The sequence below is a fragment of the Gavia stellata genome, chromosome 33 (genome assembly GCF_030936135.1).
Source record: "Gavia stellata isolate bGavSte3 chromosome 33, bGavSte3.hap2, whole genome shotgun sequence".
NCBI classification, from domain to species: Eukaryota; Metazoa; Chordata; class Aves; order Gaviiformes; family Gaviidae; genus Gavia; species Gavia stellata.
In genome coordinates, this window is record NC_082626.1 from 2,601,572 (window position 1) to 2,728,204 (window position 126,633).

The following is a 126,633-nucleotide window of genomic DNA, read 5'->3' on the forward strand; positions in this document are numbered from 1 at the left end:
AAACCGAGGAGTTCATTGCTGTAGGATCCAGGGTGGCCAAAAGGACAAACAGGCTCAAGAAAGGGATGAGATGGTGTTTTTGGAGGACTAGTGAGTTTAAGAAATATCTCTGGCATAAGCAGACCTTGAGCTACTGGTAGCTGGATGTGCTGGGGCTGTATTTCCCTCTGCCGGTGTGTGAGATGGGTCATCCGCTCCGCTCCCGGCTGGCCACGGATGCCGGCACGGAGACACGACCCCTTCTCCAGGGAGCCGCCAAGAAGTGACAGAAGGAGCCATCCCCGGCTGCGAGACGGTGGCACCCGCCCGAGGAAACGGAGCTGCACGGGGATTGCCGGCGAGGTGGTGATGCTGTTTGGAAACACGGGGTGCGTCCGCTCTGTCCCATCTGCGCCAAGGATGCCAGGAGGGACGTGCCGAGGCCGGTGTGCACCGATGCTCACGGGCCATCCCTGGCCTTTCCCCGGTTCTCCCTTTTAAAGGCAGCAAGAAGGGATGTGAATACCTGCACAGCGGGTGCGGGGCTCTGGGTGTTTGTCCTGGCACTGTCCCAGCTCACGTACCTTGTCCCTGATCCCGTCCCTGATCCCGTCCCTGGCCCCGTCCCTTCCCCAGGGCTGCAGGAGCGAGCGAGCGGTGCCCGGAGGCTGCTCACTGGTACAGGGCAGCTTGGCCCTGCACAGCCCCCAAGAAAAGGTGTTTTTTAATCCCTGTAGCTGCCCGCGGAGCAGGAGGTGCTGGGTTGGACGTTGTGTACATGGGCAAAATGTAAAAGTAGGAGAGGTCACTTTCGAGGCAGAATTAGTTCACCCTGAAACCACCCCTGGAGATATTTGTCTTGTGGGATCCTAAAAGCCCCGAGCGATAGAGACCGTTGAGCACGTGGCTGTTTTACCGTAGGAGCAGCAACAGCCCCTGGCTGCAATTTCTTGCACCCGCAGCCGTCCACCTCGGGGCTTCCCTGGGGATGAAGGAAAGACGCCGGGAGCGTCGCCAGCCTGGGGATGTTTGCCCTGAGGCTGGGTTTGGGGCTGGGCTGGAGTCGGGGAGGATGCTGAGGAAGCTCAGCAGGGCCGTGGTGAGCCCTGGAGGCAGAACGGCTTTTATCCACCTTTCCTGCGGACCTTCAGCATGGCACCCGGGGAAGGCTGAGCACCGCGAATGTCCTGGATCTTCTCCAGCTCCATCCTGCACAAACATCCCCTTCGGCACCTCCACTGCCCTGCGAGGAAGCTGGTGAGCTGCCGCCCCGTTGACACAGCCGGGGATTTCTCTGGCCTGGGATGAGGGCAGGCGGATCCGCATCCTGCCCGCGGTGTTGGCTGCTGGACCTGCCAGGGCTTGGAGGCTCCGGCATTTTGCATGCCAGGGTGAGCTGGCACAGACCGCACGGGAGGAAAACCTCCACAGCCCTGCAAACCACAGCCCTGCCCGTGCATCCCTGGCCGTGCCGCGGGCTGCCTGCGGCTGGGCGAGAGGCAACGCCGCGGGTCTATCCTCAGCCCAGCCCAGCTCGAGTCGTGGCCGGGGGGGGCTCAGGCGGGAGCCCCCAGCCCCACGCATTGACACCACAGCCTGGCTGCAACCAGCCCATCCCTGCCTGGGAGTATGGTAAGGGACGTGGCTGCTTTAGACCTTTTTATAGCACAAAAAGCGAGAGTGGCCAGGAATCACCGCTAGCAACTCCGCTTTTCTATTTGCAAAGCCTCTGGTCTCCCCGCTCTGCCCTGCCTCGAGGCACCGCACGTTTTCGGAGAGCATCCGCCGCGGGAGATCCCCCAGCTCCCCGCCGCGGCAGAGATGACGCTGCTGCCGCCTGTGTGGGAAGCAGAGATTAATTTCCAGCAGTGGTAAGGTTCCCCTAATTTGCCCCAGGTGTCTGGGCAAAGCGCAAAGGGGTTTTTAACTCCTTCGAGCCCCCCCTTCCAGATCGATGGGGGTGAGCCAGGCTCTCGCCGGTCAGCCGCAGGTATGGGCGTCGTTCCCGAGGTGGCATTTAGCGGGGCACATCCCAGGCTGGTGCGTGTGTGCGTGCCTCCGTCCTCTACCCCACGCCGGCCTGGGCTGGCGCCAACCCATTGTGTTTGCTTTTCCTGCGCGCGCCAAACGCGCTGCTTGGGGAAAAAATGGTCATTAAAATGTGAGCGTGACCCCAACCCAGCAGTGCCGGGGGGTTGTGGGGAGCAGAAAACTGGCTTGCTCAGGATTTTACACTCAGAAACTTGCTCCTTTCAGTGAAATGGGATATTTCGGGTGGATGCATGTGTGGTCTACTGACTTCATGGAAAATAGGCTGATCCTGCTCTATAGGAACAACCCTCAGCAAAGCTGGGAAAGGGGCAGGAGGGCTCAGCATCCCCATCAGATCCCCAACCTACTTAACGTGCGGGTTGGATAATGGGGCCACGGAGCAATGCGACCCCAGAACAGCTTTTCCTTTAAAACCCTCCCCTCGTGGGGAAGCCATGAGATGCATTTTTCCACCAGGCTGCCTGGAGCGGCCGCATCTTGCCGCTTGGCAGCCCAGCTGCAGCACCGGCGCTGCCGGGTTTGGCGAGAGTTCAGGGGAGCGCAGCGCGTGCTGCAAACCCCGGGGCACGCTCCCGCCGTGCCCCAGCACTTTGGGTGTGCTGCTGTCTCTGCTGCTGCACCCATGGGTTCCTGCACCCTTGGGCCGCTGCTGTCTTGCTAAAGGGGGATTCAGAGGCTGGATTTTAGGGATGTTTTTGCTCCCGAGAGTGAAGCGCAGGACATTTGGGGGGACACAGGCATCCCCTCGGTCATTGCTGTGGGCAGATGTCTGCCCCAGCCCAAGCAAATAGAGCTGTTCCCGTCTCAGGAGCTCAAGCAGAGCAGAGGTGACTTGTTCCAGTGTCCCAGAGGGACACGGCAGCGACCCCGTGAGCCTGAGTCTGCACCCGTGGAGCCCCATCCTCATGCTTGGCACGTCTGTCTGTCCATCCGCTCTGCTTTCACACCTTGGCTGCTGATCACAGGGCGGTTCGCAGGTGCTCGTGGTTCCCGGGCTGTCTTGGGCAGAGCGGCTTGAACAGGATTCGTGCCAGAGTGGCTCCGCGGCTGCTCTCATTTCTGCTCTTGGCATATCAGAGCACACCCATCGGCACTGCCCGGGCTGCTGCTCGCCGCAAGTTTCAGCTCTCTCAATAAATACAACTGGTAAATCTATTAATTTTACAGCTCTAATTGATGTATTGCTGTAATTACCTTTTATAACAAGGCAATTATACCCTATTAAAGATTATTAGCTAATTAAAACTCCTCTATACACACACACCCCAACCCCCTTATGTGCACAGATTGTTGGTGGGGGGAACTGGAAGCCCATCGCGGTCAGGGCCTTGCAGGTCAGCACGATGCATGGCACGATGTGACGGGTTGGGATGCTGGACGGGGAGATCCGGGTCCCATCCCTGCCTCTACCACCGCGTCTCTCTTCATCCTTGGGCATGTCACTTACTGCCAGGGCTGTAAGGGAGGGGGACTGCTGTCTACGCCCACGCCGGCAATTTTCGGCTGTCTGGGGTAAGATGGGAGAAAACTTGGAGGGTGGGATCTTCTCCTCCTGGTGATAGGGTGGTTGGGGATGTAGGGTTAACGGTGCTATGTCTTGTTGGCCAGAAGAGAGGGTTGGAAAGGGAAAATCCCCACTTGGAGATGGGGTGTGTCGGCTTTCGGAAGGAAATAGCTGAAGAAATGGCCCCGTGCTGGGGCCGGGAGCGAGGGGAGCGCCTCGGTTGGGGAGAGCACTTGGAAGGCGTCTGGGGGATGGGGGTCGCTCGGTCCTGGGTTGCTCTGTGCCTGCAAAAGCAGGTGACAAACGCTGTGCCCGGCCTGGGAAGTGAACCCCAGGGTCCTTGGAAAGAGCCAAAAAGAGCTGAAAAACCATCTGAAAAGCAGTCCACAGGGCTCCTGCCTGCGGCACTGCCTGGCCCGATGGCACGTCCCCGTCCTGTGTCCCTCCGTGCTGGAGCAGCCGCGTGGTGTGGGGGTCCCCGGAGCTGCAGCTCCTCTCACCGCCCCCAATCCCCAGAGCAGCTGCGCTTCATCGCTGCCCACGTGTGCGCATGTAAGTTTGCATTGCGGCATTTGCAGGCACACAATTTTTCAGGCTTTTTTGCAGGCCAAAGAGCTTTGGAGGCTGAAAGGGGTTTGAAATTCCAGGGACGTGACTGCTTTCTGCCTTCTGAGTCACGCTGAGGCAGATACAGCCCATGCTAAGAGCCTCTCCTCGAGCCACGCAGCCTCCCCGTCCATCCATCGCCCCTCGCCTCTCCCCCTTGCTCTGCTGCACGCCGCTCCAGCTCCTTGAGCGCTCGTGGAAACCGCAGGAATTCACGTCTGTGGGCTGAAGCACGACGCCGTGCCCTGGCCTGCGCCGTGCCGCGGCGGGGCTGGCCGCGACGGGGAAGGGAGGTGCGGAGCGGAGCCTGTCCTCCTGGCTCGCCTGTTATGCAGCCTGGCTCAACTGGTTTAAATTAAAGCCCTCCTGCCTTGCACAAGTGACAAGCGCCTCTTTGCCGGTTGTGGGCCAGCCAGACCCAGTGACCGGCTCACGGCTGTGCCGGCTTGTCCCCGCATGCGCACCGGGATCCTCCTGCCCTGGTCCGAAGCAGGGCTGAGGGTATCACCCCTGCAAGATTGCTTGGGACTGGCGGGGAAGACGGAGCAGCGCAGGGCTGTCCGCACCCAGGAGAAAGGGGGTTTGCACGGGTGCAGCGGTGGAGGCATCACCGTCCCGTCCCGGAGGGGCTCTGCATGGAGCAACTAGTGCAAAGGAGCCGGAGTCTGACCCTCCCCGGGGCCTCTTTACTCCGGGCTGCTGATGCCACCAAGGAGGATTGCAAGAGCCCTGGGGGGTCCCCAGCCCGCAGACTCCCTCCAGGCCTCCCCGTGTCGTCCTGCTGCCCCCAGCCCAGGGGAAGCCCTCCAATTCAGTCCCCCAGCGCAGCCAAGCATGGGACCAAGTGCCGGGATCCTGTGCGCGGCAGGAGCTCTGTGGGGAGCGCAAGGAGCCAGGACATGCCGGGGGCTGCCAGAGCAGGGACAGGCTGTGCCGATGACCCTTAGCTGTCATTTTTAGCTATTGCCCAAGCTGGTCCCTCCCTGCCTTTGCCCTGGCCGCGGTTTCCCATATTAAGGCGAGGAAGCTTTAACCCTGCTGTCCTCGTCCCAAGGGATGCTCTGGATCCGGGGGAACATCGCCTGCTTGGGGAGCAGCCGGAGGCGAAGGGCACAAAGCGCTTTCCTTCCCGCCCCGGGGTTACTTTTTAAAACAAAACAAAGCTGCGGAGTAGAAGGAGGCTGTTTGCGTCCCACAGTGCCCCGCGGCTTGGCAGGCGCCGTGTGTCGAAGCCGTCGGCCAGACCCCGCCTTCGGCAGCGAGGCTGCGCGGCACGGGTGTCCCGGGGGGCCACGAGTCCCCAGCCTGGCCCGCCGTGGTGCCAGGGCCACCGTCACCATCCATGTCCCCTGCCTGCATTGCCAGGGTCCTGCATGCTCTCACCTCCCTTGGGGACGTGACATGCATGGGGGTCCCCAGAGCTGCAGCGTGTCCTCCCCCAGGGAAGGGGATAAGTTCAGGGGGGAACGTGGGGCAGGACAGACAGCCCGGGACAGGCGAGGAGGCAGAAGGAGGGAGGAAAAGGGGAATTCAGCTACGAATACAAAGGAGGAGAAGGACTGAGCAAAGGAGCGGGGGTAAAAGAAAGTAGACAGCCCTGAGGCTGGCAGGGAGACCAACACTGGGGTGGGTGGTGGCACAGTCACCCCTGCACACAGCACCCAAGGGTGCCTCTGGGTGCAGAGAGGGCCCCCCAACAAGCAGGGATGGGGAAGGGGGTGCAACGAGGCTGGGGGAGCTGAGCACCCCCGGTACGCCCCGAACCTCTCCCCACCGCAGTGCCAGGAGGGCTGTGCCCAGGCTGCCCCAGCCGCCCCCCCCAGCCCTGCCGCGGTGCTGGGGCGGCTTCCCGGCACCGGGCTGTTGCTTTTTGAACGTTGGACCCTGGATTTTTGCTGCGGTCCCTCTCCCCACCCCGCTACTGTTCACTGGCAGCAGTGACTCATCGGCGATGGGAGAGGAGCGGGGATTAATCACTCATAAAGCGCGCATGCACACGCACACATGTGTGTGTGTGTGTTTTTGCGTGTGTTGCTCTGGTTGCTGTGTGAGTCATTCCCAGCCTGCCCGGGGCTTTTGCTGCACTTCCATTAGCTGGGAAGCGAACCGAGCTCGATTGCGGCGCGGGCAGGACGAGCCGAGCCGGCCGTGGCTCGGGAAGCGGCACTTGTCCCATGCCTTTGGCCTTGCATCTCGCCAGCCTCGGACCCCTCCGTCCGCAGGGGATGGCTGGGGCGGGTCGTGCTTTGGGGTGGGCACCGGTGCCCAGGCTCTCGCCAGCGTCCCCAGCCGCGGGGTGCAGCTCCCTTTCCAGCTTTCCTCGCTGCAGAGCCCAATTTTGCGAGCAGGAGCTCACAAAGGAGGAAGCTGGAGCCCCCACGACCACCACCGGCCGAGGTTCTGGCTCAACCCCTCGTTTCTGGGGGGCAAAGGGGTTGTTTCTCTGTTCCCCGGCCGTTCCCAGTTCCCATGCAGGAGGGATTGGCTTTGTGGTGCCAAGCATGGGGGGGATGAAGTCCGAGGAGGGGACAACCCCCCCCCCCAGTAGCACCGGGGGGGTGCCAGGAAGCGTGTGGCCGATCTGGAAGTCACGAGTTGCCGACTCTCGGCAGCGCTTCAAGAAAGGCAGGGCACCCTGCACCCCGCTCCAAGCTGGCCAGCAGCTGGGAGGACTGGGAATCGCCCATGCTGGGAACTGGAGATACTGGGAGAATGGCTGAGCGCTGGTGGGACTGGGAATGACTAGCACTGGGAGGTGGGGGAATGGGAAACAGCTGGTGCAGGGAACTGGGACAGGGGAAACTGGACTCAACTGGTGCTCCAAATTGGGGGGAGTTACAAACTGGGCACAGCTGGTATGGGAAACTGGGAGAAAGGATAAAACTGGGCACAGCTGGTACTGGGGAGAGCTAGGAAATGGGGACAGCCAGTGCTGGGAGAACTGGGCAAAGCTGGTGCTTGGCGGCGGCGGCGGGGGGGGGGCGGTGGCGGTCCTCTGGTGCCCCAGGGCTCTGTGACACTTCGGGCTCCTGGGGTACCCCAGGCAATGGTGTTTTGGGTGACCTGGGACTCTGCGTTTGGGTCCCTGGAGTTTGGGGTGCTCCAGGGTCCCGTGCAGCCTGGGGCTCCTGCATTTGGGGTATGCCAGGACACCCCCCCCAGCCCCCTGGGGTCAGCTGCTGAGATGCCACCTGCCCTGTGGGGCAGCAATAGCCTGGGGGTGCCCAGCCTGGGGGTGCCTGGCTGCACCCCATTGCTGCAGCCCCTCCCAGGGGGCACTTTGCCCTTGCCAAGTCCCCCCCCGCCAAGCTGAAAGCCAGCCTCAGCTGGGGAAATTGCCCTAGAAAAGGGGGGGCACGGGGTATTTGCAAGGGGGTCACCCTGGGCTGCGCGCCCCAGAGCCGCCCTCCCAAGGCCCCTTTTCCCAAGGATGCTTTTCCAGCCTTTCCCAAGCAAGGCCCTTGACTGATGCAAGTGGGTTGTCTCCACCCAGGTTTCGGATAACTCCACCCGCCTCCTCCTCGCAGCTCCTCCTCCCGGTGCACAGCCCAGCTGGGATATAAGCAAGTCACTCAGACAACCAGGAGCAGCCGAGACAGCTGGGTGGGTGGCGTGGGACGCCGAGCTGTGACCTGTGCCGTGTCCTTCGCCTCGACGCCGGACCCCATGGCGACGCCTTCGCAGAAGAGGAGCACCCGTAGCGGGGCTTCGGGGACCCCCTTGTCCCCCACCCGCATCACTCGCTTGCAGGAGAAGGAGGACCTGCAGGAGCTCAATGACCGCTTGGCCGTCTACATCGACAAGGTGCGCTCGCTGGAGCTGGAGAACGCCGGCTTGCGGCTCCGCATCACCGAATCGGAGGAGGTGGTGAGCCGCGAGGTCTCGGGCATCAAGGCTGCCTACGAGTCGGAGCTGGCGGATGCCCGCAAGACCTTGGATTCGGTGGCCAAGGAGAGAGCTCGGCTGCAGCTGGAGCTCAGCAAAGTCCGGGAGGAGCATAAGGAGCTGAAAGCCCGGTGAGTGCTTTGGGGACAGCGGGGGGGGGGACAGTGGCGGGACGGTCACTGTCGTCATGCTTGGCAGGGAGCCGGGTGGGAGGAAGGAGCGACCTGGAGGAGGCAGGGAGAGGGGAAACCCGTGACACAGCTGGGGCAGGAGTGTCCGTGGCAGGGACCGAGAGAGGAGGGAAACTCTCCCGGCATTCCCGCTCTCCCTCCAAGCGCCATCTTTGGCCAGGATGCCCTTGGAGGGGGGGATCTGGGAGCAGAGCTGCGAAAGCTCGGGTCTGGGGCTAAGCGGACGTGCCCCAGGCTCCTGGGCAGGGTCTGCGCCATGCGGGGCGCAAGCGCTGGGCTGGCGGCCCCTCCGCATTCGTCATCCTGGAGCTATTCCTAAACACGCTCCAGCACAGACCGGGAAGCGGTGCCAGCCAGCTGGCTCTGTCCTGCCCACAGATCTCGCCTGCTCGTCCTATTTTCCTCTGCTGTCTTTGGCACCGGTTAAAGAACCTGCTTGGGTTTTGTTTGCCTTAACCCTCCCTGTGCCGTGCTGTTCTTGCTCTGCGGGGTCCCTTGCTTTGGGGCAAGCAATGCTCGGGCAACGCCTGCGTCCCTTTCCCGTCGGCTGGCTCGGGGTGACATGCTCCGGGTCTGCTTAGAGGCTCAAATCCCCCCAGCCCCTTCCCCTCAGGTTTATATCTTTCCCTTCCTGGCATCAGAAAGACCCACCTCGTTGCCATCTCCCTGCTGCTGTCGGGTGCCTCTGCCCTCCCCTCCTCGGGACAGTGGCAGATGCCCAACGCGGGTCCCCTGAGGACGCGGGTCCCGGCACGGGGCTCCCTGGCCGGTGTCACACTGCCGGCCAGGCAGGGACCGGCCGCTGGGCTTCCCTGGGGCTCTGCCAGCCCGGGCGGCATTGGGACCGCGGCCCTGCCATGCTCAGCTCCCCGAGTCCCGCTCCACGGGAGGAGCGAGCGGGTCCCTTCCCGTCATCAGCTTTGGTTCGGGGCAGGACCTGGTCTGGGCAGCGGCGGCACGATCCCCTCTTGCTCCGCTTGATCTTTTGCCTTTTACTCTGGATGCCTCGTTTGGAGTCTATACCAAATGAGGCTAAAATTAACTTCCTCAGAAGATGCCATAAATATTCTACCTACTGGGAAGGGAGTGAATGTGCAGCCTTTTACAGCTGTCTTTGAAAGCAGTGCGGTGTTTTATATTTAGCTTTCCATTTCCCGTGCGCTGCTGCGGCTCTGTCCTTAGATAAGGCGGTTTCGCTCGTCCCACTCGGTGCAAGGCAGATCCCTGTTTGCCAGATCCTGAGGATCTGGGAGCTGAGGAGCTGAGCTGTCTAAAGGCTTTTGCTGCCTTATGCAAACCCAGAACTATCTTGGCCGCGATCTTTTGAGGGCTGGAAAAAATGCCCGGCCTGCAGCTGAGCTGCGTGCTCAGCCCGGAGCTGGCTGTGCTGCAGAGCGGTCCCTGCAAAAAAAAAAAAAAAATTATACATTAAGCTTTTTCCTGCGATGGGCTGCGTTCCTGGAGCTTGCTGTGCTTGTTCCCTAACGCTGACAGATCCCCCTGAAAAAGGGCTTTGACTCGAGGGGATTCCCAAAGAGCAGCTCTCGGTTTGGAGGCGGGTTTCGGTGGGGTTTCGGACCGTTGTTTTCGGAGAACGGGCAGCGAGGACGGTTTCTGAAGGGGAGAGGTGTTTCAATGTGTTGAGTCGTCTCTGAGTCACGGTTTGCGAGATGCACGAGCGGCTCTGCCGGGGGAAGCCGGTGCCATTCCTTCCTGCCTCTGGCGTGCCACCGCTTCCTTGGGCGGTGGTATCGGGGCTGCTTTCCACCCCCCAAAATCCTTGCAAAGGGGCTGCAGCGCATCTCGTGTCACTGGGGACCTTCTGGACGTGGCAGAGTTGCTCAGAGAGGGGCACAGATCAGCTGCCAAGCTGCGGTGTCGCTCCTAGGGCTCGGTTTGGCCGGGGTGCCCCGAATCTTTCGGGCATGAGGGAATGGGGCAGCCTCAAGCCTGACTCTGCGGATGGGTCGGGGCCGTTTGTGGGGTCAGGAAGGACCCGTTTGCCGCTCTCGTGGCGGGGCAGGCGGTGCGGGTGTTGCTCCGCCATCCAGCTGGGCAGGGAGGTACCGCTCCTGCCGGCTCTGCCTGCCCACCCTGAGCCCCTGGGTCAGCGCCTTGTCCCTGGGGAATTTTGCGGACCTCGGTGCAGTGACGCTTTGCTTGGCTAATAAATATTTCGGCAGCTCTTTGCTCCCCTCACTCTCCCCATCAGCCCCCCGGGGAAGCGCTGGGTATCTCCCACGGGGCAGGCGGCTCCGGGGCCACGTTATCAGCACCCGCAGCATCGCCGCTGCCCGCAGCCCGGGTTGTCTCGCCGGCGCAGAAGGGAGGGCGGGGGGCTGGGGGTGTCGGGGTATGGCGTGTCTGGCTGCGGGCACGCTGCCTGGTGCTGGTGGAGTCAGCGGGTGCTGGGCCCACCCCGGGGTGGGGGAAGAGGCGCTGGCTGGAGCGGGGAGAGGGTGTGCGAAAAGGAGACCGGTCTCACCAGCTGCTGATGCACTGGTGCAAGAGCTGCGTGGGTGGCGGAGGCTCTGGCCAGCCTGGGGCAGAGCTGGGTTGAGGGGTGCAGGCAGCTCCCCGCCCTGTGTCTCCCACCACCCCTCTATTCCTGCTTGGCTGCTCTTCCCTTCAGGACGGACCCTTCCCGCCACCTGTTCGGCTGCTCTCGATGCCGGTCCGGGAGCGGTTTCCCAAAGTAGCCACCCCAGGTCCTTGCACCACGGGACCCTCGTCCCTGCGCAGCCCGGTGCTGGCTGTGCCCTGGGACAAGTGACCCGCTCTGGGCACCGCTGCCACGCGTGTCCGCAGCCCCTGGGCTTCCCCGGCGGCTCCGCAGCCCTGCGTGGCCGCTGGCTGTGCCGGAGCCACGTTTGAGGCGAAGCAGAGGGTGCGGCGAGGGCGGCTGGTGACTCAGGGGTGCTGGCAGCGCCTGGCATCGTCCCCTCCCAGAGCGTGGGGAGAGCCAGGACCAGCCCGACATGCCCCTGTCCCCAGGTGTCCCTGACCTGCGGTCCCCAAGGAGGGGCAGGCGGGTGGTTTGGAGGGCGCAGGCTCCAGCACGGCGCCGGGCTGCTGCGGAGAGATGCTTTGCACCCCGGTCCTGCCCATCGCCCCCTCTCCGTGAGCCGTCTCCTGACTCGCGGGGTGGAAAGCAGAGTCCCAGCCCTTGCCTTGCTCCACTGAGGATTCGCCTCATCCCGGATCCTCGAGGCGGAGGTGTGTGTCGGTGCAAACCCCGGTTTGGGGGCACCGGGGTGTGTGGATACAGCCCTTGGGCACCTCCATCCCCAAGAGAGGAGCCCCAAGGGGGGGTTCTCAGTGCCCCGCTCCCGTGGGCAAGGGGTGGCTGTGCCGTGGCCGGCTCCCTCCTCCTCCGAAACAGGAACCAGGCCCTCGTTAGCAGCGCGGCTGATGAGCGATGGCTTCCTGAATTGCAGCCCCTAACCTGATTAAGCCGGTGCCTTGGCAGCGCCTCTTCCTCCCCGGGCCCAGATCTCATCCCTGGTCCTAATGAGGAAAAATCGCCTGTTTTCCGAAGGTTGTTGGGGGCGGGAGGGGGGAGCTCATCCAAGGGCAGAGCAAAGGAGGCAGCAGCGAGGGTGCCGGGGGGGCTGGGGTGAGCCCGTAACCCTTCCCCATCCCAGGTGGATTTTGCACTGTGCTGGGTTCAGTGATGACAATCCAAGAAGGAGCAGGTAAAAGAGACCTGTTTCCTGAGAAAAGAAAGAAAGGGGAAAAAAAAAAAAGCCTCCCCGCCGCAGGGCCGGGCGCTGCCTCTGTGCCGCCTTTAGCAGCAACGTGCTTGCGCTGGAACATTTTGCGTGGGGGAGAAACCTCAGGCTCCTGGGCTCTTTGCCCCCCTCTGTCTCATAGAAACCCTGCCAGGGAAGGAACGGTTTGGCTCGGAGGAGGCTTTGCCCTTTCGGAGCAAACAAAGAACAGCTTGTGCGGCCGGGTGATGCTTTGGGGGAGCAGGCGACGGGGGGCTGGGATCCCCCCATGTCCCTCGGGGACCCTCTCAAACACGCCGCCCCTGAGTCTCCGGCACTCCGGATAGATTTATTTTCCCCTGACATCCACACCCGGCAGCTCGGGATGGCTGGGCGCGCTGTGGGGCTGAAAGGCTCCGTGGCAAAAGCCCCATTGCTTCGAGGCTGAGGTTTCCGTAGCCCCCGGCTGTTTCTGCGTGGGGGTATTTCTTCTCTGTGCAAACATCCAGCCCCGCTTTTTCCCAGCTCCCTGAGCAGGACCATCTCAGGCGGAGGAAAAGGCTCCAGCGCTTTCGTTTCGTGGCTCTGCTCTCATCGCTGGCTGCCTTCGCTGGCGTCTTCCAGACACTGCTGTTACCCCGTCCTGCTGCAGGGCTGGGCCATCCCCTCGCTGTGCGGTCTGTTCCCGGGGACGAGGGGAACGAGAGGAAATCCCGTCGCCTTAAACATTTTTATTACGATAGGATCCACCCTGGCAAATTAAGGACCTTAACCTCAGAGCTGGGGGATTAAAGAGAAGCAATTGCAGAGGGAAACGGGGCTGGCTTTGGTGTGGGAAGGTATCCATCCCCTGTACAGCGTCTAGCGCAGCGCGTCCCAGCCTGCCCTGGCCGTGCTTGCTGCCACAAGTGTTTTTCAGCCTCGTGCGCGTCACTTCGGTTGTCTGAATCCCATTAACGCTTAAACTTCGGAGCCCAGCAGAAGTGAGAGCCTTTCCCGGCGCAGCGCTCGGCAGAGGCATGCGAAGAGGGTGGTGCGGCCGGGGTGGGGCACGCCGAGCTGCTGCCAGCTCCTTATTTTGCTAAATTCGTGCCCTTTGGGAGCAGCAGTTTCCTTCCCTGCTGCTGGCAGCCGGCATAGGAGGAAGCCACCGGTCTCCCCCTGGTCCTGGCCAAAATTAGGGCTGGCATGGAGGAGTCCCTGGGAAGCATCAGCCCAGTGGGTTTGGAATGGGCTGCCCCGGGTAGGGCTGGGAATCGCTTCCCGCTGTCCTGCCACCACCTGCGTTACCCATTTCCCCATCCCGCTCTCTTTGCGAGGCTGTTTGCCAACCCTCTTCCTCTGTGCCTGGCTCGGCACGTTCCCAAACAGCCGAGACCGGTGCCATGTGAAACCCATGTCCGTCCACAGCCGCCGTCAGTCACCCGCAGCCCCTCACCGGGGTGTCAGGGCTGGGTGCCCACCTGCCTCCCCTCCCTGCCGAGGGTTGAATAGCCCCACTGTGAAGCTGAACAACTGCAAGGGGCTGGCACTGTCCCCCAGCCCCGCTTGGTGCGGTGGCAGCTGCAACCCCATGCACCAGCCCCTAATGCAGAGACCGCTGCACGACAGCCCGGCTCTCGGCCGTGCTGGAGAAGCCCCGTTTCAGCGTGTGAAGGACGTGGCAGCACGTCTGTGAGCCCCACGGGGCGATCTGGGGCCGTGGGTATTAAGGTTCAAAAGGGTGTGGAAGTTGGTTAATGAAGTGCATTGAACTGAGCCCGCAGAGACGCCACAAAACCAAACTGGGGTTAGGACACCTCCGTTCCTGAGCGACACTGAGTCAGCACCGCCCGTTGTCGATCATAAACCAATTTCCTTTCCACGATGAAGGTGAAGGTGCCTGTGGTGGGGGTTATCCTCCAAGCCGTAGCCAGCCGTGGTGCTTTATTGCTGCCTTCCCTTGTTTAGAGCCAGGAGTTGCGATAGCAATAGGAACGAAGGTCCCCAACAGCCCGGGGAGCGTGCACGGTGGATGTCCCGCTGCCTGTACTTTACCCTGCTTATTTATGGGCTTGCACCATTGCAGGTGTTGGCACCGTGCCCCTGCAAAGAGGTGATGGAGCCAGCGTTAGGAGCAAACAACGGCTCTTCTGAAGCTTTTGAATTTTTGCATCGGGGCTGCGAGTGGCTCAGAAGCACTTCTGTAGGAGAGGGTTTCTGATAGAGGAGGTCTCTCAGCCCTCTTGGACAAAAGCCGCCTCCACCCACTTGCTCTGGCTCCTGATTTCGACATCCGTGTCCTCCTGCCATCCAGCTCGGTGCTCCCGGCCCTGGCTGAGCAAAGCTTGGCGTCTCCCTGCCGCAGTGCTCGGTAGTGCCGATTCGTTGGGGTTTTAAGAACAGTTTAGGGACATGCTCTCTCCATTAAAGCCCCAGCTCTGAGTCATGTGAGCCCGAAAAAAAGTCCAAGCTCTTGACGTGGATGTGTAACGCGTGGGCTTCAAAGGGGTAGGAGCCTGAAGGAAGACTTGACCCTAGTGCTCATGGGCACCCAGCTGTTTTCCAGCACTGGGGGTGGCCAATTGCCCCATTACAGCTCCCAATCCACACTGGGAAGAGCCACTTGTCCCCCTCTCCTTGCAATACTGTGGCCGAGCAGAGCTCTGGGCTCGCCGGTGGCATTGGGGAGGGCTCTGGATCCAGACCCGGCCGCGCTCGCAGAGCTTTTGCAGCCCAGTGGTGAAGCAGGACGCGGCGATAAAACCTCGGTGCCGCTCTCCGCGCTTTTTTAACGCCTGTCCCCCTCTGTGGGGACGGGGAGCGAGGTTGCAGTGGGGCAGGAGAAGGAGGATCGGAGACCTGCAGTGGGGCAGGAGAAGGAGGATCGGAGACCTGCACCAGGGCACGAGCAAGGAGATGAGTCACGCTCAGCTGCGTGTCTTCGGGCTGGAGCAGGGTGCGGCCGCCGCGGGGCCATGCCTCGCTGCGTCTTCGGGAGGGCCCCCACCGCTCCGGCAGTCACGCTTACCCCTTCCTTCCTGGCACGACGGGTGCTCGTGGATAACCCGCTTCCCAGCAGCATCTGTGGGGTGCACGGATGCCCGCCCCACCCCAGGGCACCATGTCATCTCCCCACAGCCCCGCAGGCACTAGGAGAAATGAGGGAGAGTTTTGCAAAGCTGAACCTTCGTGCCATGGGCTTTAGGGGGGAAGCAGAGCGCTGGGGAGAGCAGATTTGCTCCTTGGCATCATGCTTTTGCAGGCTGGGTTGCACCCGGAGCCCCCGTTTGCAGGGCAGAGACACGAACCTGCGCCACGCGTGTCCCGACTAGCAAGCGGCGCTGCTTTTTGCAACCCAGCCTTGGCTCTATCGCTCCAGCGCAAAAAGCTGCTGGTCTTGGGCTCGCCCTGCGGCGAGTGCTGTGTGGGTGCGTGGGGCTGAGCAGGAGGGAGGTAACGGGGAGGCTGAAGCCTCTTGCGGTCGCTGCGTTTGCAGGGCAGTTCTGTGCAGGCAGCAATCGGGGCGAAATTGCACTTTCTAGGGATGCCACGTCTGCAGTCCTCGCTGGTGGGGAAGTGATTATTTCCTGCGCGCTGAGCAGGTCTGGGCTTCATCCTGGCACGGCGCGTGCTGGCAGGGAAAGTGGGCAGAGGTGTGCTGGGAGCATCTGCGTGTGGCAGAGCGCAGCAAAACGCCGGCGTTCATCTTCACTGCCGCGCCGAGCTGCGTTTTCCCAATGGCATCGCGTTCAGACCCATCCCGGCAGCCACCCTGGCAGAGGCGGTGCAGGCGGGAGCTCGCAGCGCCGGCGGTGACTCACGCCGGCAGCCGAAACGGGCAAACAAGGCGGCTCCAGTGCAACCCGCGCTGGCCTTGCCGCCGCTGCACGCAAACAAACCTTGTGGCAGTGTAAACACCTCGCCTGCCTTTATCTGCGCTCTCCGAGCCGGGATAGTGAACCCTTTTGTTCCCAGGAAGATGGGTGGCAGCTGGACCCAACAATCCCCCGCTTTGTTTCTTAAGCAAATTTTGCTGGTCGGACGCTTTGCGTACCCAAATTTATGGAAAAGGGGGTGAGCTGCTGCTGCTGGAGAGGAAAAAGGAGACTTTGAGCTTGCTCCCTGTTTTCCCTCTCTTGGGTCCTCTCCGCCTTGTCCCATCTTGCCCAGGGCCCCCGTTCCCAGCTGTGGATCGGTGCAATGCAGCAGGCGCTGGCTGGGGTGCAGCTTGCTCCCCGCGGCGTAGCCGGGACGGCGATGCCCCCCCAAGCAGAGCAACCCCCTCATCGCTTTGCATCACCCCTCTTAGGGGCTGCAAAGCTTTGCCTTCAGAGACGCCCTCGGACCGCACGTGTGTGCAGAGGGAAGGGAGGCGACCGCCACGTTTGCATGGTGGCAACGCGTTTCCTTGCTCCTGGGGCTGGGATTTGCATCCCTGCTCCTTTCTCCGCTTGCCCCAAGTCCCGGCCGCATCGCCAGCTGCCAGGTCCCAGCGAAACACGTGCTCACGGCTCTTTTCCCCCCCTGCCCCAACGCTCCTGGTCCCAAAGACGTGATTAATATGAGTGACTCAGCTCACTGTTTTTAACAACATTTGTAAGGCTTCCTTCCACCACGTCAAATCCCCCAGGGAAACACTGGGAATCTCTCTGTACTTTGTCTTCGTCCTTTAAGGCGGTGTTTTATAGGCTTTGCATTTCTCATTCATCAAGAGAAGGATGTATTAAAGTAAATCTAATGTTCTGGGATTTCAGTGGAGGTGCAACACTAGGAGTCATTTGAGGTGGAAAAAAAAAAAGTTATATACAAAACTTTCCCGTTAAGTTTGAATCCAGTTATTGCAAAAACTGGAATTTGCTGGGTCGGAGTAAGATAGTCAAGACTGAGCAAAATCCCTTAAATTTCATTCAGTCCAAACTGTAATTGTCTAAATATTTGTCCATTATCTTAAAGATATGAAACTGCACTTGTCACCGTTGTGAATGTTCACAGTATTGCAACGAATACTTTGAATTTCCTTGTTCTCTCCCCTTCCCAAAGGCAGGAGTATGCGCAATGCAGGCTTAAGCTTTAAACAGGCTTTTATATTATATACAACACGACAAATTCTTAATAAACTCCGGATTGGAAACCCAAGCTTTCTTCTTGTGCCTTTTCTACTGAAACCTTGTCCTCGGAAGATGGAAAGTGAACAACGTGAAAGGTTTTGTAGTCACATATTTGAGCTGTCTCTAAAAAAATCTTCTTTCCAGCACAATTCCAGTCTTTTTTGAGAGAGTTTCTTCTTCCTGATGAAGGACGTTATTGCTTTAATATCTATTTAAGACAGTTTAAGTCCAGGCCATCGAGTGTCTTTTAGATAACCTGATTCAAAATTCTATGGAAAGCCGGCAAAAGGCAGGCTGGCATGTTCGGGATATATGGGTTTGGGTCGTGCCGGGCTTGGGCGGGTGAGCGGGGATTGATGGGTGTTTGACGGTGGTTTTCTGAGCAGTTGAGATGTTCGGGTTTTTAAAGTCTTTGGTGATTTCGTTTCAATGGAAAATGCAGTTTTTGCAAGCGAGGAACCAGCCCTCCCTCTGGAAACCCCGGGATCAGCCATTCCCCTCAGGACCTGCGTAGACGGTAACGTTGGCCAGGTTTTTTTTCCTGCACACGGTGCAGACAAATTGCCGAGCTCCGGCGACCAACCTGGGGCTGGACCAGTTTCGCTAAATCAAGTTTCAACTGGTGGTGTGTAATCCCAGCCCAGGGGCTTGGGTCTCTGCTTGGCCCAGGTAACCCAGGGTTTGGCGGCGAAGGGAATCCGTAGGGATATTCTGCCCTCGTTTTGCTCGCTCGTCCCCGAGGCTCAGCCACGAGCGGTGCCGGGGTCCGTACTCCCCCGGCACCGGTGGCTTCCAGCAGCCGACGTTCAACTTGCTCTTTTCCAACTCTTTGCATCCTCTTTGCATCCGTCTCCTGCGGCTTGCAGCACCCCGGAAAAGTTAAAGGCAGCTGTGAGAGGGGGTTTCACAGGCAGCAAGGCACCGGTGGAGCCGGTGGGAAGTTGTTGCGCCTGCTCCACGCTGGGGCACGCGTCTGCGGAGAATAAATCCTGCCCCTTGTCTATGCAGACACGTAGATTTATGCCTGATGCAAACCTGGGGCCCCCAAAAGCGCAGTGGAAAGCCAAGTCCTGTCCATTCCCCCATCAACTCCCGCATGGGAGCCGGCAAAACCCCTTTTTCCAGCTATAAAACCTCTCCGGTAATACCGTCCACCCTTTAAAACCACGGAGCCCTCCTGTTACTAGGGGGGAATCGACCCAAACAGCAACGTCACTTGGTGACTTGGGATTTCCACTTCCAGCTGCTGGCGAAAGCTGGGATGAGTCACCAGCGCCGGCGTGACAGCCCAGGACGGGGAGCGAGTGACACCGGGGCTCCCCGGCCAGCACGGGGTGCGTGAAGCTTTTAAATATACTACTTATTCTCTGAAATAGTGTTTCCGGCTTTTAAGTAGCGAGGGGGGGCATCAGTCCACGCCGTGGCCACGTGCATCGATGTGTTGCGGTGCTGACGAAGCCTAATTGCTTTTCCCCACCGTGAGAGGTGAGGCTGCGGGGAGACGGGGCGTGGGCGCCGGGTGTTTGCTCCGGTGTATCCGGCGAAAGGCAAAAAGCTCCGAAAGGCTTCGTGGGGAGTATTCGTAGCTGATTCCTGGAGGTATCAGCTGTGATCAGGTCCAGTCGCGCTGGACTTTGTATGCGCCTGCATCTCCCAGTGAGGCTCCCGGTGATGGGGTTTGTGGAGGGACAGGAATGACTAAGATTTTGGGAACCCCAGACTGAAGGGTCCGTTTGCATCCCCGTGAAATGTTCTTTTCTGGTTCCCACCAAAGCAGGAGTTTTGGTTCATTCTTGGGATGCAAGGAAAGGCCAGATCCCAATTCCAGGAGGGGGAAGTCCAGCTCTTAGGAGATGCCAACAAACTGTTCTCGCTCTGCTGGGGCCACGTGGAGCTGAGCAAGCCCTTCAGCCCCAGGGACGAGCGTGCCAGGAGCGTGCAGCATGGCCGGCACCAACCTTGGCACCAGGAAGGAGCTTTGGCACAGCTGACGCCGGAGGGTGGGAGCTGTTTCCACACATCCTTGAACACAGCCAGCTCTGGCATCCCCTGGCTGCCATTTGGCAGGGGTTTTGGTGCCGAACAGGATGCCGGCTCCATGCAGATGTTGTCCTCTCTATACATCGCGCTGGCTATTTACAGCTCCCTTGCTAGGAGACCGGCTTATGTTTATCCTGGTGATTTGGCAAAGGCACAGCGGCACGGATGAGTCAGGAGCTGGGAGAAGCTGCTTCGCCACATTCCCATTGCCCCACCGCAGAGGTTTTCCCAAGACCGCCTTTCCTCGTGCTGTCCCTGCTGCTTGCCCTGTGGGGCCCTGGTCCCTGGGATGGGGAAGCGATCCCTGCGATGGGGGAATGATCGCTGGGATGGGGGAACCCATCCCTGCAATGGGGGAGCGATCCCTGGGATAGGGGGGGCGATCCCTGGGAACCGATCCCTGCAATGGGGGAGCGATCCCTGGGATAGGGGGGCGATCCCTGGGAACCGATCCCTGCAATGGGGGAGCGATCCCTGGGATAGGGGGGTGATCCCTGGGAACCCATCCCTGCAGTGGGGGAGCGATCCCTGGGATAGGGGGGTGATCCCTGGGACCGATCCCTGGTGCTGGAGGCAGCGCGGTGCAGTGCAGCGAGCCCAAGGTGGGGCAGAGCAGGTTTTCTGGGTCCTCCCAGCAACCAGATCCATCACAAACCTCCTTGGCCACATGCTGCCTCTCTTACCTCAGTTTCCCAAGTCGTAAATATGTCATAAAGCCTTTTCTGGGGTAGCGTTTCCCCAGGCTTGTGGCAGGATTGCAGGGGAGCGAGCTGGTGTGTCGCCCGGCTCCCCGGCAGCAAGGTGAGAAAGAAACCCGCAGTCCCCGGGGATTTGCTGACGTGCAAAAAGATTTATAGATGGGGCATGAGCCTGTGAGCTCGCCTGACTTGGCACCTCGTCTGGGGTGGGGCGGCTGCGATTTGGAGGCAGGGAGGGAGGGGAACGCCCGTTTCTCCCCTTGGCTCCATCCCGCCCCGTTGGTCCCCTTCCAGCACGCGAAGTTCGGCGCTGCCCAAGCGCCGTCACGGTGAACGGCGGCCGCACCGCCCGCGGGAGCAGCCTCGTGCTTCAGAAACGGCTCGTGGTGATTAGTCGTAGGGTGAAACCAAAGGGTGTTTCCTAAAATGCATCTAGTGGGCTTTGGCTTCTCGGAGAGGGTTGGCACCTTTCCGTCAGCCCGGCGGGGCACGTGCCCAAAGCCGCTCGCTTCCCAGGAGCTCCGACGGCTCTGGCATGTCTCGGCTTTTCCAGAGGGAGAGCCCAGATCTGCCAGGTTTCTGGGCTGGGATTTTGGGGCAGAGCAAAGGGGAGCGATAGCGGATCCTGGGCGCCGCTCCGCGGGGCTGTCCCTGAACCTTCTGCGGGGACCGTCCGCCCCGAGGGTCTTCAGCCCTGGCCCTTTTCGAAGGCATCGCGTCAGCTTCGCAGGCTCGTTTCTGTGTCTGTGCTGAGTACAGTCAGAGCAGGTCCAACTTTCCATTAACATTTGGATTTTCTGGCAGCTCAGCTGCAATTTTCCTTTTTTTTTTTTTTCCCTCCTTCCTGCTTTTAAAAGCTAAAAATAAAATGTCTTGAGGCCCCTTTTCCCTCCATCTTTTCTCTTGAGACATTTGTTTTTTGAGGATTTGCTGCTTCTGTTGTGTTTTCTCCTCTTGGCTTCGATAAATGCTTGTTTTTACACCCGACTCTCCCAGCGCAGCGGATCAAATCCTGCGGGATGCCGAGCCCATGTCCCCTGGCCGCAGGCACGCAGCCCTTCAGGGTGGATCTCTGCTTCCCTTTCAGTTGGCAGAGGATTTGGGATCTTTTAGGCTCTAGCAGGCGGGATGGGGAGACCGATGAAACGCTCTGGCGAGGAGGAGGAAGGTCCCCGTCCGTCCCCTTGCCGAGGGAAGTGGGAGCGACGCAGCTGCCATGGAAGATTTTATTTTTAGCCCAGCGCCAGCTGGAGCCCGGGAGACTGCAGGGGAAATAAAAGCAGGACCCAACGGGAGGCGAGAGGAAAACCCAGACCCTGGCTGGGCTGGAACGGGGATCGCAAGGGCTTGCGTGGACGGGTGGGCACAGGGGTCCCCGGCGCCGGAGAGGACTTGTACGTGTGCTGAACTCTCGGCTGGAGGCTGCCGCCTTCGGGGTCGGGGCTGTGTTTTGAAGGAACGCGGGGGGAGATGCTCAGGTCCCAGCGAGCCGTGTCACGCAGACCTCTGGACCCGCCGGAGGAAAGGACAGGACAGGATTCGTCTCACCCCTCTCCTTCCTGGAAAACTGCTCCCAAGCTCAGCCCCGCAGCCCAGCCCATGAGCTCCGAGCTCCCGTCTCTGCTCCTCCCCGGTGTAACCCAGAGCTGCGCACAGGCGGCTTTTAAGGAAAAGGGATTTGTCCTCGAGTCTTCTGGCATTTACCATGGGGCTTTCTAGGCATCAATGCGTTTTGCCCTGAGCCCTTGGGATCCCTCCAGTCCCTGGAGAGGGTGAATCCGTCATTGCTGCAGAGACGCAAGTGTAACCATCTAGTCTCAGAATTTTCCCCTCCATGTTTCACTTATAAATGGTACCGGTGTCTCCTAAAGAGTCGGAGGCTTCAGGACGTGCCTGGCGCTGCACATGCCACCAGCCCAATCCCAAAGAGCCAGTGACCCCCAGCTGTACCCAAGTCTCTGCAGCTGACACGGCGAGCAAAGAGCTACAGAAGCAAAATGCCAAGGGCAAGCTCTTCCCAGAGTTACGCGGTGGTTAACTCCATCAAGGACAGCAGGATTAAACCTTGCCGGCAGTGCCGGGGTGGCCACGCTGGCTGCAAGGGCGAGCCGCTGCCAGATGGGAAAACTCAGCCTCAAACGTTGCTTGCAATGAGCCGAGGAGGCTCCGGATCTGCTCCCAGATGGCATTTTTGTCCTATGAGTCACTGGCATGAAAGGAGTGAGTTGCACTGGAAGGACCCGCCGCCGCCGGCGTGGCGCTTGGGCGGCCGGCTCCGACGAGCGGAACCGTGGTTCCCCGCAAAAGGGGGTTAATCGAGTACGGCAGCGCCATGTGAATATCTCGGAACAACTTCTCCGTGAAGTTGTTTGGGTCAGAAAGTAGAAAGAGATGCAGGAAAATCTGCTGTTGGCCAAGCAAGGAGCTTCCCACAAGTCTGGGAACGCCGGTCCCTCCTCGTCCCGGGGTTCTGTTCCCTGTGGGCAGGAGGAGAGGAGTCAAACCACCTCCTCAGCGTCTCACTGCTGACATTCCCCATCCTGTCCCGGGGCCGGATCCTGCAGCTGGGGTAGGCTGAGCGCCGTCTGTGCCGCCAACCCCTCCCTGGTATTTTTTACCCATGATCTAATGGCGCGGGTGCGTGCTCACCGCCCCAGGAATGTGCATCACGCGCCGGCGTGCAGCCAGCGCTCGCCCACGGCCGAGGGGGCACCGGCGCCGGTCCCCGGCAGCGTCCTGCCTCCATGAGTCCTACACCCAATTTTGAGGGAGGTGGGGTGACAACCTTGGTCATGAGCCCACAGCGCAAGCCACCCCGGTGCTGATGGCCACTGGGAGCCGCAGAAAGAGCGTCGGGTCTTTTCTTTTTATAGGGCCTACCAAGATAGTGTCAGGTTGTGTTTTGGTGGTATAGTCGGATCAAATTCCCCAGGCACACAGCGATGTGTCTCGGGTCTGCTGCCTGTAAGAAATGGCCTTGACCTGCTGTCGGAGGGCTTAAAAAAGCAAGGGGGGAAGTGGAGGCACGGGACTCTGGGGTCGCACAGCAATGCCGGGAGCCGGGAGACCCGGCCGCAGTCCTGTGCTGGGAGGCTGAGCCCAGCCTGGGGCCACGGGCGGCCGGCATCACTGCTCTGCACCCACCAAGTGACAGCGGTGGACTGAGCTCATGGTGAGGCACGTCCACACCCGGAGCAGCCCCCGGCCCCAGCTCATCGCCCGGTGCCCTCCGTCCGCTCCAGGGAGAGGCGCCAGCCTCGTAGCGCTGGCGAGGTGTCGCGGGTTTCTCTGCCCAGCTGCTGCCTTGGTTGGGCAACTCTGGCTACAGGGCAGAGTCTGCACCCTCCAGCACCCTCGCTCCTCCTCAGCTGCCGCCGCACCATGCAGCCCCTGCCATGTAACCCCACGCTGCTCCGTGCCACCCCACACTGCCCTGTGCCGCCCCACACTGCTCCATGCCACCCCATGCTGCCCTGTGCCACCCCACGCTGCTGCATGCCACCCCACGCTGCTGCATGTCACCCCACACTGCCCTGTGCCACCCCATGCTGCTCCATGTCACCCCACGCTGCTCCATGCCACCCCACACTGCCCTGTGCCACCCCACACTGCTCCATGTCACCCCATGCTGCCCTTTGTCATCCCAAGCTGCTCCATGCCACCCCACGCTTCTCCATGTCATTCCACGCTGCCCTGTGCCACCCCACACTGCTCCATGTCACCCCAAGCTGCTCCATGCCACCCCATGCTGCCCTTTGTCACCCCACGCTGCTGCATGTCACCCCACACTGCCCTGTGCCACCCCACGCTGCTCCATGTCACCCCACGCTGCTCCATGCCACCCCACGCCGCCCTGTGCCACTCCGGCGCCGGCCTGGCCCGCACTGACCTCTAGCGGGTGCAGCCAGGCCATGGGTGCCCGTATCGCACACGGGCGTTACAGCCCTGAGACACCTCCTGCTCACCCAGTCTTTCCCAGCCCTTTCTGCTTTCCCGTATCTCAACTGGTGCGGGACACGCCGGTGGCCGGGACACGGGTGGGTGGGTGTGAGGTGCAATCCTGCGACTTTTTTGGGGGTGATCCGAGGGGCGCGGTTGCGATGCTCTGCGCGCTTGGGGTGAGGGTGCAACGCCTGGTTTCTCCCTGCCGTGCCGCTCACCCGTGCCATCCGGTGCCTTGCAGGAATGCCAAGAAGGAAGGGGACCTGCTGACTGCCCAGGCGCGCCTCAAGGACGTGGAGGCTTTGCTCAACTCCAAGGAGGCTGCGCTCTCCACAGCCCTGGGCGAGAAGAGGAATCTGGAGACTGAAGTGCGGGACCTGAGGGGGCAGGTGGCCAAGGTGAGCAGATGACACCGAGCTGGGCGGGAGCGTTGGTCTGCTGGAGGGTGGGAAGGCTCTGCAGAGGGATCGGGACAGGCTGGATCGATGGTCCGAGGACAATTGTATGAGGTTCAACAAGGCCAAGTGCCGGGTCCTGCACTTGGGTCACAACAACCCCATGCAACGCTACAGGCTTGGGGAAGAGTGGCTGGAAAGCTGCCCAGCGGAAAAGGACCTGGGGGTGTTGGTCGACAGCCGGCTGAAGATGAGCCAGCAGTGTGCCCAGGTGGCCAAGAAGGCCAACAGCATCCTGGCCTGTATCAGAAATAGTGTGGCCAGCGGGAGTAGAGAGGTGATCGTGCCCCTGTACTCGGTGCTGGTGAGGCCGCACCTCGAATCCTGTGTTCAGTTTTGGGTCCCTCACTACAAGAAGGACATTGAGGTGCTGGAGCATGTCCAGAGAAGGGCGACGGAGCTGGTGAGGGATCTGGAGCACAAGCCTGATGAGGAGTGGCTGAGGGAACTGGAGTTGTTCAGTCTGGAGAAGAGGAGGATGAGGGGAGACCTCATCACTCTCTCCAATGACCTGAAAGGGGGTTGTGGGGAGGTGGGTGTTGGTCTCTTCTCCCAAGTGACAGCGACAGGACAAGAGGGAATGGCCTCAAGTTGCGCCAGGGGAGGTTTAGGCTGGATATTAGGAAAAAAATGTCTTTACTGGGAGAGTGGTGAAGCACTGGAAGAGGCTGCCCAGGGAGGTGGTCGAGTCACCATCCCTGGAGGTGTTCAAGGAACGTGTGGACGTGGCACTGCGGGACATGGTTTAGTGGGCATGGTGGGGTTGGGTTGGTGGTTGGACTTGACCATCTTACAGATCTTTTCCAACCTTAGTGATTCTGTGACCCCCCTGTCCCCCGCCTACCTGGGGGCTGCCATGTCCCCTCTGTGCCAGGGGACTGTGGGGCAGAGGCACGGCTGGGTGGTGGGTCCCCAGCCAGCGCCAGGTGCTGTGCCTGGACAGTCCCCGCTGTCCCCCGCTGTGACAATCCTTCTCCATTCCCTGCAGCTGGAAAGTGCCTTGAGCGAAGCCAAGAAGCAGCTGCAGGATGAGATGCTGCGCCGCGTGGACGCCGAGAACCGGCTGCAGACGCTGAAGGAAGAGCTCGAATTCCAGAAGAACATTTACAGCGAGGTGAGCTGTGATGTGCCACTGCAGTGCCGGGCTCGCTTGAGATAACTCCCCCCCACCATGTGTTGTGTCCCCATCCCTAAGCCGATCCCACCCCGAGGTGACACTGTATCCCCTGACCTGTCCCCAGGAGCTGCGGGAGACCAAGCGCCGCCACGAGACCCGGCTGGTGGAGATCGACAACGGGCGGCAGCGGGAGTTTGAGAGCAAGCTCTCCGAAGCCTTGCAGGAGCTGCGGAGCCAGCACGAAGCCCAGATCAGGCTTTACAAGGAGGAACTGGAGAAGACCTATGGGGCGAAGGTGAGCAGCACCCGCACGCCACCATCCTCTTCCCACCCTGCCCTGCGGAGTGCCGGCGGGCAGAGGGTGCTGGGGGTGCTAACCCACCCGTCTTGTCCTCCAGCTGGAGAATGCCAAGCAGTCGGCTGAGAGGAACAGCAACATGGTGGGTGCTGCCCACGAGGAGCTGCAGCAAACCCGCATCCGCATCGACAACCTCTCCTCTGAAGTCAGCCAGCTGCAGAAGCAGGTGAGTCGGGACCAAGGGATTCCGCTGGATGTCCGTCCCCCGGGATGGTCACCTCCCGGGGACGGGCCCAGGTGGAGTAGCCACCCTCACCTTCTCTCCCCACACAGTTGGCCGCCAAAGAGGCGAAGCTGCACGATTTGGAGGATATTCTGGCCAGGGAACGCGAGACCAACCGGCGCCTGCTCTCCGACAAGGAGCGGGAGATGGCCGAGATGCGGGCACGCATGCAGCAGCAGCTGGATGAGTACCAGGAGCTGCTGGACATCAAGCTGGCTCTGGACATGGAGATCAACGCCTACCGCAAGCTGCTGGAGGGCGAGGAGGAGCGGTGAGCACGGGGCGCTGCACCCGGTGGGCTCTGCGGGTCCCAGCCCTTGTGTCCTCGCTGACTCCATCTCACCTTCTCCTCCTGCCCAGGCTGAGGCTGTCCCCCAGCCCTTCCTCCCACAAAGGTGCGTCCCGTAGCCACTTGTCCACCCCGGGCTCCTCCAAGAAGAGGAAGCTGGAGGACAGCGAGAGTCGGACCAGCTTCTCCCACCACGCCCGGACAAGCGGCCGCGTCGGCGTGGAGGAGGTGGACTTGGAGGGTAGATTCGTCCGTCTCAGGAACAAGTCCAACGAGGTGCGTTTGCCTTCGGGGAGGATCCCTGAGGCTGTAGTTCAGCCCCACTTCACCCCATGGGCTGGAGGTGAACCGGGACAAGCTGGGGAGGAACTGGGGGATCTCAGGGTTGCTGCTCTCTCTCTCGCAGGACCAGGCGATGGGGAACTGGCAGATCAAGCGGCAGAATGGAGACGATCCCCCCATCACCTACCGCTTCCCCCCAAAGTTCACCCTGAAGGCTGGCCAGGTGGTCACGGTGAGTTACTGCCCGGTGAAGGATCCAGCCGAGAGCCCAAAGCCAGCCGGGCCGTTGGTGACGTGGAGCGGTTGGAGCCAGGGCGCCGGCTCCTTGGCGCGTGGCTTTTTTTGGGGGGACAGACCCGCATCCCTGGGGTCTGGGCTCTGCAGACCTGAGACGTTGCTTTTCTCTGTGCTTTTCTCCCTAGATCTGGGCCTCGGGGGCTGGAGCAACCCATAGCCCCCCCAGCAACGTGGTGTGGAAAGCCCAGAGCAGCTGGGGCTCCGGGGACAGCCTGCGCACTGCCCTCATCAACTCCAACGGGGAGGTGAGACCCCGATGGCAGCACCGGGTCGGGGCGCAGGGGGGTCAGCAGACACCGAACACCCCCCCCCAACTCCTTTCCTGTCCCCCGCAGGAGGTGGCCATGCGGAAACTGGTTCGCACCGTGATCATCAATGATGAAGATGATGATGAGGATGACGATGAAGTTAACATCCACCACCGCCATCACCACGTGAGTACCGCGCTGGGGAAGGCACTGGTCCCAGGGCGTCTGTCGCAGGGATGCTGGGGGAGCTCGGGTCTGGTCCCAGTGAGGGTGGGAGGCAGCTCAGCATCACACAGGATCAGGCCTTATGGAGGAAGGCAGTTGGAAGGCTGCTGTGGAAACAACCACACGGGAGAAGCCAACAGACCTCTGGCACCTGGAGAAGATTACCGCTTGCCAAAAAAGCTCTAGAGACCTTGCTGGAAGTCATCTCCAACCCTGAGCAACCTTGAGCTGCCGCGGAAAGGGCTGGAGGAGCCGGGAGGGAGGCTGAGCTGGTACTTCGCATCGCTTGGAGGTGGAGGACAGGATGGTGGGAAGTTGATGGACGACACTTCTCCGCGGCAGCTGCTCCATCCTCTCCACTTCACGAGGGTGCTGGAACAAATCCAGAGGTGACTTTGTCCTTCCTCTCAGCCCATCGCTCCCCTCATGGAGCTGAAATATGCACCAGGAAGAGCAGCGGGCAGTGAGCAGGCAGCGTGCCAGGAGCAGAGCTGCAGCCGCTTCTCCCCGTATCAAAGAAAACATCCCTGGCTGCAGCCCAGGAGCCCCCGCCAGCCCGTCCCGCAGGGCGAGATCTGTCTTGCACACGAGGTACCCGCAGGAATCTTGCACGGAGAGATGCCGTCACTGCCACGCTGTGCCTCAACACTAGCGAAAAATCTGCCAGATGCCGCTCCCCGGGGCTCTGTGTGACAGGAGCAGGATGGGGCGTCCATCATCATCTTTCCTTCGGTTCTCTGGATCTGAAGAGCCATGCCGAGATGGATATCGATTATCCCTGGGCGCAGGAGCCAAGCTCCTGCGAACCAGTGCTGCCTATTCGTCTGGGGGCTGAATCCTTTCCAAGAGCGAATTTCCCATTGGAAAGCAGTCAGCCTGCACTCTCCCGGGCAGTGAGGAAGAGGATGCTCTTAGCCAAGCACAAGAGAAGCGCAGTTAAGATGCATCCTGTCTGCTGAGAGCCCGGGGTGCAAGGACGGGGCAGCGGGGACAGTTCACCCATCTGCAGTGTGCCAGCCCCAGTAATTTGGGCTAATAATAATAATAATAATAACAACAACAATAGTTATTGTTATTATTTTTAAACCATGTGATGGAGAGGATGGGTGGAGTGCGGACCCTCTTTGAAGGCTATGGAAGAGCCCTCCTGGGTCACACCGGTGCTGCCGCGGTCCTCAGGGCAGGGTGCTCAAGGCAGAAGATGCTTGGGCGGGCGCTCAAGGTCATTTTGTCTGTTCCCCCCCTGCATCTAGGGTAGCTGCAGCGGCTCTGGGGACCCCGGTGAATACAACCTCCGCTCGCGCACGGTGGTCTGCGGCACGTGCGGTCAACCGGCCGAGAAGTCGGGCAACCAGAACACCGGTATCAACACCGTGTCCTCGGGCTCGTCCACTTCCAGCGTGACCGTCACCCGCAGCTACCGCAGCATTGGCGACTCTGGCAGCATGGGCCTTGGGGACAGCCTGATGACCAGGTCCTACCTCCTGGGGAACTCCAGCCCCCGTAGGCAGGTCAGTGCCGTTGCCAGACCCCGGATCCAGGCTATCCCGGTGCTGCTGGGTCTCCACGCCATCCCTGCATCACCCTTTCCCAACAAGACAGCGCTGCAGGGGTCCCTTCCCCTCCTTCCTCTCCTCCTCTGCTTTTCCTCTTGTCCCGGGCACCTTCGGGCTTGCACGAGCCTCTTTGTAAGGGGAACGTGGAGTCTGAGAGGGATTGGAAAAGGATGCGGCCGTAGCGTCTCCCCATCCCATGCTCGGCCCCCCTGGTCAGCCCCGGAGCATCCCTCATCCTCCATGGCTCTCGTTCCACCACTGCCGAGCGTTATTCATGCTGGTAACATGAATATTTCAGCGCTTGAATATTAACACCCTCAATATTCAATGTTATTACCCTCATATATTACCTCTAATTCTCAAATTTCTGACTTCAGCGCTATAAATACCCCATCCAAGGGGTATTTATTATAGCCAAGGGGTATTTATTATGGCCAAAGGGTATTTATTTATTATAGCCAAGGGCCAGGGCGGACAAAAGCCAGGGCACACGCGATCCGGGCACCGTGGGCATCCAGAGGGTCCCGCTTGGACATTGCAGCCTCCTTCGCAGCCAGAGCAAATGGATAGTAGCACTGGGTTATTTTTAATTTTCTTCTTTTTCTTTCTTCCTCCCAGGCTCAGGCTGTGCAAAACTGCAGCATCATGTAACTCCGTGGCACCATTCCTGTGTTTCCTGGCCATCACGAGCTAGTTTTTTCCCAAAGCTAAAGAAATTTTTTTTTTTTCCTTTAAAAAAATGATATCAAAAACCAAGGTTGGGATTTTTGTTTTCTATAGCAGGAATTTTATATATATATATATATTAAAAATGCTAAAAGATGCTTTGATTTTTTTTTTGTAAAGAAAAAATCTATTTCTATAAAAAAAAACCAAACAAAAAAAAGCTTTTCAGCTTCAAAATTTTTTTAAAACTTCAGCCAAAGACACCGAGGAGTTGTGTTTACCGAAAAGCCATGCAGGAAGAGATTGTAGTTTAATAGCTCTTTAGATTATATCTTTTTTGCCAAAGCTTTTTATATAGGATTGGGAGAAGCAAAGCCATCCCCGTCAGAGCTGCGCGCTCCTGCGTGCGGCGGGCGCTGCGCCGCGGCGGGAGCGGTTCCGCAGAGGTGCTGGGGCAGAGGCTGAGCTGAGAGCCCCGATGCTGTCGCAGATCTGACTGCGCTGGCGGGCACGTGCCATGGAGGGTTGCCGTCTAGAGCAGAGCACCGCGCCTTTGCAACCCTTTTTTTTTTTTTTTTTTTGGACCTGAAGGCAAAATTCCCTTTTTTTTCTTTTTTTTTTTTTTATTTTTTATTTTGTATTTCACTGCAGTGCTGGTGCGGGGGGCTCCCGGCAGCTCGCGGGCCGTGCCCCACGTCTCTCCGCGGCCGTGCGGGCATTACCCAACTTCCCAGCCCCTTGCCCGCACGCACTCCCGTCGCTCCACGTACTGTATTGCCCATCCGAGGCACCTCTCGCCCTTTGGGTTTCCTTTTTTTTTGAAGCAGCCGAGTTGTGCCTTAGCCGAGGCGGGGGACACTCCGGAGCAGGGCTGGCAGCCCCGCGGGACCCCGTCGGCATCGAGGGTAGATGGAGTAAGGGAAGTGAAAACCCACCGGAGCTGCATCCCGGGACCAGATGGATTTGGTGGATGGGGTGGATGGAGCTTGCTCCCACGGGCTCGGAGCCAGTGGGACCCCCTTGGACCCCCTCTTTGGGGGCTGCTGCGCCCAGTGGGGTTCACCCCTGTTTTTCTCAGCTGTGGTTAGTTGGGCTCTTCTCCGGTGGCAGGAGCTCAGGAGCCCATTTCAGAGCAGGATGAGGCCAAGGATGCTTAGTCCAGGACAGGGCTGGTTTGCCAGGAGGGCACCGAGGAAGGCTTTTTGTTTGAGTGAGGGGGATTTTGGGGTCCGACATGGGCAACTCCCCTCTCTGCAAGGGTCCATCCAGCCGTTGACGGAGATTTCAGCTTTTTGCCTCGATTGGGGAACACCCGCAGCACCCCCTGCCTCGAGTGCAGCCCGGGGACAGGATCAGGTCCCCCCGCACAAGCCCCCCAACCGGTGGGATCTGGTGAGACCACGTATGTATCTGTGCTTGCAAAGCTTCTGTATTACTGCCTATATTTCCTTCCAGAATCAATACAGCCGAAGCCTTCCCACCCCGTGTGCTGTCGTCATTGCTCCCCGGGGTGGCGGTGGGGGGGATTGGGAGGGCACTTCGCTGCACCCCAGCCCGGCGCTCGCTTTTGGCCTGGGGGGATCTCTTTCAGCCCCACAGCCAGGGCTGGGGCTCCCTACCATGGGTAGGGGGAAAGCAGGGGGGCCCCGTGCACCCCGACCCACCCAGGGGGGTGCCTGGGGTGGGATGCTGAGAGCTGGGGCAGCTGGGGGGGTCCTTGCAGGGCCAGGAGCCCCCCCGGACCCGGCACTGATGCAGGGAAGGGCTGGCGGGGAGGGGGTGGAATTTGGGGAGAGGGCTCAGAGGTTTCCTCCCCGTGGGGTTTTGGGGAGCAGACATTCCCCTGCATGGGATGGACTTGGGGGGGGGGAGTTGTGCAGAACCTGAGTGAGCCCCCGAGTGCAGGTTTGCTCCTACCATGGGGACGGCCCCGGCACCCCGCCAAGGGGACCCCCTGGCCCCCCCCGGGGCCGTGCCAGGCACTGGAGCGAGGCGGGAGGAGATGCCGGGGAGAAGGAGAGAGCCGTAAAGCCGGCACGTAATCGGCTTTACCCGGCACAGCGCCGGGGAGCCGCGATGTGAGGGGAGCGCGGGTGGGCGGCCGGGGCGCAGGCACAGCCAGGTAGGTACCCGGGGTGCCCATCCTGGGGGTACCCCCTGCCCCAGTGCTGGGATGCCTGGGTCCCCCCAGGCGCGCGGGATCGGATCGCCGCGGACTTGGGTGCCAGTAAGGCTGAGCCTCGCGAGGGCAGCGGGTGCCAAGGGGTCTCCGGGGCATCGCTGCCGCCTTCCAGCTTTGGGCTGGCGTGCGGGGACCGGGCGAGGTACCCATCTCCCCTCCCAGGAGGGGGGTTACAGTGGGGGATCTCAGAGGTGGGTGCTCGCAGGGTGGCAGGGGCTCCAGTGCCACCTCCTCCCTGTGCCCCATTTGCCCCCCATCTCTCCGCCAGCTCAGGGATGCCAGTGCCACCACGCCGGGACAGGTACCCCGCGGAGCCGGCAATGCCGAGGAGCTGCAGCGCGGCCCCTCTGTGCCGCGTCTGGCCCTGAGGTGGGAATCTTGACCCCGAGCCTCGCGCCGCCGGGCCCCAAAAGTCATGAGGTTGTGCCCAAAATAGCGGGTTACTGAATGGCGGAGGGAAGCCAACCGCGCCGCCGGGACCTCGTGCTCCTGCCCAGCCACGCTGCGGGGAGAAATTAGGTCAGGAGGCGAGGGGAAATGTCATGGGTGCTCCCCATGCCCCCCCACGGGACCCAGGCGTCCTGGCACGGCAGGGCTGGGTCACGCCGGGGAAGGGCTGAGCTGGCGGCGTTGCTCCGTGCCCCTTCGCCATCCTCGGTGCCCCACGGCTCGTATGACCTGAGGGGTCCTCACATGGCCCCACAGGGACCTTGGGGACCTCGCACAGCCTTGTGGGGACCATGTGCGGCCATGGGGACCTTGCACATCCCCATGGGGACTATGTGCAGCCATGGGGACCTTGCACAGCCCCATGGGGACCACACACAGCGCCATGGGGACCATGTGCGGCCATGGGGACCTCACACAGCCCCACGAGGACCTCACACAGCCCCATGGGGACCATGTGCAGCTGTGGGGACCTTGCACATCCCCATGGGGACCATGTGTGGCCATGGGGACCTCGCACAGCCCCATGGGGACCATGTGCAGCCGTGGGGACCTCGCACAGCCCCATGGGGACTATGTGCAGCCATGGGGACCTTGCACAGCCCCATGGGGACCATGTGCAGCCGTGGGGACCTCGCACAGCCCCATGGGGACCACGCACAGCCCCATGGGGACCTCACACAGCCCCATGGGGACCATGTGCAGCCGTGGGGACCTCGCACAGCCCCATGGGGACTATGTGCAGCCGTGGGGACCTTGCACAGCCCCATGGGGACCATGTGCAGCCGTGGGGACCTCGCACAGCCCCATGGGGACCTCACACAGCCCCATGGGGACCATGTGCAGCCGTGGGGACCACGCACAGCCCCATGGGGACCTCGCACAGCCCCATGGGGACCATGTGCGGCCATGGGGACCTTGCACATCCCCATGGGGACCTCGCACAAGAATGCCTGTGACAGAAGTCCAGCCCCCTCCGGCCGAAGCACCGAGTCAGGGTGAGCTTTCTCCAGCTCCTCCCGCAGTCGTGTGGGGCTGAGCCCGGCTCTGGACCCCCCCGGGAGGCTGACAAGATGGAAATGGGAGCCCAGAGCAGGGGGCCATGACCTGGCCTCGCTCACTCGTGCACCGAGTGTCAGGGTCTCTGCGGAGGCACCCTGGGGTGCACGGCCGGGTGGGAGCACTGGGGTTTGGGCACGGTAAACAAATAGGGAGGGGCACACACAGGGGACAATCGGGCTTTTTGGGGGGGGAATCTAGCACAAGGGAGCCTTGGAGCAATCACTGGGATGGGGTAGAGCCAGGACTGACCCTGACGTCTGGCAGGCCCGGGGGTTTAGCGGGCCAGGGCATGGCTGAGCGAGTGCTGGGGGCCCCGCAAGCCCCACACTGCCCCCCTCCAGGCCCCTGCGTGTCCTGGGGGATTAAGGTCAGGCCACCCCACTAATCCCAAGGGTGGTTTAAGACGTGAGCTTGCGCCCGCTGCCACCCCCCAGGGTTGCACCCCAAGGCGCTGCACGTTGTGGGACACCCACAGAGCACCCTTGGGGGGACCAGGCGGGGCTGGGGGGCCGTGGCTCAACCCTTGGGGTGGGAGGGGGCCAGGGCAGCTCTGCCTCGCCGCAGCAGGCTTCGGCTAAGCCTCCAGTGCCGGCGGGCCGGCAGGCACGGGGCACAAGCTCCTTACGGCTCCCAGGCAAAGGCTCCTGACCTCCCGAGCCCCGTGGGAACTGGGGCAGCAGAAAGTGGGGGGCAGCCGAGGGGGCACTTGGGGTCGCTCCCCAGCCCTGGGCAGGGCAGGTACCCCCAGCGTGGGGCGGAAAGGGGGCCCTGGACGAGCCCGTTCCCGGCTCGCTGCTTTTGGGGGTGCTGATACCGGCACCCCAGCTTGTGCAAAGCAGCAGGGCTGGCAGCTTTCCTGGGGACCGCGGTTGTGCAGTGGCAGGACGAAGTGACTCACCTGAGGTCGCGCAGGGAAAGCGGTTGCAGAGGGTGGAAGCGGCGATGGCGGGGGATCCTGTTTCGGGGTTCGGGGCACTGCTCGCCCACACGGCCGGGAAGGGGAAGGAGGGCAGGTTCCGAAGGAGAAGTGGGATCTGCCAGCGCCAGACGGGCCAGGCTTCCCCGCAAGGGAAGTTTCGAGAGGGAGCACCAGAATTGGGTGCTGTGGGTGCTGTGGCAATGTGGGGATACATGTGGCCCGCTCAGGACCGGATCCTGGCAGCTGCTGGTGGCACCGCAGCTGGGCCCCGACCCCCATCCTGGGACCCCCCAAAAACGGGTAGTGCGGGCAGCCAGAGCCAGCACGGCTCCTCTGGGACGGGTGAGCGGCGATGGGGGGCTGAGGCAGGGGTGCAGAGATGGGGTGCAGAGGTGGGGTGCAGGGATGCAGTGCAGATTCAGGGATGCAGGGATGCAGTCTGGATATGGGGGTGCAGAGATTGTGGGTGCAGAGATGGGATGCAGGGATGCGGGTGCAGGGCTGCAGTGCAGATTCAGGGATGCAGTGTGGCTATGGGGGTGCAGAGATGGGTGTGGCAGACAGGGTGCAGGGATGCAATGCGGCTATGGGGGTGCAGAGGTGGGGTGGCAGGGATGGGGGTGCAGGGATCCGGTGTGGCTGTGGGGGTGCAGAGGTGGGGGCGCAGGGATGCAGTACAGATACGGGGGTGCAGAGATGGGGGCGCAGGGATGCAGTGTGGCTATGGGGGTGCAGAGGTGGGGGCGCAGGGATGCAGTGCGGCTATGGGGGTGCAGAGGTGGGGGCGCAGGGATGCAGTGTGGCTATGGGGGTGCAGAGGTGGGGTGGCAGAGATGAGGGTGGAGGGATACGGTGTGGCTGTGGGGGTGCAGAGATGGGGGTGCAGGGATGCAGTACAGATACGGGGGTGCAGAGATGGGAGCGCAGGGATGCAGTGTGGCTATGGGGGTGCAGAGGTGGGGTGCAGAGATGGGGGTGCAGGGATACGGTGTGGCTGTGGGGGTGCAGAGATGGGGGCGCAGGGATGCGGTGTGGCTATGGGGGTGCAGAGGTGGGGTGGCAGAGATGGGGGTGCAGGGATACGGTGTGGCTGTGGGGGTGCAGAGGTGGGGGCGCAGGGATGCAGTGCGGCTATGGGGGTGCAGAGGTGGGGCACAGGGATGCAGTACAGATACAGGGGTGCAGAGAGGGGGGTGCAGGGATCCGGTGTGGCTGTGGGGGTGCAGAGGTGGGGTGCAGGGATGCAGTACAGATACGGGGGTGCAGAGAGGGGGGTGCAGGGACCTGGTGCAAACAGCGGGGAGCAAAGATGGGCCGAACGACACGACGCAGTTATGGGGCACAGGAACGCGTCGAGAGGGGCGTCGGGCGGGACACGCGGGTGCGGGGGGGGTGCGGGGGGGGGGTGTCTGTGCCTCTGCGTGTCTGCCCACATCTGCCGGGGGCGGGGTGCACGTTCACGCGTGTGTGCAGCTCCGTGCGTGCCCGGGCACGCGCGCAGGGTGCGCAGCCGTCTGTCTGTCCGTCCGTCCGTCCATCCCTCGGGCTCGTCCCCGTGTCCGTGCGTGGCTGCGGGGCGGGGCGGGGCTCGGGGAGGGGGGGGATGCGGGCAGCCGGCCGAGGTAAGCCGTAGCCATGGCGACGTGAGCGGGATCCGGTGGCCCCCGCGGGGATGCTGCTCCCGCCGGGCCGCCCCGGCCGCCCGTGCTGCCGCAGGTCGGTACCGCCGCACCGGGAGCGGAGCGGGGCTGGGGGTGCCTCGGGGCGGGGGGGGGGGGGGGGGGCGAGGCGGAGCAGGGGCTGGGGGGCAGTGGCGGCTTTGGGGGGACACCCCCCCCGCCCCGGAGCTCGGGCGCTGGCAGTGACAAAGGGGCCGAGGTGCCCACCCCAGGGAGAGCTTCTCCGTGTCCCCCGCTTTGCCTTCGCACCCCCCCGCAGCCCCCGTACCTCCTTTGCATCCCTGCACCCCTCCTCTCCCTCCTGGGCACCCCCCCCCCCCCACGTCCCCACCCTTTGCATCCTGCCCTTTGCATTCCCCACCTCCCGAATCCCTCCCCTACCTCCCCCTGCACCCCCCAGATTCCTCCCCTGCACCCCCCCAGATCCTTCCCGCATACCCCCGCTTCCTCCCTTGCCTTCCATCTCCCCCACACCCCCTCCAGCTCCGGGTCTGGGGGGCAGCGGAGGAGTCTCCCCCCATCCAAGCCGGGCTGCCCCAGTCCCTGACTTCTGCTGGGGTGCTGGAAGCATCCCCGCACCCCCCCCCTATGCCATAGGGATGCTCCTGGGGGGGCACATGGGGGGTGGATTGGGGGTCAAGCAGCAGAGAAGGACCACTCCCTTCCCTGTTGCGGGGGGCCCCCAGTTCTCAGCCGCTCGGGAAACTGAGGCACGGGGAAAATCTCGGCAGCCAGATCGGTGCCGACGTGGCCACCAGCTTCACGCCTGCCCTGCGCCATCACGTCTCACCTTGCTGAGCACATGGGCCGGGGCCGGCTCTGTCCCGGGGCAGGTTAAACCCCTCTTTGCGAGGAGGACGCGTGTTTATCAACAGCATAATATTCCCCGGCTTGGAGGGAATCCGGAGATTGGGGTGGGACAGGGGACCACGTCCCATGGCGCCACGGCCGTGGTGAACCCGAAAGCACCGGGGAAAACTCAACCACCCCAATGTTGAGAGGCCCTTGGTGACACCCGCTTCCACGTGCCAAATCCTACGCAGGGAGGCTGTAATGGTCCCCACCCCACGTCCCCAAACCGCTTTGGCCCAGGGAGGAGGGACAGGGCTGCGATGGAGCTTCGGAGCTTCGGCTCCCCGTCCCGCTGGAGCAGCCTTGAGGCTGCTCCCGCTTCACACCCTGTATCAGAGCTGGCTTGCGCCGGGGGGGACACTCTCCAGCGGCTTTCCCCAGCCCCGCCACGGTCTCCCTGAGCCTTCAGCCTCACCAAGGAGCCTCCACTCCCTTTCCCATCCCTCCTCCTCCTCTCCGCTGGCCCTGGTGGCTCTGGCCCAGGGCAGAACAATGCGGCCGGTCCAAGCCTCGGTGCAGCCCCGTTTCTCAGCCAACCCTTCGCCAAGTGGGAAATCCGGGGCAGAGTAACCTAGTTTCTGTGCTCACAAGGAGCTTTCTGTCCCGGCCAAGCAAGGTGGCGGGGAGAGCACTGCCCTCCCGGGGCTTGGTGTCCCACCGGGAGGATGGTGGCACCGGGGGAGGCAGGTAAGGAGGCCCCGACAGGGCAGGATGCTCCTCAGCCTTGTCTGGAGCGGGATATCGGGGTACCCCAGATATGGCTATGGTGTTGGGGGCACCCCAGGGCTTTGGCTTGGGTGGGTTTCTCGCCCACAGCCATCCCAGAGGCGCCTGGGTGGAGGATGGAGCCTGCAGGGAGGTGGGACAGCTATGGGCTCTATGTGGGGGTGATGCTTGGCCCCGGGGGCTGTTTGTGGGGGGCGACGCTTGGCCTCATGGGGCTGTTTGTGGGGGCGATGCTCGGCCCCATGGGGCTCTTTGTGGGGGGCCCTGCTTGGCCCTGGGGGGCTGTTTGTGGGGGCAATGCTGAGTGCTGGGGGCTGTTTGTAGGGGATGATGCTCGGCGCTGGGGGGCTGTTTGTGGGGAGTGATGCTCAGCCTTGGGGGGCTGTTTGTGGGGGCAATGCTCGGCCCCATGGGGCTCTTTGTGGGGGGCCCTGCTCGGCCCTGGGGGGCTGTTTGTGGGGGTGAAGCTCGGTGCTGGGGGGCTGTTTGTGGGGAGTGATGCTCAGCCTTGGGGGGCTGTTTGTGGGGGTGATGCTCGGTCCCAGGGGCTGTTTGTGGGGGTGATGCTTGGCCCTGGGGGGCTGTTTGTGGGGGGCAATATTCAGCCTCATAGGTCTGTTTGTGGGGGCGATGCTCGGCCCCACAGGGCTCTTTGTGGGGGTCCTGCTTGGCCCTGGGAGGCTGTTTGTGGGGGCAATGCTGAGTGCTGGACGGCTGTTTGTAGGGGGTGATGCTCGGCCCCACGGGGCTGTTTGTGGGGGCAACGCTCAGACCCGCTGTCGATCCTCACAGTCAGCAGGAGAAACGACGTTGCTTTGCTCTCACCCCAAAGATTTCCCCAAAGCCAGGAAGGGAACCCAGGCATCCCAGCACCCCGTTTCCCCCCCACGTCACCCCCTGGGCACCCCAATTGGAGGAGCAGAGCACCCCGGCTCCCATCCCAGCTCCCTCCGCCAGGCTTCGCTGCCCTCCCTGCTGGGACGCAACGCAGGCGAGGCGGGAGCAGGCGCCCGCTGCCTCAACCTGCTGAGGCTCGTCCTCTTCCAGCAGGACTTTCTGGTTCCCGCAGTCCCCGGCGGGGCCACGCTGGGCTGGGCTGAGCCGCAGCGAGCCCTGCCACGAGCCGAGCTGGGAGCCTGGCACCGCGGCAGGACCTTGGCCGCTCGCTGGGCGCCTGGCAGCGCGGCTGGACCTTGGCCGCTCGCTGGGCATGGGCCCGCAAGGGTTTTCTGGCCGCAGCCGCCTGCGACCAGGCGCCTGCCGGGTGCCGATGCTCCAGGGACGGAGGTGAGCCAGCTCTGTCCTCGCCCGCCGGAGAGGTAATGCCGCTTGCTGGGGACGCGGTGGCCGCCTGCGATGGGTCCTGGGGACCACATGGTTCTCGAGACTTTGCTCTTTTCCCATTGCTTCCGGCAAGAGCTGCAAAAAGAGCTGCAAGGGGGGGGGTGTCCCATTGCCCCCCGCTAATTTTGTGGACCCTCTGGCCACTAATGGAGCCGCACGGAGGAATCCCTGATGGGGATGGGCTCTGTGGGGCTCTGACGGAGCATCTGGACACCCCTGTGCCGGGGGGGTCCCACTGGAGGGAGCTCAGCAGGACGTGGGAACGTCTCCGCCTGTGCCAGGGTCAGTGGGAAGCTCTCACCCATATTCAAGGGCCACACGTGGCTTGAGGCAGGGCCCCCCCGCGCCGGGTGCTGGCTTCCCCCCCCCCCGGGTTCTGGCTTCTCCCCGCCGTCTCGTTTCCGTTCAGTGACACGCAGCCCCAGCGGCGCTTGCCCTGACCCTCTCCCTTCCCACAGGGATGGTGCTGGGACCCTCAAGGGGTGCATCCCTGCCGCCCCCCGCCATGCCCGCGGCTGCCCTCCGCCTGCTCTGCGGTGTGGTGATGCCGGCCGCCATGCTCTGCGCCGAGCCCCTGCCCCGCGTCGCCTTCCCCAGCGGTGAGTATGGCACCGAGAGAGCAAAAGGGCTGGGGAGGGGATGGGGACAAACTGGGTTGCGTGGGGACAACATCGGCTTGGGAGAGCTTCCATCCCCAGGGCTGAGCATCCAGCATCAGGGACCCACGGGCTGCTCTCCATCGCAGCCTCCGCAACTCGTTACCCCTCTCGTTAGCCCCGCGCAGGGCTGGGGCATGGGATGGCGGCTATGGGGCTGGGGCTGGGTGCTGGTGGCAGCAGGGCGATGCAAAGGGGGGCTGCGGCGGGCAGATGTAATGAGGCTGGTTGGCACCCACCTTTGGGAGTGGGAGCTGGGTGCACCCCGGGGTGCCAGCTTTAGCAGAGCGATTTTGGAACCCACCTGGCACCCGGGGATCTGCTCAGGGCCACCCTGGATGGAGGAAAAAGCTGCCTCCTCGGCGGCACTGCGTCCCGCCTGCGTGGCCGGCCAAATGGCGGGTGACAAAGAAAGGGGTTTGGGGGTGCTGTGGGGCGGCGGCGTTGGGGCAGGCAGGAGAGGTCTGTGCCCCACGGCAGGGCCGTGCCCTCCCGAGGCGCCTGCCTGCGCTGCCACTTCCCCTTCCTCATGCAGCTATTCCGAGAACTGCAAAATCTCGCTTTTCTTTTTCCTTGTTTCGGTGGCTGGCGGGGACAAACGAGAAGCCTGCGGTCCCCAGCTGCGCTTGAGGGCACCGTGGGGGCTTGTCACCCCCCCCCAGGCTGGCACCTTGGGGCGGTGCGTCCCCCAAATGGAACGTTGCCCCATGGCCGTGGCCCCAAAGCACCACGGGCAGAGCTTGCAGCCCAAGAGGGAAATAAGCACCCCGTTTCTTACAGGACAGCAAAGCGGCGTCAGAGGGCGAGGGACGCGCGGGCTTGGCAGCCTGGGGACGTCCGGCTCTTGCAGCAGGACCCAGAGGGGATGGGGCGGAGGTGGGGACCTGGAGGGGGAAGTGGGGACGGCGATGGGGGGGGGGCGTGGGGGAAGCAAGGCACCCCATTTCCGACGTGAGAGGTGTCACGAGCCGCAACGGCAGCTGCTGCCGCATCCGCCTGGGGTTGTTGGTGGTGGTGGTGCTGGGACGTGTGTGTGTATCCCTCAGTCCCCGTCATCCCCCTTTGCTCCTGCCAGGGGACCCTCGACGGACCCTGACCCATTTCAGCCAGGACAACGTCTCCCACTACGACATCTTCCTCCTGCACGAGAGCGAGGAGGAGCTGTATGTGGGGGCCCGTGACCGGGTGCTGGCCCTCACCGTCGGCACCCCGGGCAGCATCCGTGCCAAAGCCTCGGTGAGCAGCAGCCGCTTTTGGGGAGGCTGGGGCGGTGCTCTCTGCCGTGCCTCAGTTTCCCCACTCGGGCTGGGGCGGTCGTGGCCTGGCTCAGCAGCTGTGGACCGTCTCCCTTCCCTCTGCAGATAACGTGGGGACCCACAGCTGAGAAAACCTCCGAGTGTGCTTTTAAGAAGAAGAGCCAGGAGGTGAGACGGCACCCCGGGGGGCTCGGGGGGGACCCCCGCAGAGCTGCAGGGATGCTCAGCCCCTGCCTCTGCTCCTTCCCCCCCCCCAGACCGAGTGTTTCAACTTCATCCGGGTCCTTGTGGCCCTGAACCAGACCCACCTCTACGTCTGCGGGACCTACGCCTTCAGCCCTGCGTGCACCTACATCGTGAGTGTCCCCCCGCCAAGGACGGGGACAAGGGGCAGGGTGGGGGGGCTCTCCGGACGTGTTGTGGCATTGCGGTGAGAAGCCACGAAATACTGGCCCAGGAGCCCCAGCGGGATGGGGGATTTTTGCTAATTGCATCACGGGAAGTCCCCTGGGACGTGGGGTGCCGGGTGCCCCCCCCCAGCGAGGTGCGTCCTTGTGTTTCATGCACTAAAGGAGCCCATGGTGTTTCTAACCACGGCTGCCAGTGGCTTTTCACCTGCCACGTCAGACGCAGGTGGTAAACCCCTGATTTTTGGGTCCCGGTTCCCTTAGGTGACCCCAGGCAGCATGTCCTGCCTCAGTTTCCCCACTTGCTGAGCACGTGGTGAGCACCGCAGCTTCCCCACAGGCCAGAGGGAGTCCACAGCCATTCCTTGCAGATTTGGGGGTTGTTTTAACTCCGTCGGCTGATTTTTCTCCCCTTTCCCACAGCACCTGGAGAACTTCACACTGATGTCCAGCGGCAGAGGACAACCTTTCCTGGACGGGAAGGGCCAGTGCCCCTTTGATCCCCAGCACACCTACACGGCCCTGCTGGTGGGTGAGTACGGAGCCGGTGGTCCCCACGGGTGGGCACCCATCCCTGAGACGGAGCGGAGGGTGACGGCGGGAGGGGGGGTCCCTGCCGCGGCTCACCCCCACCCCGTCCCCGAGCAGACGGCGAGCTCTACGCCGGCACCATGAACAACTTCCAAGGCAACGAGCCCATCATCTCCCGCTCGCTGGGCAGCCGGACCCTGCTCAAGACGGACGCCTTCCTCCGCTGGCTTTCGGGTGAGGACCCCCTTAGGAGAACCCCCGGCCCCCCTCACCCTCCCCGTGCCGGGGGGTGCCTGCAGCAGCGCCCCCCGCCCCATTCCAGCTCCTCACCCGCCTGCCCTGGCTGTGCCCCACAGCCGACGCCGCCTTCGTGGCCTCCTTCAGCATCCCTGGAGATGACAAGGTCTACTTCTTCTTCGAGGAGACGGCCGATGAGTTTGATTTCTTCGAGCGGCTGCTGGTGCCGCGGGTGGCCCGCGTCTGCAAAGTGGGTGCAGGGATGATGACGGAGGACGATGATGGGGGACGATGGGGATACCCAGCTCCTGTCGCCCTGGGGCTGAGCATCCTCCCTGCTCCCGCAGAGCGATGTCGGGGGGGACAAGGTGCTGCAGAAGAAGTGGACGACGTTCCTGAAAGCCCAGCTGGTGTGCTCGCAACCCGGCCACTTCCCCTTCAACGTCATCCATCACGCCTTCCTCCTGCCCCGCCGCGACGGCGGTGCCGACTTCTACGCCGTCTTCACCTCGCAGTGGTGAGTGGGGGCACCCAGGGGTGCTGCGGGTGCACCGGGGACCCGCGTCCTCCCCATGCCCACCTTGCTGTCCCCGCAGGCAGGCGGGCAGGGCGGGCAGCGCAGCCGTCTGTGCCTACAGCCAGGAGGCTCTGGAGGAGGTCTTCGAGGGCAAGTACAAGGAGCTGAACAAGGAGAGCTCTCGCTGGACCGTCTACAGCGGCCCCGACATGAGTCCCCGGGCCGGCAGCGTGAGTGCTGCCCACCCCCGGGGGACAAGACCCTCCCGGGGGATGATGCTGGTCCCCATGGGGAGGGGTCTGTCTGTCCCAGTTTGCCCTGTGTCCTCGCACTGGGGTGAAATGGTGGTGGTGTTGCAAGCGGGATAATGGGGAAGGGGGGGGGGGTTCCTTTGCACCCAACTGATGCTGGCATGGGGCACATCCCTCCCCTCCCCGTGCCTCAGTTTCCCCTCACCAGCACTGACTCCTCTCTCCCTGCAGTGCTACATGGGTGCCTCCTCCGACAAAGCCCTCAGCTTCATGAAGGACCATTTCCTAATGGACGGGAAGGTGTCACCCACCCAGGGGCGGCCACTGCTGGTGAAGACAGATGTCACGTACACGCGCATCGCGGTGGACGAGACTCATGGCGTCTCGGGGACCACTTACCGCGTCATGTTCCTGGCCACGGGTGGGTTTACGTGGGGGTACACGCAGGGTACCTGGTCACCCCTCCTACCCTTCCCTTGGCCCCCCAAAACACCGCTGATGTCCCCTCTGCCTCCGCAGCGGAGGGTTTCCTGCACAAAGCGGTGGAGCTGCCCGCGGGTCCCCACATCGTGGAGAGCATCCAGCTCTTCGGGACGCCGGAGCCGGTGAAGAACCTACTGCTGGCCCCAGGGAAGGTAGGGGATGGGGATGACCCAACAGCCCACCCCAAACCCGGCACCGGGGGGAAAGCGGGGAGGCTCAGCCCTGCACCTCTCCTTCCCCAGGGCATCCTCTATGTGGGCTACTCCCGTGGCATCCTCCAAGTCCCGTTGGCCAACTGCAGCCTGCACCGGAGCTGCGCCGAGTGCGTGCTGGCGCGGGACCCGTACTGCGCCTGGAACAGCTTCGAGGGCTCCTGCCAGCCCACCCGCACCACCGCCGCCGAGGACATGTGAGCCAGGGAGGCAGCGGGATGAGGATGGGAAGGGGGATACGGAGGGGACCGGGATGCTGATGCCGCCCTCCCGGCTGCAGGAGCGCGTGGCTGCAGGACGTCGAGGCGGGGAGCCCAGCCACCATGTGCCACCGCGGGAGGAGCACAGCCATGCCCCGCGCCCGGGGGGGACAGGAGGAGCCCGCCGCAGAGAGTTGAGTATGGGGGCGCGACGGGGCGGAGGTGCAACGGGATGGGGACTGGAGGGGGGGGACGGGGTACGTGGGGTGCACTGCATCACCCTGCTCTCCCCCTCTGCACCCCGCAGGGCTGAGCCCCCCGCTTAACGCCGTGGTCCGCCTGCCGTGCCCCCGCCGCTCCGCCCTGGCCACCTACAGCTGGCAGCAGCCCGGCAGCCGGGGGGGCCGGGGGGACACGGCGCTGCTGCCTGACCACACGCTGGTGGTCATCATGCAACGGGGGACTGCCGGCACCTACAAGTGCCAGGCCACTGAGAACGGCTACACCTGGACCGTGGCTCATTACCAGCTACGGGACCCCAGTGGGGCAGCCCCCCAACCGGACGGGCTGGCCGAGGAGGGGTTGGCCTGGGGGTCCTCAGGCCTCAGCACCCCCCGGTCTTACTGGCCCCAGTTTGTCACCGTCACCGTGCTACTGGCTGTGACACTGGCCGCCGCCGCCTGCCTGGCCCTCCTCGCCTACCACGACCAGCTCAAAGCCAGGAGCAAAGTGCGGGGCTGCAGCGCGCCCCACAGCCCCTCGTCCCGGCACCGGGAGAAGGTACCCCTCAACGGGGGGACCGGAGAGCCCCCGGTACCCGGAGTCCCCACCGAGGAGGAGGAGGAAGGCTCCCGCGCTTGCTGCCTCCAGCTTGATGGGGACATCGATGCTGATAACAACAGGCTCCACGTCCCGGCGGGGAACACGGCATGACGCCGCTACCGGGTCGGGGAGAGCGTGGGGAAGCAGTGGGGTGGGGGATATGAATGTGAAGGGGTTTTTTGTTTTTTTTTTTTTTCCTTTTTTTTAATTTAATACACGTGTTTTAACATAAGGTAACATTTTGGGGTACTGGCGAGGGGCAGCGGGGCGGGATGGGGCCCTGGGAGCCGCGGGGGAGGCAGCGAGGGGGTGGGATGGGGGAGAGTGGGGGGCGAGGGAAGGACGTGGGGACAGGGAAAGGACGTGGGCACAGAGGCCGTGGGGCAAAAAAAATGGGGCCGAGGGCAGGACATGGCCATGGGGCGAGGATGTGGGGTGGGGACGGGCGGATGCTGTCACTGGCGTCCCCCCAGGAGAAACCCCTGGGATCCATAAAAGCTCCAAAACGGAGAAAGCCGCACCCGGATGGGCTCCATGGGCCGACCCCACCGGCACCCACCCTGCGCCGCCACACCTCCCCCCCACCCTGGGTGCTGGGGGGCACCACATCGCCTCCACCCCCCGTCAGCCGAGGTGGGGGACCCCCCACTCCCCACCAGCTGCCCCCCCCCCCCAGGGTTTGCCCCTGCTGCCTTTTTGAGGACGTCGAGCTTCTTTTTTTAAGACGAACCAGCTGTAAATTGTCCTGCTCTTTGTACATGTGATTTTATTCTTTTTTTTTTATTAAAAAGGAAAAATTACCGCGTCGTGCTGCACCCAGGAGGGCAGCGCCCGGTCCCGCGGCCTCCGCGGTGCGTGCGCGGGCACCTGTGCAAGGTGAGGGTGGGCGAGGTGTGCACGCTGTTACACGCACTTCCAGGCGCAGCGCGTGCCTGCGCCAGTCGTTAAGGGCCGCTGGCCCTTTAAGAGCTGTAATTCGGCGCTGGCCCTTTAAGAGCTGTAATTCGGCGCTGGCCCTTTAAGGTGAGGGCGCAGGCGAGGCCTCCTGCTCTGCGCATGCGCACTCCGTTCCCTGCGCGTCTTCCCGGGGCACAGCGGGCGGCCGTCCTCTTTACTGCGGCCGGAAGTGCGCGGGATCTCTTCCGGAGCGGCGTCAGCCCTTCCCTAAGATGGCGCCGGTGCTCGGGCGCTGATTGCTCGGCCGGCGCGCGAGGCCCCGACGCGCTGCCGCTGCCGCCGTTCACTTCCGGCCGGCGGCCGCCGAGGGCGGAGCGGCCATGGGGTGGCGGGACCGGCCGGCGGCGGGGCGGGGCGGGGGTCTCCCGCCCGCCGGCCTGAGGTAAGGGGGTGGCGGAGGCCCGGCCTGGGGCGCGGGGCGGGAAAGGGGGCTCGGATGTGGGGCGGGAGGAGGAGGCCCGGCCTGGGCGAGTGGCGGCGGGGCAGGACGGTGGAGGCCCGGCTCGGGGCCGGTGCTGGGGGGGGGGCGGTTGGGGGGCCTGGGGCGGGGTGGGGGGCTGTGGGGCGGGACGGTGGGGGTCTGCGGCAGGTGGGTGACGGGGAGCACCCGGGGCAGGCTGCGGGAGGGGGGCGGCTGGCGGGGAGTGCTTCGGGAAAAGCGGGGCCCGGGGCGCGGGGAGAGGTTGGAGGGGGCGGTTTGGTGCAAGACCCGCTTGGGTGAGGAGACGGGGGCGGGGAAGGGGATGGAGGTCCCCTGCGCCCGCGGGGCTGCGGGGGGCAAAGCTGCAGGGCGGGGGGAGAGAGGGGGACATGCCTGCGACATGAAACCAGGGTGCTGGGAAAGGCTTCTTGTCTGCACAACTGCTCATCTGCTCAGTGACCTTGAGCAGGTCCTGTGCCAAACTTTGCACATGTTCGCCGCCTTTAGAGCGCATCGGATTTTTTTTGGCCGAACATAAGCGCTGAGGGCTTTACCTGTAAGGTAGGAGGGAGGCTTGCCTGCCTCCTGCTCACGGTCCCCTGTGCACCGGCGGCGCGGGGAAGGCGGCGCGAGGCTGTGGGTGTGTTGGGAAGTGCTGGCCTTAGAGTGTCTCTGCCTCATCGTTTACAGAGAGACATCTGCTCGCGGAGGAACTGCAGATCTTCAGTGAGGCTGTTTTTATATCCACTTCCATCCTGGGGTAAATTTAAGGAGCGCAACGGTAAAGACTTTGAAAATGGAGCTGCTTACTTAGACCAGGTTCGGCACAACGTGGCACAGATAAAAAGCTTCAAATTTGAGAGACTTGTAGTGGATTTGTTTGATCTCGTGCTTTCCTACTTGAGAGGATCTCCACAGGCAACCGCGTATAGCGGTTGGGGCTTGGAAGGGCGGCCTCGCCGCCTGCTTCTGGATGGTTCCCAGGCCCTCGTGCCTAGGCATTAGTATGCTGAGCAGGAGACATCCTTGGCCGGGGTATACAAAGGCCCTGTCTTTATTTGCCAAAGAATCATATTTAGATACAGCTGCAACAGAAATGGTTTGGAGAACGGATTGATGGGGCTGCATTAAAAAAGAGATAAATTGGTGCGTGGGGGTTCATACTAAGTTGCGGTCTGTGTTCGGAAGACTGAAGCTGTATCCCGTAGGTCATGCCTCAAACTAGCGAGAGAGCAGAAGCAGGTACAGTCTACTTGGTAATTCTCTGCTTTAATGTCTAGGCAGAAATTCAAGAAATGCTTTTCTATTCATGGTGAGAAGTCACCATCTGTATGGATCTATTGAAGTGTAGTTTTGGCACAGCAGCTGTTTAAGTGTTGAAGTACAGAATGGCTCCGTGACCTGGGAGGGAAGCTGGTGTACTTGTATTTCGTTTTGGTCAGTCCTTCTGAGATTTAGCAATTACTTTTATATCGATGTCCCCAAAATTACTTGAAAGGTCATCAAAGAGTGTACTGAAATTGGATGTGACAGGATCACTGCTCTGAGCAAGGCCCTAGACTTCATTTCTGGAAGGATAAATGTTCTGAGCAAAACTCTCATCTTGGCGGAGCAGGAATAGTGGCCGTGGTGGTCAAGTCGAAGCATCCCTGGTGATGCCAGGGTGCTTTCCCTCTTCACCTCCCCGCAGGAGGAACTTACGGCTCTGATCGCTTGCGGGCCCTGGCGTTAAAGTGACATCGTCGTTCTAATTTAGATCCTGAATGAAAGTAGTTGTTAGTAAGAGTCCAAAGAAAGTACAGTTATTTCCTCAAGGAGGTTATGGCTAAAATTCTAAAACCAAAGCACTATAGCACATAAAACTAAATAAAAATCAAGGATACTTTTAAAATTATTATTTATTTGTTTTCCTTATTGCAGCAATGAGGATTTTTCTTAGCAGGTACACCTTACCTTTCACGGGGGGAGCTCGGTTACGTACGGTTCAGTTTTTGGGTGGCAGAGGACTTTGGAGTATGGACTAAACCATCAGGCTTCACCAGGAAATTGTATTGGCGACACTTTATTTTATTTTTTTATAAAATATTAAGCTAGTGGGACTCCTAATAAAATAATGCTTTCATAGGTGCTGTGTGCAGATAATTCCTGTGTAGGAAGCTTTATGCTGTCTAATTATGCCTGTATTAGTGAACCAATGATACTGTAATTATAATTAAAGCAGTACAACTTTTGTTTAGACAAGCCGTGGTATTTGTTATGCATTATCTGTCAAGTCAATTGACTGTAATAATGAAGTGTAGTTTCCTTTGTACTAGATAAAATAGGGTTTCCCCCACCCTCCCTGTTGGATCCGGGTGCCCTTGGGTATTTTTAACTTCACTGTCCATCAGCAGGAGCTGTGGCAGCCTGTAATGCCGTTTGCTGATGTTTAGCAAATATTTTGTTGGTGGATAGGCAATTAAATGGTCTGTTGATAGCACCCACCTACCCCCCCCCAATTTCATAATTGTAATTTCTTCTCTGTGCCAGAGGTAAATAATTGCCAGTTGTTTTGCGACTGCATTTCTAACCAAATGGCTCTTGACTGTTTGAGCTCTCTTCACGAAGCCGGCAACTGGGAGACATTTATGCTGTGGCCTTTCTGCGTTACACTGATAATGTAAAATGGCCCCCAAATTGGTGTATGGTGTTGACTGCATCTCATGTTAAATTTGAGTTCTCACTCGGTCGTTCATTCAAAGTGAATCTGATTTCGGATCTCTGGTTTTGGCACACTTGTTCCAGTTCCTGCATTTGCAAGTGGAGCTGCTTGGTATCGCTCTGCTCAGCTTGTGCCTGTGCACAGACTTCAAATACCCATTTGCCAGAGCTGTGATGCAGCTGCAGTCGAGCCCTTTCTAGTAATTTAGCAGTGTGTTATTCCTGAAGGCCCGTAGGCTTTTTTTGATACAGAAGTAAAGTCCTTGTGGTCAGTGAAATAATCAGTGTCATGTGGAGTTGATTCTTTGAGATGCTCTTCTCTTTTTGCTTGTGTATGCCTTGTCCCTGCGAGGGGATTAGCTTACTCCAAGCTTGGTTAATCATGCACCAGGTTAGAGCAAATGACAGCCAAAAGGGAGACGGGTGGAACTACCCAGAGTTGTGTCCTGCGGAAGCAGTTGTTGGGGACTGCCGGGACGTGGCTGCCTGCGGGATGAGACGCAGGGAGCCAGGCTCAGGAAGGGTTTGCCGGAGGAGGCTGAACGGGGACCTCCCCTCCTCGTCCCTCAGTTCCCCGTACTCTGAATGCTGCCAAAATGGAAGGATGGCAGGTTTGTAAGTGTTACCGTACCAGAAGCGATGATGCAGTATTGGAAGCGAGGATGAACTTTGCTCGCCTTAGCTGAAAAGCGCGGTTAGGCGCTGCTCAACTGAGAGATCCCTGGGCTGTGATTTTTTTAACCCTTTCTTTCCAGGGTCTTGATCATCATTGTGGAGACTATGTGGCTGTTTGCGTTTGCCTTGTTCTCCCATTGTTGCTCCTTTTTTCACAACCTTCTCTTCTCCCTTCCCCGGCTTGCATCACCCTCCAGCTTCAGGAATATCGAAATGGAAACACGCAGAAAAACGTGTCTTAATTTGTGCAGGGAATCTGGGAACGCAAATGGAGACTTGTCACTTCCTTCTTTGTACAGAGCCTGGAACTGAAAAGTGACATCCTGACATCTAGGAGCATCACAAACCCGGAATGACTGGGGAGAAGCTGCTTTGCTTGACAATCCATATTCCCACGTGTTCGTTAAAAGGTAGTGCTTGCTGTTGGAGCAGTGCTCTTCCTCTGTGGATTTCAAACTGCTTTGCAAAGTCTGGTAAGCTTTGCTTTGCAGCAGTCTGGACCGTAGTGAGAAGTGCCATGCGTGCAGGCTGCTGTTAGAGTTTAACAAATAGCTACGGTGACATCAGAAGGTGCCGCCGTCAACCATGCGATACGGCCCCACTGCCTGAGGTTACAGTCCCACCCCTCTGCCAGCAGAACGGTTTATGCAAGGGCTCTCTGTGTACTTCAGGAAAATCGGCAGAGTTCGGTGACGTAGGCTGCTTTAGCTAACTTAGGTGCTTCATCATCTACTGAAAGTGTCTCTCGTTTCAGATGCCGGCACTTCCAATCTAGTCAGTCAAGACAGGAGGGCTGAGCCTGGATCTGCTCTGTACTTTTGAGGTAGATCTGGGGTGTACCACCTCTCCTACCCGTCGCTGAGGAGTCATGGAGGACAAACGCAACATCCCCATCATTGAGTGGGAGCACCTGGACAAAAGGAAATTCTACGTGTTTGGGATTTGCATGACTATGATGATCCGGGTGAGCGTTTACCCTTTCACGCTCATCCGGACACGGTTGCAGGTTCAGAAGGGCAAGAGCCTATACAACGGGACTTTCGATGCTTTTGTGAAAATCCTGCGGACAGAAGGGACAGCTGGGCTCTACCGTGGCTTTTTGGTCAACACTTTCACCCTGATCTCCGGACAGTGCTATGTGACAACATACGAGCTCACTCGAAAGTACGTGTCACGGTACAACAACAACAATGCCGTGAAGTCTCTGGTGGCAGGCGGCTCAGCCTCCCTGGTGGCCCAGAGCATCACGGTGCCCATCGATGTGATCTCCCAGCATCTCATGATGCAGAGGAAGGGGGAAAGCATGGGCAGGTTTAAGGTGCAGAACCAAGACGGCAAACGGTTGTTGGTCTTCGGCCAAACCAAGGACATCATTGTACAGATTTTCAAGGCCGATGGCTTTAGAGGCTTCTACAGGGGCTATGTGGCCTCGCTGCTCACCTATATTCCCAACAGTGCAGTCTGGTGGCCCTTCTACCACTTCTATGCCGGTAAGTGAAAGGAGACTTTGAATGTATCTTATCCCAGGAGACCTAGAAGCCCCTCAGATCGACTCTGAAACTGTGGACCCAGCGTGATTTGCGTTCTCTCTTTGATTTGGGGTGGGAGCAGAACCTATCTTGAAACAAATAGCTGTATCCAATTTAAACAAATTTTGCAGATGTTGGGTGGAAGGGTAACAGAGCAGCATTGTTTTAAATACAGAGTTAAAGAATAGGGGTCTGAGTGCTGGAGGACTTAAAACGAGGTGGCTCTAGGCAAGAGGGACTTGATGCGTCTACTTTAACTTCCGCTAATCCCAAATAATGCTTACTTTCTGCATGGAAGTGAGGAAGGCTGTTGTCTGGCGTTGGGCAGTTTTGAAGCCACCGTGTAAGTCTAACTCGTCTTTCAGTTCACATGGACTGAGGAGTCTCGTATAAGGCAAGAAGAATTCTAGAGCCACAAATCTCATAGCAAAACCAAACAACAGGCAGAGACAAAGGCCAAATCTTCTGTGGTTTTGTGTCTTAAGATCATGCTTCAGCTTCTGTAGCTTTAAAACTGGCACCAAGCCTTGGGATATAAAACTACACTTAACAGTATGTTCCCTCTCCCTAGCTCAGCTCTGGTAATCCTCAGGGTGTTCCCAAGTACTAAAGATATTGGCCAGCTAAGATTTTTTTTTTCCCCCCTCCCTGATAATCCTTTAGATTTGTCATGCAGCTTTGCGTGTGGTTTTTAGGCTAATATTTACCTAATAGCTATCTGCCTAAAAGTGATGATAAAGAGAGGCTTAGATTTCACTGTACTAGGCTTAAAGCATATCTTGGAAATCACCTGCTTTTAAAAACACAGGCATCTCGAATGTCTGGTGTGCTTTTCAGAGTGGGTGCATTCTGGTAACAATGGGGAGCGCTGGTTATGCATCGGTGCTGCATTTAAATGGCAACAGCAGCTTGGGATGTTGGTGCAGTCTGAACTTTTTGGGAGCGCTCCCTTCACTCTCCACATCAACAATTTTTAATACCAAAATCCGCTGTATTAATTGTAAGACTTTCATGCCAAAAAGGTTCAGAAGTGGACATCTAAGAACAAGCAAGTTGATATGGAGAGAACGGAGCTTGCCTCTCTCAGATGTTTGTTCTCTTTCCTAGTCTTCTGCAGTGAAAATCAAGATGATGCTAAACGTAAGCCCCAGCGGTCAATACATCTCTGCTTTGTCTGCCTTTTCTAGTCCTCTGTCCCTGGATAGAGTGCTGGGCTTGGCTGGCAGCAGCAGGGGTATTTGAACCTTCCTCAGGGCTCAAAGTACGCTGCTGGCAGTGACTCAGATCCGTGTTCTAGGTCGCGAGCAGAGCAGCTTCCTTCCCTCTTGTCAGATAGACCCAACCACCACATCATCCAAAGAAACTGGGACTTTGGACGGTTTTCCCTACAACTTTAACCGATAAAAGTGTGGGAGTTTCAAGTCCCATTTGCCAGGTAGTAGGAGCAGAATGAGGAAATCCCTGGGATGAGCAGTTCATAACGCTTTCCTCCTTAGAGATCCCGCAGCGGGATACCATGTGGATATCTCTTGGACTGTGTGCTCAGTGGTAGTGACGGCTTTCTGGATCTGTGCGAATCTCTGCAGACAACTTCTGATAGCCTTGTCTAGAGGTTTCCCCCGCCTTTTAAAGGGGGCTGAAGGTTTCCGTGCTCTGTTTTGGGGACATAGAAGCTTATTCTGCCCTGTTTGCCCAGCAGGTCTGAGAGCCTCTGTTTGAGCTGATGAGAGGCTGTATGATGGAGCGCTGAGCCCCCGGGGTGTTTACGGGCTTGCTCCCTGCGCTTTGCTTAACTTCCTGGTTGATGTAGAAAGCACTACTTAGATATGCTGTGGGAGGAGGTGACAGGTTGTAAATGAGGGGTTCTGCCCACTGCAAATCAGTCTAAATTAGCAGGTAGAGTTGAGTGGCTGCTTATCAGTTCCTTGTCTGAAACTTCACTCTCTCTCCCATTCCCAGAACAGCTTTCTAGCTTGACTCCTAAAGACTGTCCTCATCTCCTCCTGCAAGCTATATCGGGGCCACTTGCAGCTGCCACAGCCTCCACGCTCACCAACCCCATGGATGTCATCAGGGCTCGGGTTCAGGTAAGAGCTCAGCCTGCTTGGCACGTCTGTCTGCCACAACGGTGTGACGCAGGGGTGGGGTTCGGTCTCAGCTCTTTGATCTTTGTGGCCTCAGGTAAACGGCTCCCCTTCTCTCTCTGTTCGTAGGTTGTTTTGTCCTAGATATCATGCTGCTTAATTTGCAGTCAGCATTAATAGGAGGCAGCTCAGGTAGCAAGGCTGGCTTCGCCTACCTGGACTGCTCAAATGAGGTTCCCCAGCAGGTGTGGCATCATTCAGAAAAGGAGAGGTGCTTCTAGCAGTGTCAGATTTAGTGAGACTCGAGCTGTCGTGTTGATCCAGCCCCTTTTAGATGGGGGCAGATGCAATGCCAGAGGAGACAGGTCTAAGAATCCCACTTAGTGCTGCCTCTTTAGGACTTCTTGCTTTGTTTTTTTCCCCCTCAGAGAGCTCTGGAGACTAGATCGAGGTTATTGGAGTGGCTGATCTGTAGTCTCTAGAGTCTTCAGGTGGAGCAGAACCCCAGAGCAGCTCAGCGTGAAGTCTGGCAGCTCTGTGAATATTTGTTCTGGCTTTGCAGGTGGAAGGCAAGAGCTCCATCATCCTCACCTTCAAACAGCTCATGGCGGAGGAAGGTCCCTGGGGTCTGACTAAAGGCCTCTCTGCCCGCATCATCTCGGCCACTCCTTCCACCATCGTCATCGTGGTGGGCTATGAAACTCTGAAGAAGCTGAGCCTCCGCCCGGAGCTGGTGGATTCGAGACACTGGTAGAGGCAGCTGGCGGAAGAGAAACCTTTTGAACCCTCTGAATTTGGACCATCACGGTTGAGAGCTCGGGAGGAGAGGCAGCTGCTGCCTCCTTTGTCTCTTGCTGGTTTCACAGTACAAGGCAGAAACAAGAGCAACTGCAATTCACCTCTTTAGATTTGATCGTAATACAGTGCTCTGCTGCTGTTTCTGCTTAAAACCATCAAAACGTGACCTTCGGCAATGCTGTTTGCCTGTGACAGTTCATTCGAGAGCAGCCAGGTATGTGAACGCATCCTGGCGAGTTCTCAATTCCCTTTTTTTAAATTAAAGACTTACTGGCTGAAGCAAAAAGCCAGTTTATTCTTTAAATTATTGTAATTTTTGCCAAACTTCCGAGGAGGGGAGTCTGACAGGCTGCAGCAGAGCCCTCTGGTGGGTTGGGTGCTGATTGCAGTTGTACTCTGGGAAGCTGGAAGAATAGAATAGACAAGTAAATTTCTCCGATCATCCACATTTCTTTTCTAGAAGATGTGAGACGAGAGTAACCTGGAACCACTGAAGACCTTACTTACTGCGTTTTGAATAGATCTGTACATACCTTTTTTGTATGTTCTTGGAAAATGTTTCCTATCTCTCATCCTTCAAACAGCAAGCTGGCTGATAGGCAAGTTAGGAGTTGAGTTGGCTGTTTGTAATTAGCTGATGGCAATTTTGACACCTAACCTATGTTTTTAATCTGTTGTTATTTAATTTTTTTTATTTTAGGGAAGCTTATTCTGATTTCTGGGGGACTGCGTGGTTGTTCTGTGGCCTTGTTCAATGTGAGTGTCAATACTGCATGTTCAGGGTGGCTGCTGCTGCTTCCCACCTTTAGTTAGTTTAAGCACAAACAGACGCGGAGTTTGGAAGCGTCAGATTGCTGTGCCGCCAGCAGCCGAGCTGAGAACTGAATGTGGTTTGAGCTACAACTGGATGTGAGGTGGGGAAGCAAAAAAAGCTTGTACTGGCTTTTGATCCAGTTCAAACCTGATTGGCATGTTCATATTGAATAAGAAGTAATGGTTCGCTAATACTTTCTAAGTTTAAATCCTGCTTATCCTGTTTGGGAAGGGCAAGGACGGTTCTTTTGCACACTCTTGCTGGATCAAAATCTTAAGCTATGGTCTGTGTTTTTTACCAGATGAAAACTTGCAATCGAGTGGTGAAGCAGGAGGCTGCTCTTTGGGGAGGAGGAATGAAGGGATTGTTTGACTTGACTCTGCTGGTCTCAGTATTTGAGATTTGCCTCTCATGATGCCAGCCCACGCGTGGTGCTCATCCCAGTTAGTTGTGTCTCCGAGAGGTGAGCGGCGCACCTCCAAATAACAGATGTGTCGCCGCCTCTGTTCCTCTCACTGCCGTAACAAGGAATTCTTGGCTGTAGCGTTGATCCTGCCAAACTGTGGCTGCTGCCGGGCTCTCAGCTGTCTCTTCACCTCGGACTTGCTAAGTGTGGCTCTTGCCTTCATCCCCACAACATCTGCGGTGCAGAGACTGGATGTGCCCCAGTTTCTGCTGGAGGTGGAACAGCTGCTGCTGAAGTCAGAGAGAGACTTTCATGTTTAAGGGCAGAACTTGGTTATAAGTTACAGTACTCTTTAATGGGGTTGCAGATAAGTCATCAAAGGCCTTTTAATCGCACCTTTCTTTTCTGCAGTGTTAAATAAGGTGATGTACTCCAGAGCCACTGACAGAGCTGTTCAAGCAGTGTGTTTTGCGAGCTGCTCTTCTCACGTTTTTGTTGTTTAAAAGACGACGCTAATGGGCTCTTTCTGTAATAGTGGATTCTGCCCTAAAAAGTGGAACAGCAGCATCACAAGGCTGCAAGGAAGTATCCTGAGCGTATGGTAGCCGCGTTCTCACACAAAGGGGCTTACGCAACATAACGCCAATTACTTACACAAAGTAATACCAATATTAAAAGAAACAATAATAATCAGCTTCTGCTGATTATCAGCAGAGTAAGTCTCGGTGCGTGTCGCGGAAGTGGCAGACAGCACGCATGTAGGGAGACGCTCTCAAGCTTGAGACCAGCGAAGTTCTTGACAACTAATAAACTTCAGAGACCTTCAGCTTGATGCCCGAGTTTAAAAGCACATTAGTCTCAGTGAGCGCACTTGCCAAGGGAGTTTGCCGGTTTCTGTCATTTCACAAGGATGATTTCTTGGTTTTAATGCTTTGCCTTCTGAGTGGCACTAGGAGGAACCGGACCAGCAGAGACTGCACGAAAAACACTGACAGCGACTGTGCACAAGGCTGAACAAGCCGGAAAAAAATGGGCTAAGGCATGTGTAGTACCTGAAACAAAAATTAGTTGCACGCCCAGATCCTCCTTCGCAAACCGTGGTTAGTTCTGGTTAGCTCTTACAAGCAGTGTCTTGACAAGGGAAAAATGTATGAGATCTGTTGCTTTTCCCTCTCTTTCTGTGCTGAACTTGGATTATTATTCCCCCTTTAAATTCTTCAGGCTTGATCGTTTTAGTTCATTAAATGATCGAGAATATTAGTCTGTGAGCGGACTCGGCTGGGGGTTTCCACCGGGATCTCAAGAGAGGGATGGTTTATTGTATTGATCGCTCTGCTTCAGGGCCTAGCTCGCTGTTTCCTGCCGTCACACGGCAGATGAAGCATTTCAGCCCCCGGGATTGTCATTACTTTCTGCCTTTGAACGCTTAAGCCATTTTGCTCTGGTCTGGGGGTGAGCTGCCTTCTGCAGGGGCCCAGGCCCCGCCCCCGGGCGGCCGAAGCCCCGCCCCCGGGCGGCCGAGGCCCCGCCCCGGGCTTCTGAAGCCCCGCCCCCGGGCGGCCGCGGCTTCCCTGAAGGCTCCTCCTCGCGCTTCTCTTTGCAGAGGGGTGGAGCGCGCCCCTCTCCGCATGCGCAGTCAGCAGGGGCGGGCCCCGCGCAACCACCAATGGTAGCGGCGCCGCGCGGTGGCGACGGCCAATGGGCGGCGGCGGCGGGGCCGTTGGGCGGTTAGACATGGCGGCGGCGGGAAGCGGTGCTGAGGAGGCAGCGGCGGGCGGTGATGGCGGCCCGCCCGTACCGCCGGCGGCGCCGGGCCGCGCCCAGGTCTTCGCCACCGTGGTGGACACCTTCCTGGAGAAGCTGGTGGCAGCCGGGAGGTGAGGCGGGAGCGGGGTCTCGCCGGGGCCTGGCCGAGGCCTGCCGTGAGGAGGCCCCGGCGGTGACGCCCTGCCCCTCCCGTTTTGCAGCTACCAGAGGTTTGCAAACTGCTACCGCTGCTTCTACAAGCTGCAGCCCGAGATGACCAGGAGCATTTACGATCAGTTTATATCCCAGCTGCAGACGTCCATCAAGGTGAAAGGGGCAGCAGACCCTCGGGGGCTGGGGCTCGGGGAGGTGTGTGCCTTCGGAGCGGCCGCAAGCCCGCGGTGTAAAAGCGCTGAACACCGTGATATTAAAAGTCGCGAATACACTTCTTGAATGGCAAAACCAGAAGGTTAGGACCGCTCCCCAGAGATCTTCCAGACCTCTTTGTCTTCCCCAGAAAGAGCTGTAGAATCCTTTAGGTTGGAAAAGACCCTTAAGATCATCGAGTCCAACCGTAAACCTGCCAACTCCCCCACTAAACCATGCCCCTAAGCGCCACGTCTACGCGTCTTTTAAAAACCTGCAGGGATGCTGACTCAATACCTGGTGATTCCCAGGATATAGCCTTCATCCAGGGGGAAGCGAGGGCTCACAAGCAGAGTGATGCCCGTGTCAGTTCAGTTTGGGTCCTGCTGAATCCCTGTGGTGTCCTTCCTTCACAGGAGGAGATCCAGGAGGTAAAGGATGAAGGGAATCTGGAAGTGCTCTTTAATTCGCTGGATAAGATCGTGGAGGAGGCAAAGAACCAGGAAGAGCCTGCGTGGTATGGATACTCTTGCGGAAGGCAGTCTGGGGAGCGTGTGCGCATGGAGGCACGTTCCTTCAAGGGGGAAAGTCAGTTCCCGCGTGATGTTTTGGTCACGTTGACATGTCCTGTAGGCCTTGTGCTGCAAGGGAATTTTTTAAACCTTGGGTACCTTAACAGAAATGTCATCTTGTCCAAAACATCTGAAAATAAGTTTTATCTCCGCTTCTCTGGGTCACGTATCTACGCTTCCTCAGTGCAAGGAGGAGGTTAGTGCTGAGACCAGAGGGGAGGTGAACTCAATTCTGAATAATTAAAAAGGCTGATGGCGTGTTTTAGCCACAGCTGCTGTTCTAATAGCAGAGCTGATGCCAACACTTCCATTGGGATGCCTTGCTCAGGGACTCAGCGGGCACTGGAAGATGCACGCGCTGCCTTTTGTTTGCCCTAAAGGCAGGCTGCGTCTTTTAATCAAAAGCATCGTCAGGATTTCTTGTTTCTGTGTTTGGGGAAATTAGTTACATCCTGCCTGCCTCCGGGCCTCAACTAACGGCAGAGTTTTGGGAAAGACTCCTGCCGTTCCTCCATGGATGGCGTTAGGGGGCTACGCAATGGGGTGCCCGTTAGACACGCACCTTCTAGCTGTCCTCAAGCGTTTGGTGCCGGAGAGAAATTGCTGGAGTCGGTGAGCTGATACGTTACGGCAGCAGCTCAGCTTCCAGTTGAGGTGCGTGAGACTAATTGCTCTGCAAGATCATTGCTCTCTGGTTGCTTCACATCCCAGTTTGTTCCCAGGCGTCCCAGCGGGATCCCAGAAGAGGACATTTGCAGCGCGATGGTGCCGTACCTCCTTAAGCACAGGTCGTACTTGCGGAAAGTCCTCAAGGAGAAGGAGGAAGAGAACAGGAAGGTAGCGGAGTCTGTGCTTGCAGGGAGGGATGGGATTGCAGAGCTGCAGCAGCTGATACAAGCTCGCAAACATGCCTGGCAGGTAAAAATAAATAAACCCCCCCCTTCTCTTTGCAGCATCAGCCTGAAAGAAACACAATTCTGTGGCTTGACTAGCAAATGGCTGCGCTATATTTAAGCTCTCTGCTTATCAAAGGCCTCACCAGGAGCCAAGTACTGCTGAAACTGGTCTGGGAGGCCTGGGCGTTTTCACTGGAGGCCTTGGATGTTTTTCCCTGTGCGCTGGGTGGGATGTTTCCGTGGGTGAGCATAGGCGATTAGTGGGTTGTATTCCGTCCACGCCGGGGACGGCAATGTGCATGACGCTCTGTTTTACATCAGCCTGTTTTGTGTCCTGAACGCTGGCATCTGTGGAGAAAAGCACTTTGCTGAGTTCAGTGCTGGTTGTTTTCCTTCCAGGCAATTAGTAAAGAGCAACGAGAACTCATGAGGACGTTCAAGGAGCCGCAGTGAGGCCGCGGGGAGGTCCTGCGTGTGTCGGGGGGGGGGGGGGGGTTATCCTCATCTCGGCAGCGCTGACAACACGTTGGGAAATGGGACTCTGTGCGTGGCCACAAGCCACGGAAACTCACGCTGATTTCGTCAGGCCAGAAGGAACTTGCAGTGGGACTGAAAAGCTGCCGGACTCGCACAATTTGATCGAAGTTTGTGAAGAAATCAAAAATGGACGCATTCAATCTTTGGAAATGGATGACAATTTCCTATTCCCCGCTCAGCTTAACAGGGAGGAGAATCCCACAGATCTGATAGCCAGAGCATGTCCGTTCACTCACACACTTCTTTAGCGCTGTGACGGGCATGATTCTAGCTTACTAAGGCCAGATTTGTGGCCTTGAAGCCACTTCAGGTGTGCATTAGAGAAAAAATGGTGCCGTATCCATGGAGGCTGTGCTGTGCATAGGAACGAGGAGTCAGGGAGCTGTAGCGCTCGAAGCTCCCAGTCGGGTAAACACTACCGTGGTGTTTTGTACAGGTTGAGTGTAAATAGCCCCATCAGACGCTTTTGCTGCATTTTTTTACTGTTCATTTTCACTATCCGTGTCCTTAAACAACCGTCTGCCCGTGACCCATCAGAACAGACGTATCAGCAGCTGCTTTATCACATCAAGTTCCTCGTTGCCATTTATCTTGTTCCTCGTTGCCATTTATCTTTTTTTTCCCAGTTATTTTCCAACCATGCTCCCCTCCCTGGCACACTGAGGGTGCTTCTCCGACGACCGCAGTGTGACGGGCCCGGGGACGTGCTGTTCATGTGTGTGGAAACGAGCGGAGGATAGAAGGGCCCTGCCTTGACTTTGTGGGCTCGTGGCAAAGGGATTTAGTGTTTTCCTGTGAAACCCTCGTATTGACTCCTGGAACCAAACTGGGTTTGGTTTTACCCATCTGAAGTTGTTCTTTACCATCTCATCAGAAGTTTGCCAGCCGGGGAATCAGGGACTCGCTGGAATCTGCCTGCTGGGGCGTCGGTGAAGGCCTGCAAGCGAGGTGTGTCTTCGAAATGAAGAAAAGGTCCTTCCTCTGGGCCGGGCAGATAATGAAGAGAGTCTTACGGAGCCTGCCAGCAACTGATTGTGAGTCTGGTTCCAACAGACACCAGATCTGCCGAGGGCAGCAGGTTCTCTGCTCGCCTGTCGTCCTCCTCGCCTGTTGTGCTCTTCGGCTGTTAGCACATGCCGTCCCAAGGAAAGCCTGTGCCTTGTGCGGTGCGGAAATGCAAATGCCGAGAGCAACAGTGGCCATTTCCACCAAGCACGAGCCTCTGTTTTTAATTAGAGGCAGCCAGAGCCTGCGATTGACTGACTTAGGCATATTTTCCTTCTGTCGTAAACAAGCCTTCCCTTGCTGCATTATAATCTAAATAAATTGGAGCTGTTGTTCCCCCGGTCTTGGCTCCTGCTGCGTGCGCTTGGCCCGTGTACTCTATAGTTTATGGGTTTCTTTGACAAAGGCTCTGGCTTCAGCATTTCTCTCCTCCTCCGCCCCAAACCCTCCTGTTCCGCTTTTCAGGACAGGGCTGGGATTTATAGGATCTGAAAGTCTGGGAAGTGGTCAGGATCCCAAAAAGGAATGTCACCCCAGGCGGCCCTGGGAGCGCTCGCTGCTCGGAGCCCTCCTGGAGTTAAACAGGAGCAAACTCTGGAGGTGGGTGAGCACCCTGAGCACGGCTGGGGTCGTGTGGAGAGTAAAAGGATGGCCAAAGAAGAGATTCTGCTTCTCCAGCTGCTCCGCTCCCCTTCACCTCTGCTCGGTGCCTGAACCACACCAGCAGCACGCTTTTTGTTCTGGCAAAGCCCTGTTTTGGGGTTTTAAGAGGCGCTGGACCTCTTCCTGAGGTCCTGTTTCTGGGCACAGGCGCTGTCTGGGGCCCCAGCCCTGGCACGCAGCATCTGCCCGTGGGACATGGCGTGGGAGAGCTGCATGGAGGGCGAGGGCAACTGCTCGCCCTCTCCCCCAGGTCACGGCAGTCAGCCCTGGCAAGAGGCAGTGATGACGATGCCACGGAAGGAGCCCGTGCTGGTCCCCGAGGCAAAAATTGGCCAACGAGTCCCCGTTGGCCTTGCGCGGAGAGGAAAACCCGAAGGATTTTGGCAGGAAACTCCTAGCATGGCAGCGACCCTGCTGGGCTCCAGCGCTGGGGACTGGGACAGACCAGTCAGTGACTGGAGAGTGCGGTTCAGAGTCCCACCAGTGCCCCATCGCCCATCCCAGTTAGGGGCTGGGGGGACTGGGTGCTGCCAGTCCAGTGGGGCTGGGCCCACCAGCGAATGTCTGCTGGCTCCGGGGCTGCGTTTCCCTCCCTGTGGGCTCTGGCCGGTCACGGGGGGACCGAGTTCACCCCAAACCACAATTGCCGCCTGTGCTGGCGGCTCCCGGCCCCAGCGGATGTGCTGGAAATAGCCCTGGCAGGGCCGCGGGGCCCCTCCTTGACAGCGGTCGCAGCACCCTATAAAGCCGCTCAGGGACCAGGGGCTGCACCGAGGACAGCACCCGTGCAGAGAGGCACCATGAAGCCCCTCGTCCTGCTGACCCTCCTGGCCCTCCTCACCCTCGGCCTCTGCCGCAGAGGTATGGGGTGTCCGGGGAGGGGTGATGGCGATTGGGGCTGGCGGGGGGGGCTGTGCCCCAGGATGGGGTCTGCTGTGAGCCGGAGGGAGCGAAGGGGGTCGGAGAGAGATTTGCTGAGCCTTGGGGTGGAGGGTGCAGGGCTGGAGCAGAGGGACAGGGATCAGGACTCCCTTTGCCAGGTTGGGGGAGTGGGACTGGGTGAGGAGATGGGATGAGAACCCCAAAAGGAGGAGCAGGGTGAGGGCACAGCCTGCACGGGGCCTTCCCGAGCCCACTGGCTGTCCCGACCGCTCCACGCCATCCCTCGCAGGTGCTGACCGCTCCACCAGCGCCGACGACTCGCCCAGTTCCGAAGGTGAGTTGTCCGCGGCTGGATTTGACCCGGCTGCCCTGGGGAAGGGGGAAAGGGGGCGGGGGGACACCCCAGCCCTCCCTGACCCTCTCTATGTCCCCACAGCCTTCGTCTCCAAACGTGCCAGCGCCGAGGTGGCGCGGAGACACAAGAGGAATTACATCTATGACAGGTAGCGCTTGACCCCCTTGTGCCGGGGACCATGTGTCCCCTCCGGGTGACACCGAGGGGGGCACACATTCCCCATCCGGCACATACAATAAAATCCTGTTTTCGGGAGGGGCTGGGCTCCTCCCCAGGAACCTCCAGCCCCCCACGGGGCCGGGGACCCTCCAGCAACCCCCCTGCATCCCTCATCTATCCCCAGCAGCATCTATGGTGTCGTGCGGGACCCGCTGGAGGCCAAGCGTGAGGTGTGCGAGCTCAACCCTGACTGCGATGAGCTGGCCGACCACATCGGCTTCCAGGAGGCATATCGGCGCTTCTATGGCCCCGTCTAGCCCCCACCGCCCCCCAGCCATGCTGTGGCCCTGCCAGGGCCAGGTCTGAGCTCAGCACACCCTCCTCCCCCAAGGAGCCCTCCTTTTACACCCCTTTCTGTAACCGTGGAAAGAAATAAATGCACAAAATGGTGTAAACCAGCTCCTTCCTAGTCTGAGGGTGCGGGATGGGTGTGAGACTGCAGCGAAGTACCCTGTGTCATCCCCATGAGGCTGAGGACCGCCCCCCCCCAGCCTCTTCCTCCCTCTCCCACCACCCAAAGGCTCCGGGGCAGAGCGGTGCCCATCACCAGCCAGTGCCTGTCCCTGGCAATGATGAGCCCAGCGCTTGCACCACCATTATTCCAGTTTAATTTAAAGCTGCTTGTCCCAAGCTTGGCGTTATTAGGGGGCGCAGCGGGGCTGCTCGATGTGCCCCAGAGCGCTGTGCCCTTCCCAGCGGCAGGGTTTCCTTAGCAAACCACCATTTCGTTAAGGCCAGGGTTGGGGAGGGGAAGTGGGGAGATTGGAACCCTCGTCTCGTGCGTGGTGCTCTGCCTGGCCACAGCTGCGGCATCCCATCCCCTTGTACACACACACACACACACGCATGCATGCCTCGTGCTGGGGGCTGCTGGGCTCTGTCACTCCTGTCTCCCTGAACCATGTGCTATGTTGCTGCTGGGGCCCCACACAGGGCCACGTATCTCCCCTGCCCCAAATTAATCTCCTGTACAGCCCTGGCCACAGCTCCCGAGGTCCCACGGGGCAGGACCCCTGACCCACGCTGCCTGGCTCAGCCAGGGCACCGGGGCCAACTCCATGCCAGGCACTGCCCCCTGCTCCCACCAAGCACGGCCTTTGCCAGTCCCCTGCACCCTCACCTCCAACCCAAATCCCTCGGCTCTGCCTCCAGCCCCACAGCTCTCAGCTGCCCCCAGGCACCCAGAGCCTGACACTGAGCAACGGCCGTGCTGCAGCGGGGACACGCACGCTGTGGCGGAGCTGTGCCCATCACATCAGGGCCACCAGTGCTGCATCTCAGCCCTGCTGGGCTGCGACAACCCTGGCCACACACACACACACACACACAGAGACAGGGCATCCCCAGGATTACGGCACTGAACCTGCTGGGAAACAGGCCAGTGCGGTGGTCCATGGATTTGGGGGGTCCCACGCCCTGGGGCTGAGGCTGGGTGCCTCCGTGCGGGGCTGCTACATGGGTTAGGTGCAGCGTAAGCGCGCTACTGTGCCCTCCCTGCAGTGATGAGTACGATTAGCCGTATTTAAAAGGTGGGGAAACTGAGGCACAAGGAGGGGGGGCAGGCTGGCTGGCTGCAGAGGAACAGAGTGGGGGGGAGGAACGCCTCACCTTATGACACCTCAAGACACCCAACAGCAGGACCCAGGCGTCTGAGCCCCTCACCCTCTTCTCCCCACACTTGGGCGGGGGGGGGGTGGGCTCTGGGGGTGCCAGGACGTCTGGGTCCCCACAGCCCCTGCAGCCCAACCACTCACCCCGCAGTGTCACGGGTCCCTACAGCGCCCAGCCTCAGTGGGGACACTGGGGGGGCTGACAGAGCTGCCAGGCGCCCGGGGCAAGGCAGCGGTGAAGGCGCCGATGATGGCAGCGTTGCCCAAAAAGGCCAGTCCGGCAGTGCCAAAGGTGCCAGGGAGCCCGGGGGCGGGCAGGCGGCCCCGCAGCCAGGTCCGGCGCGAGCACACGTCACAGAGGATGGCCTCCAGCTGGAAGTGGGTGCCCAGCACGGCACAGATGTGGAAAAGCTGGTGGCTGTGTCCTGCCCAGGGCGAGAGGCTAAGGTCACCAAGGCTGGGACTCCTTGGCCAGCTCCTGCGGTAAGGGGTTGCTTTGGGGGCAGGGGACTGGAGCCGGAGCACTGGGGGGCACTGGGAGGCACTGGGAGGGTTGCTGCTCACCGATGTAGTCGAAGCGGCCGGGCGCCAGGCGCTCAGGCAGGTGGGATGCGAAGAGGAAGCCGGTGAGCAGTGCGAAGAGGAGGTGGTAGCAGTACCCGGCCACAGCCTCGTTCCAGGTGCAGTTACTCCAAGCGCAGAAGAGGAGCTGTGGGGAGGCGGGTGAGCAACGGGGCGGGGGGGGGAACCACCCCTGGAAGCACCCGGGGACCCCCGTGGTGGTGGCAGGACACCCCGACTCACCCGGTAGAAGAGCGGGATGTTGTCGTAGAGGAAGGGGTACACGAAAGCCGCCGTCCGCAGCACCTTGCTCAGCCGGGGACGCTCCAGCTCAGGGAAGCTGTGAAGGGGGAACAGGGTGTGGAGGGGGGCAGGCATGGACCCCTGTCAGCCCCCCCCACAGCGAGGACCCTGCAAACACCTTGGCTTTGGGCCAGACCCACTGCCTGAGCAGGGGGACACCCTGCAGGACCCCAAAGGTGAGCAGGAGGAAACCTCCAGCCTCGGTTTCCATTCAGCTGCAGCGCCGGCGCTTTTACCCAAAACATACCGCTGCTTTTACCCAAAACATACCGGGAGTAGCAGGAGAGGCCGGTGCAGACAAAGGAGTTAAAAGCAGCCGCGGGCACAAAGTAACAGTGCAAAACGCCGCTGACCCAGTGGTCTGGCATTGCGTAGGCACCATAGGCAAATGCACAGCCTGCGAGAGAAATGCAGCATCATGGGGCCAGTGGCTCCCTGTCCCCGTCCCTGTCCCCGTCCCTGTCCCCATCCCCATGCCAGTCCCTCTCCGCAGCGGCTCACCCAGGCTGTAGAGGCTGAGGGCTCCGTAGTCGCAAAAGTAGCAGATATGGCGGGCGCGCGCCGACATGGAGCTGAAGGTGTGGGCGCAGCTGGAGGCGAAGGGGTAGAGGCAGACGAGCAGCAGGTAGATGAGCAGGGGCCAGTGGTAGGGCTCCTGGCAGAAGTCCAGGGAGGATGAGAGCGCCAGGAAGCGCCACACGAAATACCTGCCGGCACAGCATATACTGGGGTGAGCTCCATCCCCGCCCCATCCCCATCCCTGTCTCTCTCCCCATCCTTTTTGTCCCCATCTCCATCCCCTCCTCGCCCCCATGCTTGTCCCCATCCCTGTCCCCATCTCCACACCTGCCCCGTCCCCATTCCCATCTCCATCCTGTCATCATTCCCAGCCTTGTCCCTGTCCCCATCCCCGTCTCTATCCCATATCCCCATGCCCCTCGCCATTCCTGTCCACGTCCTCATCTCTGTCCCCGTCCCCACCAGGTCGGTAGGAAGTGTGTCCAGATGTTGACTGTCTCGTTAGTCATCTGGAAGGAGCTGAGGACGCAGTCAAGGGCTGAGCTCTTGGGGTGCCGGTACCCTGACATGATCCCGTCCTCCCAGAAGATCTGTGGGGACAGGGGGACTGGTCAGGGGACACAGCGGGAGGAGTGGGGCAGCCCCAGAGAGCTGCTCTGGCCTCGTGGTGGGTGGGGAAACTGAGGCAGGATGGGCTGGGAGTGTCTCACCAGCTGCAGCAAGGTTGGGTGGGGAGCCCAGGGGAATTTTCCACCTTGGATGAGGGAAGTGGGGGGGGATCCTGGGGGCAGAGCCCCACCATCACCCAGCCACACGTACCCGAGGCACCTGATGGACCCTGAAGATCTGCGGCAGCTTTATCGTCAGCATGGCGGCACCGAGCTGCTCAGGACTAGAGGTGTTGGGGCGCCGGGCCACAGCCCATGTCCTGCGGAGACGGGACAGAGCCCACTGGTGACGGGGACGGGGCTGCAGGAGCCAGGACAGCCGGCCCCCGGGGTGGCTCTCGGGTCAGCGGCTTTTCCCAGGGATGCGCTCAGCAAAGGCTGCTCCTCCAGAGAGGCACAGCGGGGCGGGGGGGTGGTGTCTAAGCAGGATCAGGCCCCCCAGGCCCAGGATGGGATGAGCACCATGGGGTCATGGGTGGGGGCTGGCAGCAGTCGTGGTGGGGGGGCTGCAGCAAAGAGCCAGATCCTGCCCTCATCCCCTGCCCCACCGCATCCCCCCTCCCCGTGGAGGCTCCCGACCCCGTTTCCCTGCTCTGGGGATGTCCCAGGTAGGACCAGGCCACTACGGAGGGGGAAAAGCCCCACGGACGCCCCACAGGCCCCCCGAACCCTGGCCCAGCGTGAGAGGTTGCGATATGCAGAGGCCAGGATGAAGCAGGACACCGAACTCGGCGGTTGGGGAAGTGTTTCCCCAGTGGGGAAACTGAGGCAGGGAACGGGGAAAGCAGCCCAGCAGCACCTGGGGAGTCCTGAGTGTCCCCACCCACCCCCCCAGCCCAAAACTCACCCAGTGATTTAGAAGGGGGGAGAAAAAGAAAAAAAAACAAACAACAAAACAACTTGAAAGCGTCCGGAGACACCTCCCAGCACCCTGCGCGGAGCAGGAGAGCGGAGCCGGCGAGGAGCACCGGTGGGACGGTGGGTGATGCCGTGCTGGGCGTCCCCTCCTGCAGCCACCGCGGGCCGGGGGTCTTGGCCCCGCCACTGCCGCTCGCTGCCCTTCTCCCCAGCCGCTTTCCTGGGCTGTGGCGGTGGAAAGCGGCCAAAGGGTCCCTCCCCGGCAGCTCCCGCTCGTTGGCGGAAGGGGCAGTCGGGGCCTCGCCGCGGAGGCTCAAAGGGAGCTTTGTGCCAGCCAGAGCGCCTGCTTTGGGGCTGAAATTCCCCCAAATCCCCCTCCCGGATGCAAGACCCCTCACTGTGCGTGGGGGGGTTTGCCCCCAGCGTGCTGCCGGAGGGGCTCGTGCACCTCCGTCGGTGGAGGGACTATTGGGAAGCGGCTCCGGGGATCAGACTTCAAATGCCAATGGAGCTCTTCAACTGGGAGAGCCGGCAACTGGGAGAGCCGGGGCGGGTGATGGAGCCGGGTGCCAGGTCCACGCAGGGACCCACAGCAAACACCCACCAGTTTACACCGCGGGGTTCCAGGAGCGCTGCAGATGAGATCTGGGAGACAGAGAGAGGTGGAGAAAGCAAAAGCAAGTTTGGGAAAACATTCCCAACTGACCTGACTGCGTCCCGCCGGCACAAGGAGGGCTGGGGGTGGCTCAGGCGCAGTCCATGGGAGCAAATGCCAGCAGAGGCGTCCACGCCGCAGTCGGACGCAGCCGCCGTTCAGGAGGTGGAGGGTTGAACCGTGAGCGGGATCGATGCTTTCACAGCCCCCATCTTTGGGGATTTATTTACCCCCGAAGGGCTCGTGTTCCCAGCTCAGCCGCAGACACTGGGCACAGCGCGGGGAGCCGCAACGCCCCAGGACGAGCAGCTCAAATCCACCACACTCCACACGAAGAGCCGCAGGCGCGGGGCTGATCTGCAACACGGGGCTCCGGTGCACCGGCAACCCCGGCCAAGGGGAAGCTGCATTTCTCCGGCCGGCGCTGCCAGGAGGCCGGTGGGAGGGTTTGGGGTCTGGCTGCCTGCCTGCAAAGGGACCTGCTGTATCTGTGCAGGGATGCAGGCCCCGGTGCTGAAAAAACCTTACAAAATAACCTGCAAGAACCGTGGCAAAGCCCAGGTGGGGACCTGTCCGGGGCAGGGAAATCACATTTTCTGTGCAGGGAGAAGTGGGAAGCGGAGGCGCAGCGAGGGAGGGGAACGGCCAAGTGAGTGGAGCTGGAGAGAGGGAGGCTCCTGGGGCTTTCCAAGGATTCGGCCCCCCAACGAGCCAAACCAAGAGGCCCAACTCTTGAGCAGTGTTCCAAGGCTTTGTCCCGCTTTAATTCCAGCCCCCCGCAGCGATGGAGCACCCTTTGCAGCAACACACTGCCCACACCGACTGAAAAAGGAGGCGCAGGGGGTTGGTTTGGGGGCAGGTAGCACCCCCGCAGCCCCCGCCAAGGCCGTTGATGCCGGGCAGCCTCTTGGCACAGCCCTCAAGCTGGAAGAGGTGTTTCCAGCCCCGTTGGAGGGGACAGAACCAGCAGTGACAGGTCCCTTTTGTGCCACCGCAGGCAGCGGCGTTGGGACGCAGGGCACGTCTCTGCCCACGGGAAGAAGTCGCCCACGGCTTATTCTCCAGCTAGGGACTGAAAGGGGGATTCGCCTTTTCACAACCTCCCTCTCCGACCTTCCCACTGCTGGCAGCCTCCAAAGAACTGGAGAGGGAGAGTAAATTATTTTGGTGCCTGGCTCGATGTTTTCCACTAGCAGAGCACATAAAGGAGCTTTGGTGTGGAGAAATACAGGGAAGGGAAGACTTTTTCCCCCCCTCCCTATAAAACACCACTGCCTGGCATGGACTCTCACAGAGCCGGACATCAAGTGCGCTGCCCAGCTCTGCCCCTGAAACCAAGCCTCTTAAAGGCACCTCAAATTAACACTTCAAAGTTACACGTTTTTAAAAAGGTATACTTTGCACCAAGCTGAGAAGGTGCCTAATAAACCACGGCAGTTATTTCTGCTGATCGCAATGTTGCTGGGGTTGGGGCTGCTCCCGGGGGCAGCAACATGCAGAGTCCTGGCAAGAGGATAAACTCATCCTGAGCCACAAAGGCAGCGAGCAAAGGGGAAAGGAACAGAGGAAATACTATTCCTCTTATAAGGAAAAGGAAGGGACCCACCTACGTTTCATCCTATCAACTCAAAAGCAAACCAAGGTTATGCCTTCCTTCACCACAATCAAGTAACATTCAAAGGGGTTGGGAATGGCAAAGCTTTTTTTTTTTTCCTCTGAAAAGCAGAAAGTTTGGTCAGCAAAGCACACATTTGAGGGTGGATTCACGTAGCAAAAACATACCCGTCTCTGGGGCGGCGTAGGAGAAACACGGGCTGGGAATCACCACAAAACAAGAGGTACAAACATCTTGTATTTTATTAAGCTAGTCAATGTGTTCGGATCACAGTCAAGACACATGCCGTGAGAGCCCCCGAGCTCCTCCTCGTCCCAGCTGGGGTCCAACAGCCGTCCCATCGGTCCCCCAGCAAGAGCCATCTAAGCACAAATCCACAGGTTGGGCTTTTTTTTGTGCTACAAAAGGAGGACTGAGGGAGAGATGATTGTCCCTCGCCTCAAACCAAGCAACAGTCTTCTCCCTGCCAGCAGACAGAGGCAGGACCAGCGACACGGGGATCCTGTGCCAACCCTCCTGCCTTTCTCCATTCTCGCACCCACCCTATTTTCTGCCCAGCCAGACTGGCTAGCTCTGCTAGACATCAAGAAGGAAAAAAAAATAAAATCTAAGATGCAAGCGAAAAATCCAAGGCATTGCAGGTGGCATCGAGCCGAGCAAGGATGGGAGCAGAAGGAAGAGTCGCTTGGCACAGTCCGTGAAACCACTGAGCAGAAGTCCAACAAGCACCAGAGTGACTGTGTCCACCAACAATGGCATGGGGACAGCCCCTGTGCTGCCTCCACGGGAAACCCAGCGAGCCTCAACCACCACAAACCTGCGCTCTCCCCGCTCGGGGTCACCCCAAAAACTTCCGAGTGCTCAACATGGTGTAACGAAAAGAAAATCAAAACCAAGAAACACAGAAAACCACATTAAAAACAACGCTTTTGCCCCAACAAGATTGTTTTTCTTCTCGTTCTCCTTCCCAGCACAGCGGGTGTTACATGACTAGCTTGGAGCTGGTCTTAGCAAGCTTTGAGTCGGTACAAAAATAGCACCATATGGATTAGCAGTGGACCAGAGCTGGCTTTCACAAGGCTCCGTCGTTGCATGACGCTAGCTTGGCGAGTCAGTTTGTGGCTCTCTCAAGCTTGCATGAATATGCTGTGGTAAGGTCTCGGGAAACCCCAGCCACAGCGCTCAGTAAGCCAGGATACACGGAGCCTCCCCGCTGCCCTTCAGGTTTTCTTTAGCCCTGGGGAACTGCTTAGCATCAGCAACCAACACAACAGGCCAGGGAAACCGGCCTCCTGCTTCTGGCTTCTCGGTTGGGATTTGGCGCATCATGTGGGGCAAACTGGCACAGGCCCTTCGACAGAGCAGATCTGTATCAACTGACACCCAGGGAAGAGACTCCAGCCCATCGCGAGTGCTGGGATTGGGGCTAAGAAGTGTCTTCCTTTACCCCAATCTTAAAGACGCCAAGTTGAGCCTCCATTAGGAGGCAACGCTTGCCGGAGAACACAGCTTACCATCTTCCCTGAGGTCGTTGTACAGCTACGCTGTTCCGGAGCTTTGAAGTCTCCCACTTTTTCAGCTTTATGTATCTCTGACTGGGGACGTGGATCCAAAAAAAAAAAATTTCATCAGGTCCTCAACCATAGTTGCATGTTCTGGAGAGGAAGCAGAGTGGCACAGAGACCTTTCAGGTGCCTTTTTGAAAAGGTTACTATCCCTCCCCACTCAGCCCAGAGGTGTGATGCACCGGGAGATGACACTGGGCAGTTAAGATTCCCTGTTGAAGGGTTAGGGCCTTTTCTTCCTCTCCAGGTCTGCAAAACTTCAGGGTAATATTAAAAACAACCCCTTAGGAGGCCAGGGGAGTTACTAAGGGATGGTTAGGAGGAAAGTAAGGCAACAGCTTCGCTGCCTTTTAGAAAAAAGCCCTCCGATTTCACCACATGGCCCCTAAGAGGGCCCACCGCAGCTCAGCAACAAAACGTCAAGTTATTTACTGCTGTTCTTAAACTACCTTCTGCATCCAGCCCAAAGAAGCCATCACTCCGAGGCTGCACATGGATGGCCTGTGTTAGCCCATCTTCTGCACCGGACTGTGACCCCTTGCTCCCACCCTGTTCAGTGACGGCACCAAGCTCATCTGGTGCCCTGATCCCACAGCACTGGGCTCCCAGCTCTCATCCCGCACCGCCGGCAGCCTGGGGAGCTGCGTGAACAGAGACACTCACGATCGGCACGACAGGCATTCCCTTTTGGTTGCTGCTTTATTTGCATTGCTCTTTTCTCCCCTCGAGATCCAGCTGCGGCCAAGGGAGTACCTGGCCCAGAGCAAAGCTGAGGAATGCCTCCAGCTCCTCGCTATTTTGATTCCAGCCAAGCAATGCCTTTTTTTTTTTTAACCAACCCCAAGCATGCGCTTTGCACCACGCGGCCAGAAGGGAATGACAATTAGGCCTCTCAGGACTGCAAACACAGCCAGGCTCCAGCTCGAGAAGACCTCCAGAAGGGAGCTGCAGACTGCAGACCCTTCTGACGTGCTCTGCAGCAAGGAGGTGGATGGTTTTCTTAAGCAGCAGGGAAAAAAAAAAGCGCAGTCCACCTATCCATCCCACCGAGCCAGGCTTCCACTGAACAAGGAGTGTATTTCAGCATAACTGAGCAGCCCTCTCCAAGTCAACAGAGGGGAGGTGACTCTGCTCTCCACCGCATTCCTCTGGGTCATACACTGAAGGACAAGTCCCACAAGGTGATTCTCATTTCTTTTCCCACCCCATCAAAGAAAAATAATGGGCTAGACAAACAAATGGCTTCAAACAAAAACACTGGTAGCGCTGGAGGAGAGTGACTGACAAGCTTCACAGGCCATCTTAGATCTCTAAGAACACCCAAGATGAGTCAGAGTCTTTGACCTGCCGTTCTGCTTATGTTGTTTCCTTGGCTTAGCCTAAAAAGCACCGCAAGTTTCAGGAGAAGCTACAAAAGGAAAAACCTGTAGGGAAACCCTGCCGCTCTACCTCCTCCACCTGCCTTTCAGACCACACGGTACGGACCTTGCAGGGCCAGCTCCAGCTGTAACTTAAAGCTTGCCATTTCTCTCTGCTGAGCTACAAGGCTGCATGCTGCAAAGGAACTGAAACTGGAATATAAATGGATCCTCTGGGACTTGTGCTGGTTTTTTGAGTTTTTACCTGAAAACAAGGAACATCCTGCCACTTCAGTACAATGCATCATGCTAGGAAGTCTGCACAGATTGGAGTATGTTACTTGTCTTTCCATATTATGCCCCTTTTGTAGCAGCTTCTGGCTGGCCCATGTGAAGAAACACGCAAAAGTAGAAGACTAGTGGTTTTTACTTGCATAGCTGCTGTTAGTTCACGTGGATGGAGACATCTGTTTCTTGAGTACACTGACACAGATGAATTACCAAGAGGCTGTTCAGCCTATCTCCCACCGCTCTGCTGTCCTGGGAGCAACCCGTTTCTTCATTTCCAAGCATCAGCATGTGACAGGATGTCAGACACAGGTTGCTTGAGATGCTGTCAGGATGGAGCTCTGAAAGGTCCCTCGCAGGTCACAGGGGGAATTAGCTCTTCCAGCATCCGCCCAGGTAGCATCATCCCTTCTTTTCAGGATGCTAAAAGCACTGAACGGTTCGTGAGCTCAGTCCTGGGCAGTGGCGGTCACTGCGTGGGCTTTGCCTGCCCTGGAGGGATGTGAGGAGGGGGGATACAAACACTCCAGTTCTGCCACCCTCTCTAGCATGGCATAGCAGCAGTGGTGTGTCGGAACAACCGGCAGAAGAGATAATGGCTTTGAGATCCTCCTTCCTCCTCCACACCTCATTGCAAGATTCAGGAGAAAAAATATGAGGGGAAAAAAAAAAAAAGAAAAAAGAAGAGGCATTGGGTCCTTCGGAGATGTCTGCTCCATCCCAGGGTCACAGCACTCAAGCCAAGTGGTTAAGCCTTATCGGTGTTTAAATCCCACGTGGCTCTTCTCTCTCCTCCAGCAACTCTGCTGGATTCTGCTCCTTTTCTCCAAGGTCTAATGCTGGAAGCAAAGAAGCGGGAGGGACCGGGGAAGGAGGAACAAAGTCCTTTTCACCTCTCTCAAGCAGCCCGGCCAATCTCTCGTTGCTCATGCAGCTTGTAAGGAGAGCAAGGATGTGCACCAAGCCCATCGGGGCACTTCAGACTGCTCTCTGCTTGCAGGACAACATCCCTTTGCACTGAGCCCGCTCCATGGGGGACAGGGAAAGGAAATAAATATGCTTGTTCAAAGAAAAAAAAATTATATTAAGAGCTTTCCCCCCCTTTTAAATAGCATAATTGTTTCCTTTTCTCTCTGACATTGGAAGAGTATCCAGAACCCCAAAGGAACTCCACTTTTTCTTTTTTTTTTCTGTATTATTTATATATATAAAACCTAAGAATTAAGAGGAAAAAACCCTTGAAAATAATTAATTCAAAGGAGGCGGGGGGGGAAAAGCGAGAATATATGCTTTCCTGTCACCAGATTGCCAAACAAGAGCTAAATGCTCTTTGGATCTTCTTTCCCAAGCTAGGAGGGCTCCGTTTCTGCTGCGCTGGTTTGGTTTCATTTAAGTAAAGTCCACGCTTTAGAAGCCGCCTGCCCATTTCAGATGACCAAGCAAGCTTTGGGGGAGGAATGAGGGGGGAATGAATGACTGCCCGTCTCTCGCCCATCTCTGCCGACTGGGAGAAGGGCAGAGCTCTGCCTCGGCCGTGCCGAGGTGCCTCTCTCTTCTCAGAGCAGTTGGCGCCGTCGGAGATGTACAGCCGTCTGGTCGGGATACAGGTGGAGGGTGTCTGTGTGTGTGCCCAAATTGGATTTTTTTTTTGTAGATATTTTTGTTATTGTTGCTGCTGCTGCTTCTTCGTGTCTAAGTGTCGCCCGGATTTTTGTTTCCTTCGTTCAGACGCTGCACGTTCCGAGAGGGGGAGAGAAAGGTACACCAACCCGATGCCTTTCTGAACATCAGCCCATCTCTTTCCACTGCTTGTAGAACTCCAGAACATTTTTTATTTCTACACTGGCATTGGCGGCTGCCTGGATGGCAGACTGCAAGCAAATAGAGACAAAACAGGTTATTTTTCTCTTGGCCTGTCAAGACGACTGCCCTTCACACCTTGGAGATTCTCAGGCAGAGTTTGTCATAGCCATGTCAAAGGCCCAGTTCTCCTTCATGCTAAAGTTGCTCTGGCACGAGAGGCCTGCACAGACATGCAAATTACTTCTTCCACCTCCCCCAGGTACTATGCACCACAAAAGCATAACAAATCAAGGGGCCTTCAAGGAAATAGGAATCACGACTTATAAACTAAATTTGGGAAATCCAGGACAGTTATTATCCAAGGCAGAAAACAAAAAAAAAAAAAATCTCTTGCCAGTCAAGCAGATCTTAATCTTGCTAGGAAGGAGAAAGGCTCAGCTCAGCCAGCCAAAGAGCTACCGACCTGCATGGGCGCCGAGAACGTGCTTGGATCCTCCAGCTGAAAGCCCGTGATGATGGTGACCATTCCTGTGGTGTCATCCTCTCCGCTTCCTTGGGACACTGTCAGCTGTTTGCAGCTGTCCAGTATTTTATAGAGATTCCTGCCAGACGGATGCAAGAAAAGAGAAACAGAGGGGAACGTCAAAGGAAAGACCACTTATTTGTGCAAACAGTTTCATATATGCTCAGGAGGACATGAGGAAAGCAGGACTCTTTCTCTGTTGCCTGTTGAGGGCTTTTCTGAGACCCTTCTTAGCACCAAGTGTCTGGTGCTATGCGAGATGCACAGACGGATGCCCTAACGCTCTCTCTAGGGAATTTTATAATTACTTACACAGAGCACCAAATCAAGCAAGCCACATGATGGGCCCCAGTGCTAACACCTCTCCCCAAAGCTACCTGCCTGCTGGGAATCAGGCACAGACATCTCCAGATGCTGTAATCTTACCAGGCATCTAAATCTTGCCTCTTCAATTTATGCCTCTCGAAGCTCTTCCCAACATCTTTCTGGCAACGAATGTACCTAAGGAAAGATCAGAGTCACTGAGCTCACACGGAGATCATCACACAGACTGAAATCAATGCTCTACAGCAGGTCCACCAGGTGCTGCAGGACCCCTTCACAATGCTGGCTTTTATCAACCAAAATAACACCCAAAGGCCTGCCCAAGGAATCCCCTGCGAAATCCCTTAGATCACCTCCTCTGCCTCATCACCAGCGCCGTGTGCAGTTCACAATACCACAAGTGTTTCAAAGCCCACCAGTCCTGATACGGGCCTTGAAGATGCAGTCTGTCTTCACAGAAGCACAGCTGTTTGTCCTTCTACAGCTAACCTGGGCAATAATGCAGTACAGCTCTTCCAGCACTCCCAGCACAGCAGTAAAAGGTACTGCTCAGTTTTATACACCGACAAAGAGATGCAACTCCCTCCACTCCTCAGAAGCAGCTACATTTCATGGCCGAGCAGCAACTACAAGCGCAGCTGCCAAATCCGTTACTTCACCACCTTCTCTCTCGCCAAGTGCATTCCTGAGGCCTGGCTTTTCCTTGGCCCGCTCCTCACTCTGCTCCAAGGGATGCACAGCCTGCTCCCACCATTGACATTTTCTTCCACCCCAGAATACACCCATTCCAAAAGCAAGGGTGAATCGCATCATTCTCCCACTCTCACCTGTTTCCCTTTTTAAATTCTGCCTCCAGATACCGGATGCTGTCCCGAGCACCTGCGTTCTCCTTTTTCAGGAAGTCTAAGCCATCAATCACTAACAGGAAAAAAAAAAAGAAGCAAAAACATCTGGCTTACAGCTATACTTCTGCAAACTAATCCAGATGTGTCAAGAATTCCTCATCCCACTGAACTGTCTCTGATGCGTGGCAGCAGTGGCTGCCACAGGAGGCAGATGAAGCAGAGGGTGAACAGGGCCTCTCTCTTTCCAGCTGTTCTTCGATACTTTGCGTTAGATTCCAAGCATGGGCCACACATAAAACAGGCCCCAAAAGTGACATGTGGAAACGGTGTTTCGCTGCTCCAGCCGAAGTAAAGAACAACAGCGGCAGGAGAGAAAGCCACCACCTTGGCCCACAGGGCTTGCTTCCCAGCAAGGAGGGAATGAGGGGAAGGCAGGCTCAGTTATTTGACGTGGAGTTGCCATACCTGTTCGAGGGATGATGATTATGAACCTCCCGCTGGTGGCCAGCTGCTTGACAACAGCCAGGTGCTGGCAGAGGGCCTGAGTGTCCGGGACAAGATAAGGAGACATGGCTGACTGCGCTTTGGGCTGCTGGAGACTTCCCTCCAGCTGAGAAACCTCCAGCTGAAAAAACACACATGCAGAGACATTTGCTTCACATTTATGCTGAAACAGATGATCAAACAGGGCAAGACTTGCCCTGCAAAGCTCCATCAGGCCCTTCCAACCTCCCAGCACATGGAGCAGAGGGCTGGATGCAGCCGGTGGGTCAGAGGGAGGTGACTGTCCCACTCTACACCACACTGGTGCGGCCCCACCTCAATATAAGAAGGACATTAAACTATTAGAGTGTGTCCAGAGGAGGGTGACCAAGATGCTGGAAGGTCTAGAGGGCAAGACTTAAGAGGAGTGGCTGAGACCCCTTGGCTTGCTCAGCTTGGAGAAGAGAAGGCTGAGGGGTGACCTCATCGCTGAGGGGTGACCTCATCGCAGTCTACAACTTCCTCAAGGGGGGCAGTGGAGGGGGAGGTGCCGATCTCCTCTCTCTGGTGACCAGTGACAAGACATGAGGAAATGGAATGAAGCTGAGTCATGGGAAGTTCAGATTGGGCATGAGGAAAAGCTTCTTCACTGAGAGGGTGGTCAGTCACTGGAACAGGCTCCCCAGGGAAGCGGTCACGGCACCAAGCCTGTCAGAGTTCAAGGAGCGGAGTTCTGTTCAAGTTCCGGACAACGCTCTTAGGCATACAGTTTAGTTTTACACAGCCCTGCGAAGAGCAGGGATTTGGACTCGATGATCCTTACAGGTCCCTTCCAACTCAAGATATTCTATGATTCTGTCTTTGCAGAACAGACTTACTACCTCTGTGTGGGATGGGAGCAGAGAGCTCCCCCTTCCCTTCCTAGTTTCAGACATTTTAGCCACTATCCTGCCAGTTTTCAGGCTGGAACCAGCATCTCCTACCTGCAGTCGAAGCTGAGCCATATCTCTCATCAGCCTGTTCCGACGAGCTTCCTCTGCAGCCTAGTTACAAAAACAAACTTCCATATCAGTTAGCAGGAAACACGTAAGCTGATGCTAGCACATGCTTCCAGAAACAGGGTGAAAAGGGGACAGCTGAGTAGCTTTAAAGAGCAAAACTTTCATCTCCCACCAAAGATCTGTGATTATAGTTGCAGTCTAATAGTAATCTACACGAAATCGTGCCAAATACAGAGAATCAGTCCACCTCTGCCAACTCACCATGTGAAACTGGGCTTGGGCCTGGTGCAGCAAGTTGTCTTGCTCCGACTGTGCTATGCTGATGAAGATCCCAAGCTCTGAGTTGAACTGCAGGATGCTGCCTTGCAAGTGGGTAATGAAGTGGCCAAAGCTCCGAATGCAGCAAATCCGAACAACAGACTGCAAAGAAGCAGACAGGCAATCACCAGCCATGTCTCCCCATGGGGGTTGTAGCCTGAGCCAGCTCCAACCCTGCAGCTCACACTTTTGGAAAAGGCAGAAACTGCTATTGAAAAAAAAATCCAAAGGAAACATTTCTGATGGAAACGTGCTTCTGAAGACAGAGACTGCAGGAAAGCCTACAGTTGGCCAGAAAGTTTAGAAGTGCTTGCAGTCTGAGCTTCCCCAACTCAAGAAAACCTCAGAAAATATCAACAGGCTCTCCCCCTTAAATCTCAAGCCCTCAGTGATGGGAAAAGGAATCAAATAAAACAACAAACTATATCTGATTTTGGGGCAGGCACTACTCTTGGCTGGGCTGCTGAGCAAAGGCAGCAAAAGGTGAGCTCACACGGGATGTGAAATTGCTGCACTTTGCTCCAGCTGCCTTGGCAGCTTGAGATGACATTCAAGACCTCAGCCAGCTGGACTGTGATTTAACAAACATGGGTCACACGTCACAGCAGTGCCCTCAAATCGAGGCAGAAGATGTTAACGTATTCCCTGCTCCAAAGGAATCAGATTGGTCTAGCAAGGCAAGACAGGAGAAGAACAATTGCCTTTTTCTGCACACCTCCACTACCCAGAAACGATCACTTTGGCCCTTTGTGCTGGGGAAAACAGACAGAAGTGCTTTACGAGGGCACAGTGTGCCACATGAAGTGAGATTTCACAGACTTTTTTGAACACTGATTTTTGGATAGACTACTGCAGCAAACACCAATAACATGAACCCATCTCAGACTCAAAAGTTTGAATCAGTTAGGTTGGGTTTTTTTTTTGACAAGAACAAACTAGATCTTCATCTGCATAGCTAAGACAGGCTGCACCTCCAGCAAGGGAAACACAGCTTGTGCCAAGATTCAGGATTTACCCTGACTCACCTCCTCAACTGCTGAGAAAATGGGCCGGTCCTGCTCAAAGTTAAACCTCTTGTGTGCGTTTTTCAGAGGGGGAAGATTTCGCAGGGCCACATCTTCTGGGAGCAGCAAGTTGGCTTTCAGGTCTGGGAGCTCAGCACCACTCAGAATGTCCTTGACTTCATTACACAGGGCCAGCCCTGGAGAGAATGCACAGCAATATATGGTGACTTAAACAACTGATGCAGGGACAAAGAAGAAAACTGCTTTAAGGCACACAATCTGTAATGGTCAAGGGCAGAGGTTTTAAATTACACGTGTACTGTGAGCATGTGTTGAAGGAGGAACAAAAAGAGTAACTGTCCCAAACAACCTGCTGAGGCGCACCACTTCAGAAAAACTGTAGTTTGGAGGGCTAGCTTTCCCCTCCATTCCAACAGACAAGCACCCCTGTTTAAACTATGCTTCTTGTGAACCATGGGGATCTTTAGGCTGAGGTACAGGGCACATAACGAGCGTTTGGAAGCTTCAAAGCTAGTTTCCATGATTGCCATGACAAAATCATACCCTTACTTATGGTCTTGACAGTTAATTCCAATCACATTGGCCACCCAAGGACTTCACACACAGAGGTGTGAGTGTTTCAGTATACTGTCAGCCATATATAATGGATTAATAGAGCTAAAGTCTACGGGACAGTATTTAACTGGAACGGTGTTTAAACACAGAAACAACACATGCATGATGTCACTTCCCATTGTGCTTAAAAGCAAACTGCTACTGGCAAACCTCTCACCCCGGGATCTATCACACCCCATGGAAATCACTGATGACTAGGCTTGTGGAAACATTACATTGCCACTTCCTTCTCCAGTACCTGATTCCTGCAGGTCTGCAGCAGAAGGCAGAAGGTTCAGGAGCACAGACAGCCTGTTCCACAGGCTCTGAGAGCTCTGTAAGAACAAAACACAAAAGGCCACGGAAAATGTCAAGACAGATGTATGCAATAACCAGGCCGCTTGGGTTTTCCAGCATCTTTCACAGACCTCAGAATGCTTTATGTACAGTAAACTTCACTACACTTCTTAGGTCAAGATTATCTTAATTCAGCTGGTGGCATATCTAACATCACCTTCTGTCCAGGACTGGGACAGTAGTTTCAATATGCCCTTGTCATCCCAGCCCAGGGGAACTGAACAGATGCAGCCTGGGACCGAACACCGAGCACGGTGCCCACCTGAGCACACATGATGATGAGGTCCGTGTTTGTCCTCAGCCAGTCCAGGAACACCTTGACAGTGAGCAGCAGCCCTTCGTTGGTCACGATCTCTAGCTTCTCCTGAAGGGATCGCTCATTCCTGCAGGATTTGTTACTTGAAATGCTTTCCTCGGAGTCAGACACATCATCTGGAAAATGAAGGGAAAAGCAGGATGGCAGGCATTAAACCCCTTGAGAAGCCAAGCCCTACCGGTATGAGAATGGCACTGGGTTGGTAAGAGTTGAGCTGAACTTCTCGGTGCCTCCACACACCCTCACAAAACCAGTTCCCTGTCCCCTATGCTGTTCATAAGAGTATATCACTGTTGCATTTTCTTCTTGGTTGGGAGAAGATTGCCAAAACCTCCCTGTGAATGTCTGACGAAGGCCTTAGTCCCTGCAGCAGCCTCTGAGATGCTCGCTAACAGAGCAGGGGGAAGCAGCATGTGCCAGCACAAGGACCGTATCATTTACTGCAGAGAACAAGAGCCAGCAATCGCTGTTCAGGTCAACGTGCACCAATCTTCAGGCTATGCAAGAGAAGAAAATGATAGGGCTATTTTATGAGCCAGGGCCCAGGTGATTTTAAATATTGAATATGCTTTGCAGTCTTGTAATTCTACAGACCCGAGGATCTCAAAGTCACTGCCAATTAAATTGCATGCTAGCTACATGAGTGACCTGAGGTCAAGGTAGCAGCAAGCTGGGAATCAACGACACATTTTGCTATAGTCCCTTATTTTAATTGCACAGTCATTTCTGCCTATTAGCACAGCAATTATCATTCAATAAACCCTCAGAATCAAAAGGGAGGAAGTAATTTATTCAGAAGCCATCCCTGATAAGAGTGTTAAGGCCATTAAATAGCTTGAGTTTTGAAACAGCACAGCTGAGGCAAGGAGAGCTCAAAGCTAAAAAGCACATGGGCTAATTCACTCAACCTGGCTCATTCAACCTCTCATTTTCTACATCTATAAAGGTATCATGGCCACACTATTCAAATGCGTTCCTGGAGCTGCAACACCTCTGTAACCCACTGAAGGAAAAGAAAAACAGACCAAAAATAGTTTTTTTCTTCCTTTACCCCCATCTCTTTCAAGTGGCTATGAAGCAATGCCGGGAGCCAGTAAACATTAACATGATCTAATACTCCCCTCTTCAAATCCTGGCCCAGGCAAAGCCTGAATCTTGCCAGTGCTGCAGGCCCATTGAATTTGGCAGCATGATGCAAAAATGTTTCCTTGCTCCAGGGAAGCTGGGAGGAATGGCAAACAAGACCGAGCAGGCCCATGTAGTTTTATCTGAAATACAAACAACTCCCTGTAGTGCATCCGATCTCCCTTTCAAGCTGTTTTTTTCCCGGAACATTACTCAGTTGTGCAAGTTGCATGGCAATAGAGACATTGCAGCTCCACCTGCTGTGCATCTGCAGTTTGGTCCAGCCCTGAGCACTCAGCGAGGCAGCGTTCAGAGGGTCACAGAAAGAGGCCCTCAGCTCCTCTCGCATGTACCTAGGTCACATCTTACAGGCAAGCTCCTAGGAGAGCTTTGCAGAGTTGATAATCTGACATCTCATGGAGAAACTCCTGGACTGTCTCTGCACTGCCCATCACCAGAAGCGCTAGTAACTATCTGATTACAGAGATTTCACATGAGCAAAAGGAAGATAATCCAAATTTTTAATACCTGCTGGAATTATCCTCTGTATTACCAGAGCTGCTCAGCATTTAGCTTGTTGAGCAGAACAACAGATAACCCTGGCTGGCTGCAGGTGTTTCCTTTGCTCAGTGCACATATTCCTGGATGTCAGGCAGTAAGAGTAAAGCTCCTCCTTCAGGAAACACCCAGCCCAAGACCTGCCCAGCACTTGGGCAACCTGCTCCTCCAAACCCGGCTGAAGGATAACTTGCACCATGAGAAGGGGTGGATTTTAGCAAACAGACTGCTACAGCTTGCAGTTTTCTACACAGAACAGCGACAACATTTATTTTGACTGAGGTCGCTGATCCTTACCTTGCTCTGCCAAGCTGGGCTTCTCCAGATCTCCATTGACACATGGCTTGCTTTCTATTCCATCTTTCAAGACAGCTGGCTCACTGTTCGGTTTCAGAAGGATGTTGCTGAAAGTGGGAGCCAAGCGAAAGCAGCGTTTGGTCTGAAACAGCTGGGTGGACATAGCCTGGAGATTACTGGCTATGCTTGCATCGTTAGTGCTCAGGGAAGCTGGCCCATTGACTGCTGGATCCGGAGCCTCAATTTTAGAGATGCTTGGGCTCTTGGAGTCCCCCAGCCCACTGCCATCCACACAGTTTTTTAAGGCCTCTTTGGGCCCGCTTTTGCCTCGGCCGCTTCCCTCCTCACCCGGCTCATCCTCCATGTCCTCCAAGTCGGACCGAGATTCTTGGCTGTTCATGTCAGAGTCTGTCTCCACATCAAAAGCAGCTTCTGCTTCTTCATCACTCTTCTCTGAGCCACTTTCTGAACCATCACTGCCCTTTGTGGAGCCCTGGCTGGAGTCAGAGTCAAAGCCCTCGCTCAGGTCACTCTCATCCACCTTCTGGGGGTGCCGGCGGCGGCGCAAACAGGAGAGGCGGGAGTATTTCTTGCTTTTCTTGCAGTCATTCTTCCGTTGTTCCTCGCTGGGCTGATGATTGGCCAAGTCAGCTTCAGCTTCCTTCTCAATCGAGTTCAACGGCTCCCGCAGCTCCTGGTCATCTGCAGGCATTTAAAATGAGACCACACGTTAAGAAAGTCCCAATGTGTCACACAAGCTGCTTGCCAGCCCTGAGCCTGGGGAACCAGTAGTGCAAATTTCAGCCATCACTTCTATTAGTGTCTTTAACCAGAGAACAAGTAATGGCAAACCTAGAAGAATGACTCACTTTCTAAAAGGCACCCAGAAAGACTTGGGAAGCCTGGATTCCTACTGCCCAAGCTGCGCTGCTCCGTTATCAGGCGGCCTCAGTGCTGAATGCTGCCAGACCAGCATAAAATACATAGTTGAATCTTAAATCTTCTCCCTGGCTTTCTATAGTCCAAGAGCCAAGTGCCCCACCAAGGAGGGCAAGGGCATGTGCCAGTCAGCTTGATTAAACCAGCCACTCCACCCTGTAACTAGACTGAGCTGACCTAATCCCTTCCCTGACCAACACGCTCACAGCCTTTCCAACAGCCCTATGTCACCCTGACAGCTTCAAAATCCATGCAGGGGAGGAGTCATGCATTGTTGCTTTCAACCAGGAAAACTCTACTCTTGCATTCTGCAAAATATTACAAATTGACAAATTAAAAGTTGGGTGGGAGTGTTGATCTGCTCGAGGGCAGGAAGGCTCTGCAGAGGGATCTGGACAGGCTGTATCGATGGGCCGAGGCCAATTGTGTAAGGTTTAACAAGGTCAAGTGCCGGGTCCTGCACTTTGGTCACAACAACCCCGTGCAACGCTCCAGGCTCGGGGACGAGTGGCTGGAAAGCCTTCCGGTGGAAAAGGACCTGGGGGTGTTGGTTGACAGCCGGCTGAATATGAGCCAGCAGTGTGCCCAGGTGGCCAAGAAGGCCAACGGCATCCTGGCCTGTGTCAGAAACAGTGTGGCCAGCAGGAGCAGGGAAGTGATCATGCCCCTCTACTCGGTGCTGGTGAGGCTGCACCTCAAATTCTGTGTTCAGTTTTGGGTCCCTCACTCCAAGAAGGACATTGAGGTGCTGGAGCATGTCCAGAGAAGGGCAACGGAGCTGGTGAGGGGTCTGGAGCACAAGTCTGATGAGGAGCGGCTGAGGGAGCTGGGGTTGTTCAGTCTGGAGAAGAGGAGGATGAGGGGAGACCTCATCGCTCTCTACAACTACCTGAAAGGAGGTTGTGGTGAGGTGGGTGTTGGTCTCTTCTCCCAGGTGACAGCAACAGGACAAGAGGAAATGGCCTCAAGTTGCACCAGGGGAGGTTCAGGCTGGATATTAGGAAAAAAATGTCTTTACTGGGAGAGTGGTGAATCACTGGAAGAGGCTGCCCAGGGAGGTGGTGGAGTCACCATCACTGGAGGTGTTCAAGGAACGTGTGGACGTGGCACTGCGGGACATGGTTTAGTGGGCATGGTGGTGTTGGGTTGGTGGTTGGACTTGATCTTACAGGTCTTTTCCAACCGTAGTGATTCTGTGACTGTTTGCAGGGGAAAGATTCAGCAGTTTTATTCTCTGCTTAACAGGATCCCCCAGAAACTAAAGACCTGTTTTTGTCTGAGCAGAGATGAGGTGTGCTGAGCAGGGCCTGCCTCCCTCAGACACTGCTCTGCCCAGGTGTTTCACCCGAGATCATCTCCTCAGTGGAGGAGAAAAGAGTGCAGTAAATAACAGCAAATAGAGAAACAGAAAATAAGGAGCACAGATTGGGCTAAACAGATGATGAATGAGCTGCCAAGAGATACAGAAAGATAACTCCTTACAACAAGGAAAGCAACATTTTCATCCTGTGATCATTCTGATACTCACAGAGAGCATCTAAGTGGAGAGTGTCTCAGCAGATTACCCATTCTTGCGGATTTCAGCCCAGCAGCCAAAGATCAAGATGTCTCTAACAGCACCGAGGCACTACACTACAAAACCCATGCCCAGGAGATTTAGGAAAGAAAAGTACAAGGCAGCCCTATAGGCAGGCAACTGGGGAGACCCAGCTTATACTGTCTCTGTTCTCTTACCTGTGCCATCACTCTGAAAGGTTGGGACTGGATTTTCCCCTTCTTCTAGCTCTGCCTGCAGGCGAATATTGACGTGATTTATCAGGTGAGAGAAGAGGGCCAGCGTGAAAGCGATGGCTGCACTGTACTGCTTTGAACCTGCAACAAGACAGCGTAATGAGGTGGACGAGACTGACTGCTAGTCCAAAAAGACAACATCTTCAGCCTAACTGGACTGCTGAATGTTAATCACCAAATTTCTGAATGGATGAATAAAGCACTGGTTACCTGCCCTCTTGAGGCTGTGAACACTCATAAGGCAGATGATCACCATGCGAAAGATCAGGAGATCAGGAAGGAAGGAGTAGCCGCTCTCATACTCTTCTTCATCTTCACTAGTTGAGCTCAGATTAGGTGGAGAAGGCAGGTAGAACAAGCACAGGTTGAAATCCTCCAGCACAGACTGGCAGAGAGATGTCAGCTCAGAATCCAGAGAGCTTAACGAGAAGAAAAAATAAACAAGAATTATTATTCAAGACTCAAGCTCCTGGCAACGTCTGCATGGAAACTGAACCAAAACTGGCAGTTAGGCTACCCTTTAGCACTAGACAGGATGAAGCACCAGGGAATACACTGCAGGCAACAACAGCTATGGGAAGCAAGAGAGATGAATTAGATTAGTTTAGCAGCTTTGGAGAGGAAAACAAAGACAAACGATAACTAAGAGCACCTCCCTGCAAAGAGACGGGTCACCAAAAAATATATGACTTTTTCCCTGGGAGCTCAGGCAATAGCCAGTAAGATACACAGGGCACTCCAATGCTAAAGGTAGCAAAAGTTTCGGATCCACTGCTCAGTTGAAAGGTTACATTGCAGCGCACAAACTTGGGACTCAACTTTTCCTCCTCCCATGGCTCTAACTTGCAGCCCTGTAAGAATATTCCAAAATCCTCTGTAGCAATTAGCTACTTCAAAGGAAGCACCCATGACATTCAGCATAATGGGGTATGGGATCCTCCTAGTTACAAAATAAACCCATCTCCAAAAAGTCTAGCAAATCATTTTCAGGGGGCAACATGCTTGGGAAATTGAAGTAATTTCCAATTTTCTTATGCCCTAAATAAGTGTTAAGTGAATATTAAATGAGCCTTGAAGTTCCACTCCAGTATAAGTCAATATTTGAAAGCTAATCCCATACTGGGCTGCATTAGCAAGGGCACAGCCAGCAGGTTGAGGAAAATGATCATCCCTCTCTGTTTGGCGCTCAGGAGATGGCATCTGGAGTACTTCATCCAGTCTTGGGTTCCCCAGGACAAAAAACCAACCAAACAAAAAGACACTGATAAACTGGACTTAGTCCAGCAGAGCACTATCAAAGGGAATAGAGAACATGATGTTTGAGAAGAGGCAAAGAGAATTGAGTTTGTTCAGGCTGAAAGAGAGAAGGTTCGGGGGGTATAATCTTCTGGTTTTAGGTGCCAAATAGGTGGTTATAGAGGACTGAGTAAGACCCTTCTCAATGGCGCACAGCAAAAGGAAGGGAAGCAATGGGTACAAGATGCAGAAAAGGAAAATGAGACTAGATCCAAGGAAAAAAAGAAAAACTTCCACAGTGAAGGTGGTCAAACACTGGAAGGGGGACCAGAGAGGCGTGGAATCTCTGTCCTTGGATCCATTCAAAACTCAGCTGGATGAGGCTCTGAACAACCTCATCCAACTTCCCATTTGAATCTACCTTCACAGTGGACCCTGCTCTGGGCGGGGACTGGATCCCTAGAGGGTCCCTTCCAACCTAAACTATTCCACGATGACTTTAACTGTATCCTGTGAATAAGCCTTTTAAAACACCCGCTCTATTTCAAGCAGCAAAATGTTAATTTACAATCACCTGAAAACCTCTCAGCAGAGACAAAGAAAATGCAAGGGGGGGTGGGGGGGAAATAAAAAAAAAAAATAAAAATCACAGAACTGTACAAAGCTTCCCATTTATTCTAACATGAACAGGTTATGCTATTTGTTTCTTTGAACAAGGTATTTCGTTACGGATTTCCAAAGGCAATGAAGAGCCTTGCACATGTACAGACAGTGACTCTTTGCTGTCCTATCAGCCTAAATCCAGTGCTTGCCAGGAAAAAGCATTTGATGACTGAACAAGGCAAGAAAACACAAAAGGCATAGTACAGCACAGAGATGAGTTGCAAGGCTTGGGAGTTCAACATTCACTCAGCTACTGGCTTGATTTAGCCAGAGTCGCTTTGGTATTTCAGCCTCCCTTGGAAGACCATCTTCTTCACTCTCTCCCTGCAAGGTTAGAAGACTAAAGTTTTGGACCTTTTGGCAGAAAGCCTCAGCACTGGCACTGTTATCCTACAGGGAACAGTTTCTTCCAATTCTGAATGCCTGCTGCTGTGAGTTATCAACAGAAGATATAATCTGCCGTAACCTTACCTGCTTTTTGGCTGCAAAAGACTCTGCAGGTACATAAAGCTCACCAGCAACCTCTTAATGTCCTTGCCTCTAAAAAGATTAAGAAGAGAACACTGTAAAGCAAGTACCCCGTCACAGAGGTGAACTAGACTAACAGAGCTCTATTAATAGGTAAAGCAGGTCTCAATTGAAAACTACGTTCTGATGAAACTGAAGAAAAAAAAAAAAGAGAGCTTATACACTTCTAACTTTCACCAATATGCCTCAACCCTCATGAACAGTCACCAGCTCTAGGGGAAAGTGAGAAAATCTCTCACCACAAATGCTACACCTAGCCAGCATTTAGCTTTTCTCCTGAAATTATGACCTGAGAGATCAAGAATGGGATCTAGACCGGGGCTGTCAAAATTCTGGGAACAGTCACTGCCTCGAATGGGCCAACTACCAGTTCCCACTTCCCAGAAAGACACCACTCTCAACCTACAGGATGACACTGGTGGCACTGCAAACCCGCAGCCTGCACCCCTCTCCTTTTCTTTTCCCTCTTACCGTTTCTTGCTTGGAGACAACTTCCTGGTTTCACATTTCTTCAACTGGTGATACATTTTGGCTGCTTTGTCATACAGCCGCTTCAGGTTCCCATAGGCACCTTCAAAGGACACTTCAGACTGGATACTGATACACCAAAATAGAACACATCAAAAGTTACTTTGCCACAAGGTTGCTCACATTTTATGGCTTTAATTCACTAGGAAGTTATTCAGGCATCTTAAGCATGAAGACAGGTACCTAGTGCTTTTGTTTGAACATGCTGGGCTACTTAACTCCCACTGATGTCTGCAAACCCCACTTCAAGCTGCACCACAGCTCCGTCTGCAATGTTTACACACCTTTTCAAACCTGTACCTTAAGGCCATGTTCAGGTAACTGAATTCCACCCACCTCACTATGCAGGGTGCCTCACTCAGAACGTCCACTCCCCTTCAAAGCTGGCTCTCTAGTACAGACAGAGGGTCTCAGACGAAACCCTGCGCTCCAAGTGCAGCCCTGCACATGTATTTTAGTGACCAACATGATGGTTTGGTTTGACCAAGGCTCGCTCTTATTATCGGTTCCGCCCAAAGGTGAAAGAAACCCATCTCTCTTCCCCCCTCCCCTGAAACTCATCCGCTGAAAACAGTCACAAGTCCGAAGTAAAGGAGAAAAGAATCCAGCACCAGCAACCACAGTGCACCGATTGTCTGTCCAGAAAGCCAAGACCCTCACAGACACTCACCAGCGTAAGTAGCAATAGGTAGCTTCCACATTGTAGTATTTGCTCCCTGCCAATGTCCCCAGCTGGTTAAAGGGCATGCCTGTCACGAAAGAGAGAGGCAATGGAATTAACTTACAACTCTCCACTGGCCCTGCTAGAAAGTAGATCCTTTCCCTCTCACTACGTTTCCACACAGGAGGGAAGCTGGGAGACACAAACAGTAGTAAAGTTGCAGTCCAAAGGTCTGGACTACTCAATCCTTTCGCCACCCAGGGGCTTGGGGTTTTTTTTTTTCCTGTTCTATAGTGCTTTTAGATCCTCCCCACCTTCCTGTCAGCTATCTACATAAGAAAGCAGAGCAAACAATGCCTCCTCCTCTATATTAATAATGCCATGGCCTTGACGCTGTATTCCTCTTGACATAGACATCACCTTATCAGCATTTAAGAGTTCTGTTCCAGCTCACTGCTGTACATAAATTTTTGTCACTTATTGGTATTTGGGATCAGCCTGTCAAACAGCTCAGTGAGAACTCTGCAGAGACAGCACAGAGAAAGCATTTTTCTGGAATTGCACACTTTTTAAGATAAGACAGGCCCTCAACTCTTGCCACAATGTGTTCTCATAAGGTCGCCACTTCTGAAGGAGAAAGCAGCACGTGAGATTTTTTTTTTGCAGGGGTAAAAAGAGGGAGATGACCAATAATGCTCTGCTTCTGGCAATCGACAGCTGGATCTTCCCTTAGCCGTACAAGAACAACTCTACCGCATTCACAGAAGTCTGAGCTTCTCAGAGGTTATCAGATGAGTAAGCTGAGGTCACTGACAAAGAGCACCCTTGCTTTAACTCCTCTCTTTGGCTGGCCAGCAAGAGAGAGATACTCAAGGAAGGAAGTAATTTTAACCAGAGGATAAAACCACTCCTCTCTCAGCAGCAGGATATAAACGTGATCAGCGTAGTATCACAGAGTATTGTTTTTAAGTTGCGGCAACATGATTTTAACAACTAAAAATTCATGGTAACTCACTCACCAATTTGTGGTGCAACAGAAAGGGCTTGATAGTAAAACCGCTCAGCTAGCAACTCTGTGTCCACACCCGCCAGCTCATTCTGATAGCGAGCTGAAAGAAAACCACACACCGTACATCAGAAACCAGAAGGCAGTGTCTTCTCTTCCCTTCTGCAGAGAAGCACAGTTTCCCTGCAGATTAAAAATACCACAAAACTAGAAATACTGGCCAAGTCAACAAATCCATCAAAGAAGAACTGCTCTTGGCAAAACACAGAAACACACAGGGTTTGCCAGGCCCGTTCGAAGCACTTTTATTTTAACTGCACTACTCCGCGCATCACAATCCCTGCCACTTCAGGCAAAGGGGATATCCCTCAACACTTGTGGCAGCATGTAAGCAAAAGGTCGAAATTCTTCTGCTGCATGTGTTAAGTGCTCATTCATTTATCCTTGAAATAACTCAGAGTTGTGCTCCATTTTCCAGTACCTCAAACCAACTATATTCTACTACAGCAGAGTGTGAAATCTAAAGTCAGCTGACCTAATAAAATACCTGGCTGTGGCTAGACTGGACTTTATTAATTATTTTTTTTTTTTGACAACAGTAGGCATTTTGGAAACCTTAGGTGAAAGCATTGTTAAGAGGTGAGCACATTTCTCTCCCACCAGTCAGGTAAGTCATTCTGACTACCCCCATAAGACATTTATTCGCAATGCCGTTTTTAGGCTGATTCATGTGCAACAATAATGCCAAGTAGCTTTCAAGAGCTTGAAGGCTGCTGCGTGTCAAGCACATTTACTCGCGCCACACTTCAAATAGCTGTTTTTCACACAGTTACATGTTTTCTCACTGCCTTCACTCCCACATGTTCACAATCAAGCAAGAAGCTGACACTCTCACCACACACTTTTAGGAGGTCGTGACTGTGGGATAGACACGTCTGCTATAAAAAGGATGACACGCAGCCAGACACAATGATAAAGAACGCGGGGCTTTGCAGTGGCCTACCACTCTGGATTGAGTCACAATATTGCTTAACAAATCTGATTTTCAGTCTCACTCGTGCTGATGGCAGTGGCTCCGTAAGGCGACCTTAAAGCAAGCCTGAACTGAGAAGTCAGCCCACTTCTGAGTTTCCTTCACACTGTCCAAACAACATAAATAAAAGCGAAGGCTTCCATTCTTGCACAGCCAAGGATACAGCTGTTTATCAATAGCAAACTCCTCATCTACTTGCCCAAAATCAAAGCTGCTGCAATTTGTAGCAGTTCAGTCATCCACGAAGATTTCAGCTTATACCAGTCATTGACAAATGTGTCCGAGGGAAACCAGTGCCTGCACATAACTATGGCTGGTGACTAACAACAGACTCAGCACTGTACAGGCACCATCTTTTTACTGTGTTAAAGGTTGCCCTGGAAGACGATGCTGTTCTTACCTAGATCTCCCAGATAAACCAGACATCTGTGACATGCCATCTGTGCCCACTCCATCTCCTTCTCCGATGCAGACACAGGTTTCTTGCAGCCTACATGAGAAATAGGAAATCACATACGCCATTGGGTAAAGGCTGCTGGAAAGACACATGAGCAGCCTACGCCTCTGCCTGAGACACCCAACATTTCACTGGGTGAAAATAAAGACCACATGGTCAGACTATACTGTTGATTGCCGTCTGTGGCATCTTACAGACAGGCACTGGTTCACTCTTGTTGTCAAAACGCAGAAAATAAATGTAGAAAATACATGCAGACACTGATGCTCACCCACTCCCCCTTCAATTCCCTGCTGATTAGGGGCAGCGCATGTCACTGCATCACTAACAGTCACTGAAATGACTGTCACTCAGACTTTGTCTACAAGGTATGCCACAGAGAGCTGGCTCCATTTGCACTCAGACGAGAGGACAAAGGCCAATTCCTGTCTACAAGCCATGTGATCATGTTAACACAGCATTGAGCACAAGCTAAAAAGGCCTGTTGAGAGGCTGATTTTGTTAGCATGGCTAATGAGGCCTTTGGATAGGAGCCGGTGCAAATCCCTGGAAGCCAGGACAAAGTCTGAGCACACTTGCACCTGGCAGTAGCATACAATGTGGATGTACCCTCCCCGACACTGAAGATGGAAACAAACTCATTGTCTCAGGACTGAGATCTAGATTTAGGACTGGCCAACCAAAACAGGAGGAAGAGAAGTAAAACAAGAAAAAAAATCAGGACAGTAAATCTGTGTTGTAGACAGGGCAGCTGCAGCCAGTTAGTAAGAACTCCCTCCAGACAAAACTGCCTTTGCGTCCAGAGGAGGGCAACAAAGCTGGTGAAAGGGCTGGAAGGAAGGTCCTGTGTGTGAGGAGCGGCTGAGGACTTTGGGCTTGTCTAGTTTGGACAAAAGGAGGCTGAGGGGCAACCTCATCACCCTCTGCAGCTTCCTGAGGAGGGGAAGTGGAGAGGGAGGTGCTGATCTCTCCTCCCTGGGATCCAGTGATAGAACACATGGGAATGGTTCAAAGGTGCATCAAGGGACGTTTAAACTGGACATTAGGAAGCATTTCTTTACCAAGAGGGTGGTCAAACACTGGAACAAGCTTCCTAGAGAGGTGGTCGATGCCCCATGCCTGTCAGTGTTTGAGAGGCATTTGGACAATGCCCTTAATAACATGCTTTAACTTTTGGTGAGCCCTGAATTGGTCAGGCAATTGGACTAGATGATCGTTGTAGGTGTCCCTTCCAACTGAAAGTCTATTCTACTCTATTCTATACTGAACTTTAAAAAAAAAGGCAGTTCAGGCAGTGGAAACTGTCAAAAGCAATAGGGGAAGGCTCCAGCCAGCGGATCTGAACTAACTTAAGCCATCAAACATGACTCAGTTCCTGGGAGGGGCTGCCGCTGGCAGGACGGTGCTTCCCATCTCCCCACCAGCACCTTCTCCCCAGGCAGCGGGGCCATGGTTCAGCCAGAGATCAGGAGACAAAGGCTACCGCGTTCACGCTTCCTCCCCAGAAAGCATTTACTGCCACCGGGCAGACCAGTGTCATGGATTCAGACTAGGTTCAGTCTTCCTATTGCCAAGGACATCCACCTTCTAGAGAAGAAAAGTCCCTCGAGCAGGAATCCCAAAGGAAGATTTTTAAGACCAGTCCAGCCTGCAGTCTGAGCTGCTGCCCTCTTGGCTTAGTTTAAAAGAGTGGAAGTGAAATCTGGAGGCTTAAGTGACCAGTGAGGAATGGTTCCCACTAACAGGCATTGTATGAGCTGCATTATACAAACACAGGGCCTTCGAGTCTGTGTCCACATATGCTATTGGACCTATCTTCCCTTTCTTTTTTGCTTTGAATCCTCTTGCTCCCATTTATTTAACCATCAAGTTGCGTCCACCCTAATTTGTAGTTCATTCTTACACGTCCATCTTTTCTGGATATGCAAGGTTACATCTCTATTATCCAGTTACACACTCATCTGCTGCATCCTTTTAATTAAAGAACCTAAACACATTAAGAAACCTGAATAAGGGGAGCCTTTCAAATGCAACCACACACCACAGGGTACAAACCCATCCGGAATGTGTGTTTCAAGAATTTATTAATTCTGCAGTACTGACATACATTTCTCAAAGCAACAGTTGCCAGGGACATCTGCCTTTTAAACCGACATTTCAAAGCTGATCACGATACAATCATCTCCCAGAACTAAGAATAGGATACCAGCAGCTAAAACATTCTATTGCTAAAAGACATACTAACTTCTCTTGTGCCAGTTTCTGCCGTCCTCTCCGCTGCCAGCTTTAAGAATGTCAATTAAACCCTTGCTAATACAGTTCACAAAACATAGAGAGGCTCCATTTATCACCTGGACCCACTCAAACAGAAACATGCGCCTTGCTCCTGGGTTGTGCTCAGTGGCCTCAAACGTGAACAAACTATTACAAAGTAATCGAGGATGTGACTGCATACGCAGCCTTGAGCTGTCTCAAGACTGTAAACGCTCTTATTCTTCCTCCCCTAATAGGTGAGATACCTCAAATTACCTGGCATCTTAAGGGCATGCACAGAGGCGGTTACCTCAGACAGCTAACATACCTTACTGTGTTACGGGAGCTTCCTCAGGTTCTCAGTCCAAGATTCAACAGCACTTTCAAAGCTACACACAGCACAACTAGGAAGTACGTGAAGGGAGCACAGATAGAAGGGGCACCAAGAGGAAGAACAGTATCTTACATTTAGTGAATAGGATGTCCTGACAAAAATCTGTTGATTTCAAGAACCTATTCCCCCAATGGCCCGTTTGTCTGCTTTAATTAAGCTTTTAAAAACATTCTGGACAGCCAGAAGTGCTCTTCAATTTTCCATAAAAACCTGCCATCACCAAATGCTTACTGAAGAATTTTCTAACAGTATTTTCTTCCTGTTAGAAACACTTCTTTCTTCCGTAGTTTAGTATTAAAAAAACCAGCAAAATAGTGCCATGGCAAAGACAGCAGGACAGACAGTCTGTTCTGAACAGATAACTGGCTAATCAGAAAAAAAAACCCGGTAATCCCTTGAATGCCGAAACAAAGATGGACTAGTGCAAGGGGAAGCCACCTGTCTGGGATTCAGGCCTCACCCACGAGTCCAACACACGAAGCACTAACCTATTAGAGGGTCCGTCACATGTGTCCAGTCAATACAGCACTGCAGCTCCAGCTGATAGTGAGACTGAATGTAGAGGAGAAGGTGCTGGTAAAATCCTATGCCAGCAACTAAGTGAGTCCGGTAGGCACACTCCAGAGTGCTACGGCTGTGAATGTGCTGGAGGGAAGAAAAATGAGAATATGTTAACGCAACGCGAGTAACATTTTAGGCTGGCCACCTTAAGTATGAAGCAAGATAGTGGGTAGCTCAGCTGTAACTGGTTTTGCACAGTTCTGTACCTCCTCTTGCTCAACAATGTTGTATCTAGTGGTATTTACTAAGGGTCAACATCAAGAAGGAGAAATACTTGCTGCAACAACAAACAAATAAAATCAAGGTGTCTGGTTAGAGCACGTTAAATACATTCAGACAACCATATCACCAGGAGAGAGTTTAGGGCATTAGAAAATACAAGTGTGAATACTGTGAGTATTTTCCAGTGATCAACTTCAGTAAAAACAAATCAGCACTGACAAAGCCTCTTAAGACCATCGTTCTACATGGAGATATACATCTTTTGAAGATGGGGAGACAAAATTTAACCAAATTATGTTGAAATATCCTCTGCAACAGCAGTGCTCGCAGCAGATCATTAGAGGTTACCTGCCCACAGCTAGACAAAGTGTATGTCAGCTCCGTGATTAAAATTCAGGAGTGCCTGGCTTCCTGCCCTGTGTTCAGACCACAACTTCTCCCAGCAAATTAAGCTTTTAACTTGGTCTCGCCCATCACACAGCCAGAGACTTTCTCATGCCAGAGCCATAGATACCTGCCTTTTTATTTGTTTTAATGAGCTGGATAACTTCATAGTAAACTTTTCTCCAGAGCAGTTCTTCTGCTTTTCTTCCATAATCCACTGGATGCAAGAACATCAGCTTCACACACAGCTCCCGCAGCCTGAGGTAGACAGCAGAGAATTCACGTTTAGCTACAGCAGCTTCAAATACAGCTGCCACTACATAAGCGTGGAAGAGGAAAATCTGAATTCATTACGATGGATGAGCTAGGCCATCTGGTGATGGTACAGCTTGTATCACTCCCACACAAGAGCATCTGGAAAAGCCATACACCTAATCAGTTATCTCGGCTCAGCTGGCCATCAGTAACTTTCTAAATTGCAGTAATGTCAAGAATTGTCTTGACAGCTTAAAAAATTAGTAAGAAAAATCATCCCTGCTAGACACCCTCTCATCCTGACAAAAGACTTCACACACATATACCACACTTTTTTTTTCCTAAGATAATTACAAGGAAGGCATTGGCCAATATGAAGACGACTTATTTGTATTAAAACGACACCCAGGAATGCCTCCAGCCATGGACTATACAGTTAGTTACTGTTCAAATACAGATCTGAAATATAGCCTCTGCTTCAAAAACCTGGAGGGATCCCAGGTCAACAAGTGCACTACAAGTTGAATGCACTGTGAAACTGCAGATTCAAAACTTCCATGCGTTGCTTCTCATGGATTTTCCCCAGCCAAATACAAAAAACAAGTGCCCTGTCCAACTTACTTGTTCCTCAAGCTGATGTTCTCCGGCTTGAACACTTCTTGATACGCTGCCTTATTACCAAGGATGAGATCCAATCGATGAACGGCCTCTACCACTGCTCTGCAAGGTAACACAGAAAGAAGAGTTTCAGAATAGCAGGTTATCTGGGATTATTTCATGAGATCTGGGATGTCTGCACAGAACCATACTAGCCTAGCTAATTCCATTACGAGCAAGCCGCATTATACCACCACACAATATTAATTGATTTCCTTTCTGCACTCTATTTTAAAAAGCTTATGGAAAGAAGAAGAAAGCAGAGTTACAGACCCTGTAATGATTTTGCTGTAAATCAGCTGTTTAACCACCAGTTAGCACTGCCTGTCTGGTCAAAAATGTCAATTATTTCTACAGGAGCAAAATCAGAAATGTCATTGGACATGTTAGCAACTTTTAACCTCAGCAATTAAATTGTGCTATACATACACTCAGATTAATTTAAGCGTCTTAAAGCCTATGATTAAAAAATTGATTGATATCTAACAAGTACTGTTTTGATAGGGTAAGAGTCAAACCTCCACCAACTCCTGTTTCTTTACCAACTTCACTATAAAAAAGGCAACTCACATCATTCTTGTTTGCCAAAACTTCCTGATCTTCATTACAGCGATTCACTGATTAAAGCCGTTAAAGATCTCTCAGTGATAGGTAGCAGAGATATTCAAAACCAGCCTAAAACACGAAATCTGTTACGGAATTTTTCCCCTGAAAGACAGCTAGAAGGCAGACCAAGCAACCTCCAAACATCTCAGTCATGCAAAAAAATACTTCTGTGAATCACTGCCCAAGACTCTCCTCCTGGAGGAGGACTACCACACTGCGTGTAGAATCTCAAGCACTCAAAAGTCTGTAGCTGTGAACAAATCAGACTACAATTCCAGAACACTGCAGTGAAATAAAACCGGGGACTTGCAGAATCATTAGGGTCGACAGAAAGTACCCTCATCAATATCTCATGGACAGTTCGATAAAGGAAAAATCAACCAGCCACGTTAAATCCTCCTTACCAAGAGATCATGTCTAAACCTCTGCCTTTGTTAAACCTGCATTTGAGGCCAATAAAGTGACTCCTGAAATTAACTTTTCCCAGCTGTTGACTCTACATGTTCCTCTTTAAGGAACAGGTCCTCCAGGCCATCCCCAGCCATTAGCTATCAAACTCCACAGGTATTTGTTCTCCCCCTCAACTTCCCATCTATCTACCTGTCATTCCTTGTTTGCCCCAATACCTTTACTGCTCCTTCTGCTGAGCCTGCCGCACACGGAGAGCTGTTTGAACAAGAAGCTGAAGACAAGCAAGATGCATCGTAAATACAGAATGAGACAGGCCTGATCAGAGCAAACTTCTGCAAAGCAGAACAGCTAGATGCTGCTACCAGCCTGCTCCCCCCTCCCCGAAATCTCCATCGTCTGCAGAATGCAAACTCCCTCGTCACGCTCACAGCACAATGCAATGACTGAACCTTCTTTTCGCACGCATGCACAAATGGCTGCCAGATTGAGTACAGGGCACTCGCAAGCAAGAGCATGCCAAACCATATGCTTAGGAGGTAGGCTGAAACCACCACCACTTCCTTGAAAACTACAGATATTACTGTAAAGTAACTGACGGTTTCATATACCAGCCCCTTACTAGCAAGGCAAATCTCCTTTCACAAACCCACCACACCAAAAGGAACCTCCCTGAAAAAAACCCAGAACATTCAGGAGCTCGAAAAGAAAACATCCCATCTCACGCGATGTCACCGAAAACCTTTCATCCAAGGATAACTGGAAATCTCATTTGTTTTCAGTAAACCACAGAACCTGACAGAAGAAGAGAAGCATAGGGAATAGGACCGTCTTACACAATGGCTTGGGAGATCAAAACACCACAGAGTTGAACCAACTTCTTCCTAAATAATCATGAAGAAAACCAAGAATAGAGTAAGAATCACACACAAAAGTCTGCTACTAACCTTGATTTCCGCAGCCACTTCTGCTCACTAGCATCTTTCTCAGACGGCCTGAAGGTCCTTTGCAAACTCTAACAAACTAATACCCTCCAACAGCAAGTAAAAGGCAGTAAGTATGAAGGATTCATCCAAGCTCAGAGTGTATTGGCGGGGGGGAACCAACAAGCCCCACATACACGTTTAGTTTCCCCAAAATAGATCTTCACGAAGCAGCAGGCAACAAACATACCCTTACTGCAACCTGTGATTAATGTCCTGCCACTGTATGTCTCAAAGACCCTCAGCAGGAAACGAACAGTGTGGCTCACAGGGAACTGATTCGGTTCCTATGCAGAAGGGTGACCAGAAGAAAGGGGAACTGCTGATTTATTTCATTCCCACAGAGAAGTACAGGAAATCTATGATCTTCTATTCCCAAACTAGGCAGTCTCTACATCCTCAAAAGAGCTATAAAAACGTGTTCACTGTGCGGCTAATCGTCAGCCACTGTGTGTCTGATACAAGCTCACATCACTGACGCCTCAAGGTGGGAAACGATTTCACAGTGACTACAAGCAGTCGACACCTGCATCCCAGGACATGGTCAGCCCTTAGGGTGGGATGTCACACAGGCAGGTGTGACCCCCTGTGTCCAAATCCTCATGTGCAAGTTCGCTGTATTCGAAGGCTCAACACTGACACCTTCTCCTGCCACGTCGTCAATTCAGATTCCTTTATGGGCACACGGTCCAGGTTCTCTCACTGCTCAGAGGCTCACATGCCACACAAGCCAAAAAAAAAAAAAAAAGGTCACAAAACCTCATCTAAGAATCCTCCCGATTCTGTGCAGTATGACACCAATGAAATGACAGGAATTACTCAAAAAGCAGTTGCCAGAACCCCCTTTCCAAGTTGCAGACAGCTATTTGGCTGCCAACAGTATCAAGCGGGTAAGAAATGTGATCAAGCAGTTAAGGAAAGCCTACTCACATGCACCAGGACTCAAATGCCTGCCAAATGTGAAGTACAGAAAAGTTTCCTTCCAGGGACTATCTGAGTAGGGATCTCGGAGGGTATTTCACCTTCCCCTCAAGCACAGGGTGGGAGGCGTCCCAGAGGTTGTAAAATAACCCTTTTTCCTACAACAGTCAGGGATGGGCACGCGAAGACACTGGTTGCTTCTGCCACTTTTTATGGGTTCATAAAGAAACAGGGAGTTGGTAATTTGAAAGCAGCAAGGTCTATCTTTTAGGATGTGGGTTCCTGAGCCATAAGGCAGACCCCATGCTAAAATGTCTTCTTATCAGCACGAGCTCCAGAGTGCTGCTGGAGAAGGCGGAGGCAGGAATAAAGAAGAATCTGTGACAGCCAGTGATGGCCTGCAAGGATCCTATGTCTGCAGTGGTGAGGAAAGGGGACACGGTGAGGACAAAAAGGTACAGGAGCCAGCCTCACTTCAAAAATGTTAAGAAAAATCAACGCAGGCGCTATAGACCACCCACTGATTAAAACACAGTTGAGCATTTGTGCCTTGGGTGGCTTGAGACCATGGGCTGAATTTTACTTAGCAGTTAGGAGTCCAAATTTTGTCCCAGTACCCATTTCTATACCTGCTGGGTTTAAACGTTGCTTTCAGACAGCACATCAGAACCACAGAGGAGGCAAATCAGATGCCAGTCTATTAAAAGAACCAAGTACAGCACATCTTGCCAAGCAGGGTGGAAATGGTCCAACGAAAAGCCCTCTTCAGCCACGCAGACACCCATCTATCACCTTCCTTCTGTGCCGCTAACATTCTGGGATGGGGCAAGACGGCAGGGAGAATTATTTGTCCCCTCTCTATTTCTTTATTTAATACATCACTAAGAGCCACAGTCTCTGACGACTAAGACATTTCTCAGGGAAAAGAACTGCAGCCTTTCATTTGTATTCTGGCATGTGTCAGTACACAAATAATACTGCCCAGAACAAGGCTGGCAGACAAGAATAGTAACGCAAACCCAGTGAGCTAATGGTTACCCAGAATCCAGAAAAGAAATCTGTAAAACAAATCCAGTCACCCTACGCTAAAACACGCACTGTAAAACAGCACCCAGGATAATCCATTTGCCACATTCTCAGGTGAAACCTGGGGATTATCAATCCAGGAAGACTTAAATGGAGAAGATCAAAGACCATCCTACGAACAGCAATGGGCAACCTCATCTCCGAAAGGACACTCCGATGGCCTACATACTTGCCAAGGATTGCAGAGGCCTGAGCTCAACTCCCACTGCTCCCACAAGCAGCCACAAAGCTGATACCATGTGAGCACAGTTTATAGCTGGGACTGTGACATTCAAACATCTGTGATTCAAAGGCACTGTTTAATCCGATGGCCAAAAGTTTCCAGAGACAGTCAGCCATCACACAAAGTACAACGTGCTTCTTAGAGGGCAGGAAGTTACCGCTTCATCTAACTGAACTTCAGGCTGAAATAAAGAAGAATTGACAAGAGACTGTTAAAGTAGAAAGCTTGCCAAGACAGCTATCAGCTATGTAGCAAGAAAATTTGTGGCCACTGCAGGTATTATAAATCCTGCACCAAAATCACAATACCTACTTCCAGCTAAAAGAAGAGCCATCTCTACAGGAGTGTGGTTTTCTTTTTCTGCTGTAAAAAAAGGCTATAAAGCAACCACACACCTTATTCTGCCATAAAAATTTAAACAGAAAACCACCGCTTCCTTGCCTTGATGACCAATCCCATGCCTGGTCAAGGGACGTTCACTTGTGAGCTCCAGAGGCACAGGCGGTACCGCTTGTCAGCTGAGCTAAGAAGCACACACATTCCTGGTCCACTGTGACCACATCTTAAACCACGATGAAGGTGATTTAAACAAAACGCATTCTAATTTGCAAGCGGGAACACATAGATCCTCTCCAATCCTGTCCACCACACCTCAGGTGGCAGTGGGCAAGGTGTTATGCTGCATCAGCTTGACTACTAGCAGATGTGGGAAGCCATCCCTAAGATCAAATGGGGCATCTCAATGGGACAGCAGATACAGAGCTCCACGGCCCTGGAGGCGCTTCCAGCACGACAACGCAGCCCACACCTCCGGTAATCCAAGCCATTGTGTTTTACCACTGACCTTGCAATAAGAAAAAGAAATGCAGCTAATATACCTTCAAAGCGCAGGGAACGTGCTTGTACAAAGCGCATCATGGAAACAAACAAATTCTAGTAACTAGCACTCAAACCTGCTATTACTGCTTTGGACTTTTGGGCAAGGATCTTGCCAGATTTCCCAGAGGGAGGCAAGCCTTGCCCTGTTTTAGAGGGCACTGAGGTTCCACGAGATGGAAGGACATTCCCAATGTCACCAAGCAAGTCAGCAAGACAAAAAGAAAACGGACCCTGACGTAAAATCCATCTCTTGCCTTCATTTTGCTCATCGTTGAAACCACACTGTCGCTGCTGAAATTCCGCTATGAATCTGCTTTACTGATGGAGAAACTGAGACAGAAGGGGGCAATTTCTGGGCTACACTCACAAAATAAGTCATCAGCAGAGCAGAGGCCAGGCACCTCAGCGCTGACAGCATGGCACCTCATCCCTGCTGGGTTGAGCTGACCAAGGCCATCATTATTTCCTGAATCTTGTCTTCTGACGCTATTTCCAACGCACAGTGCAGAGATGTAAGTGAGAGTGGAGTCCCAGGGAGTGTTTTGTGGGAAGATCTGCAGCTAGAGCAGTCTTGCCCTCCATACAGCAGGAAAGTGCCCTGGCTCAAGCTCCTGCTCATCGCACCCTCTTCTCCAGCCCTTCCCACATAATCCCTGTCTACTGCCAATGCCAGGGACCCCCTCTCCAGCCCCTCTCTCCCTGGATGCACCCCGCATCTTGCCCTTACCCCACTGCATCCCCACATCTCCTTCCCCCCCTCCCCGAATCCCACATAACTCATTCCTCCATCCCCCGTGCCCTGACCCATCTCCCTGGGTGTTCCATGCCCCCTTTCCCCTCATCCCTGCCTTCCTCCCCCCGTCTCTCCGTTGTTCTCCCATCTTGCCTGGATCCCCCACAGCTCCCTCCCTCACCACCCTCTGTTTTGACTCACCTCCCCTGGATCCCCCATACCCCCTTTTCACCAGTGCCGCCCCCCACCCCGCGTATTGCTCATCAACTCTGGATCCCACACAACCCCTTTCCCCCTGTTCCCTTCCTCCCCCATCTCCCCTAAATTTCCCTCTTCTCCTTTCCCTTAGCGCTGCCCACTTCCCCTGGATTCCCCCCAATTTTATTCACCTCAATCTTCCCTGAATTCCACCATTCCTTACCGTTGTTCCCCCCATCTTCCCTGAATATCCCTCCAACCCCCTTCGCTCTAGTTCCCCTCGCCTCCCCTGGATTCCTCCCCTCTCCAGGTTCCCCTCCAACCTCCCCTGGATCCCCCCCATCCCCTCCATTAACCCCCAGCCTTCCCTCGAGCCCGCCATCTCCTTCCCCAACCCCCTAAATCCTCCCTCCTTACTTCCCCCAGCTCCTTCCCTTCAATCGGCCCTAACCCCCCCCAGGCCCCTTCACCTTCCCAATCCCCTCCACCCTTGTCATCCCCAGTCTCCTCTGGATCCTCCCCATCCCCTTTCGTCCCTCACGGTCTCCCTACGCCCCCCCGGGTCCCATCCCCTTCCCCGGGCCCCCCCGGATCGCCCCCCGACCCCCTCGCGCCGGCCCTCCCCGGGACCCCGCCCCACCTCCTTTCGTCCCTCTGGTCCCTCTAGTTTCCCCCGGACCCCCTTCATCTCCCCCGCTGCCTCATCCTCCCCCCGCCTTCCCCTCCGCCGACGCCCCTCTCCTCACCGGTACAGCCGCTTGGTGTGCAGCACCTTGGCCTCCGGCTCGCCGCTCTCGCCGCTGGCCCCGCCGCCCTGGCTCATGGCGCCCGGCGAGGGCAAGGCCCGGCCCGGCCGAGCGCGGCCCACCGCCCCCTCAGCACCGGCCGCGCCGCCCCGCCGCTCCCCGCCGCCGCCGCCGCCCCCGGCCCCGCTCGGCCGCCATGGCTGTGCGGCTGCCCCCTGCCCCGCGCCGCTCTCGCGAGACTTGCCGCAAGACCGGGGAGCGGCGGGCAAACATGGCGGCGGCGGGGTCGGCCTCACCTCGCGAGAGTTTACCTTCTCGCCGCACCAGCACTTATTGCTGGCAAGATGGCGGCTGCGCGGCGTCATCTCGCGAGAGTTCCCCCATCCCGCACATACACACGCGGCTGCCGCGCCAGCACTTAGTGCTGGCAAATATGGCGGCCGCGCCGGCGTCAGGCAACGAGCTTTATCGGGCGCCCTGCGCGCCGGACAGGGGCGCGGGTGGCCGGAGCCGGGCCTGAGGGCTGCGGGGGTCCCCCCCGCCCCGCCCCGCCCCGGGGAGGCCCACTGTGGGCCTGGTGGGCCTTCCCTGTGGCTGCCCCACGCCATGGGCCTGGCAGGAGCTGTGGGGCGGGCGTCCCTCTACCTCGGCGCCTCAGAGCCGCCCCGGGGGCTCAAACAGGGGCCACCCTCATCGTTGTGGGGCCTATGAGCGGCCCAGCTGGAGGGAATGGTGGGAGGAATCCTCCCCCCGTCCTGGGAATCCCTTCGTGCTGCCATGTAGCACCAAAGGCAGGTGCTGCTGGCTGGGGCGGGGGCTCCCCAGGGCCCCCCATCCCTTTGGTGCAGAGATCCAGGCCCGTCCTGTCTCCGCCATGGCAGACAAGCACTGGGGCCTCTCCTTCTCCACCAGGCCCTGGCCCTGCTGCCAGCCCTCCCCGCGCAGAAACCCTCCTGGGAAGGGGGACGTGCTGCCCTGTGCTTGCCCCTACGTGGTGGCTGTCCCACACCACAAAGGGACCCACTGGCGACACGTCCCCGGGGAACGGGTCGGGCTGGGGAGCCGGCCCAGGGCTGAGGGGCCGCCCGCGGGCTCAGCACCGCGTCGGGCGAGGCTGCTGCGCCTGCCCCTTTCGGGCCGGCCCCACCTTAGCTGGTTAAACAGGTTTGAAGTCCAGACGGCGGAAAGACCGTGGAAGCATTTCGCAGGCTCCCAGCACAACCGCCGCCGCTGCCGCCTGGCCCCCCGCCCCATGGCCCCCCACCTCTCTCCAAGTAAGTCTCGCAGCGAGGGGAGCCCGGTGCCAGCTTCCTCCCCTGTCCCATGGGGTGATGAGCGAGTGGGGCTGGGAGCGGGGAGATGGAGGCGTGCGAGACACAGGAAGCTGCTTTAATCGTACTCCCTTGTCTGGACCTCAGATGAAGCCCCATGCCACTCTGTGCCTCAGTTTCCCCATGTCTGTGCCCAGGCCAGGGCTCTTCCTAGAGGCGCAGGGATGAATCTGCCCAGAAGGGAGGGAGAGGGAGAGAGATTTTGATTGCAGGAAGCTCCCATGCCTGCAGCCAGCAGCACCTGGGACGGGCTAAGAGACAGGGATCCCCTGCTAAGAGGGAAAAACGCGAGATTTCTGCCTGGATCTCCTGCTCCCCCATAGCAAGTGGCACCCGGCAGCCTCCTGTGCCCACCCCAGATTGGCCTCAGCTACAAGAGACAGCAAATTTGGCTCATCCTGACTTTCGCTGTGGTTCCTAGATGTGGCCTGGTCGCTGGACGGAGCCGCGGGTGGAGCCAGTTGCATTGGCCAGGCAGCATCCAGCTCCCCCGAGTCACAAGGCTCGTGCCCAGCCAGAAAGCCCGGGATGTTTGGCCGGGTGGGGAGGCAATTCCCAGGCTGTCCCCATTTTGCAGCCAGGCCTGCACACCCGGGGCTCACCAGGTGCCCAGCTCCGGGCAGCGGTGCGCACACGCATGGTCCCACATGCTGCTGCCATGGGCTGGGAGCACTGGCAGGGCGTGAGGGCATGGGGACACTGGGCTCTGCTTTCTCCTGATAGTGGAAGGGCAGGCAGGTGATGGGGACTCCAGGGGTGGTGGCTGCCAATTCCTCACCCCATGTTGTAGCTGGGGCTGTGTGTATGACCACAAACCTCTCACTTCAGCTGTTTTTTTTGTCTGTCTCCTTTATTCTGGCGCAGGGTGAAGCGGAAGGGACGGGAACCTAGTCCCCTCTTGACACCCCAAAACGCAGGAGAGTTTCTTGCCAGTTCCCAGCTGCATCCCCAGTGGTACTGAGCCGGCCGCTCTCATGGCTGCTGCTGACCCCATCCTGCCCCTTGAAGAGGTGGCTTTGCTGGAGCTGGAGAAGGTGGCCCTGGCCACCCCCCTGGACAAGGTGCCGCCAGCCCCGAATGAACACCTGGGGGACCCTGATGCCACCCTGCCATGGGACCGGTGCCAGTACGGCGCCCGGGGCCAGCCGGAGCCCGCGGAGACAAAGAGGCGCTCAAGTCCTGAAGGGGGCCGAGAAGACCCCGAGGAGGCTGCTCTCACCTGCCCCCCAGCTGAGGCCGAAGGCGAGGAAGCCCCCGGGCTGCCCGTGATGGCGGCCCACGCCTTTGTGCCCATCGACCCACAGTGCATTGAGCGGACACCTGGCAAGCAGAAGAAACAACCTGCCCCATGGCCCCGGGAGGAGGGCAAGGGGGGCTACGTCCCCCACAGCGACAGACCCGACAGCCTCCGCCAGAAGCAGGTCTTCCTTCCCATCGGCTCCTCGCGCTACAGGGACCCACCGGGCTTTGAGGGGCGAGTGGCCAAGCCAACGACCGAGGGGCCGCGGTGCCCATGTGTCAGGGACTGCGGCGCTGGCAACCTCAAGGCCGTGGCCTCGGTGGTGGGGGCCCTGTTCCTCTGCCCCTGCCTCGTCTACGGGGCCTACGTCTTCCTGCCTTTTGACGCCCCGCTGCTGCCCACCATCAGTGCCCGTCTGGTCTACACGCTCCGCTGCGCCGCCTTTGCCACGTTCCCCATCGTTCTGGGTGAGCCACGGGGTTGGTGTAGAAAGCCCTTCGCCCCCACCCCTGGGCTGAATGACCCCCGGGGGAGCGGGGGCTGTGGGGAGCGGTGAGCAGAGCCGGCGCCGAGCTCCTTGCAGCTCCATTGCTCCCACCAGGAGCAGCAGACTGACTTTGCCTTCCCTCTTCCCACCCCGGTGCATCTCTCTGGTCCTCCCCCAGCCCTCGGGCCCCAATGCAGTTTCACTGGGCGCCTGCTCAGCCTCTCTCTCTCTGCTCCCCAGGGATGATCGTCAGCGGCATCGCCCGCCTCTGCTCCTCTGCACTGGAGCCCTTCGGGGAGCTGCAGTGGGAGGTGGAGATCCACCGCACCTACGTCTCCCAGTCCGTCCATCTCTTCATCCTCTACTTCTTCAACATGGCTGTGCTGGCCACCTACCTCCCGCAGGAGGTCCTCAAGCTCATCCCCCTGCTCACGGGGCTTTTTGCCATCTCCCGGTAAGTGACTCCTTTACCTTACCTGGGCTGCGGCAGCACCCAGGGTGCAAACGGGGTCTGTCAGTGCTGGCAAACACCATGCCTCGGTGCAAACTGCCCCTCCGGCAGCGCCTCACCCGGCCAACAACAGTCGGGAAAGCCGGCACAGGGGAAGGGTTGCTCCATCCCTCATCCTGCTTCCCGCAGCGGCCATGCCTGGCAAACCCTCGCTGGGGGCAGAACTCCTGAGTGAAGCTGGGTGCCGGCCCCAGGGCATCGCCCTCACTGAGCCCGCACCTCTCTGCCCTCTCCAGGTTGATTTACTGGCTGTCGTACGCCATCGGGCGCTCCTTCCGCGCCTTCGGCTTCAGCATGACCTTCCTGCCCCTCCTGGCCATGCTACTCTGGAACCTTTACAGCATGTTCATCCTGGAGCCCGAAAACCTCCTTGCTGTGGCAGCGCCAAAGCCCGAGGACCAACCCAAGGACAGTGGGGCCAAACTGCGGTACTGGGGGTGAGGGAGGCCCCGGGGAGATGGGGGTGCCTGGACCCCGCGGTGCAGAGGGGTTCAGCCCTCCTCACTGCCCTGCCTTGCGAGCCTGAAGGTGGAGGGGTGCAGGCAGCTTTGGCTGGGCCCCTGCTCCCTGCCCGGCCCCGGCAAGGTTTTGCTGGGCACCTGGGGCTGAGAGAGCTAAGCTGTAAAACCCTCTGCGCTGGGAATTTCCTGCAGGAGGGTGAACAGGACCCGGAGCAAGACCCAGTGAGCCCTGTTCCATGAGGATGGGTTGGGGTGGGATTTCCTTCATCTCCTGCTGGAACTGGCTTTGCCCAATAAAGCCCTTCACCAAGCGGCTCTGGAGCTGGTTTGGGGAGGGGGGGTTAAATTCCCCTAGGAATCGCTGCTGCCAGGACTCATAGCTTCACCCACGGGATGCCATGATCCAGCCCCAAAATGATGTTTCCAAGAGGGGAAAAAAATTATGTTTCCCCAAACCGTCCATCTCCCAGCATTGCGACAGCACCCCAGCCCTGCATCCTGCTCCTGGGTCCCTGCATGGCTGTGTGGCCCGTCCCACCCAGCTCGTCTGTCCTCCTCTTCCTCCTGGCAGAGGTTCAGCACCTGGTTCACAAACCAGTTGGCCGGGTAGGAGGGAGGGAGCCCTGCCCCAAGGAGGGATGGGTGAGATGGCACCAGGCTTGCCGAGGGCTGGGGCCAGCTGATCCCCCACCCAGGACGGGCACCCAGCCTGCACCCCTCAGGGCACTGGGCCCCACCTCGGAGTCCTTTGCAGACACGAAGGGAGACCTTGGAGTCCAGCCCCATGCAAGTCTGATACTCTCAGTTCTCTGACTCTCAGGCATAACCCAAAACAGTTAAAAAAATCCATCAAATAAAGGCAAAGCCCCTCCATCCCTAGATCTGCCAAGTGTTTGGCTATTCCCACCTCCCATCCCCAAATGCTCTATCACGGGAGCAGTTCACCGACTGCAGCCCAGCTGAGTCAGAGAGTGGGAACAGTCGGACTCTTTCAAACGCGTTTCTCAGCAGGGATACGGCCCAGGGCCTGGGCTCACGCTGACTCCACGGCTCATAGGCAAACCCACCCCAGAGCACCACACGCTGCTGCCGGGCAGGAGTCAATCCAGGGGCGGGGAGCCTCCCTTCTCTCAGAGGCCGTGTTTTTGTACCTTGGCTCCTGCTGAGCTCCAGCACCCTTTAATTCCTACGAGGCCCGAGAGCTGCTCTCCTCAGGCTCACCCGTAGTGCAGTGTTTCTACAGGAAACTGCTCTTAGAAATCCACTTTATTTGGTCAAAAACAAGTCAGTGATGGAGAACGTGAAAACCCAGCGCACCCCCAAGTGATGCGGTACCTCTGCAAACACCGAGTAGCCACAGATCACGCTTGCCCCATGGCTTCAAGCACCTGGATAGCACCTCCGAGCCAGCCCTGCAGAGCCGACGGCTGCAGTCAACTGCGAGCAAGGCCAGATCAGCCCTTTATGGGCTGACGGGACGGACCTGAGCTCAAGCAGCTGCTGCAAAGCGGCACTGGGTTTCCCTTTTGTACCAGCAGCCCTCAGCCAGGCCAGCACAGCAGAAAGTGCCTGTTGGGGATTGAGGAGTCCGTGAGCCCCAGCGGGGCTGAGGGGGGCTGTTCTGGGATGCCCCCAGCACAGCAAGAAGCAGCAAGGCACTGGCAGGAGCAGTACCGGTCCCCAGCCCCGTCCTCTAGCCCTGCTCCTGGGTCGGGGCCACCCAAGCAACCCCGGAGTGCTCTGGAAGTGGCACAGGACAGGGCACAGCCAGTCCCGGCTGTTGCTTGGCTGCAGACAGGACAACAGTGGTTTTATCCCTTGGGAGAAGGAGGATCTTTCCACAGCTCAAGGCAACGCTGACCACCTCCCCCCAGTCGCTTCCCTTGGCTGGACGGATCAGGAAAAAACAGAGGAAGAAGTGTAATCGGATGCAGGATCTGGGCAGTAGGAGAGAGCAGGAGAGAGGGATACGTGACGTGGGCAACTGCTGCAAATGTTGCCCTGGTGCCCTCTGAGCCTGGATTGCAGGGACGCAGGGGAGGACAGAGAGGAGGCTGCAGGCACCGGAGCCCCTGCAGCAGCCGTGGTTGTTTCCTGGCGACAGGAAGGATCCCGGGGGTCTCTCCAGGGACTGTCCCACTCAGTTGATGGGCTCGTACTCAGAGTAGCCTTTCCTCTGGGCAAAGAGGACCACGCAGCTGCCCACCAGGAGCATCACCATGGGGGTGCCCAGCGCCACAGCCATGATGGAGATGACGAGGGGGGAGAAAGTGTCCTTGGGGGGCTGCCCGAAGCCCAGCAGCGCCGACCTGCAGGAGGGGATGAGACAAATGAGCCACGGAGATGGGGATCAGCTGTGTCCCACGGGTGGAGTTATCTGGGGCTTTCTATCCTGATGGGGTCAGATCAAGATTTCTTGGCAGGATCCCACGTGGGACAGGAGAGGGTCTCCCAGACTGGGTGAGGGAATGCGTCAATAAACTGCAAAACTCCTTGCTACAGGATCACAGGAAAACACAGACTTTTGAAAGGAGAGAGTTATTAAACAGAGAAACCCTCTGACCAAGCAGTTACCCAAACTGCAAGTTATGAGGGGCTGGGAGAGCGTTATTTCACGCACAATGGACCCCACTCACCAGCTAAGGTAGCGCTTCTCCTGGTAAACCTTTCCGTCCTCTCCCCCAAAAGAGATATTGATGGCGCTGATGGTGTAGGTGCTGCCTACACCCTCCCCAAAGTAGGCGTGGACAATGCTGGACACCGGCAGGGTCCAGTTGGCTGCTTGCAGGCCGCGAGACCGGCACTGGATGCTGTCCTCCCGCCTGGGGGTCTGGGAGCCGTAGGCTGTTGCCTTCCACTGCAGGAAGCTGAGTGTGGAGCTGTCATTTTGGGACTCGGCTACCAGGGAGAGCATCTGGTGGAGGGAGAGCAACGGGTGGTGAAGTGAGGACCGGAGAGGGTCTTTACGCCAGGGAAAAGCCTCGTGGGGAGCCACTGGTTGCCCAGGCTGCTTGCCCCAGATCCCCCTCACCCTCGTTACCGCAGCAGGGGATGTCCCCAAGCCCAGCGCTCACCCCACGCTCACCTCGAAGATGGTGGGAGTGTACTCGTCGTCGATGGAGCGTGCCGAGCGCAGCTTCTGCACCACCCCTCTCTCTTCCACCGTGGCCACCTCCAGCGCAAATCGGGAGCTGTTGCCCCGCGGAGCCACCCCAGCCAGGACAAACTCCACTTTAGAGCTGTTTGCCGTGTGCAGGAGGCTGGGCAGGGGCCCGTCACGGCCACTGGTCTCGTAAGCTGTCACCTGCAGGGGACACAGGTCAGAGGGACAGCGTGATCACCAACTGGGACACCAAGGAGCAACGCTACCCTCTCCAGAAGGTGCTTTGGACACAACATTCACTGTGTTCTCCCTATAGCATCCCAGCGCAGTATATACCCCCTCTCTGCCCCCGAGGACCTACCCGAAACGCCAGGCTGCCGTTGGAGAAGCTGCCACTGGGGTCAGCGGCCGGGATGCCCGTGAACTCGGCCGTCAGGGCCGTGTGGTTCAGGGTGTGATTGATGCTGTCCCAGGAAAAGTCAGACAGGTCGTATGTGGGGTAGAAGAGCTCTTCCAGCGGTTTGGCCTCGCTGTACTCAAACACCTAGGGTGAAGAGAGGGGAGAGGGGCCGGGAGCCACTAGCAGGTGCTGCGGACACCACCGCTTTGTGCTGTGGTCCACGGGCTGCCGTGCACCCGGCTGCCACTGCCACCAGGGAGAGGAAGGAGACCAAAAACGAGCCGCCTTTGCCAAACATCTCAAGGCACCATCGCAGCTCAAGCCAGGGATAACCAGGGTAGGACACACAAGGGGCCATTTCGCTGCAGCTGGGAAAGCTGCCGACCGACCTGCTCTGCCCCAAGCAACCCTCCGCGCCCCCTCCGCCGTGGGGCAGCTCTCCTCCCGGAGCAGGGCCACCTCCCTCAGTGGTACCTTGGTGAAGACAACGGCAGCGGAGTAGACAACGCTGCTGGGAGGGTCGATCCAGATGGCGCCCGCAGGAGCGGGCGAGAGCAGCTGGGTCCAGTTGACGCACAGGGCGCTGCTCCTGCTCTCCGTAGCCACCAGCAGCACCGCGGGGGCCCCAATGCTGCTCCAGACGTAGTGCAGGGTGTCACTGGGCCCCACCGCCCGCACATGAAGCAGGTTGACAGAGGAGTTGTTCCAGCCAGGGTTGTACTGCATCGACACCTGCAGAGGAAGGAGAGGTCTCAGGGGGGAGTTGGTCCTACCCAGCGTGGGACAATTCCAAAGGCACGGATTCCTGGGGGCAGGCAGCCCCGGCCCCGTTAGACAAGGGCACGTGAGCTGCCTCGGTTTCCCCGTGAGCTTTGTGGGCCCAAGTGTTGCTAAACAAGCTGGCTCAGCATTTCACATCCGGCTGTTTCGGAACAGCTTTCCGGCAGTGAGCCACTTCCCTGCCCGCAGCCACGGTGCTCCCAGCGGGTCAGGACACGGTGGGGAGACGAGGGACGGAGGCGGGTGGCACCGGGACGTGTGGCAGCAGGGCAGGGGTGGGCAGGGCAGGGACCCACGGTGCCCGGGGGGGCAGGACGGAGCGCGGGGCAGGTTCCCTCCAGCTCCAGCCTGAGCCCGGGGGTGGGATTCGCGTGGCGTGGGGCAGGGAGACCCGAGGAAGCCCCTCTCCTCCCCAAACCCCGCACGTTTGGACCACGCTATCGGCATGAGCGGGGGCGGGCGGAATCTCGGGAGGGCTCCAGCCCCCCGCTCCGAGCAGGATCAGGCCTCCGAGGCTTCCCCCGGGCGCTCTGCGGGGGAACGGGGGGGGTTACGCGGGGGCCTGGCCCGGTCCCACCCCCGGGTAAGGCGGAGGGAGCGGGACGAGCCCCAGACCAGAGGCTGGAGACCGTGGCGGACGCTCCGAAGCCCGGTGCCCCCCCCCCCCTCCGCTCCCGGTGCCCCCGCTCACCCGCCGGCCGCCCCCAGCGCCGCTCCGCCCCGCGCCGCCCGCCGCCAGCAGCAGCAGCAGCAGCAGACTCGCGGCCATGTTGCGCTCCCATCCGCTCACGTGACCGCTCAGAGCCCGCCCCCTTAAAGGCGCCGCGCGGGAGACTCTTAAAGGCGCCGCCGCCCTTCAAAAAGATTTTGGGGGTGGTGAGACGATCGTGTCAGAGCCGCGGGTGTGTGTGGGGGGGGGTGTGTGTGCCGCCCCGTCCCCTCCGCGGGCAGACCCCGGCCCCCCAGGGAGGCTTTGCCATGGCGCTCCCTCCCCACCTCCGTTAAACGCAGGAACAGACTGAAATGATGCCGTTTATTTTTGAGGCGAACAATCACCAGAAGTTACAGTCCAGAGACTTAATTTAAGCATCAGCATCTCCACGCGGAGCAGGGGCACTTACAGGCCACATCAGCCCTTTCCCCACTGTCGTGGGGTGGGTTTTTTTTCCCCCCATCCCTCCCCCAAACTTTGTCCCAGCTCAGCCCCAGGACAGGGCGGCTTCACCGAGCTCTTCCCACAGCCGACTCCGAGGTGCCTGGTTCTTCCCAGCGCTGACTCGACCTCTCTTACTCCTGGGCTGCCTCTGGCGCAGCGGGCTGCTTGCTCTGATCATCGCCCTTCTTTTTGTGCCCCGAAACAATGTCATCGATGCGGAGGAGGAGAACCGCAGTCTGGGGAGAAAGCCCGTACCCAGGTCTCGTCAGGAGCTCATCCCAAAGAATAAAATCCAATCTACCCGGCTTTCGCACCAAAGAACCGTCTGCCTTCGATTAAACGATCGTCTCGGCACGGCACAAGGGGAAGGACGCGGTGCCCGTGACAGGCGGGTGGGAGCCTGGCAGGGACACCCCGTGGAAAAGGGGACACCGATTATTTCCAGCTGACTGACACAAAAGGGACGCAGCACCCCTTCAAACGACGGCCTTTGATCTAACACCGGCGAGAGAACGCTCTGCCTGCGATCTTTTAGCAAGGGGAGGGCAGCTTAGGCAAGGCTGCTCAGACGATCCAAAGGGCAGAAGCTCCCAGGGCCGCTAACCGGATTCCAGCACGTCGCTGGCACCAAATTTCTCAGTCACGGCTCTGGCCGTCACTCGGAGCAGCCCATCCTCACGAGACTAACTAGTCTGCACCGTTCGCAGAAAAAGGTGGGATGGAACACGACAAATTTTAGCCACAGGATGAAAAATCAACCCCTCTGAAAGCCCGAGCAGGGGCTCCCGCGGGCGCTGCGTCCCTTATCGTCACACCTCCTGCGTTAGCGAGCTGCAACAGTGGCACACACTCCGCTCCGTTGGCATCCGAGAGCGCAGGCAGCAACGTTCCCTGCTCCCAGGAGATACGCTACAGGGGCTCTGAAGTTTCCCCCCGCCCTCTCCTTACCTCTACCGCTGTTTTGTAGGTCTGCAGTTTGACTGCCAAAGGCTCCCAGATCCCCAGGTCCTTCATGTCAACCAAGGCGCCGGTCTCGCCGTTCACGCCCCACGTCTGGCTGCCCTCCTGAGTGTGTTTTGCCTGTAAGCAGAACGACAGGTCACCGCCGAGGGAGTACGACGGCAAATTCACCTTCTGGAAACTCAAACTGACCACGGGCTCAGGAAAATACTAACAGGTCATTAGAATTTTCTTAATTTTGGAGTTTATCCAAGAGGGCGTTACTGAACACCACTTAATTGTAGCGGAAATCAGACTTGGAGATACTCTCTCTCTGGTGCCATCCAATTTAATCCCAAAGGAAGACTGTGATTTCCTTCACCCTCAGGGTTTTGTTGTTTTGGTTTTAAACTCCGGTACCTCAAAGAAGCTATTTAATTCCATTTTCACGCTTTTAAATTTGGCAGAAAACTTCACTAAAAATGTCTGCAGCCCAGCTAATGCAAAAAACCCAACAACAGTCACCTTCAACGGATCGGTTACTTCAACGCAGGTTTCCTTTCATGCGAAAGCCTACTGCAACGACTAAAAAGCTGCGCCCTCGACGGCTTGACAAGCCGCCCCCGCAGGGCACTGCTACGGAAGGATGACTGATGCGAGGAGCAGGACAGGGCAGGAAGGGGCCGAATCTCTTCGGATGAGCCCACGCCGCGCGCCTTACCCGGAGCGAGGTCAGCACACGGATAGTACTAGCGCCACAGTTCTGGATCAGCGTTCGGGGAATGACTTCCAGAGCCTGGGCTACCGCACGGTAGGGCCACTGCTCCACACCCGTCATGCCCTTAGACTTCTCCGTCAGCGCGTGGGAAACGGCCATTTCGGTAGCTCCCCCTCCCGGCACCAGCTGCGGGTCGATGAGGACATTGCGACACACCTGCATGGCGTCCTGAAGGTTGCGCTCCACCTCCTGCAACAAGCATAAAAGCAGCACAGATTTATTGGTTGCAGGGACCTGGAGCGCACCACCGGCTGAAAGCGCAGCCCGCAGTCTGCCGGGCTGGTTCCTCTGCAGCACACGAGTTTTGCCTTCACTGTACAGTACAGCCCGCAAGACGGGAATTCTTTGTCACTCCAGAACCCAGAGGAAACTTGTGCTTGCTTCACTTGCACACAAGAGCTCCTCAAAAGGAAGCAATGACTTATTGACACTGAGAAGGTGGCCAGGACCCAGGAGGGGAAGCAGAACACATAGTAACTCACTGCTAGGATTTCCTTGCTGGCTCCACGCAGAACGATAGTGCAAGCCTTAGGGTCTTTGCAATCAGTGATGAAGGCAAAATACTCATCTCCTATTTTTTTAACTTCAAAGAGCCTGGCTCCAGTTCCCACATCCTCCTCCCGCAGCTCATCTGTGCGACTCACAATGCGAGCTCCGCAGGCCCTAGCACACAAACAACAGTCAAGTTAGATGCTCACAAACAAGAACTGGGGCGAAAGGGCGAGGTAAGAACGAAAACTCCATGCCGCAGACAGCAAGAATGGGCTCCGGCAAAGAGCTGGCACTTACCTGGCGATCCTGTTGTTGTCCGTCTTTCTCACCCTGCGGATCGCGGTGATGTTGGCTTTCATCAGGTAGTGTTGGGCCAAGTCTGAAATCAGGTTTGTGCAATTTTATTGATGAATCGGTGGTATCGTGACAAACTTTTTAGAGTAAAAAGGGTTAGGGAAAGAAAAACCTAAATGTAGCTTCTTAAACCAAGCTGCAAGGCAAAATTACAGTGCAGCTTCCTACAGTTTGCTAGACTCATCCTCACTTCTATTTTGAGATTGTTTCCAAATGCCGGAAAAGCAAAATATTATTCTACGTGTCCACGTTCACAAGGCAACCTCAAAAACCAACTTCAATGCCTGCAATGTAGAACTATTTGCTAGACAGCTAAAAAACAAAACAAAACCAGGGTCATGTTCAAAATCAGGTCGGGGGGGTGGTTTGTGGTTTGTTTTGGGGTTTTTTTGGTTTGGTCTTTAAGTTACTGAACGGTGCTTTAAGACAGCATGAACCTCATTAAGATGAATTCAACACAAAGAAGATTGACATGTGTTATTACCAGAAATTCCTTTTTCCGTGATGACCAGATCTGGCTTGACCCTCATCAGATCCTCGCAAATCTGCTGGATGTACTCTTCCTCCATCTGCAGGATGCGGGCAAAGTCTTCCTCCCGCGTTATTTCAATATCAGTCTGCACAGAAAGAGGCGTAAAGACCTTACTGTATTCCTCCCAACCCTTCGCCGAGTTAGACACAGATCCCCCGGCTTAAGTGATCCTAACGCCTCCAGTATCGCCTGGGGAAGAGTTAACGAGAACTCCACAATGAAAAACACGGTCAAATAAACTGTGGCACCGTGTCAGTTTAACATCAGTGTTACTCAAAGCACAGAAATACTTCTTTGACTCTTGACCATCACTTAGATACACAAATCGCTGCGCCGCTTCAGTGAGTAAAAGCACTGTAGCCTCAGTTATATTCTTCCACCTTTTTCGGCAGGGTACTGACCCCCCCAGCAGAATTAGCCTATAGATGCAAAAGGTCTTGGAAAGGCAGAACACGAAGAGAGCCTTTTGCCTTTGCTTTTAACCAGCTGTCTGGATTTGTTCACTTTACTAGTCTTAAATCAAAAGCTGCAGCATCTCTAACAGGACTTGCTTTACCTGGCTCTCTCCTTTCTTGTACTCTAGTGAACAATCCAGCAGGACTATACGTGGGTTCTTAATCAGGCGACGCATTCTGGGATGAGTTACATCTTTATTCACCATGATTCCACGCAAAACACACGAGTCTTCACTAAAACCACCTGGAATCTGACAGACACAAGAAAGGGAGAAAATGAGGCAAGTCAGTCTACTCTGCAAAAAAAGGTGTATCTGTGCTCCGCAAACTATCCATCCCGTGTACTGAAAAAGGGAAACTCTCCCAAGTAACCATGATGCATCCAGATCCCAATCTGAGTTAATTTTAAGAGCACGCTGACTTAGATTAAGTGAAAAGCCGCGGAAGAACTTGAGAAACTGCTCACATCCTACTGCCTGGCAATGCGTGTTCGGAAGATGGGAACCGAAACAACTTGAATGATCTTTTTGACAAATATTCTAAAAAAGAGTTGAAATAACTGCCCCTGTTTTCACTGTAAACCAGCAAGGCTGACAGCACTGACTAAAATATCTTCAAGGGTTATGTTTGTGGACTGCAGATCAGTAGCACAAAATTCTTCCTGCTGCATCCGAGGAACAACTAGTTCAGAATGAGGAAGGGACACACAGATAAGAAATGATTCAGGACATACTCACCTTTTCTACTTTTGCGTATTTTTTAATATCAATTTCCTTTCTGCCGTTTTCTTCAAACTCCACAGTCTTAACAGCATCAAGAGCAATGCTACAGGCCAAGTCAGACCAGCGGTTTATTGCCTTGGTATTTATAGCACTCTTTATTATTTTAAGCATCATCTCTTTGTTGTTCACGTCCACTGGAGTGCTGACACAAAGGAAAAACCGAACCGTAAATGGAGTATTATTCCAAGCTACAATCTATTCATAATCCCATTGAGTCCCTCTCCAATTATATTAAATTGTATTTTATTAACACAATTCCCTGAAGAATCCTCTTTAAGCAGTACAGAAACCCCACACCCCTTCTCTCTAACTCCCACCAGCCCACACTTACCCAATTTTCTTTAGAATACTGATCATATCATCCAGAGCCTTACGATAAGCCCCAATGATCACAGTTGGGTGCATCTGCTGTTCAAGGAAGTGTTCGGCAACAGAGAGCATCTCTCCAGCTAAAAAAAAAAGAGCAAAACGTTAAAATTCCCCAGATAAGTTAGTAGAACAATCAGAAATCAAGACAGGAGAACAGCATACCGGACAAAAAGTATCTACTATCCATGCAGAGAGCTCTAACGTCATCTATACCTTTCTTTATACTTAACTGTGCTTATCTCATGGAAGGAACACAACTTTCCAAAGCATGGAGCTGATCACCTAAGGGTCTAATGAACCTAGCGTTCTCTTCCACGGTAAAAAACCAAAAAAGGATCAATTTTAGGGTTGGTAAATAACAAGTATCTGCCTCATTAAGGCATACTTACTGGGCTCTGATGAGCAAAAAGAGCAAACTTCAGCCTTAACCCTGTATAAAAAGTATGTCTTATTCACTCTCCTTACCAAGGATAATTACAGATGTGGTCCCATCTCCAACTTCTTCATCCTGAGTACGGCTGATCTCAATCATTGATTTTGCAGCTGGATGCTGGACTTGAATCTGTACAGGAGCAAGGGGTACGTTTTTGTTCCAGAACACTAAAGCTGAACCTTCTTGCATCGCTCAATGGAAGAAATACCACACCTTTGAAACAATCAAAGGCATTCTCTCCAGCTATAGCAAAGATTTTTCTTCCTTTTTGAGACCAAAAATAAGCCCTTGTATTTCACAATATTGCGTCTCCCACAATTTTTCAGGCATTACGATTTTTGTGATGTTAGTTCAAAAGCACTTGCAGCAGAAAGACGACAATGATTTCTTGGTCTAATTATATGCACTGTAAAAGCAAGCATCTACTCATAAGGTTTTGATGCAGGCGATTATAGCTATGATTACCTTAGAATTTACACCAGTCCTGTAAAACCTCCATGAAAACTTACCACCCTGGGATCAAACCTAGTTTTCTGAGGAGGAAGAGCATTTGCTGGAAATAATTAATTCCTCCCCAGTAAGCAGCCTTTTCAATACTGCTGTTTAGTACTTGTTGGCTCTCAAGACAGAAGACAAAATAACATTGGCAGCTATGTAACTGTATCCTGGAAGATTCCGACTCACGTGTTAAGCAAGACAATCCTTTAGGAGAAACTTACTTCTCTAAGAATAGCATTGCCATCGTTGGTCATCACAATCCCACCCATGGGGTCCAAAAGCATCTGCAACCGAAAGAGAAGCAATATTTGCACTGACCTATAATACGTGTAGCGTTTCTAGGCAGTATGCAGCACGGGTATTTCAGCAAAAGTTCTTACCTTCATCATAGCTCTTGGCCCCAAACACGTTCGGATAATGTCAGCAATAGTCTAGGAGGAACAAAAGAAACGAGGCGATATAGGAAGGCATCTAAAAAACCCACAGTCTATATGAAACAAGCAGCCACTGCAAAATTTAAGTGACCCAATGACTCTGCGGTTGCTTAGATGCAGCAGAAGTTAAGAATTGTGTGGGAATGAGAACACGAGGATTATAAGAGCACTGGCACTACACTAAATTATTATCTAAATCCGATGTCAAAACTTGTACACTTCCAGATTTTGCAGAGAAAGAGGATTTGGTGTGTTTAACCCCTCCATGTTCAGTTGCATTGCACCTATTATTTTAACACTGAAAATTCATTTTCTATGTTTCTTCTACTCTGGATTCATACAGACTAAAGAAAACATGCTTCAGATCTAGTTTTCCATCTCAAATATATAAATACATATACATATGCGCACACACACACACACTAAAAAAAAGTAAGAATCAAAATAGTCTGACGTGAGACTACGGTACCTTAGCAGCAGTGATGTTTCCAGTCTGGACTTTTCTTCCAGACTCACGTTTCATATTCTGACCTAAAGTGCATAGAAAAAAAAAAATATTAAAGTACAAATTAACTTTAATCTGATCTCACTAAGAAGTGCAACACTGAAACAGTGATACTGACAATGCATAGATACCCTCTCAGTCACACACACTTGATACATGACCAGTTCTAAATTGGGAGTTTACAATACGAATACCACAGCCGCTATAGGAAAGGATATTCATAGAAGAGTGTCAGTGAAAAACAACATTCCTTACTATAACAGAATTCCTGAGTAGCGTCATAATTCAACCGAGACAAAACTTTGCAACCCTGAAATCTAACCTGTTCCCCCAAGAAAATCAAACAGCGGCGACTCGCTAGAATCTGCAAGATCCCACAAAGCCTATGAACTGCTGCACAGCGGTTTGCAGTCAAAAAAAGCTACAGATGCTCACGCACAGTAAGCGGGACGCTGGTTTAAGATTAAGTTTTATACATCCGTGTTGCTTGGCCTTTGGCACATCAGGGTGAGCTGTACCACAGGCTTACAACCATATTTGGGGACTAGCCGTCAAAAGGGTCTGCCCTAAAGAATCTCTGGGCTTGGTGCTGCTTTTCTTTTGTCAGAAGCCTAGATTGGATGAGCACTGATTTACTTTGGGAGTGGATGTTTGTGCATATAGATTTATGAGACAGAACAAAAGAAAGCAACGGTAAAAGCAGCACCAAGAATAAGGTAAGCAGGCCTAGAGCACAGGGGCCCTGGGCGACAACAGCCGACCCCTTGGGTTAATGGTGAACAGGGGGGACGGATGAGAACGAAAAACACAAGCAGAAGGAAAACCCCCAGGAAAGTCTCGTGCCGGAGAGCGGTGAGAGAATCACGAAATGCGACGGGTTCAAACGCACCAGCACAAAGCAACGTGTTGAGAAACACACGAGGAGAAAAGAGTTGAGAGAAGCCGAGATCTGCCGGGAAAGGCTTAACGAGGAGTGGGGGCTCCCATGGGCTGAGACCTCCCGCGCAGGGAGCACGGAGGGGGGGGGGCACGGCCCCTCAGGGCTGGGCAGTGGCTGTGGGGAGCCCGCGGGGACTGAGAAGGGACTGAAAAGGGACTGAAAAGGGACTGAAAAGGGACAGGGAGGGGCGAGCTCAGGGCGGGCCGCGGGCGGGCGCCGGGGCCCAGCGGACCCCCCCGGGGAGAGTGGGCCCCCGGCCCCGCTGGAGGTCTGTGAGGGAGCGCCCGCCCGCGAGGGAGAACCAACATGGCGGCGGGGAAGGTGAGAAGGAAAGGGGGACCCCTCCCCGCGGCCTCCACCCCCGGGAGCCCCCCCCGGGAGGCCGGGCCGACCGGCGGCGACACTCACTGAGCACGAGGACAGGGCGCGGGCCCATCATCGCGGCGGCGGCTCGAGCGCGGCACCCGGCGCGGAACCTTCTGGAGACAGCGAGCGCGGGGCGGCCGCTGCGAGAAGTGCCGCTTCACCGTGCCGCGACACCCTACCCCGCCTCCCGCCGGCGACGACCAATCCCGCACCGCACCGCGGGTCCGGCGTCCAATAAGGGGGCGGTGCTCCTCCTCCCCGGAGCCGACCGCAAGTTCGGTTGAGAAGCGACGCCCCAGCGCATGGGGCCGCGGCGCGTTGGGCGGGGCCGCGTGGTACTGCGCATGTGCGGGGTGCCGGCGCCGAGCGTATGGACGCTGCGGGGGCGACTCACTGCACATTCGCAAAGGGGTCGCAGGAACAACAGTTGGGCGGTGGCATAGGGGACACTCTGCTGCCGCGCGCCCCGTTGCATCTGTGAGTCACCGAAGCGGATGCAGCGGCTCCACAGGCGAGCTGGGAGGCGGATCGGCGTCTCTGAGAATCGTGTGTGGAAGGGAAGTCGTCAACGTCCACCCCCCTTCCCGTCAGCGCTGTGGTCTCGCCCATCCCGCGCCGCGGCGCACCATGGGAGAGGCGGGCTGCCGCGAGGCATGCTGGGAGCGGTAGTTCCTGAGGCGGCGGCCGTCCCTCGCCGCCTTCCCCGGCCGCGGCTCTGCCGCACCTCGGCCCCTTCGCCGTCTCGGTGGCTGAAGCGGAGCCGCCTGGTGGGACCTGAGCCCCTGCCAGTGTCCCGGAGGCTCTGGTGTCCCCTCAGAGCAGAGCGCCTCGGCCTGCAGCTGGGAGGCATCCCCACAGCAGCCATTTCTGTCACGGTGCGCTTCGTCAGGCCCGTCCGGTTCAGTGTTAATTACAGGGAAAGAGGGCACAAACCCCGTTCCGTTTGCCCTTTCGCAGCCTGTGTGCCTAGAAAACATTCCAGCTAATCTGGTTTTTTTTTCCCCCTGAAGTTGTTCAGCTCAATAACAAGGCTTTGTCTTCCTCTCTCACAGCTACCCGCTCTCTTCCAGCCCACATGGACCCACCAACTGTTAGCCAGGAAGACAAACACGTAGAAGAAGTAGGTTGGATGCGTTAACCTCTGATAGCCAACTGCTGCTTGAGTAGGGTGATTCGCAGAGAAATTTAAGCCTCCTTTTTGTAAAAAGCTCTAAGCTTCTTAGGCCAAGGGCAGGTATTTTCTCAGTGTTCGTGTGAGAGGGTCCTAGTCTATCCTGGCACCGCAGCAAACCCTGCTGAGGGGTGGGAGAGAGAAGCCCAGCCTATGGTTACGCTGCCTCAGTGGCGGGTGGCTAACCTTGATTTAAGCTCCGCAATGCTTTCCGCAGTCTGCAGCTTGAGTAAGCTTTGCGAGGTTCAGCAGGGAAAGAAGAAAGTGGGCGTACGGAGAGCTGTTGGCAAAGGTTGGGAGTGGGGAATTTTGATAAGAGTATGAGGTGGTACCTGGAGCCAGTGACTGGGGCCCTGGAGAGGTGGATTCACGGGCTGTTTATCTGTGTGTGAGGAGGAGGATGTGTACAGAGGTGTGGATTTGTGGCCCTTCTCCCACCAGAGATCTGCTGGCAACTGCCTGAGAAACATGGGAACAGGTGACCTCTCAAGGCTTCCTCCACCGCTGAAAACTGGGCCCAGTGGCTTTCCGGTTTGTTACTGGTTTTGCAACAAGGGGGTCAGGACATTTCCTAATCTGTCACAAACAGAAGGGTGGAGCCTCTCTGGTGTGGGGTTAGTTAAGCAGAGCGTCCCTAATACATGAAGTTTTGGGGTCTGTGCACTAGGAGAGGTGTCCCACCTGACGTTTGAGGAATTTAACCCAGATCCTCCTCCCTGCTCCCTCATCGCTTCACAGAGCCTTTATGCAGCTGGCAGCACTGGTGAGCTGGGCAGAGCTGCTGGTTGTCTTCATCTTCGGCATGCTGCTGGTCCTCATGGAAGTGCTCTTCCGAGCCATGGTGGTCATCGGGCTCCTGCTCTATGTGCTTCTCACTAACTGAAGGCAAAGCGGGGAGGGCGCCTCTTCTTCCCCCTTGTTCCTAGAGGTCTTCAAGAAGGAGATGAGAGGAGAATCACGCCGACCTCAAGAACAGATAGAGAGAAACACGAGCAGTGGTCAAAGGAAGAGGGGAGGTATGGCCTTCTTCTGGCTTCCCATGTCACATCCTTGCTTGGCAGCTTTGTTTTCTCTCCCAAAGCACTAACTTCAGCAACGGGCCTCCAGCAAACCCAAATCACAGGATCAGGCCGCTTGTCCCCTTCTCCCTAAGGGGAAACTGAGTCCGGGCAGGGTGTGTTCCTTCAGCCGCCCCTTCCAGGTGCAAGCCGTGTATCAAAACCGCTCCAGGACCTGCCCTGGGGCTGCGGGGCCTGGGGTAGGGCAGGGTGCAGGGGACAGCACTCTGCGTTCTCCCCCGGAGGGTTTATAAGGAATATTTTTGGAGTAAAATTGGTGTTTTGCAGACGCTTGGAGGAAGGTGGTTCAGCCCTCCTTCCCCCCGAGCAGGCGGCGGCAGGAGAGGCGCTCTGCGCAGGCGCGGAGTCCCCCGCTGGTGGGCGGGCTAAGACTACATTTCCCAGCGTGCCGCGGGCCGCCGCTGAGACGCCATGTTCCGGTCCGCGCTGCTTCCGCTGTCTGTGCGCTGACTCGGCCTTCCGCTGGGCAGAGACGGTGAGGGGCCGGTCGTGGGCCCCGGGGCTCCGCGGGGAGGACCGGGGAAGGCAGGCGCTCGGTGGCCCCGGGTTTCTGGAGGGGGGAGCCTGGGAAGGGTCTGTGGGGGTTTGGAGGGGGTGTGAGGGACCAGCCAGCTGCTGGAGCCTTGGTGCCTGGGTCTGGTGCAGGCAGCAGTGGGTGAAACCGGGCGGTCCTTTGTTTTGCGTGGACTTTCCGCTTCTCCGTGGGCTTTCCACGCTGCGGGCTGCGTAGGAGCAGCCTAGGGTGGAAATGCTGCTGTGAAGACTGCAGCAGGGGAGCACTGAGGGGAAGGAAGGGTCCTCTGGCATAGAGAGCGGAGGCTCTGGCGTGTGAGCGGTTTGGGCATTTAAAAGCGCTGACGGGTTTCCTGATGGGTTCCGTGTGTGATGACCCTGTGGTCTCCTTGTCCTCTCAGCAGAGCAGCTCCATGGATGCTGGGCTCGGGGAAACTGGGAGACGTGGCCTGGAGCAGGGACTTCTGGGGAGCAAAAGGCCACTGGAGGGAGTTGGTGGTACCTCAGTGGCTGGAATAGGAAAGAATAACAAATGTTGGAAATGAGGAGCTAGTACTTTCTGAGAAGAACAGAGAATTTGATGGGGAGAAGAACTAACTCTGTTAGGGAGTTGGTGGTACCTCAGTGGCTGGAATAGGAAAGAATAACGAATGTTGGAAATGAGGAGCTAGTGCTTTCCGAGAAGAACAGAGAATTTGATGGGGAGAAGAACTAACTCTGTTAGGGAGTTGGTGGTACCTCAGTGGCTGGAATAGGAAAGAATAACAAATGTTGGAAATGAGGAGCTAGTACTTTCTGAGAAGAACAGAGAATTTGATGGGGAGAACTAACTCTGTTAGGGAGTTGGTGGTACCTCAGTGGCTGGAATAGGAAAGAATAACAAATGTTGGAAATGAGGAGCTAGTACTTTCTGAGAAGAACAGAGAATTTGATGGGGAGAAGAACTAACTCTGTTAGGGAGTTGGTGGTACCTCAGTGGCTGGAATAGGAAAGAATAACAAATGTTGGAAATGAGGAGCTAGTACTTTCTGAGAAGAACAGAGAATTTGATGGGGAGAAGAACTAACTCTGTTGTGTAAGACAGTGCTGGAAAGCTGCCATGCTTCACGATGACAATTAACTGTCAATTGCTAAAACCGGTGAAACCGTTAATTGCCAAAGCTTTTGGTCTGAAAGTTACTAGAAGAGGCTTTGTGATCTGAGACCTTTGCTAATTACTGAGATGTGATAAAGGGGAGCGATACTTGCCGGGGCTTTGAAAAGGGAGAAAACTGTCCGGGACTTTGAAAAGAGAGAAAACTGTCATCTTTTCTTCCACGCCTGCCGATCTGGGATACTGCTGTGCCACTTCTGTACACTTTCCTGTAAGGATGTAAGGTATTTCAGGGCAGCTGCAGACTTGTGTGGAGCCAGGGTAACTTTCTGCCAGCTTGTGATAATCCTTTATCAGTATTGCTGTGAAGTGTACAGCTGTTCATGTCTCACTACACATGAATGCCTGAATCATCTTATTTAGTTGTCCTGTTTGTGGTTTTTTTGCAATTATCAATGACATTCCATTTTCTTTTGCTTCTAGATGAAGCTTCTGATTCTCGCTGTGTTTGCCCTGGTTTACGTGGCCCACTGTGAGGAAGGTGCCAGGCTCCTGGCCTCCAAATCTCTATTAAACAGATATGCAGTGGAGGGCAAGGACTTGACTTTGCAGTACAACATCTACAATGTTGGTTCCAGGTAAGCCTTGTCCAGGCTTCTAATACTGACCAGGAGCAAACATGACGTGTGTGTGTCTGCAGGGTGTGAGGCTATTTCTAGACTCCATGATGTGCTGTTACCTTCGCTCCCCCTAACGCTGAGCTTACCACCAGTGCTTGAAGGTTTGACTCTGCAATTTGCCTTTTTTTTCCTGTTCCGTTGTCCCTGCTTTCACTGTTTCCTGCTTTCAGCTTGTGGCTGCTCTAGCTGTTGGTCCAGCATGGCGTAGTTACTTTTGTGTCTTGTGACACTCTGCTCCCCATGCACGCAGTCTCCCTTTCTTGGCTTTGTGAGCTCTTTTTCACATCTGGTTTCCTGTCTGTTTTGCAGCTTCTCTCAGCTTTGCCTTCCTCTTTCTGCAGTGTCCCTGTAATACACCTTGACTCTCCTCCCCATGTTCTATCGGTGCCTTTTTATGTTTCAAAAATCAGTTCTTCCAGCTGCTGAATTGTCAGTGTGGAACTGTCATCCCTCTTTGGTGCAGTCCCCGGTGAGGAGAATGCCAAGCCTAAGGTTCTCTTCTCATCACTTTCTTTGTTGCATTTAGTGCTGCTTTAGATGTGGAGCTGTCGGATGATTCTTTCCCCCCAGAAGATTTTGGCATTGTCTCTGGGATGCTCAACGTCAAGTGGGACAGGATCGCTCCGTATCTTTTCATGTTTTGAAATTTCTCCCAACGCTCCTTCTTACCCCTAAGCCTCCTGTAGCTCTCCTGTCTTCATTCGTTGTCACTGAAATTCCAGAGTGCCAGCCCCTGGGCAGGTTATTGAATGCAAACTTCTGTTCTCCTTGAAGGTGCTGTCTGGGGAAAAACAAAACAACAACAAAAAAACCACCCCAAAAACCGAAAAAACAAAAGTTCTTTGCAAACAGGGCCAGGTCCCTGTGCAGTTCATCTGTCTGGAAAGGAGGAGCAGCTGGTTCAGTCTTGGGTGGGTCTGGATGTCTGTAACCACAGAGGACTTGGATCTGTCATCAGGAGTGACTTTTCCACCTGGTTTGAGGCTCTTTACCTATTTCCTCACTTTTCTTCCTTTGATGAAACACAACTATTATTTTCCTTAACTTCTGTCTGTCAGAGCGAGTAATGTGTCCCACACTGTGGTTCTGCGGCCTCTCAAAGCTGGTTACTTCAACTTCACCTCTGCTACCATCACATACCTGGCACAGGAGGGTGGACAGGTTGTGGTGAGTTGACTATTTATAGGATCCTTGCCCAAATCAGGCAGCAGATATACCTGACTGTGCTCTTCGAGCTGCTTGTTAAGGGGTGATGCATGTCCCTGCAGTCTTACACTGCACAGGCTCTGTTGCTAGAAGGAAAGGCGGCAAATACTATCTTTCTCCCCCTAACTTTTGCAGGTTGGTTTCACTAGTGCTCCTGGGCAGGGAGGAATCTTGGCTCAGCGTGAGTTTGACAGGAGGTTCTCCCCTCACTTTGTAAGTACTGTTCAATTGGTGATCGAAATAGCACTGCAGCAGCTGTGCAAGTCAGCACGCTGGCTTTTTGTCAGATTGTGGTGTGTTTGGTCTGTGCTACAGTCACCTGGAAAACTCCAGCATGGATTGCAACTAATCCATGTCAGTTGTCCAGAAGAGTATCACAGAAAAAGCAAGGAGTTTTCATTCCAGCTACCTCTGTGAAGGAGTTTGAGACAGAAGACAGTTTGAAACTCTGTGGAGTTTGAGACAGAAGCTTTGAGAGTAGATTTGATGGCTGTAAGACTCATCTGTGCATGAATTGTTTTGACTTCTAACAATTTCTCCTTCTAGCTGGACTGGGCAGCTTTTGGTGTGATGACCCTGCCCTCCATTGGGATCCCGCTGCTGCTGTGGTACTCGAGCAAGAGGAAGTATGACACCCCCAAGACCAAAAAGAACTGAGCAAAAAGTCAAATGCCACCAGCACCCCAGAGCTTGGGAGAGAACAGACATTAACCCACCCGGAACAGCAGGTGTGTTGGGATCAGCAACAGTCACCCCTGCAAAGCGCTGCCTGGGCTATGCATCAGCCCTGTCGGCAAGAATCGGTCGCTTCAATGGCAGTGATGTGTTTTCTTCTACATCTCAAGAAAGAAACAAGTGAACAAAAAAAAAACCTTTAAGGAAAATCTTAACCCCCTTGTCTGCCTATTCAGAGCAGAGACCCCTCACTCCGTTGTAGACATAGTGCCAGTGTGTCTGTGATACGAATGCGTTCGCACCCAGAGGAGCTTCTCTGGGGGGGCGTACAGCTCCGCAGCGTTTCTGGCATCTGTGCTGCCTTTCAGGCTCCATTCAGCCAAACAGCTTTTTGCCTGCTGCCGTCTTCCCGTGGGGGTTAAATCTCAGGGCCCCCTCCTCCAGGTGCTGCCCACCTGGCTGAAACACCTGCGGGATGGAGCTTGATGTAGTGACAAAAACAACTCCTTTTGATGGAGGTGTGTTAGAGCTGCTGCTTTGCTAGGTGGGGCAGAGGAGGTCCCTGTTGATGCTCATTCTCTAGAAGCCCCATTGTATTTTGGTGAGCACTTAATCGCTGTGTTTCTGTTCTTTCTGGTTGCTCTGTTAAGGGTTGGGGTGTGTTGAGGTACTGAGGATTTTGTAATAAAATGAACACCATGAAAGAAGTCTGCCTTTTATTGACCAGGAAGTCCTGGAGGCACCTGGCTGCCTTCAGAAGCAGCTAATGGGTGTACAGTCAGTAAAATAAATCACTACATTATCAGTAAAATAAATGGAAGAGGGAAAGAAGGCCATTCATGGCTGTGCCGTGCTCCTGTGGCACTGTGTCACCTGGTCTGGCCAGTTGTTGGTCCCCATTTAACAGCATGGAGGTGACAGCCAAGAAATCCCTGGCCGTGCTGGAGTGAACGCTGTGCCTTTGTTACCAGAACAACGTTTCCAAGCTGGAATTCCTCACCTCCTTACCCCAACCTTTGCTGCTGCTGGTTGCACCCTCTGTTTCACCTGGTGAAGGCCCCAGGGTGCTCTAGAGTGCAGCAGGGAACCGCCCAGGTGTTGGCAAAGCTCAGTGAAAGCCCAAGGAAAT

At 55.9% G+C, this 126,633-nt stretch overlaps 11 protein-coding genes across 19 annotated transcripts; 7 read left to right on the forward strand and 4 right to left on the reverse strand.

Annotated features, from left to right (window-relative positions):
- The first annotated feature begins 7,765 nt into the window (after positions 1–7,765).
- LMNA (lamin A/C) lies at positions 7,766–29,801 on the forward strand. 3 transcript variants are annotated; one of them, XM_059832264.1, is made up of 12 exons: positions 7,766–8,157; positions 23,939–24,095; positions 25,141–25,266; positions 25,394–25,564; positions 25,668–25,793; positions 25,901–26,121; positions 26,211–26,415; positions 26,546–26,653; positions 26,844–26,963; positions 27,054–27,152; positions 28,445–28,702; positions 29,366–29,801. In XM_059832264.1, the coding sequence occupies exons 1-12, from the start codon at positions 7,808–7,810 to the stop codon at positions 29,396–29,398; spliced, it is 1,974 nt and encodes a 657-aa protein (XP_059688247.1). In that variant the 5' UTR covers positions 7,766–7,807; the 3' UTR covers positions 29,399–29,801. The 3 variants fall into 3 exon arrangements, with proteins under 3 accessions (XP_059688247.1, XP_059688248.1, XP_059688249.1); XM_059832265.1 differs by having other exon boundaries at positions 29,372–29,801; XM_059832266.1 differs by lacking the exon at positions 27,054–27,152 and having other exon boundaries at positions 29,372–29,801.
- An 8,209-nt stretch (positions 29,802–38,010) lies between these two features.
- SEMA4A (semaphorin 4A) lies at positions 38,011–44,307 on the forward strand. Its single transcript, XM_059832101.1, is given in 20 exon segments — positions 38,011–38,097; positions 38,100–38,153; positions 38,155–38,184; positions 38,186–38,350; positions 38,352–38,573; positions 38,575–38,599; positions 39,083–39,223; positions 40,356–40,516; positions 40,642–40,704; positions 40,794–40,892; positions 41,367–41,475; positions 41,592–41,708; positions 41,831–41,961; positions 42,059–42,228; positions 42,308–42,458; positions 42,711–42,900; positions 42,999–43,114; positions 43,205–43,371; positions 43,455–43,567; positions 43,682–44,307. Coding segments are annotated over 20 exon segments (2,937 nt in total).
- A 1,834-nt stretch (positions 44,308–46,141) lies between these two features.
- SLC25A44 (solute carrier family 25 member 44) lies at positions 46,142–55,774 on the forward strand. 2 transcript variants are annotated; one of them, XM_059832274.1, is made up of 5 exons: positions 46,142–46,393; positions 49,249–49,359; positions 49,704–50,439; positions 52,438–52,565; positions 53,125–55,774. In XM_059832274.1, the coding sequence occupies exons 3-5, from the start codon at positions 49,818–49,820 to the stop codon at positions 53,314–53,316; spliced, it is 942 nt and encodes a 313-aa protein (XP_059688257.1). In that variant the 5' UTR covers positions 46,142–46,393; positions 49,249–49,359; positions 49,704–49,817; the 3' UTR covers positions 53,317–55,774. The 2 variants fall into 2 exon arrangements, with proteins under 2 accessions (XP_059688257.1, XP_009810685.1); XM_009812383.2 differs by lacking the exons at positions 46,142–46,393; positions 49,249–49,359 and having other exon boundaries at positions 49,681–50,439; positions 52,372–52,565.
- A 540-nt stretch (positions 55,775–56,314) lies between these two features.
- Positions 56,315–58,637, forward strand: PMF1 (polyamine modulated factor 1). Its single transcript, XM_059832102.1, has 5 exons — positions 56,315–56,457; positions 56,548–56,653; positions 57,109–57,209; positions 57,987–58,182; positions 58,560–58,637. Exons 1-5 carry the CDS (start codon positions 56,315–56,317, stop codon positions 58,611–58,613), a joined length of 600 nt encoding a protein of 199 aa, XP_059688085.1. The 3' UTR covers positions 58,614–58,637.
- Positions 58,638–60,560: 1,923 nt separating this feature from the next.
- BGLAP (bone gamma-carboxyglutamate protein) lies at positions 60,561–62,078 on the forward strand. Its single transcript, XM_059832103.1, has 5 exons — positions 60,561–60,615; positions 61,041–61,226; positions 61,537–61,581; positions 61,684–61,750; positions 61,946–62,078. Exons 1-5 carry the CDS (start codon positions 60,561–60,563, stop codon positions 62,076–62,078), a joined length of 486 nt encoding a protein of 161 aa, XP_059688086.1.
- Positions 62,079–63,575: 1,497 nt separating this feature from the next.
- On the reverse strand, positions 63,576–65,684 carry PAQR6 (progestin and adipoQ receptor family member 6). Of its 3 annotated transcripts, none has more exons than XM_059832330.1 (7): positions 65,643–65,684; positions 65,277–65,404; positions 64,797–65,002; positions 64,566–64,692; positions 64,236–64,332; positions 63,996–64,140; positions 63,576–63,856 (listed from the first exon to the last, which is right to left on the reverse strand). In XM_059832330.1, the coding sequence occupies exons 1-7, from the start codon at positions 65,682–65,684 to the stop codon at positions 63,585–63,587; spliced, it is 1,017 nt and encodes a 338-aa protein (XP_059688313.1). In that variant the 3' UTR covers positions 63,576–63,584. The 3 variants fall into 3 exon arrangements, with proteins under 3 accessions (XP_059688313.1, XP_059688312.1, XP_059688314.1); XM_059832329.1 differs by having other exon boundaries at positions 65,634–65,684; XM_059832331.1 differs by lacking the exons at positions 64,566–64,692; positions 64,797–65,002 and having other exon boundaries at positions 65,634–65,684.
- A 7,700-nt stretch (positions 65,685–73,384) lies between these two features.
- Positions 73,385–101,818, reverse strand: SMG5 (SMG5 nonsense mediated mRNA decay factor). 3 transcript variants are annotated; one of them, XM_059832184.1, is made up of 23 exons: positions 101,742–101,818; positions 94,923–95,021; positions 94,181–94,304; positions 93,368–93,524; positions 90,176–90,265; positions 88,756–88,845; positions 87,746–87,824; positions 87,019–87,144; positions 86,491–86,559; positions 84,331–84,539; positions 84,064–84,201; positions 81,738–82,092; positions 81,391–81,659; positions 79,357–79,526; positions 78,997–79,072; positions 78,144–78,319; positions 77,062–77,220; positions 76,783–76,842; positions 75,782–75,941; positions 75,299–75,389; positions 74,574–74,648; positions 74,088–74,226; positions 73,385–73,692 (listed from the first exon to the last, which is right to left on the reverse strand). In XM_059832184.1, exons 1-23 carry the CDS (start codon positions 101,816–101,818, stop codon positions 73,609–73,611), a joined length of 3,072 nt encoding a protein of 1,023 aa, XP_059688167.1. In that variant the 3' UTR covers positions 73,385–73,608. The 3 variants fall into 3 exon arrangements, with proteins under 3 accessions (XP_059688167.1, XP_059688168.1, XP_059688169.1); XM_059832185.1 differs by lacking the exon at positions 84,064–84,201; XM_059832186.1 differs by lacking the exon at positions 77,062–77,220.
- A 2,228-nt stretch (positions 101,819–104,046) lies between these two features.
- On the forward strand, positions 104,047–105,751 carry TMEM79 (transmembrane protein 79). The gene is made up of 3 exons (XM_059832416.1): positions 104,047–104,779; positions 105,040–105,253; positions 105,547–105,751. Exons 1-3 carry the CDS (start codon positions 104,047–104,049, stop codon positions 105,749–105,751), a joined length of 1,152 nt encoding a protein of 383 aa, XP_059688399.1.
- A 1,287-nt stretch (positions 105,752–107,038) lies between these two features.
- Positions 107,039–110,761, reverse strand: GLMP (glycosylated lysosomal membrane protein). Its single transcript, XM_059832337.1, has 6 exons — positions 110,746–110,761; positions 109,749–110,006; positions 109,236–109,418; positions 108,857–109,075; positions 108,408–108,685; positions 107,039–108,080 (listed from the first exon to the last, which is right to left on the reverse strand). The coding sequence occupies exons 2-6, from the start codon at positions 109,998–110,000 to the stop codon at positions 107,912–107,914; spliced, it is 1,101 nt and encodes a 366-aa protein (XP_059688320.1). The 5' UTR covers positions 110,001–110,006; positions 110,746–110,761; the 3' UTR covers positions 107,039–107,911.
- A 341-nt stretch (positions 110,762–111,102) lies between these two features.
- CCT3 (chaperonin containing TCP1 subunit 3) lies at positions 111,103–119,185 on the reverse strand. 2 transcript variants are annotated; one of them, XM_059832201.1, is made up of 14 exons: positions 119,130–119,185; positions 117,746–117,807; positions 117,223–117,273; positions 117,064–117,126; positions 116,377–116,473; positions 115,874–115,991; positions 115,498–115,684; positions 114,862–115,011; positions 114,258–114,390; positions 113,717–113,798; positions 113,410–113,590; positions 112,871–113,116; positions 112,159–112,290; positions 111,103–111,446 (listed from the first exon to the last, which is right to left on the reverse strand). In XM_059832201.1, exons 1-14 carry the CDS (start codon positions 119,158–119,160, stop codon positions 111,342–111,344), a joined length of 1,638 nt encoding a protein of 545 aa, XP_059688184.1. In that variant the 5' UTR covers positions 119,161–119,185; the 3' UTR covers positions 111,103–111,341. The 2 variants fall into 2 exon arrangements, with proteins under 2 accessions (XP_059688184.1, XP_059688185.1); XM_059832202.1 differs by lacking the exons at positions 117,064–117,126; positions 117,223–117,273.
- A 2,604-nt stretch (positions 119,186–121,789) lies between these two features.
- On the forward strand, positions 121,790–126,205 carry SSR2 (signal sequence receptor subunit 2). The gene is made up of 6 exons (XM_059832345.1): positions 121,790–121,812; positions 123,427–123,581; positions 124,150–124,248; positions 124,682–124,790; positions 124,965–125,042; positions 125,376–126,205. Exons 2-6 carry the CDS (start codon positions 123,427–123,429, stop codon positions 125,484–125,486), a joined length of 552 nt encoding a protein of 183 aa, XP_059688328.1. The 5' UTR covers positions 121,790–121,812; the 3' UTR covers positions 125,487–126,205.
- The last annotated feature ends 428 nt before the right edge of the window (positions 126,206–126,633 follow it).

Coding starts and splice junctions, on each gene's coding strand:
- LMNA (XM_059832264.1), top strand. CDS start 7,808: ATGGCGACGCCTTCGCAGAAGAGGAGCACCCGTAGCGGGGCTTCGGGG. Junction 25,794..25,900: donor TCAGCCAGCTGCAGAAGCAG/GTGAGTCGGGAC, acceptor CTCCCCACACAG/TTGGCCGCCAAAGAGGCGAA. Junction 26,654..26,843: donor AGGCTGGCCAGGTGGTCACG/GTGAGTTACTGC, acceptor TTTTCTCCCTAG/ATCTGGGCCTCGGGGGCTGG.
- SLC25A44 (XM_009812383.2), top strand. CDS start 49,818: ATGGAGGACAAACGCAACATCCCCATCATTGAGTGGGAGCACCTGGAC. Junction 50,440..52,371: donor CTTCTACCACTTCTATGCCG/GTAAGTGAAAGG, acceptor AGTCTAAATTAG/CAGGTAGAGTTGAGTGGCTG. Junction 52,566..53,124: donor TCATCAGGGCTCGGGTTCAG/GTAAGAGCTCAG, acceptor CTGGCTTTGCAG/GTGGAAGGCAAGAGCTCCAT.
- PMF1 (XM_059832102.1), top strand. CDS start 56,315: ATGGCGGCGGCGGGAAGCGGTGCTGAGGAGGCAGCGGCGGGCGGTGAT. Junction 56,458..56,547: donor AAGCTGGTGGCAGCCGGGAG/GTGAGGCGGGAG, acceptor CCCGTTTTGCAG/CTACCAGAGGTTTGCAAACT. Junction 58,183..58,559: donor CTCGCAAACATGCCTGGCAG/GTAAAAATAAAT, acceptor TTTTCCTTCCAG/GCAATTAGTAAAGAGCAACG.
- BGLAP (XM_059832103.1), top strand. CDS start 60,561: ATGGCGTGGGAGAGCTGCATGGAGGGCGAGGGCAACTGCTCGCCCTCT. Junction 60,616..61,040: donor CTGCTCGCCCTCTCCCCCAG/GTCACGGCAGTC, acceptor TCCCGGCCCCAG/CGGATGTGCTGGAAATAGCC. Junction 61,227..61,536: donor CCTCGGCCTCTGCCGCAGAG/GTATGGGGTGTC, acceptor CATCCCTCGCAG/GTGCTGACCGCTCCACCAGC.
- PAQR6 (XM_059832329.1), bottom strand. CDS start 65,684: ATGCTGACGATAAAGCTGCCGCAGATCTTCAGGGTCCATCAGGTGCCT. Junction 65,405..65,633: donor GGGTCCATCAGGTGCCTCGG/GTACGTGTGGCT, acceptor CTGTCCCCACAG/ATCTTCTGGGAGGACGGGAT. Junction 64,333..64,565: donor GGCCTCTCCTGCTACTCCCG/GTATGTTTTGGG, acceptor CCCCCTTCACAG/CTTCCCTGAGCTGGAGCGTC.
- SMG5 (XM_059832184.1), bottom strand. CDS start 101,818: ATGAGCCAGGGCGGCGGGGCCAGCGGCGAGAGCGGCGAGCCGGAGGCC. Junction 94,305..94,922: donor AACATCAGCTTGAGGAACAA/GTAAGTTGGACA, acceptor TGTCTACCTCAG/GCTGCGGGAGCTGTGTGTGA. Junction 90,266..93,367: donor TGTGACGGACCCTCTAATAG/GTTAGTGCTTCG, acceptor TTTCTCATGTAG/GCTGCAAGAAACCTGTGTCT.
- TMEM79 (XM_059832416.1), top strand. CDS start 104,047: ATGGCTGCTGCTGACCCCATCCTGCCCCTTGAAGAGGTGGCTTTGCTG. Junction 104,780..105,039: donor CACGTTCCCCATCGTTCTGG/GTGAGCCACGGG, acceptor TCTGCTCCCCAG/GGATGATCGTCAGCGGCATC. Junction 105,254..105,546: donor GGGCTTTTTGCCATCTCCCG/GTAAGTGACTCC, acceptor TGCCCTCTCCAG/GTTGATTTACTGGCTGTCGT.
- GLMP (XM_059832337.1), bottom strand. CDS start 110,000: ATGCAGTACAACCCTGGCTGGAACAACTCCTCTGTCAACCTGCTTCAT. Junction 109,419..109,748: donor CTGCCGTTGTCTTCACCAAG/GTACCACTGAGG, acceptor TCTTCACCCTAG/GTGTTTGAGTACAGCGAGGC. Junction 108,686..108,856: donor ACACTCCCACCATCTTCGAG/GTGAGCGTGGGG, acceptor TCCCTCCACCAG/ATGCTCTCCCTGGTAGCCGA.
- CCT3 (XM_059832201.1), bottom strand. CDS start 119,160: ATGATGGGCCCGCGCCCTGTCCTCGTGCTCA. Junction 116,474..117,063: donor GCAATGCTATTCTTAGAGAA/GTAAGTTTCTCC, acceptor GCTCCTGTACAG/ATTCAAGTCCAGCATCCAGC. Junction 115,685..115,873: donor AGTATTCTAAAGAAAATTGG/GTAAGTGTGGGC, acceptor CCTTTGTGTCAG/CACTCCAGTGGACGTGAACA.
- SSR2 (XM_059832345.1), top strand. CDS start 123,427: ATGAAGCTTCTGATTCTCGCTGTGTTTGCCCTGGTTTACGTGGCCCAC. Junction 123,582..124,149: donor ATCTACAATGTTGGTTCCAG/GTAAGCCTTGTC, acceptor TGTTGCATTTAG/TGCTGCTTTAGATGTGGAGC. Junction 124,249..124,681: donor AAGTGGGACAGGATCGCTCC/GTATCTTTTCAT, acceptor TCTGTCTGTCAG/AGCGAGTAATGTGTCCCACA.